Source organism: Gymnodraco acuticeps, unplaced genomic scaffold, assembly GCF_902827175.1.
Source record: "Gymnodraco acuticeps unplaced genomic scaffold, fGymAcu1.1, whole genome shotgun sequence".
In the NCBI taxonomy this organism is placed as follows: Eukaryota; Metazoa; Chordata; class Actinopteri; order Perciformes; family Bathydraconidae; genus Gymnodraco; species Gymnodraco acuticeps.
This window is the reverse complement of record NW_022992265.1, coordinates 2,841,618-2,985,796: the sequence shown is the minus strand read 5'-3', so window position 1 is coordinate 2,985,796 and position 144,179 is coordinate 2,841,618. Positions and strand designations below refer to the sequence as shown.

Here is a 144,179-nt window from a genome sequence, read left to right as displayed (position 1 = left end):
AGGGCAACCCATCTCAATCTTCCCTGGGGGTGGTTATTATTTATATCAGGGAGCAGAGCTACAGGGGGATCCGCTTCTCTCGCACGGCTCGAGACATCAGTCTGCAGGAGAACTCTGCTAAAGGTTTTATATATTACATTTAAATTTCAGATACATTTGAATGCATAGTTGCAATATTAAGTGGAAGTAAAATGTATTAACCAAATGTTTTTCTTTTACCTTGTAGGCACAGTAGTAACACAGACTCAGGCCCAGTACCCCGATGGCTCCCAAACGGGTATCAGCTACAGTATTTTCAGTGGAAACAGACTGCAGTCTTTTGGAATAAACGCTATAACTGGTAAGTGCAGAGAAGATCATCCACTGTACAATGTGTATTTTTTCCAAATCTATAGGGTGACTCATTGTTATTTTTGTGAATTAGGTGAGATATGGGTGCAGAGATCTGACCAACTAGACTTTGAGGAGACCCCAAAACTCCGCCTTGTGGTGAAAGCCGAGACGGCATCCTCCAGCTCCTACATGGCTGTCAACCTCATCCTGCAGGACGTCAATGACAACTTGCCCCGCTTCCAACTCCAGAACTATGTAGCCTACATTAGAGAGGCGCAGGGCTACGATTTCCCCATTATTCAGGTGCAGTAGCCTGAATAGTTGACTTCCAAATCCAATATTGCTCACTAGATCATGTTAAACTGAAACAGAAATATAGCTATATTTTAATTTCTAAAATGTGGCGGTTGTTTCCTCAGGTTGCTGCAGATGACCGGGACCAGGGTCAAAACGGTCAGGTGACATACTCTATCAGGTCATCCTCCATGAGCGGATTGTTTAAGATAGACCCACTGACCGGCAGCGTCACCACCGCAGCCATAATGGACCGAGAGATCTGGACACAAACTAAGTGAGTTTTGCTCTCCTATTTTTGTGTATCTGTTCCATCACATGCCCTGTCTCTGCCCTTGACACATCAACGTTTAATATTTGTTACTGTGATTATGTCCATTCCCTCTCAAATATTGTTTTTACTGATGGTCTGTTAAGGGCTACTGATGAAATTATTTGAGTTAAAGTTTGGTAGGTAAGTTTCAGAAACCGGCTCCGGATACACTTTTTGTTATATTCCATGGAATGCTCTTAACATCCCGATAGCAATGAATATCTTAAGTGCTTTGACAAAAAATCCATAAAAAAAATGGAATCTGTGGAACCGTAATACTGTAAAAAGTACATACAGTAACTTTGCCACCCTGTCTGTCAGCCTTCCATCTCGTGCACGCACAAATGTATCTCGTGCCCTCATTGGGCGTGCATTGTGTGTGTGTGTTGGAGGAGGTGCTCTGTAAGAAAGTCTGAAGGAAGGGGCGGATTCTTTTCGGCTGTGTACTTTCACATTTTAGTGCACTCGAGCCGGTTTCTGAAACGTACCTACCCCACCTTTAAAGAAAGAGATGAGAAAAATTGGGATACAATGCAAATGAGCTGACAGTCATGCATCAGAGCCTATTGAAGTCTTGCCCTGCAGATTGTAGTTTAAAATCTGATTTTGAACATACTTTGTTTTTCAATATTTTTTTTGTATTGGAAAAAAAGGATGATGAATTTCAGATTTGTTAGGTCTAAAAAACACCAACAAGTGAGCTTTATGCTCATTCTGAAAAAAAAGATTCTGATCTTGGTGGGGAGTGAAACATTATACAACCACATTCATAAAAGTTAAAAGTTCAGACACTGACATTCATTATGTGGCACCAGACTTGTTGTTACGGCAACAGACCGGGGAACCCCGCGGCTGGCTGGCTCTGCCACCCTCACTGTGATCATCATCGACCTCAACGACAACAGCCCCATGATTCCTCTGCATCGGGAGATCCGGGTGCCTGAGGGTAAGTCAGCTTCACAGTGGAAACTAGTCCAGTGATCTTATCATAAAGCCTCACTTCACACTCCCCGGAATCACACTCAGTGGGAAACAGTGAGAAAAGTCTGACCCTGTTACTAAAAAACTATTGCCAAGTTCCTCTGTTCATTTCCTGTCTATTTGATCATGGCTTTTCCAGAGCAGGATATTTCTTAACAAAGAAACATTTTGTTTTTTAATTACATGCTACATTTCTTCTGCTCCTGCCTCCCCACCTTATTATCATACAGATGCGATGATTGGCTCAGTTATCACCCAAGTAACAGGGAATGACGTGGACTCAGGGCCAGCCCTCTCCTACACACTACACCTGGACACAAACAGCCAAGGCCTGTTTGGGATTCATCGTTTTGGAGGAGCAGTGTCTCTGACTGGCCTTCTGGATTATGAGGAAAGGACGTGGTACACATTAACGGTCCGCTCATCTGACTCTAAACATCAAAGCGAGGCCAACATCACTGTGCTGGTGGATGATGTGAACGATAATACCCCCACCTTTACTCAAGACTTGTATCAGGTACAGCCATCCTCACACACATCTTTACACCTGCACCAACTTATATTGACTGTTAGAATGTTTTTTTAATTGTTTCTTAATAGCATCTGTAATGGTAATTTCTACATTGTGTTTCTCATTAGGTGACTGTATCAGAGCACCTCCCAGCAGGCAGTGCAGTCATCACAGTAACAGCCACAGATCGTGACTCCGGGGAGAACGGGAAAATTACTTACAGAGTAATGTCATCAACTAGGGGCGTCTTCTACATCGACCCAAGCAACGGTAAGGTTACTGTGTGCACCATTATGATTGCTTATACGTGTTTTCTAACTAGACCTGCCCTGAAACACATTTTTTCAAATGTTATCCCCTAAGGCTCTTCTCGGATACAAATGTGGGGTTTGGAAATATTTCCAATAGGCATTGTAAAATATTTAATATTTTTGTTCATATAAGGTAATTGAAGGTTACATCTTATTTGCTTCAAATGTTTTGTTTAATATAGCATCAAAAATAAATGGTCTATAAAAGAGGATTTCAATCTTTTCTGTCTTCTATTCTCAGATTGATTACCCGCAAATTATGTTCCAGTCAAAAGCATTTGCCCACATTTTTTTACTTATTTGTATGACGAATATATTTTTCTGTAATAGCAAATCATTATGTGTAATGAACAATTTTGTATTAGTTAATTGACCAACTCTAGAGGATTAAAATGAAAATGCTCTTTGAATGACCGTGTTTTTTTTTTATCTTGCAGGTACTCTGTTTGTCAACCAAAAAACAGAGTTTGATTTTAAGAATCCCTCCATCTTGGTGGTTATTCAGGTGCGTGATCAGGGCACTCCATCGCTTTCATCCACTGCCACTGTCGAGGTCCAAGTTTCTGATGTCAACGACAACGCCCCCATCTTCCATCAGTCCGAGTACAGAGCCACTGTGAGTGAAGACGGGCTTCCTGGATCAACTGTGCTGACCTTGGAAGCTGTGGACGGAGACCTGTCCCGGGACAACTGTGGTTTTGATTTTGCCATTGCCAGTGGCAACTCGGGTAATACCTTCCAGATTGAGAGCAGCGTGCGTTTCTTGGAGGGACACGGCTTCCAGACAGTGGGCAGCCTGATCCTGGTGGAGGAGCTGGACTTTGAAGCGGTGCCAAGTTATAACCTGACTGTTGTTGTATCAGACCGTGGAGTCCCTCAGCGCAGCTCCAGCGTTCCTATCGTCATCAGTGTGACAGATACCAATGACAACCCTCCAGCTTTCAGCCGAGTGGAGTACAGTGTAGTGCTGAGTGAGGGTGCAGCAGCAGGGACAGAGATCTTGCATCTATCTGCCACAGATCCAGACTCTGCTCCCAATGGAGAGGTGCAATACTCCATAAGCTCAGGGGACGAGACAGACCTTTTCCAGGTGGACCAGTGGACCGGAGCCTTGAGGCTGCAGAGACAGCTGGACAGCGAGAGACAGTGGTCTTATGTGATTGTTGTGCAGGCCAGTGACAGTCAAGGGCACTACGCTTTGGCCCCAGTTAGTATTGAGGTGAAGGACATTAACGATAACCGGCCCTTCTTTCCCCTCAAAACAATTACCGCCAGCATCAGGGAAAACAAACCCCAGAATGCCTTAGTCACCATGCTGCACGCTATCGACCATGACAGGGGGGGTTTTGGACAGTTGAGGTACTACATGCTCGATAACTCAAAAGAGGGAAAAGAGGCCTTCCTCATGAACCAAACATCGGGAGAAGTACGGACTCGCTCTACTTTTGACTTTGAGAAGGTAAACTCCTTCCATTTTGTGGCTGTTGCCATGGATGCTGGCAACTATTCTGCTACTGTAACAGTGCAGGTTTATGTTACAGGGGAGGATGAATATGATCCTGTTTTCACCTCCTCAGAGTTCTCATTTGAAGTGCCTGAGGGAGCCAAGAAAGGTCAAATCATTGGCAAAGTGCAAGCCAGAGATGAGGACGGAGGCATAGATGGCATTGTTCTTTACTCATTGGAAGACAGTTCGCCTTTTTTTGAAGTCAATAAATCCACAGGAGCAGTTTCCCTAAAGATGGACAGCTACAGTACACATAGGAGTCGCTCCAAAAGAGAGGTGCGTCTAGTGACACTGGATGTGATGGCTCACAGCCCTCTGGAGTCATCCCGCGTAGCAGTGGCCAAAGTTACTGTAGATGTGACCCATACATCATTCGGCCTCACCACTGACATGAATATGCTGCTTATCAGCGTCATTGCAGTTTCACTTGGGACCATAGTCATACTAATAATAATTGCTGTGGTGCTCTTTTTTGTTAAATTGCGACGTAAGAAGAAGGATCAAAAAGCGCATGAAAGACCTGCACCGGGAACCATGATGCACAAGTTTGAGGAAACAAAGATAGCAGCAAATGAAATGATTTACCATCAGACCCTTCCTGCATACACACCGGATCAGAGTGGCAGCAGTGGGGGTCCGTACACTCGTGGAGGATCACTGGATCCCTCTCACTCCAGTGGGCGTGGCTCTGCAGAGGCAGCTGAGGATGATGAGATCCGAATGATAAATGAATACCCTCGAGTGTCAAGTATATCATCCTCCATGCAGGAACGCATCTCTGCCCGGGGTCCCGACTCTGGAATCCAACAGGATGCAGACCAGCTGTCAGACGTGTCGTGTGAGCCGTCCATAGATTGGTTCAAGGGGAAGAAACTAGGCAGTCTGAATGGCACTCTGTTAGCTGGCCAAGTGCCAGTCTACAGGGATGAGGGGGGTGGGTATGTAGGTGTGGGAAGGGGACTCAACATCTCCCATCCTAAAGATTACACTTTCCCAGAGGATGGGAAGCCTCCTGTGGACGGCTCGCTGACCGCCATCGTGGCCAGCGACGAGGAGCTGAGGGGGAGCTATAACTGGGACTACCTGCTGAACTGGTGCCCCCAGTTCCAACCTTTAGCGAACGTTTTTACTGAGATAGCACGGTTAAAAGATGAGTCGGCTCCTCCAAATCCTCGCAGGTCATTTCACCACAAAGCAAAACCAGAGTCAAGAATTGACCCCCCGCCTCTCATAACCTCTGTGGCCCACCCCGGGGCCAAAACTGTACCCCCCAAACCTGTTGTAGGGAGGACGTTTCCCAACTTGGCTTCTTTCCGAAGATCTCCCCTCAGCGCAGAGGGGTCCATCTCCTCAGTCGCCATGTCTCCAAGTTTCTCCCCCTCTCTGTCCCCGCTGGCAGCCCGCTCCCCTGCAATCACACCCTTCAATGTCTCACAGGGCCCCTCCGCATCAATGATCAGCACAACGGAACACCATTTAGAGCATATCGAGGAGGCAGAGCTGAGGATTTAAAATGAAAAGACAATTCAGGGTGAATGAAATGTCATTGCTGTCCCAGACTGTCCTTATGTTTGACCACAGGGGCTGCTAACCTGAACCATGTTAATGCTATTCTCAAGAGTACACAAGGTCACACTAAGACATCCAAATGAAGTTGTGGTGCTTACTGAAAAAAAAACTGAACTACATGATTACAGGCCAAAATGGACTATGCCTTTTTGTGTGGTTGTGTGAACGAAACTCCTCATTCTTCTGTTGATCAGTCTTAATTTGCACATTCTAATGGAGATTCATACATGATGTCAATATTTTGTACAAAAGCATTGTCTATATTTTTATATTTACATTTTGTTCTGACAAGGAATGGCATTAAACTGTCAAGGTTGCTAAAACCTCAGAATATATTTCTATATTTGTATATTTGTAGTTTGTACTGTATACTTGTTTGTACTGTAAGTTGGTTTTATCTCTTGACGTTCTTATCCTTGTGGTTTTAAATGAAGCTCTTCATCGATGCTTTATGAATTGGGATTTGTGTAACAGATGTAAATATTTATGGAGGAAGAGACATCATTGCTTGAACAAATGAAACATCAGTCAGAATAGACTATTGTGTGTTCAGATTTTCCGCGAATCCAGTGTTTGATGTCACATCAAAAGGTAATCATGAATGTGAAATGCTTAAAAAAAGGTGTCTTAGTTCTCGATGCACGTTCCTTCATTTCCTGCAATGGAAAATTAAACTTGACATCCAATGATCACATCCTTCAGATTCCATTGCTTTAATTTCTCACAGTGAGCTTTACTGCCTTAATTTTGCATTGTAGATAAACCATGTGTGGGAGATCATTGAGCAGCTATGGGGTAAATGTAAGCAGCCATATCATTACAGAGAATGTAAGCCGGTGTGTCATGTGTCTACTCATCCAATGTCCCTCAGTAAAACATTAAAGAAACAATACTTAAACTGTAAATAAGTATTATCTTTACATTTGTGGCAGGTATTCTTATTTTGGTCCCCTTTTTTTGGACCACATTTGTCCCATCTTTTCAGTAGCGCTTTAAATAAATAATACAATATGGATTGAAAGTCAAACTTAAATATGATGAAAATGAATGAAAAGAACATTTTTGATGAATGTTAAAACCCCACCAGAGAATGTTTCCTAGTTAATGATGAGAAATGTATGTCATGTATATTTTCAGACACTATTTTTCACGCAGATGCCTACGCCATGAATACATTCATGATCATAATTGTGTTTGTTGGCCGCCTTCGTAAAAGAATGTGTAAATTACCCTTAAAACGACATAGTGCCCTCAGTACCCTAAATGTGGATTCCTCCCTACTTATCATTATAACAGCATTTTGTTTGCCTAATCCCCAGTTTAAGACCCTTGCTAACATTATTTTAAGCACCACTAACATTATTCAGTATTTCTTGATTCATTGTATAGGTAGACTGTGATGCTTAGTAAATTATTTACAAGGATGCTGTTTTGACCATGGCCAAATATACATGAACACTACCTAATTGATTGAAAGGTACCTTGTTGTTTGTTTTGTTTTGTATAAAACAGTGTTACCCGACCACTTGTGTTTCATATTTGTCCAAACTGTGCGTATTATGGTGCCAGAGAAGAGAAATTCTTCTAAAAGTGCCTGATTAAAGTACTTATGTCAACTCACCGTCGTCCCTTTCACTGTCTCAGACATGTTCTCATATTTATTTAATTTATGAAAATGAGTCATATAATAATAGTTATTAGGTTCAGTTATTGCATATTATTATATTCAGAGCTCTACAATTTTTCCCAGAAAATCCCAAAGATAACCAATAATTAAACTCAATATGTCCTATAAACATGCATTACAAGTGTTCTACCCTGAGCATTTATAAGAAGTGTTACTCTGATATTTAGTTGATTTAGTCTCAACAGTATTTTCTGGTGTCCTTAACTTAATCTAAATACAGTTAAAGTCACTTTCCCTGTAACCTCCGATAAATGTGGCCCACTCCCAGTACTTTCCTAATATAAGGAAAATGTTTCTCAAATGAATAATAATTCAAATATCCATTAAATAAAACTTATGGGGCAAATATGATGTGACACAATCCCATAACATGTTATTGAAAGTGTTGGCTTTAAAGATGTCATAATTCTTACTGAAAGCAGCCATGAACAAATAAACTCTTCTCTTTTATACCGTTAATACTGTTGTTGAAGCTTTTCCAGCACAGATGAAGTGACAAAGAATAACAACACATTGGAAACTACACTAAAACCTTTACATAAAATGTTCAGCCTTATTCCATTTCTCAAAATAACACCACATTAACATTGTGCCAGACTTATTTCCATCCTGTTCTTGTGTTATTAAGCCTAGTTATCTATTTTTTCAAAAGGTCTCATTTACATAATGATTTGCAGCTCAGTCGTCATTCATCGTGCAATACTGACCACACCAAATACCCAGTTAACTCTCAAACGTTTAGGCGTCTGATGTTCAGACAATAATTCTTAAACTATATCACTATATCAAACTATATAGCATTTATCTTTGTTTTGCTACTTGAGAAATACCAGTGTTGCTGTTTCTACTAACTTCCCTCGATTTCTATTCCCTAGATCAGTGGTTCCCAAACGGTGTGCCGTGAGGCAAGTCCGGGTGTGCCGTGGGATTTTGTGACAACCATACGTTATTATTACAATATACAACTACACAAAAATAATTATTTTTTAATTTACTGTATAAGTACTTTGTAGGTTTATATGTACGTAATCTGCGCGACTTGCGCGTCCACATCTCCACGTGCAGTGCTGCATAAACATGGCTGAGTCAGCGATAACTCTCGAGGGGTGGAGCCGTGGAGGTATGCCCATTATGTTGAGTTCGTCCGAAGAATAGACAGGAATGTGATGGTGAGGTGCAAACTGTGTCCAGGCCAGAAGCTGTTATCCACTGCTGGAAACACCACGTCAAACCTCAACAAGCACCTGCAAAGAACACATGCTAAGGTGAAGCTACCGCACACGCTATTTGTTGTTTGTTTATGTGTGCATCTGGACCGGGTGAAGATTTTACCTATTGACGCAGCAACCACTGTAAGTTATATTCTTGTTTAATTAGACTTCTCTTTTTCATTTATTCTACTCTGTATAATTGTTCTGTAGTTATTGTAGCTAATACGGTGCTTTTGAGAGATTTTAAATCTCAGATCTGCTCAGGCGAAACCTGCTGCACAGGTCTCAGCACTCAAGCCTGCATTACAATAGAGGCAGGGCCAGTCTATTGTCGCCCATCAGCTGTAGATAGTTAACTAATTAGAACTTGGAGTTTCAGGCTCTGCACTTTCCCTCCTCACCTCATATCTGAAAGACCGTACCTACAGGGTGACTTGGAGAGGGTCTGAGTCCCACCCTTGTCAATTAACTACAGGGGTCCCTCAGGGCTCTGTTCTTGGTCCCCTCCTCTTCTCCCTGTACACAAACTCACTCGGATCAGTCATTAGCCCGCATGGTTTTTCATACCACTGCTACGCTGACGACACCCAATTAATTCTGTCCTTTCCCCGCTCAGAGACCCAGGTCGTTGCACGCATCTCTGCTTGTCTAGCTGACATCTCTCAGTGGATGTCTGCTCATCACCTCAAGCTCAACCTTGACAAGACTGAGCTGCTCTTCCTTCCGGGAAAAGATTGTCCCACTCTTGACCTAACAATCAACATCGGCACCTCAGTTGTTTCCCCGACTCAGACTGCAAGGAATCTGGGTGTGACCCTAGATAACAACCTGTCCTTCACTGCAAACATAGCTGCCACAACCCGTTGCTGCAGATACACGCTTTACAACATCAGGAAGATACGTCCCCAGCTGACACAGAAAGCGACTCAGGTTCTGGTCCAGGCTCTCGTCATCTCACGCCTAGACTACTGCAACTCCCTCCTGGCTGGTCTACCTGCATGTGCCATCCGACCTCTGCAGCTCATCCAGAATGCAGCGGCTCGTTTGGTCTTCAACCTTCCTAAATTCTCCCACACCACTCCACTCCTCCGCTCCCTTCACTGGCTTCCGGTAACTGCTAGAATCCACTTCAAGACACTGGTACTTGCTTACCATGCTGCGAATGGATCTGGCCCTTCGTACATCCAGGACATGGTTAAACCGTACACCCCAGCGCGTGCACTACGCTCTGCATCAGCCAAACGACTCGCTGCGCCCTCGCTGCGAGGGGGACCCAAGTTCCCATCGGCAAAAACACGTGGGTTTGCTATCCTGGCTCCAAGATGGTGGAATGAGCTCCCCATTGACATCAGGACAGCAGATAGCTTGCACATCTTCCGGCGCAGACTGAAAACTCATCTCTTTCGACTCCACTTCGAGCGATAGAACTATTAACAAAGCACTTATATACTAATAAAGGACTGGCTTATCTAAAGCCAGTTGAGTAGCACTTGAAATGTTTTGGCTCTATGAAACCTGATGTACTTATATGATTCTGTTTTCTTCAAGGTTGTGTCTTCCTGGTCGAATGTACTTATTGTAAGTCGCTTTGGATAAAAGCGTCAGCTAAATGCAATGTAATGTAATGTCTGTTCTTCTTCTCTGTCTTCCGGTTGTTGCCTGTTTTGAATGACAAATACACACTACCGCCGCCTGCTGGTAAGGAACGTTATTGCCACTCACGCATGCGCAGTTCGTACGTGCTCGGCGAGTAAAGTAACGAGTTACTTTATGTAGATAGTAACAAAGTAGTGTAATATATTACTTTTTTTTAGTAATGACCCCATCTCTGGAGTTGGCGTTCTCTACTATGATTTACATGAAGAACAACAGGAGGTCACGGCTCTCTGTTGAACAGGACTTGCGAGTGGCCCTCTCCTCAGTGCCACCAAGGATTACAAAATTCTGCGCGCCCCGACAGGCACATGTATCTCACTAATTTGTAAGTCGGCAAACATATTTACAATAGCACATGTTTCAATGCTGATTGCTGAAATGTTACATTTATAATTTGTAGTTCAGAACCATGGAAAATGCAGCTTCCTTGCATTGACAGTTCTCTGTGAGGAATTTCTGCTGAGTTTCCTTTGCCTCATTTTTTATTTTGTGACCTGTCTGGTTTAAATGAGTGTGTTGCTGCTTTGATGAAGCCTAATTTGATAAAGTTTCAAATTAATTTTTGAAATATTTCGTTAATAAATATTTCATGAGTAATATAGTTGTCTTTGTCACATTTTATTTGGCATTAGTAAATAATTATGCACATTTACAGATAGTTTACATGATATGAGTGATAACACGTGTTATAAGGGCTATTTTGCACAATAGGTGTGCCTTGAGATTTTGACTTGTCCTTTGGTGTGCCTTGGGCACAAAAAGTTTGGGAACCACTGCCCTAGATAATCCTTAACACATAACAACAATTTGACTCACTGCAAAGTGGTGAAAGCTCTACAGTTAGAGATTAATATTATTCTAATGTTTTCATTTTGTACGCGAAACATTACTGGCTCTTATAACATACAGTGATGTAACCAAGACACCATAAATCACTTGTTTTACCCCAATTCACTTTTCATCAAACAGCCAAACGTTCAAAGTGTGCAATAATCTCAACTGGAAATGCATTTGTCAGGACTCTTTGAACTTTTCCACATATTAGAATTAATGCACATCAACAATATTACCAAATAGTGTTATTTTTAAGTACGCAACCCCACCTGTCATGGGAACTCATTGCATCACTCTGATACTGCCTGAGGCAGGACAATAATCTGTCCGCCTGATGAAACTGTGCTGAAACTGGACCAGCGCTTTGCCTGACTCCAACTGGTTATGGAGCTGAAACCTAAACACTGTGGTATTCTGAGCAATTACACACACACACGCACTGAGGTGAATTCATGTGTGTAGTTTTTTTTGCCCCTGCACTGGAAACATGGGCGGAGCTGGCTGAATGGGACAGCCGGTTGATGATACACTCAGTTTAGCAGACTATGAGATGAATTCTACAATGATCCAAGCTGAGAACCTTGGATCAGAGGCCAGTGTATACACAACAGAACTCAGATGATATGAGTAAGAGGGCAAAAGCCAAGTCATTACTCAAAGCTCAAATTAAAGGCTCTGAATAACCCATCTGAAATCTATAATTTACCCGTCAACACAAAGTGGATACTCAGTCTGCTCTGTTAACAGTCAATCTTCAGCGCCAAGATGCCCTTTCCCTTTACTGACACACGTTCTCAACCTGTGTGTCTGGTGTAGAGTTGTCAATGCTGCCATGCTTATATGATAGCAACTGAAAACCCTTGATCTTGCAGCTCTTTCAGCAATCTAACTTGATATATACTTTGATTACTTAATACTTAAATATATAAATTTGTTAACCTGGAAATTGTTCATATATTTTGTTCCATTATGACTAAAGGTCACGATGTCATTGTACTCGTGATGTCTTATCACTAAGTGAGCTAAACGACACGACTGGATCCTCTTTATTAAATATCAATAAAAACCAAATGAAAATGTTGAAACTAGCAAACCATTTCTTGTATTTGCTAAAACGTCTGTAGCATGCAAACAAGTTTTGTTTCTTTTTATACAATTACCATTATTCTCTTATTATTATTATTATTATTATTATTATCTTATTATTCACTTTGGTTTAAATCTTTTCTCAAGTTTTCTCAGTATATGTCAATAACATCCCAGGCTGACAAAAATAAATAATAACAACAAACATAATTTCCCTTTAAATCTCTGAAAGTTCACTGAGTTGTATTATTTTGCAGTGTGGTCATTAGGCTACCTGTGTTCATGCTGTCCATGCTTAAAGATGCTTTTTCAGAGGAAGAATAAAGCCTTTGAAAGTTGGTTTTCAGATTAATCAGTTCAACACTTTCATCAATGAAAATGTTGTACAACTAATTTCATGCATTTTAAAAGGGTTTTCCAATGTAAGCGGTGTATTGCCCTGCTGATTAAAATGTTGTGTGAGTGAGTTATCCGGTAGCATCGTGCTCTCTACTGACAACCATACCTGTGAAGTATTTTTTTCTTGCCTTGAGAATCAGTTGTTACTTATTTCAGTTAAATTATGCAAGGAAAAAGCTGTATAAATTGCATGAATACAAACATTCCTCTATAATTCTTACCACATTGATAAGAATCTGATAGTTTAATTGTTTTGTTTCCTCAAGCTAGTTTTAAAGATGTGTGTATAAAACAAAAGGAATGAATCTCTGAGAGAATATGTAATGATTTTACAAGATATTGGCCAAAACAGTTATAAGTTAACAAAAGCGCAACACGTCAGAGCTTTATATTACCCTAAAAGATGGCAATCATTGAGGCAACATTATGTAGAATAAAGGTTGTCTCTTTTCAGAAATTGCTTGTCATAGAAAGATTGCCGTCTTGGTTTAGGAAAATAATTGGAAGACATTTAAAGTTTGTAAATTGATGTTTGAAAGTTTAGATGCTAAGCAAAGTGTCTTTGATTTAAAGGGGACCTATCATGCAAAATACACTTTTGTACGTCTTTTATACATGAATATGTGTCAGAAAACACAACCCTCTCTCTTTTCCTCCATACCCAAATCTCTAAAAACGGGGCTGCAACGGATCTGATACAGACTGATACAGATTTTAAATAATTCTGAAGTCAGAAACGAGGAGCTCCGCCTATATGGGCAACTCTCCATCTATCCGGAGGAGACAGCCACGGCCATTGCCGTTCGAAAGCGCTGGAGACGCTGTAGTACATATACCAGGCCTGTAGGTGGCGCTGTAGTCTGCCACAAAAGCAGCGAAGAAGAATTCTCCCAGATTCAGCCCTTGCAAAAACAGGGCTAAAAAAGAGCAAATAGAGCGAAATGAGGTATGGCTAAAATGCATGATCTGTTTGGTATTTTCAAAAAAAAACTTCGCAGACATGTTTTATATATGGCCCTACAATATATTATTCAAATATAGCATGATAGGTCCACTTTAATAAACCTACCACCATACTGCTAATAAAGGCATCACAATGATTTCGTCCTTTCAGTGATTGAAAATTCCCCTATTTGTGTTTGAAGTGTTAGCCATACTGAAGGTCATACCATTAGCATAATTACTGAATTTTAGTTGTCTGACTGACATCATGTACAATAGTGAACTCATACTTAAACCTACATGTTTAGAGTGTTGAGACAAATCCTAAAGAAATGGAGCTGCTCATTTAAAACTGCACTGGGGCATGATGTGGACCCCAGTGTCACATGTCGTCAGAGAGGCGGGGAGTTTCATGTAGCTTGCCCACCTGACAATAAAAGTGGCCAAAAGATTAACCCTTACTCAGATGTTCCAGAGAACTCTCATGCTCTTTAGTAGAGGAGGGCTTATACAGCCCTGAAGGCCTGATGGAATATAACGACTGGAGGATAATGGTTTTAACATGGCTTCTGCAGAAGAGCTTGTGCCATGGGTCCTTCTCACTGTCTTATGTTCAAAAGCACTTTCTATAATGATGCTACCAAAAACGGCAGACTTTCAAAGGTAGTTGACCATTGCAATATACTGTCTCCTTTTCTTAATCCAGGCAATGATCTCATCTTAATGACATATATGACAGATAGAAAGATGAATACCAGCTGCAGGGATCAGTTGATTGTGAAGTGGATCACAGGGTAGGACTTGGGCTCATGGGGAATGGGAATCTTAGCATTGGGTCGTGAGCTGCTTTGTCTGCAGGCCCTTTGGTAAGGATCAGACTCTGCCCAGGCTACCGTCCAGTTAAAATGAGGCCAGACCAGAGAGAGGGATCTCTGCTCATTCTTGGATTACCCATAAACCCCTCATACCTGCAGCTTGCACGGAAGTCTCCGCTCCTTGTTCCCTCAACAGAGGGCCAGGCTCCAGGGATGCTCCAACCTCAGCTTACCACAATCCTTTCTCCAAACACTCCAGAGGGACTTTTTTCCCCCCACCGATTCCTCTTGTCTCTTACGAGTTCTGTTTTTCCCCTGCTCTCTCTTCAAGGGCTTGCCAGGCTACTTGCGTGACTAGAGGGAGTGGAAAAAAAAGGTTTCAAAACCCATTGGCACGCGAACCCCAAATCTATTTTTGGAGAGCGTTCTTTTTTTCTTTGAAAGCAAAAAAGCCACAGGGAGAAATAGGCAATACTGGGGTGAAGGGGGTCTGTTTCTCATTTGGCCAGGCCTGCCTCCTGTCCTGCCCCGCCAGCGTCAGAACCACAGCACTATGGGGAAAGAGGGTGGCTCAGACTAGGGAGGAGAAGTGTTTTTCCTGCAAAACCGCGTCCAAAACTGTGGACCCTCATCTTAGTCTTCGTCACTAAGCAACCGGCTTAACCTGCTTCCCATTACAGGCCATCTGCTTGTGTTTCAGGCTTTACTTTGTTTTGATTTGTTTCGCCCCTTTGTAAAGTTTGTCTTTAAATTCGCCATGATTAAATTACTCTATTTAAATGTGTTCTCCTTTGTTAATTCATTTTCATCAGGCATTGTTTGGTAGGCCTGCTGCAGAAGCATACTGCAACGCATCCCATGGCTTATTTCCACTCTGCCTCTGTGATTTGTTGCAGCTATTGTGTACAGCGGGGTGTGGAGGGGACAGGCCATGAGATAGGAAGTCAATACATTGTGTATTAGGCGTTTATTGTTTGACAAATGGGAAAACAATAATCTTCACTTTTTAAGGAGCTTTATATTTACGATTTAGGACTACAGAAAACAAGCATTGTGTGGATTTAACTGGACTCGGTGCTTTGATGTTTGATGTAACCATAAAGACAAATTTCCTTGGACCAATTGTTGTGCAGAATAATGATGTTGAATAGCAACACAATTATCAACCGCATGATGATTGCCCTGTAATGTAATGTAATGTAATTTATTTGACAGCAACACAATTAACATAATAGCATAGTTTTACAATGTGCATCTGGTATCCTCTTGAATTGTTGTTCATGTGAAGTTCATTTTTCCTTTATTTTGTTAAGAGGAGGCACAATATGACAATGGTACTAAATTAAATAATGATGATGATGTAACTGTTTAATACTTTTGTGTAGGGCCATTTAGGCTGACAACTAATTGAAGTTTATAATGACAACACTTGTAATTACTCCAATTTGGGCAAAAGATGCAACAGTTTGTCAGGCTGACGGGCCAAAACATTATGGCATGAATGAAAATGGAGAGCTTTGTGGTTTTTACAGTAATGACTCACAGCAGTGCTGCCGCGCCGATGACGAAGTGTTTCCCATCCCTGACTGTGTTGGGAAATGTGTTGTAGAAACTAAAGAAACCCACTGTGCCCTCTACTGATTCTGTCACAACCTCTTTTCCTATTTTCATATACTGTACAGCAACACTGTAAAAGTCTTAATAACTTTAAAAACGGAATCTCTTTGACTATCCAAGCATAGGACCATTAATCATTGTTACTTGAAAGGTCTCCAAATTGTGATTGCAACTAATTGAAATCTTAACATTCCAGACTTTGTCTTCTGACCCATAACTTGTTGTAATGTATGAGCGTGCTCAGAACAAGAAGGAAAACATAATTGATGTAAGTATTGATTTAAGTGACATTTTCTCTGGCTCCATGTTGAGGCCAAACAGGTCTGCCTCTATGGATTGCTTTCCTGAATATCAGTAAATAAGCTACTCCTTTATCACATTGCTGCAACATTGTTTGTCTTGACATCGTTTAAGTTGTTTGTATCACAACAACACGGCCGTAGTACTTGAGTCTAATCTCTATAACTCAACCGAGGAGAGCAGAGGATTAACATTAGAAAGACACTATTAGCTATAGTGTCAGATTGATTGACTGAATTCAAACACATTGTCTTGCACAGGACTTAATTTGCCCTGGACTAACTCTTTACTTTGCATGCCTTTGGTTTAAAGACTTGACTTGGACACAACAAAAGCTGTGGGGGCTTTTTCCAAGAAAATAAACAATAGGTTTGTTATTGGATAGAGCTAAACGCTTAATGTCAAAAATAATGTATCTTCTCTTCGCTTCTCTTTTCCTTTCTATTATTTCTTTCTTAAGGACAAAACCAGCTTTCAAAAAAGGGTTGGGAAGATATTAAGCAGCAGTGTCATTGCTTGAGTTATTATGATCTATCTAAGCCAAAGCAAAAACAATTCAGACCTAATAAAAAAAACGTATTTTTCATAAAATCTTTTACCCCACATTTCTAGAACAAATTGATTAATTGTCCCATTTTTAGCTTGAGAACATACCATGTTGATCTAACCTTATTAGTGACAGATGGGATTATTTTCTTTAGTTCATTATCTCTATGGGAATCTGGCTTTGTTTTGGGCAAAGCCATTTGAGTCAGATTGATTGACTGAATTCAAACACATTTCAGCTCTCTTGCTTTTAATGCATCATAGAAACATGGAGAGAAACACATGTTGGTACATTTCTGTAATAAAATAGCCCCAGGCAGTTTCAGAGAAAAACATTAAGTGTATTGAAACTCAAATATTGTCCTATTTAATTATCCACCAACTTATTCTCCTGAAGAGTACACAGGTGCTGAGGAAGCAAGATTAGAAAGCATCCAGGGGGAAAGTCGCCTCACGGAGGCACTTAAACATACTTCGTTGACATATTTGGTCTGATAAAACAACACTAAAGTCCAACTGATGTAACTGAGGAACGCTGCACTCATCACCTGCTTTAACAGACATCTTTACCTTCCAGAACTATCCATCTAAGAGACATAAATCTGGGACTATGATAACATGCGATGACAGGCATAAGTAAGAAGAGCAGAAGAAGGCATGAGCCATTTTCCTCTCTCTTCTTACTAAACTACCATAAATTACTCTGCACATGTTTTATTTTGGAAGGTATGAATGTATTCAACTTTATGTAGTATTATCAACAATAACAAATCAAATTGTGTAAAGTGGGTTCTAACAAGATGATGCTTAAAATCCTCACAACCTTTAAATTGTGTGTTTTATTTAACAACAGACATCTTCAATTTACGGTTGTAAACAAGCCTGCTGCCACTAGACTCCCATTGTTATCCAGCTAAAACCTTTTCCTGTTCAAATGTGCCTGGTTTCCAGTTATCAGAAATGTTTGATATGATACATGACTATTACAAAAACCAGCACAAATATTCCACAATAACAATTATAGTCAGCTTTTATTCTGTTGTTGTGTTGTGTGTTGTTGTCTTAACGAGTGAAGCATTTTTGGCTTATAACTTTTTAAACAGACTGGAAGTTATAGATAATAGAAACAAATATATGGACTGGTGCTAGTAAAAAGGCTTAGGCATTTTCATTAGTTCCCATGCCCAGTTCCTCTAACAAACAAGGCTGAACATTTTCCACGCCACCTAATTAAGAACACAAAGAAATATCTAATCCCTGGTGCTAATTAACCTCCTGACATGCAAATACACCAACGCCTGAAAGTGACTTCCAGGCAATTTGGATTCAAACTCCACAAGCAGACTGATTAACAGATTTCTGGAACTTTAGAATAATTGTGTTCTTGCTTTGTGTTGATGGCATGGAGCACAGTAAAGCATGCAGTGTTTGTGTTTTCTTTGAGCCGGAGGGATTCCAGCACAGTCGGACCAGACATGACTATAGCAGCCAGCCTTGAGGTTTTAACATTAGACTGACATACTAAACCTGATCAGTCAATGCGTCCTTTCTATTTGCATATAATACTTGGTTGTAGGAAAAAGATGGGGTACAATAATAAAGTTGCATCCAAATGGGCAACAATAATTTATGATGATCCCTGATGATGTTTATATCAAATACACACTCTCTCTCTAGCGCTTTGAGGATTTATTATGGCTCACACGGTGAATCGAGAACATATGGCAATGCTTAGCTGCCAAGTGAAACAGACACTTTTTTAAAGCAGTTGTTTCTTTATCCTCCAAGTCTACAAGAGCTTTGTTGGTTTTCATTTTAATCAAGAACTGAGCTGCTGGGATGCCAGGTGAATGCATGTGCTGCAATTAACAGGCATACACCCTAAGGGCAGGCCCTGAAAATGAGAGTTATCAATGTAACCACATTACTATGAATTCTGCATGATGATAATTTAGAATGAAACAAGAACCACTGCTCTATGAGCTCAGTCATCCAACTTTATCCAATATAAGCCTTCATGTTTACACAATACAAATGAAGCTTCTAATGTAAGCAGGTAGCCTGCTATCATTGTTACTGAACGGTCAACCTCACAATGATATTGCTCTTTTGGAATCCCTTCTGTATCTACAAAGTACATATGTATTTGAACCATGTCATAACAGCTTTGAGTGTTTTTTTTAAATAGTTTTATTTCACTTTGCATTTTATTTTACTTGCAACTGCCAACATGTGTCAAATGATTCAATAGGCGCTTTCACACCAGAGTACTTTCCCCGTACTTTTTCCGTTTAGTTCCGATAGTTCCTGGGATTTTGCGTTCACACCAAAAAGAGAACTAGTTCAGGAGAAGTGTTACCCCCTTTTTAGTGCCTGCTAGAGAGGTGGTACTTTCATGGGAGAAAAAAGTTCCAATTTCTGATTGGCTGGGCGAATTGCAAACCACGCCCCGTAAAACTCAGAAAAGTTTTTTGAAGCCGCCATTGTATTTGCTGGCATTAGCATTATTAGCATTAGCCCCGGCTGCGCACCAACGGAGAGAGTAACTTATGGCAACACAAAAAAAAACATTGGAGCGGTGGAGTGATGAGGAGGTGTCGGCGTTCTGGCGATTTACTCGGAAGGCTTCTACTGAAGCCAGTCCCCAACTCCGGGGACTTCGGGTGGCAGTATACGCCGTGAAGTTGTTTGCGGCCTGCCAGTAAACCCAAAGCAGAAGAAGTGACTCAGTGGGTCCTTCTCACTTCGGTTAAATGGATTCCTTGCGTCCCTCACTTGCGTCGTTTCCCTGTGACTAGTCCCTCCTACCAGGGAAGCTTGGAGAGAAGCAAGGAAACCACGAGAAGCAGGGAAATTAGTTTTAAGAGCAATGGGACGTCCTTTCCTCCGGGGCGTCACGTGAAGCGACGTCAGCGGGGAGTTGCCAGTGTCACTACCCGGGCTGCTTCTCAGGTCGACTATTTTCATTTCCTCGCTCCTCGGTCCTCGGTCTCACCGGAAGTTGATTTGCCTGCGCCATCTTGAGTACCGTCCCATGGCTCTTATTTCTGCCGGAGGACCGAGGATGGAGGAGCGATAATGGAGGAGCGATAATCGAGGAACCACCAGACCATCATCCGATGAAATCCTCAGATACTCGCCCCGCCCCCTTACTGTGTATCGCTCACTGATTGGACGATGCAGTGCATGCACTGATCTCATGCTTCTTGACATGAGAGCCGTTTCCCAGCGGAGTGAAGAAAATACATGAACCTCACGGGAGTCACTCCTCAGTTTATACCGTGTTTTGTTTCAATTCCTGTTTCATTTAGTTACACATATGTGATATATCTGAACAACAAAGTGGTCAAAAATCATTTTATTCATTTGTTGGAAACATTTTCATGATCGCTTTTTTCGTTTTACATTTTCATTTATTGTCATTTCCATTCAGTCAGTCATTAAGTGCTATTACAATGTTAATGTGCTACATATCCAAACAAACAAACAAACAAATAAACAAACAAAGTGTGCAATCCAATGAATGTTAATCTAACTGGGTTTTGATAGATAACATATCTCTTTTTCTTCTCTCAATTATTTTATTTCTTTTGTGCACTCTAATCAATATTAATCAAACTATTGTTCGTTTATACATTTTAAGAATGGCGTTTATCTTTTTTGAGAATGAGTTCTTATTTTATTTTATTTATTGGGATCTACAACAGATGATACAAATGTTTGTGTCAGTAAATGTGTAAATACAGAGGCGGGGGTGTGTGTGGAAATAACGGGGACAGAGCTGGCTGCTGTCAGACGATCAGCCGTGCAGCGTCATCACAAACGGACGTCGCTTCACGTGACGCTCCGGAGGAAAGGACGTCCCATTGCTCTTAAAACTCATTTCCCTGCTTCTCGTGGTTTCCTTGCGTCCCTCCATGCTTCCCTGGTGGGAGGGACTAAACGCAGGGACACGACGCAAGTGAGGGAAGCAAGGATTTCATTTAATCGACCTGAGAAGCAGCCCCGATCTGCAGTGGGCATGTGAGAGATGGTCCGCCATATTGGACAACTCCGGACGGCAACCCAAGTAGGACAACATTGACACAGTGGCTTTTGGCAAAGCTCAAAATGAAAACTCGAGAGAGATGAGTTATTGTTATTACAACGTGACTTCACTATTATTTAACAACTCTTTTTATTGGGTTCTTTTATTTGGGGTTAAGTACATTGTCAGAATAAGTGAGAAATTGATTTAACTTCTGTTAGACAGCTATATGCCATACATTTTTGCACACATTCACAGTAAATATGTATTCAGTATGATAGCTGTCTAACAGAAGTTTATATATATCATGACTGTGACAGCCAGCGTTGCTCACCGGTGGCCATCTTGCCACAGTCAACAACTACTGCTACAGCTGTTGTAAGGTGAGTGATCTGCACAAAAATACTCTTAACTCGCTGAAATCTTGACTGATTTACAAACGGTTTGGTTTATTATAAACGTTATTAGCATGGTTATGATACAGGAGACAACAAGACATATTGACAAAAAAGTTCATGATTATAATTATAAGTAGGCTATGCAGTATTATTAGCGTATTCGTTATTCTCGCGTCCAGGAGAGAAGCTTTAAAAGTAAGAGACAATGGAGTCTCCGAGAAAGGTTCAAATGGATACTTTAATTAAATGGTGCGGTAATTTAACAAGCAGGAGATGTGAGGAGAGAAAAGCTGTAACTTCCTCTCGCAGCGGCGGCCGTGGAAAAGGGGACACTAAGGTGACCACATTTTGAGTTTTGCGGTCAATATATCATTAACATATCCAATTTTCTTCACTGTTAAAGAAAAAAGTGGGAGAATTCTGGTTCAATGTAATTCAAACATTTGAACTGTTGGATACAAACAGAAGGACGATAGCTCATATATGAGACTTCAGGTCTTTTATTTTGAAACTGCATCAGATTGTCCAGATTCTCTCTGAGTGATTAGATGGGGTGTCCTGCTATCACCCTGAAGTGAAATAAGTATTTGATTGACTTCGAGTGACTCTTTGATTATGGACGGTTTCCATTAAATAATAATAAAAATATAGATGAACAATAGATCTAATTTGAGATTTTAAACAGCATACATTTAAAATGGTGCTTCAGAAAGTACTGTTATTTTAGGAGTGTTGTGAGATGGTGTCAACATCAATTGAAATTAGTCACCCAGTGGAAATGTCAGATATGTCTTCATAACTGTATAACTGTTTTTAACATTATTCAGACTCAGCTCTCTGAATTAAAGCTTCTTTTAAATATTCTCCCATTTTTCCCTTTAAACTGTGGGTTTTCTTCGGAAGTTTTTCCTTGTACGATGTGAGGGTCTAAGGACAGAGGGTGTCGTATTGTCATACTGATATTCTGTACAAACTGTGAAGTCCACTGATACAAATGTAACATTTGTGATATTGGGCTATATAAATAAACATTGATTGATTGATTGAACTTGAAGTTGTTGCCTGTTACAAATACCTTGGTATCTAGCTTGATGATTGTCTCACTTTTAAACTTCATGTCAATAACCTGCTTAAAAAGCTGAGGGTTAGGCTAGGTTTCTTTTACAGAAATAAGTCCTGTTTCCAGGCCAGGAAAAGGCTAGTCACTGTGACCTTTTTACCTGTGCTGGACTATGGTGATTTGATTTATATGAATGCACCTGCCAATTGCCTGGTCAAGTTAGATGCTGCGTATCACAGCGCGCTAAGATTTGTGACAAACTATAAAGCATTAACGCATCACTGTACCCTGTATGCAAGGGCTGGTTTGCTTTCACTAACTGTACGGAGGCTCAGTCACTGGTACATTTTTATTTACAAAGCCATGTTAGGGAAACTTCCATCCTATATCTGCTCCCTGATCTCACGGCGAATTGTAAGTGGCTACTGCCTGAGATCGCATGCTGTAGTTTTATTAAATGTGCCAACTGCTAGGACTGTTTTAGGGAAGACAGCTTTTAGATGTGCAGCGCCTCTGTCTTGGAATAGTCTGCAACTGAAATGGAAACTGAGCAATCTGGTGCCACTAAATGTTTTTAAAGCTCGGTTGGATGCTACTCAATCGGAAGCTGTTGGTACCTGTACATGTGGATAGTTATGTAAATTGTAATCCCTGTGATGATGATGTAAGATGTCCTTTTGTTGTTCTGTTAATGTTTTTATGTTTCATGTGGAACCTACTTGAGCAGGTCTCCCTTGTAAAAGAGTTCAATGATCTCAATGGGATTTATCTGGATAAATAAAGGTTTGAAAAATAGGCCTACTTACATTTTACATTCACTCAGTTATAATGTGGTAGTTATACGTAGTTTGTTTTACATTATTATTGATCACACTATATAGTACATATTTCTTAATTTAAGCTCCAGTATTATGAATATGTTTGGTGTGTTTTTTAGGTATATTTGTTATTGACTGAGTAAACGCTTTTATTTTGAAGGCAGTTTTTACAGGCCTCTACCGTAATGCATAGGATATTCGCGCACCGCAATTCAACGTGCGGGCTGGCTTGACTGTGTTTTCCGAAGTGGGGGCTGGCTTGACCGTAGTCTGTTTACCCAGTGTTTCCTGACATTAAACGTTTTATTTCACCTTGCTATGTGTTTTTAACGTATATTTAAAAAACGGGGACATTTCCGAGGACAGTTTCAACCGGGGACAGGCCAATACAAACGGGGACTGTCCCCGGAAAACGGGGACGTCTGGTCACCCTACCTCGCACACGACATTCGTCCTTCCCGCTTGCATCCCCCTTCGCTCCTCCTCTCTGGGGGCTGTGACGTAATCTTCCACCCTCCTTTCACCAATGTCCGATATTGCACATCAGAGGATGTAGACGTTTGTATATTCATTATAGCTTCACACGCCTTTTCTCCTCATACTCTCTTTCATGACTTTTTATTTAATACCTTTTAACGGCTGTAATCGTGTTTTCCGTAAAACCTGAAGTCAAGCTTACTGTTGGTATTTCGGAGATCTCTTCCGGAATAGCTTTTCAAAATAAACTTTAACCACAGGCGAAAGCTAACCGGGAGTATTTTCACAATTAAACAGTTATAAAATTACTGTATGTTTAATCTATTTTATATCATTAAATATTGATTTTAATTTCTAACAATATCATAACTACATCGTACATTTATAACAAACCAAACCGTTTAAAAATTGGTTGAAAATTTAGCAAGCTACGGTTATTTCAATAGTGCACCATAGACAGTGTTGGGACTAACGCGTTACAAGTAACGCCGTTATTTTTGGCAGTAACTAGTACTCTAACGCATTACTTTTTAAATTCAGTAACTCAGTTACCGTTACTACATGGTGCGTTACTCCGTTAGTTTTTTTATATAGTCAACAGCCAGTCGAACAGAGATGAGAACTGTACTTAAGTACAGTACTTGAGTAAATGTACTTAGATACTTCCTGTGTCACATGCGGAGACGGGCTGTGGGCGTGTTTGTGTTGTTTACTAACAAGACTATCATGGCGGCGGCGGAGCTCAAGTCTAGTTTCTCCACCTGGAGATATTCTCACTATTTCACTTTTGTCGAGCACAAAGAAAAGAACGTTTTAGTTAAATGTAAGTTGTGTTTTGGCGGGTCAAATATCCTATCTACTGCCCAAACCAGTAATTCAAATCTCTTAAAACATCTGCAGAAACAACATGCTGGGACGAAGCTAGTAGCTAAGACCACAGAGACTCAGCCGACGCCACTCCACCTCCACCTAAGCAACAGCGGCTGGACTTTAACCAAGGGACTGCTGGCCAGGGAAAAGTCGATAAAGCCATTGCACGGTATGTTGTAGAACACATGCAGGCTATTGCTACAGTGGAGTCACCCGCTTTCAGGGAGCTAGTTAGCATGATAGCATGTCCGGGCGGCACACGGCATATGGGACGGAAAACTTTTTCCAACTACCTGGAGAAAGAATATACAAAAATGGAAAGCCAGCTAATATCGATGCAATCCAGATTGCATATAAGGCATGTCAAGTTGATCAACAGATTGTATTATTCTCCAATGCAATAACAGTACTGAAATGAAGGCTATAAGGGCATTAATGGGAGCCCTTTTGTCAAGTAAGTAAAACCTTACTTTTCACAGTAACGCGTTACTTTTGGGTGTAAGTAACTAGTAAAGTAACTGAGTTACTTTTGGCATGAAGTAACTAGTAATGGTAACTAGTTACTGGTTTTCAGTAACTAGCACAACACTGACCATAGACATAATGTTATGAATCATGTTATGAATGAGCGAGCTGCCTGTGGCAAGATGGCCGCCATGTGGCAACGTCGGTCTCCATTGGCCACTGGCCAGCAGCGCGGGTGAGTCATCTAGTGTTTATATATATATCTATGGTACTTTGTGCTGGGAAATAAGTACGGCAAAGTAGGCTACTTGGTGTGAAAGCGGCTATTGGGTTTTACATTTGGGTCCTTTTTGGCTGCATGTTTTCCATTGATTTTCTTGTTTCTGTCATGATTAACAAATCTTAATAGACCTTTAAAAGTGGAAATGTTGGCATGTCAAAGAAGAAAGGCACAGGTGTAATTAATAACATAAAATAAGACTGCAATCCATTTAGGTGAGCTAATTCCAGGGTCAGGGTATTGTGCAAGTCTGAATTAAATGACATGAAGCTCTAGCAGAATATAAATAAAGCTATAAAACAACATAACCAAAACTGAACGAATATTGCTTTTATCGTCCACATTATCTTTCATTTCATGCTAGAAACATGTTTGTACTTCCGTTTGCACAGTCAGTCTGGCAAAATAAAAAATGATGGATGTTCAGAATCTTAACTTAAAACAAAGTTATTATTTCCTTAAAATCTGAATTTGAAAGTCTTCTGCTTGTTAAGTGCTTTTCTTTCCTTTTCGTATACGTGTACATCATGGCAACTTGAAAACCCCAAAATAACACTATTGTGTCTGGATTCTTAGGTGCCATTCTAAATCCCTGCTCTGGGTTCGTCCAGTCCAGTAAGAGGACTTCTGTTGTAAATCAGTGCTCTACACAACGACAGTGTGGTGAGAGCCAAGTAGTTTGAACTTCACTTCTCTAGCCGGGCGTCTGGACTGAGCCCAGCTACTGAGAGAACTCTGAAAGGAGCGGTCTACTTCAAGTGGAAAGTATTTTAGCCTACAGCCCCATCTGCTTTCACTTTGATTCCCCATCTAAACAGATAGTCACTACAGCGTGTGGATGATTATGTTTTTTGCACTGCAATTCACTTAAAAAATATTGCTGTTATGGAGTTTTTCTCTCGTCATCATACTCACTACTCAGGGTCAGCATTAATCTTGGGGTGACACACTCCGCATCAAATACAAGTTATGGCTCATCATTGCAAAGTTTTTTTATTGCTTATAAGAAGATATTACGTTTGAAACTTTTATCTCAGACAAGAATGTCATTGATATCCTCAGAAAATGCCTGCTTGGTCTTTGTGTCCCCTAAATCAACTTTATAGAAATACAGTTGCCAGAATAATAAAAAATAATTGAAGTTTAATATCACCCATATTGCCTATACACATGAAGTTAAACATTTTCCGTTATTCCAAATGTGTGTCTATTATGTTGTTGTCAGGATTCGGGAAAAGGTAGGACCCAAATGCAGAATAAAAAAGATAAAAAGGTCAAGGAACAAAAGGCGAACTTTATTTTATGAAGCTGATGACTGAAAAAACATGACATAAAATAAACAGGTAGCATCAAAACAAAAACCGACCGTGACCAACATGGAGGGAGACAGGAAAGACAATGAACCGACATGGAGCACAGGTGAAGACAAGACTAAATACACAGAAGGGTAATCACAGGACAAGACACAGCTGGGCAGGGGAGGCAGAAACACAAGGGCAACAGGTGAACACAATCAGACAATCAGACACAGGAGGGAAAACACAGGAAGGAAGACAACACAGGGAGAACAGAATTGCAAAAATAAAACCCATGACAAGATAGACAAAACTAAAATCGTGACATGAAACTAAGATCGTGACAGGTGTGCTATTTGCAGCTTGTTTCATTAGCTCAGAGCATCCATATCTTAAACAGATAATGTGCATTAAACAGTGTTTGCTTTTATAGTGTCCACAGTGCAAGCCACCTAACGTTCTGCTTTCTTATTAATACTTGTTAAAATAAAAATAAATGGAACCCTAACCCTCTGCAGCAAGAAGTTACAAATTACAAAAAAGAACCAGGTCTAGTGATAATAGGTGGACCTTGTTGGTCGGCTTTAATAATAATAATAATAATAATAATGCATTTTATTTATATAGCGCTTGTCATTTCCTGTTTTATTTTGTACTTACCTCTTGTCTTTCATTTCAGGCCCTGTTTCTTCCTCCCCTTGTGTGTTTTTCCCACAATCATCAGTGTCTGCCCCGCCCCTGATTGTTTCCACCTGTTCCCACTCACCTCATGTTTAAATAGTCCTGTCTCTCCCCTGTCTTGTGTCAGTTTGTCTTGTTTGTTTCCCCGGATGGTCGTGCCAAGCCTCGACTAAGAGAGGATCGCTTTTACTCATGTCAGGTTTTGTTGTTTTGTTTATTTTGTAGGCTTGAGTTTCTTTCTTAAGTTCTCTTTTGTTATGCATAGTTTTTTCCTCCTTGTGAGCTCTTTTTGTTAATTCAAGTACCTACTCTGGTAAAAGGAATGTCCTGATCTTTGAAATAAAAGATACATTGTTGAACTTGTTACATTCAAGACTTTGACTTTATCTCTGGGTCGTGCATTTGGGTCCATCAGTTTGTGTCGAGGTCCTGACATAAGGAAATATTTCCAAAAACTGCTGTGTACTTTAGTGAAAAGTGGAATGTCTCTCGGGTCGGCTCCTTAACCCTTAGAAATCAATGGGTTCAAAAGCTCACACATTTTTCACCCCTAAAATACATTTTCAAACTGCCAACAGTCAACTCAGTTTTCCAATTGCCTGTAGGATTTCATGTTGTAGACTACGTGTGGGATGGCTGCTACCTACATATTTAAAGGCTAGGTCAGGTTTGATTACCATGATGTCTATTTGGCAAGTATATAAAGGAGTCTAGTGTATTGGTACTGTTCCGCCCAAGTCCCACATGCTGCAAGATACAGATGAAAGGCATATGTAGGCTCGTAATGTCATGAAACCATACATAATGTAATGAAATGTCTTCTTAATTAAAACAGGAATTACGATTTGATGGTGGTAGACTTTAATATCCACATCCCATATCTTTGCTGAGCTGCTAATTACTGAACAGGATGTCAGTGTGAAGGGTCTGACTAAACTTTGACCATGCAAAATACTGCAGTACGCATAGTCAGCTTTTTCTGGCCATCATGAGATTAATATTGAGATTTATCATTATTCTGTAGGTTTCAATAGAAGAATGTTCAGAAGAAAATCCAATTCATTCATTTTCTCTATATGCTGGTGTGTTATTTTTCAAAATAATTTGAAAAACAAGCTTTCCTTCTCAGTTGGTTTAGGAGTGCAATGGCCTCATGAATACCTGCACCACCCAACCAACACCATTTTAAAGGACCCTGCAATGCAGGGTACACTCATTTCTGCCTCTGCTTCTATACTTTGTACTCTATGTAACTTTTTGTTAAACTCTTGATCAGTCCATTAATGTTTAGTGTGCAGGACGATCAATTAAACATATATTTCTTAGGACTTGAATATGTTTCCTGTTACTTTCAAAGTAGTCCTGGATTCATAAACAATACAATGTGAAAAGGTAAATCAATCATTGCAACATTAATGAAGTATAAACTACACTGATAAGGGATTTGGGCTGTGCAGAGTTAGAGTTGTACTTAGTTGTTAAGGGCCTCAGTGTTTCTCTCTTGATTGCATTGATGAGAAAGTGGTGCTCGATTTGCAAGTCTGGTTTAACACTTCAAAGAGTATCCTTTAGTGTCCACAGAGTGAAGGGAATCATGATTCTTCCCTTAAAGCCTGTGAAAAAAAAATCTAATACTCTTCCTTTGCCAAGGATTTGACTGTTTCCACAGAATAGCAACCTCTTTTTGACACCAATTCCATCATGACCTTGTCAAAAACTTTTAATCGAAACTGAACAAACCACAAGGATCCTAATGTTTCTAAATTGGTAAGTTGCATTAAACAGTTCTTTGGAAAACACTCTTTCATAAATGTAGACTTATACTGTGGTACATCACTTGACGATACCACAAGAAGAGATATGCTGACCGTGTTATTTCTTTCCAAGACTAACTCATTACATTTTCTTTAAGAGTCACAACTCATCAGTTTTAAATGCTAATATTTTTAATATATTACAACAGAACATGAACCCAATGCCTCTTCAGCCATACCAAAGGACACACCAGGTGCTAGCTTGGTCAGCAAGATCAATTTGGTTATAAAGTTCATTGCTCAAGGATGTACAGAGCACCCACAGATCAAATTATAATTACAAAGACAGGAGGGTGTTGGAAGCCAGAAACAAAAAAAGAAAAGTATATCAATTGTTTCATTTGTGACATGATTTTTGTCCTTGCCAAAAGTGCTGTGCTGGTAGAATCAAGAAAAAAACAATCAAACTTGCTTATTCAACTGTCTATCCTGCACACGGGCAGTTCAGAATGTAGAGTACAAAGCAGAGCTGCAAGGAAGTTTCACATATTTGTTTTGCTAGTCATGCTGATGCTTTCAGGAAACATGAGTACAAAAAGGGTGGAGACCATAATCAACACAAAGTACTTTTTTTATCAATTATATGACTAAATAAACAACATTGTTAGGTTACTAAACACAATATTCAATATAACAGCTTTATTGACCCATTGTGTATTTTGAAATGTACATTCTTTCCAAATCAGGCTTCATATTCCTAACTTTAAACATATTTACATATCACTTTGAACACTGCAAGACACCAGTCAGTATGTACTGTACCAAAGTGCAGAAGCACGGCAAAAGTAAGACTTTAGCTGTTTATGCTTTGCAGATAGAGGTCTGTAGTTTAGCATTTAACTGAAACAGGCACATCTGTGAAGCAGCTTGTACATAAATGAGTGACAGAGTTAGTATGCGGTGTGTATTGGTACCAGGTTAAATGGACTCAGGGGTCTAGGCTGATGGTGACAGAGGGTGAAAACAGTTTTTAATCAACACACATTGCTCAGCTCCACATCTGCTTTATCGCATCCTGCCTGTTGCTGTGATTTAGAGTACCACATGCCTGCAGGTGCTGTTCCACTTACTGCATGCCAGAGGAATCATGTCCTTTGGGATTAAGAATAGAAAAGAATAACAGAGGTCAGAAATACTACTGTGCAGAACAGTGTTCTTTATGTGATACTTTCAGTATTTATTTTTAAATATATGCAATAAAAGTTTAGTTGATGGTTTGGTTTTAAACTCAGTCTGCAAAAACATATTGCAAGTCTAGAGCATGGCAATCAGTCATGGAAGACAAAGATACCTTAAACATATTCAACCTTTTGACCTTCAATAAGCTTAAACATATCATAAACATTTGTTATAGTCTTTACATTTTGTTTAGTGTCTATTTAAACAACAGTGGTAAATACATTTAAACGCCAATAAAGTACATGGGCTAATCATATTTTGAGAGATAATATAACGGGCTTATTCTTATCCTCTGAAATCACTTGCAATAGGCATGCCATGCATTCTGCTCTTTAAGTGGAGCAGACGTATTCAGGAGGTTCTGAACACATCTCCCTGGCAGATATCCCGAATGTAGTTTAAAGCCCCATAGATGAGAGCTGACCTGATATGCTAATGCTCCAGATATTGTTTGATGTTGAAAAACTCTTGTCAGTGTGACACAGCTTAAAAAAAATACATGAATATGCAAACATGAATAGGGTTGCCCATATTTAGAATAAAAACAGATAGATGTTTTTCAAAGCTTTTACCAGGAGTCACAACTTCCTCGAAAAGCCTCTGGTGAGGTGCTGGAAGTGAGACTCTAGCCAAAAGTCAAACTTATTTAACCCTTGTGTTGTGTTCAAAAGCTGTTACCGTTCATGGTGTTCGCGGGTCAATTTTGACCCATGATTTATCTCAGTCCTAAACACTCAAAAATAGTGACTATCATCCAATATTGTTTTAACTACTATGCATTCATTGTCTGGTAGTAGCTCAGTCGGTAGGGGCTTGGTCTGTGAGCCGTAGGGTCGCCGGTTCAAGTCCCCAACATCAGTTTCGGTGGCAGTTCTTCCAGTTTGTCCAAAGGTCTTCTAATCAGGGCTCTATAAATAAAGAACTACGGCAGATGTAATATTTAATGCAGCCGAACCGTGTATTACAATGCCGTTATGTGATGACTTTCAAAGAAAAAAGCAAGCACACTCAGAATAAAGTATTATTTTCTTTTTCTTTTTAAATGTTTTCGGATTTCACATCGCATAAACACCATATCCCGACCAACCTGCATTGCGGCTAAAACATCCAATCACCGAGCTTCAACGATAGCTGAGGAATATGGGTAGTTCGATGTTTTAGCCTATCAAAATCTCTGAAAAAAGAAATGTGTCTCTCAGAATCAAAAGGGAAAAATCTATGGGAAAAACACAAAAGCAGTGTACACAATTTAAATAAATGAATGTAGTGTAATTAACAAGGATAAACTGATGTGTTTTAGTGGATGAGTACGGCGGATATCACTGTGAAATCATTTGACAGTGAGGGGAATACAGTTTTATTATGAAAACTTCGAGACCGGAAATACTGTTTTCACCCCGTGAGGGTTGACGCTAACTTTACATAGGGGGAAGACATACACGTTCTCCTGGCGAGACCTCAAATAATCTTAATCTATCAAACTATAGATCCTACACATCCACTGGACGTGGATTCTAAAAGTACAATATACACTTCTCGCTAGAAATCAAATCAAAAAGCATTTTAATGGCTCAACTATTCTACAATTTAGGATTTTCCAGAGAGGGTTATTTGTGAATATACAACCCTCAATTGCCGCAAATTGTTGTTTCTTACACGACCACTTGAGGTGCTAAACTTTAAAACGTGACTACTGTATAGGTCGTAATAAGCTGCTGAACAATCGACCTATTTGGTCGTATGAGTTGGAGGACTTGTTGTTTCAATCATACTCTCTCACACACATAACTATTCTTATGCACACACCCTATCATTCTGTGTTATACACATACCTATATAGTCACATTTTGTAGTATTTTGCCATTACCATCGTACTAAAATGCTGGAAATAAAATCTCCAAAAATAAAAAGTTCTTCCAACAACCATTTAGTCAGTAAAACATGTGGTCCACAAATAGCCCTACTTTGTACTGATTTGCAACCATTTATCTTTCCTCTTTTACACAGTAGTTGAATTACTTTGAGACACCCACATTTCATTGCATTTCCATAGAGTTTTTCCACACTTGAAGACGCTGCATGATGACTTAGTGAACAAGAGCACAAAGCAGCAGCCTGACATATGAATTTAAGAGGAAGAGTGTGGTTAACCAGCAGTCTTCTGGTTCATCAGCTGTTATGTTACAATACAAGTTTTAAATGTTTGCTCTATCTTTAGGAACCAGCACAGATAATATGTTTGACAGAGAAATAATTAAAGAACTCTATTTGTCATACAAAGTTTTTTTTTTTAGTAACCATACTTTGTCTTTAATTAGTTGGCCATTTGCAGTTGAAATAATTGACAGTTTGCCGAGGGAACTTCTGTAAAAAGATGCTTCATAGCTCAGAATCCTACCCTATCCTAATGTATCAATATTATATCTGGTCATCTTTATAATATGTATTTAAAAGGAATTGTTTTTGAGTGAGTTGCATTTATATTGTATAAGTATATACAGTTATATTTCAGATGGAATTCTTATCTCTTCACATGGCAGTCCTTATTCGAGGTTTGAGAAAATGCCTGCTACTAAAATGAATGAGACTGCTAAATTGGAGACCTGCATCACAGAAAATTGCATGACAAAGTAAAGTGAGTAAACAGTATAAAGAAACTAAACAACTGCCCTTTCATGCGTATCCTGACCGCAGCCTCTGTGTGCCAACCAAAGGTAGCGTTCACGGAAACCCAATTAACAGCTTTAACACTTCAGTGAAAATGCCAACAAGCGCTTGTGGGATTTACGATTCTTAAATTGGCCCCTCATTTTATTTGCGGCCTCTGACTGGTTGTCCCTCTGATTATGCAGGTGACTTTAAGTGGAAACATCAGGACAATAGAATAGCATGTATTATCTGGGGGCATGGCTCTCACGCCATATAACCAAAGGTCGTTGTTCTCACCACCAACAAGGTGGTTTGTATCAAAGAGAAATCTGCCTTGAAAATAAATTCAAAAGAACGTGTTATTGCATTATCTCACGAACAAAATAATAGTCTTTGTTTTCTGAATTTATTTTCAATTGATATCATGTTACTTTTCTCTATTTGTTTGCGATGCGATATAATCTTGACAGCTTTGTGTTTATACCTAATTGAAACCTCAAAAACGTAGAAGATAGCAGAGAAGAAAAATGGAACAAAGAGTCCGTCAAACAAAATGTATCTTTTCATTAGAAATGTGATCTACCATCTCAACCATGCATTATTTCCCACAGAAAAATATCTGTACTGTTATTAGTTATTGAATAAAGGGAAAGCCTATAAATATGTATTGTTGTTCTCAAAGATGTGTTGTCTTCTCAGAGATTCTATGATTGATATTCACAGCATCCAAGGATCTCTGAAGATGAATGGCTGTTTCTCTGAGAGCATTGATTGAATTACTAACTGGGAAAAAGTTTGACAGACTTTTTGAAAAGCATTAAAGACACTATAAAAAAAGTACTTCCATATGCCTTGTTATGTGAAACTTGAGCGCTGTTTGTAATTCCCATGGAGTAAAGATGCAGGCAGCACTGTTTAGCCCTGTTTTTCTGGATTCCTCTGTCTCACTCGGTACTCCTTGTTGCTGCTGCAGAGCACAGGGAACTGTGTGGAGAATATCTGACCTCCCAACATCTGGAAGATAGCTTAATGATCATTAAAAACAAGATATCGTAAATGACAGGGGGCAGGGTACACTGAGGTTTAGGTCTCCATCTATTTACATGCACTGGATTTGTGACATGCAAAGCAGATACATAGAAGAGAACCCGCCTGAGACCTTTAACATTTAATTTGGTCTTGTTCTAAATGTATAGGCAAAACACAACTGACATTCTCCTGTGAGGGTCTGGTGTCTTAACATTTATATTCAAAGTTAAAAGTAGAGAGAGCTTAAGAACAAGTACTAACCAACACAGCTGCACCTTAAAACATAAATCTGTTGACTACCATGAAGCTAAATTGATGTGATGTTTATCACATCAACATTCTGAAACATGAGAGAATTTGTGATTAAAGCCTTCTTTAATAAGCCTAAAATACCTAATTGCAGCTTGCAATCTCGTGCAATGCTGGTAATTAACCACAGCACATAGTTTCCCTCACTTACACTCCAAAAGACAAAAACAACTGGTTTTAAAATGCTACTAACAGCAACAGCAGGCTGTTTGTGGTCCATGAATAATGTGCAGGTCAAAGGTACCGGAGCTAAAGGATATTGAGTTAGTCATTCTCTTCAAATGGTAAGTCAAAACAGATACAATTATTCACTGACCAAAATTTCACTAAAGTAGCAACGGCAACAGCCTCATTACCTTTACAATTTCTGTGACCTCAGTTCCTGTCCTCGATAAATGAAGGCATTGATTGACACAACTTGTATATTATGCCCAAAGCACATTACTGTCTTGGGTTTGAATGTTGATAGGAACAACTTAAGCCTTTCTTTCTAAGTTGTCAGCAAATATTGTGCACTGTTTGCCATTATAAAAAACACGATTCTAAACTTTAAGATCTCCATATTGTGTTTATTGGATGATTGCCAATGAATGTCCTTGTTCAGCATAGTATTCTATGCATTTTAAAAAGAGGAACAAAAGCAGAACACATATCGTGCCTGTCAAATAATCTTTGACATGTTGATTACGGGCAAACACATGACCTAAAATCACCCCTTGCTGTCATTGTTTTTGAACTTGTTGATGCAATAATCAAATTGAGTCATATGCGGATGATCACAAATCCTGACAAAGGAAGAAGACAGGGATGATTATGAAAAAGCAAGCAAGGGAAAATGTTTTCTCCAAATGACATGTTTGGAAAATATGTCACTTGCAGGAAATCATCAGGGGCCATTTACTGTAATTAATGTGGGTGAGGGGCTGGTTCCCTGTTCAAACCTGGAGTAATCACAAAAACACTTCTACATTCGGAGACCATGTGCATTTCCCTTGCATCCCTGATTTAAACAAATGAGGCAAATAATTGAAAGTGTGGTCAGTTTACTATGGTGAGGTCTATCTCCAGGCCTTTCACATCTCACAACAGACGACTGTATTTATACAATTCGATTTCGAGAGATATTGCAATCACAATCAATAACAGGCAGGACGAAACAACCTGCCTTATAATGACTAACAATCACAACATTAAAGGGGCCAACGCCTGGAGTTACTAATGCAGAGCTCAGTGTATGTTTGACATGTCAGGTTTTCTTTTCACTAGTCAGTTAGCTGTTAGTGACATCTTCCGGAGCAGCATAACACTGCAGTTCAGGGATAAAGCTACGTCAGCACCGCGCTACGTGGAAGATGGAGCGGGGGAGGAAGCTTGACGGTGATGCTACATTCAAGGTATTACCCTTCAAAATAATAGCATCCATTCACATTATACGCTTCCAGCCTCTCATGTATTTAATAAAACGAACTCAAGAGTGAAGATCCTATGTTTTACTTGAAGTGCATTGATTTTAAACTCCTGCCATCTGACTTGCAATAGAATAAAAATCACACAGTATTTTATTTCGAAGTGCTACTAAAGCTGTTAGCTGGATGGATGCAGGGATTTTCTGGCTGAATTACATGAAAGCAGGCAGATAACGTAAACGTTGCAGGAAAAACAATGGATAACAATGGATGGATTTAGCATTGCATTATAGCTAATACAACAACGGTGCTTTCCCGTTGAACATTTTGCTTTTCAAGTTTGCTTTAAGTGTGAATAACGGCTTTTTTCTCCTCGGAAGGCTGGACTTCAGGTTTTCGACTGGTGAGGAAGCTAGCTGTCAACTACTATAGCCACTTCAGCGCCGCCACATTATCATCAATGTAAGCAAGAACAAGAAGATACTTTATGTCAATGTGGACTTGAACGCTGCAGACAGTAGGCATGTTGTAAAACTGCAAACATAATATTATCTTTAAGTGTTACTGTGTGCTGTCTTGCAGAGATTAAAATATGGCAGACAGTATCATGAGCAAGGCTGCAACCATGGAGATCCCCATTAACAGCAATGGAGACACAGGAACTCTGCCAGAGGATGACAGCCTCGAGCAGGTCAGTCACATTTTCTCTCAAATAGCTGACAGTGGTTTTTAAATAAATCTGTTTTTTTGTGTTTTTTGCTCAGATTGTTTGTTTCTCGGACCCTTTTCACGCGATACACATGACTACTGCTGTTTAGGCCAGCTGTTACACATCAACCAGGCCTGCAGATGTTTACAGGATCTGTAATGTTATACCACTGTCCCCATCAATACCTACATATGAGAAATATGGGTTTAGAGCATGGATAGTGAGCACAAGGATGACTTTTATTTATGAGCTTCAGCTTGCATGAAAAGCAATTCACAACTGTAATGTCACATTCTTGTACAGGGATGAGAAAGCTGCAGTATCAGTTGTCCTATGAATAATATGTCAGTGTGAGGACAGTAGGGTCACCATACTGAATAATCAAAAGAGCATATAAGCTATTTCTGCGTGGTGACTGTGCAGGTTGACTCACTGTCAGTTGACAAAGTATGACTAATTCATTGATTTAATCGACAGATACATAACACTGATTTTCTCCTTAAAGAAACTTGCAAAAGTAAAGCTTTAAACCGTGTGTTATCTGGATGTGTTTATAATTGTTTGTTAATGAGTCATTTAGCATGAAAAGTTTTAAAACTAAAGAAAATAGATCTCAGTGGACAAAGGCCAGAACATACAGTTAGTCCACTAAGAGTGGGGTAGCCTTGGGCAAATAGCTTTTTTTTTCATTTGCACACAAATTCCTAGTTTGCACTATTCTTTTTTCATAGTATTATTATTCTTTATTTGGAATATATCATTATCAGAATCAGAAAACCTTTATTTGTCCCGCAATGGGGACATTTACATTATTACAACAGCAGACAAAAGTGCTAAGTATGAACACATTATTAATAACACAATAAGTAACAAACAAAATGTTGGTATTGAGGTTGTATTGCACTTGCATGTATATTGTTAGTGCAATATAACCTCCTGCAATGTCACGTTATAGTAACGTATAGTGCATAGTACTGTATTGTACAACTACTTTACAACTAGTTTTTCATGATACATTATTTTTAAGTTGATAATGTCCAAAGATATAGTCACAGTTTCTAAACCATTACATTTGATAATATGTATTGCATTCTTAATCATATTAATTAACAATATTTTGTGGTGACCGCATCAGGACTTGCAGCAGGTGATGGTGTCTGGACCCAACCTGAATGAAACCAGCATTGTCTCAGGAGGTTATGGAGGACCTGCAGGGGGCATCATCCCTACCAGCAGCATCAAAGGTACTGTTCGGAAAAAAACTGCCATCCTTTACAGGTTTCACTTTGTTGTTGCATATTCTTACGAACATGGTTTGCTCTCCAAAGATATCATTGATTTATCCACATCTACAGACTGCCATGCGCTGAGCAGGAGATTGTCAAAGCTGCAAACCTTAAGTCTCCTAAAGTGGTCGATACCTGACCCCCCTTTTCTCTCTTGTATTTTGATGTTTCACAAGAGTCTGACCTCTAGGCTCCAGGTTCACATTATAAACATCCATATCCCATAGGGCCAGCAGTACGCTTCAACCCTGAGTATGTGGACAGAAGAAGAGCCCCTGCACCGGGACCAGGTGGCTGTGTATTCTGACAACCCTTTTTTGTTTTCTAAATTAACCTATATATGTTGATCGGTTTGGCTCTGTATAAGAGGTTTTGATATTGCTTGACTGAGGATGTTATATGAAACCTTGCTTGTACCTCTTCAACTCACAGCTTCAGAAACAGAAAGTGTTTTGGCAGCTTCCAGGATTATGGGTGCACTAACCTGATACAGGGCTGTCACTTCAAATGCTGCATTGTTGTCTAATACGACTGTCCTCTTTTTCCTGTAAAATGCACTTTGGATGACAGTTGTTCATTTTCATTGTTACTTCTCATCCCATGAAGTCCATTTTCATCTGTGAATAAACCCTTTCCTTCAGCATGAGAGACCGGCATGGTAGATTATTTCGAAATCCCTTTAACTCCAATGTATTATGTATCCTCCATCACAGAGCTTTACATTTTCTTTCAGTCTGCAAACTCTGCTGTTCAGCCGCATATCTTAATGCCAAACCTCTTTTTACACATATTTCACTTCATGCCATCATTTCATTCTCACTCTTTATCATCCCCATGCTCATTACAGACATTCGCATGAAATCCAGGGTTGTTGGCTTGCCAAACAGCCAATCTGCAGCAAGTCGACTTTCCCAACACACAGACCAGCATCCAGGTATCACCAGGCTCATCACCATGTCCACACTGTTCTCACTCATTGTCATAGTTCATGCTTTTCATCTACCCCCCCGCCTTTTAAACTTTGATGACATGCATTAGAGTCTTCATAGATTTGTGTTGTGTCTGTTAGGGTCGTCGAACAATAATACTGGTAATTCAACCGAAGAACTTTCTCGTGGTGTGGCAGTGGAGAAATTGGACAGTGTGAAGAAATGGGGCATAAATACATACAAGGTATTGTGTACTGTGTGTAGATTATTTTCTTTAAAAAGTTTCCACAAGCTCAAAAAGATATGCTTGCACTATTTATCATTCTTTGCAGAACCAACATACATTTGAGAATATAAGCATGTAAGAGAGGTTTAAAATACATTATGTGAAAATTGTAGGTATCCTTTGGTCCCAAGCTTAACCGTGTTGTTAATATATCATTTTTATTATGCAATAATAAATACTAAATTCTTTGATAATGGATTGACCTAATCCATTCTCAAAGTATTTAGTGCTTTGGATTTACAAAACAAGACATTTCAATCACCTTGGATTTTGAGAACCTGGATTAAACATTGTTCACTATTTTCTGAGTTTAGGATTAATCGTTGAATCTATAAATGATCAAGATTAATCTATATTTAAAAATAATTGTAAGTTGCAGCACTAGACCACCTTTTGTGTTTTTCAGTCATAATGACTTTGTACTACCTTAAAGGTAGGGTAGGTAGGAATGGAGAAACCAGCTCGAGTGCGCTAGAATTTGAAAGTACGCAGCCGAAAAAAATCTGCCCCTTCCTTCAGACTTCCTTACAGAGCCCCTCCTCCAACACACACAAACACACACATGACCAATGAGGGCACGAGATAAGTTTGTGCACGAGATGGAAGGCTGACAGGCAGGTAGGCCATCCAGTTATTTTAGCCGGGCCGGCTAAAATAATTGGTTGTGCTTTTTACAGCGCCACGGCTTCCACAGATGAAATGTTTTCATGTATTTATTGTTAAAGCATTTAATGTATTCATTGCTATCGGAGCTAAGAGCATTCCATGGAATATAACAAAAAGTGTTTCTGAAGTGAATTACCTATCCTACCTTTTAATTGAATCTGCTTTTCTTTATGCATTTCCTCTTTGTAGTGTACAAAGCAGATGTTCTCAGAGAGGTTTGGCAGAGGTTCAAGAACAGTAGACCTGGAACTGGAAGCTCAGATTGACGTGTTGAGAGACACCAAGAGCAAGTATGAAACCATCCTAAAACTGACCACTGCACTCACCACTCATTTCCAAAGCATGGTGGAGACACAACAGGCGCTGGGAGACACCTTCGCCGACCTCAGCCAGAAGTCCCCAGAGTTGCAGGTACTTTTCAGTATTGCAAAAGCTCCCAGTGTGATGTGAGAGGGAACTGAAGTTGACAGGTCAAATTGTGTTTCTCTGCAGGACGAGTTTGGCTATAATGCAGAAACACAGAAACTGCTGTGCAGAAATGGCGAGTCTCTCCTCAGTGCCATCAGCTTTTTTGTGTCCAGTATCGACACACTGGTCAACAAAACAATGGAGGATACTCTGCTGACCATTAAACTGTATGAGAATGCAAGGTAACAAAACCTGATAGGTGAAGAATATGATCTGAATACCTTTGTGGTTATCACCTGGAGAATGAGAGCCTGACAGCCTGAACTGGTTTTTTTCCGTGCAGACTTGAGTTTGATGCCTATCGTTCTGATATGGAGGAGCTGAGTTTGGGCCCCAGGGATGCAGCTGCCATGGTCCGCATAGAGATGGCTCAGCATGATTACCAGATCCACAGAGACAAATATGAAAGGCTGCGTAGTGATGTCACCATCAAGCTCAAATTCCTGGACGAAAACAAGGTTTGTGGTTTAAAGTCATTTCAAATGTCTGCCTACTAAAAGAGTAGCTTAATACCTCCGGAAATCTGTTATTGTTATATCTGATCTCCACTGGATTAACGTCTCAAATGTCTGCAGTGATGTGTAGGTAAAGTATTCAGGACCCTATGACATCACTGTTGGGAGTGTCTGCAACATTTATGACTCGCACCCAACCCCAACCACCAGTGATGCTGGGTGTGGTAAGAGCTGAAACAGGCTTAAAACTGTCAACCAGTGAAACTCCTCTCTTCAGTCCGGTGTTAGGTTACCTTTTTAAAAAGACTCACAATTACCTGTCATTCTGAATGTAGAATAAAATCAGTAGTTTGGTTAATCAAAACTATTATGCACTACAGCAGTGGTTTGAGGTTGAGTTTCCCCACTCAATCTCTGCCCATATGCATCTATTGACGCAGAACTGATCAACCAGAGGAAGCAGGCAGGCTTCTTCGTGCACAGACATGAGCATAATTATGCTGTTGATAATTACAATAAAAAGCAAATGTCTCAGTTTTGTCAAAATTGAAACTGAGACATTGTTTAAAATCAAACACTAATGTCTGATAGTTTTCATCAACTAAGTGAGAAAGAATTTGTTTGTATTTGAAGCTTGGGAATAAATAGAGGAATAATATGTGCAAGTTGCTTTCTGGTTGATTCCCTAGAATCTAAATAAACTGCTTGTAAATGTTATCTTAACAGATGTCCATGGGATGTACTCTTCCTCTAGAATTTAGAAACTGTGTTAGTAATGGCAACATTTACCTCTTCTTTTTTCTTTAGGTTAAGGTTATGCACAAGCAGCTGCTTCTCTTCCACAATGCTATCTCAGCCTACTTTGCTGGCAACCAGGAGCAATTGGAACAAACTCTAATACAGTTCAATGTAAAGTTAAAGCCCCCGGGAACAGACAAGCCATCCTGGCTGGAGGAGCAGTAGACTGGGTTGGTTGAGGTGTACAGTGACAGCTGGCGGCTGGTCAGGGAGGATCTTGACATTGGGGTCAGATGGGCAAGAATGAAATGCATAAATGAGTATGTTATAGGATCATTTGTGTTCAGTGATACAGCAAATGTAAGATTTTCTTTTTTAATGTTTTTAAGTATCACATATTACATAGACAGTACAACTATTTTAGTTGTACTTTGATTTTTTTGTTGAGTCACAAATTACTTTCTTATCCTTTAGGTAGCACAATCATTTATCACTTTTTTATGTATGTACAGTATAGTCTACTATTGTGGAAATACTCCTTGGCAGTTTTGCACATGCATTATGTTTTGTTTTTGTATTATGTCAAAAGCGTTATCTTATATATATAATATATATATATATATATTCAGAGTATATCACATTGGAGGAACTCCACAAATCAGATAAGCTGGTGGGATGATATAAAATTATGAAATATTCTATGCATGACTGAACCCTATTTTTTCAAATTTAGTTTCACAAATTTAAATCAGAGCCACCAGGATAATGCATAATTTTCAAAGTTATCCCACCACGCTTCTAATATCACCTTGTGGTTTACCTCCCTGAATGGTCAGTTTGCATAGAATGGAACATATAAATACACAGAGTGATTAAAGTGATTTTCTTTAACCTAATATATAATCCATAGCTATTTTGATATCCTACATTTTGGGTAAGAGATGTGAATTCAGCACAGTATCTGTCATGTTTACTCCAATGTGTATATGGAAACAAGCCTCAATAGATGTTACACTAAGTAACTGCATGAATCCATACATTAGATGCTTCAATCAATACAACTTCTGAACAATCAATGCCCTTGCAATCCAAGGTGCAATTTAAAAAGAAAAATGATCCTTCAACACTCATTCTTGAAGTCTCAAATCCTAAAATTCATTTCAGTGTCTCTTAAAGGACCGAATGTATACGTACATTTCTTATTCTGTGTTATTTATTTACCAATTGTTTTGTGACACAACATTGTATGGTACGTGCATTTATTTTCAATTCTAGTCAGATGATTGTCTTTGTCTTGTTCTGCATTTCCAATAAAATCTGCTGGATGTTTTGTTTCGCTTAACTGTGCCGTCGACACAGATCCTTCAATGTTATGTGGGAAGCTCTTAAAGATGATGTACAGAAAGCTCACAATATGTTATTGTATGGCAACATTAATGATGTACTCACTTATACAACCTGATATATCTTTAACATGCTTTTCATAATTTATTAATACATTTAAAAACTTCAGTTTCTAAACCATAATGATACCCATCAGATCCCTTGTATGCATTTACTGTATTCGACTGCTGTCCCAGCTAGCAGGGAACGTTCTCACAACTTTGGCTAACGTTACCTACAGGTTATAATAATGTTTTAAAGAAAACGTTTTAATCTGATGTTCAAAGAACCTTTTGAGGATGTTTGTAATTTTAAAATAATGTTCATTTAAGGTTAACTAAGACATAACGTTTTAACTGCAACATTCAGAGGATGTTTTGAGGATGTTATGAGGCCTGAGATGACAAAGTGTTTTATAAAATGTTCCTTTAATGTGATATTTTAACAAAGGTGGAACGCATGCCTGCAACATTCTGAGGATGTTTTTTTGTTTGGCCTGAGATGACAGAACGTTTTTTTATAGGTTTTGAGAAGGTTATTCTTTTTTTATAAAACGTTCCTGTGATGCGAAATATTAACACGGTCATCGACAACGTCAGATTTATTTGTAGAGCGCTTATAAAAAATAAACCAGGTTTGTGCCAAAGCGCTTTACAACAAACAGAATTGAGCAGGAGTTGTCATAAAACACAAGTTGTTGCATTTGTTTGAAAAGGATGTTTTGAAAATCTGATGTCACCACATTTTACTTTTGAAAAAAACAGACAAGCACGTAATTCATGATAAGCTGTAAGCAGATATTGTATGTTTGCGGTGGCATGTGTGAGTTCCCAGCTAGACATTTTTGGTTCTAAAAACATTCTTAGAATGTTACCATTCATTGTTCAGGAATGTTTTCAGCAGGAAGTTTTATTTTGGTTCCCAGAATGTTCTTCTCAAAGGTAGGATAACGTTCTCGAAAAACATTCTTAAAATGTTTGGTGATGACCTTAAGATGTTTTTGATAACATTGTTAGAACATTATGCCCTACTATTCTTAAAGTGTTTTTGTTGTTTATGCACATGTCTCCATTGTCATATTGATAGAATAACACTTAGAAAACCAAATAGGTTTATTTTTATCATGACAAAAGCCACTTTAAGTCACCAGGAGTATCGCCGATTAACGTTGGTACTCTCCTCCGGCAGCCAAGTTGGTGCATTTGCATAATGGCTGTATGAGCGTATTGAGATGTATAAAAAGGAATTTGCATGCCAATATTCACTCACATGCACTTATAATCACACTAAGCCTTGGTATAAGCCCACAGTATTCATATGTGTAAAATATCATAAAAGAATCACAGTTTTTTTCTGACTATAAAGGTTGTGTCTCTTATGTAGGTTCTAACTGTTAGATAAGCTATCTGGCTGTGTGAGGGCTGCGTATAAACAGTGTCCGCTGTTTATGCATAGTGGATGGAAATCGTAATTGCACCCTTTAGATTTGAAACCGATAGACATACAAGAACGATAGTTAGTACCGGAGTACCGCCAGAGGTGATGCTTTAAGCACTGGATATGTCCATCGCGCGCAAGCGTAGGTCGAGTACCAATACCAACAAAGTCACCTGTGACCCCACGTGACACCGAGCTATATCTGCCGGTGTCGTCAGAGGATCTGTTCCCAGAATCTTTTTGTGAGAACACAAGGATTGACAGGATACTCTGGCGGTCATCTTGGATTCATAGAACCGTAGTTAGTCGTAACTATCGTTCTATTTCATCCCTGACCACCAGAGGCGGTGTTTTAAGCACTGGATGAGTTATACCAACAATGTCATGAAGAATCCAAGCACTTACTAACTGGAAGCAGCGGAGCTCGGCCATAGGACCACGCCCCAAAGGATGGGGAGTGGCAACATTAATCCGATAAAACCTGGAGAATCTGCCAGACGACGCCGTGGCGCAGATTGTCTCCAGGGGCACGGTCACCCCTCTCAGGGCAGCCCAAGATGTTGAGATGCACCTTGTAGAGTGGCATCTCACCCCTGATGGCAGGGGGCGGCCACTGGCCCCATAGGCATGTGAGATGGTATCGACAACCCAGTGGGACAGCTGCTGTTTAGAGAGAGCACAACCTTTTTTAGTGCCGCCATGGCAAACGAAGAGCTGCTCCGACTGCCGTATACAGGCAGTAGCATCAATATACGCCGTTAGGGGACGCACAGGGCACAGCAACTCAGACGTGCCGCTCTACTGTAAAATGTCAAAGCGTGCCAGCTGGATAGGCTGATTGAAGTGGGTTTGTGGAAGCACCTTGGGCAGGAACGCCACATTTGGCCAGAGGGCAACACCTGATCGGAGTTCCACCTCAGGCATGTATCGCTCACAGAGAGGGCATGTAACTACCCAACTCGCTTCCCTGAGGTTATGGCAAGCAGAAATGCTGCCTTCATGGACAGCCACTTAAGCCCCACCTGGGCCAGGGGCTCGAAGGGAGGAGATGATAGGGCATCCAGCACAAGGGGCAGGTCCCAAGCTGGAGCCCTCGGGGTGCTAGGGGGACGCTGCCATAAAGCCCCTCACAGGAAGAGGGACACCAACCTGTGGCACCCCACCATGGCGCCGTCGACTCCAACATGTCGGGCAGAAATAGCAGCCACATAAACCCTCAAAGTGGAGTGAGAATGTCTACTATCTAGAAGGGACTGCAGAAACTCCAAAATGGTGGCCACAGAGCAATACCCCGAATTCTCGGCCTTACCTACACACCAGTGGGAGAACAGCTTCCATTTGCACTCGTACTGCGCTCGAGTGGATGGTGCTCTGGCATTCAGGATAGTTTCCCTGACAGATGACGTAAAATCACTCAACAGTGGGTTGGGCCCCGCAGAGGCCAAACCCAGAGCTGAAGACGATGAGGGTCGGGATGCCAGACCTAACCCCTGAGCTGTGACAGAAGGTCCTTCCTGTCGGGGAGACGCCATGGTGGGCTGCAGCAGAGGCTGTGCAGCAGTGGGAACCAAACCCTCCCCGGCCAGAGGGGGGCAACCAGAAGGAGCCTGTGCCCCTGTGTAAGGACCCTCTGAAGCGTCTGCAAAATCAGAGGCAGCGGCAGGAAGGCATATAGGAGACTGTCTGGCCAATCGTGCGCCAGAGCGTCCTGCCCCATCGGGCTCGCCTGCAGGGGTGCGAGAGCTGCTGCCACGACCCTGGTGAACACCCTTGGAGAGAGGGAGAGACCAAAGGGAAGCACCCGGAGCTGAAAGTGTCGGCCCTGAAAGGCAAACCTCAGGAACTTCTGGTGGTGAGCGGGGCCTCGTCCTCCGCCTCGTCATTGAAGAGGTTAGCTGAAGCCGCTAGCGACATGGCATCCTCAAGCAGAGGTGCGGCAACTGAAGGAGTTGCTAGTAGCCCCCACACCGGCCCCTGGCTGAAGGAGCAAGAGGAGCGACTTCATCTGCTCCATGTCGGCAGTTTGCCGATCCACCTTAGAAGACAGCTTGTTTCTAGCCCTCTTATTGGGGGGTGCACCCATAGCCATCGCTCCATCAAGCCACTGGGAACAGCCAGACTGAGCTGGAGGAAGTTGTGACAAGGAGAGGTGTCCGTTGGCTGCTACCAGACGCTCCACCTCTGCGACTCTAGCCACTCTAGCGCCCGAGGCATGGAGCTACAGTTCATGCGGGCGCTTTGTGTGAGACCCCCCCTTAAATGCTCGAGGCCAAGGCAAGAGGTGCAGCGGTCATGGCTGTCCTCGGGCTCAAGAGAAGCCATACAGGCACTACATGAATGGGCCATTCTGTAGGTAGCCAGATGTAACGTAACCCGGGAGCGGCAGCGTGAGCACAGCGTTCACCAGTTACCTGCTGAACGGAAAGAGTAGCCTGAAGCACTGCTACTAATCACAGAACACAAAGAGGGAGGCAAATATAAATGTCCTACACCCACGTTACCAGTAGTGGGAGCGGGAGCGAGAGCACTGCCTTCCCCAGCTGAGTTAAATAATGAAGTTCAACAGAACATGCAAGATGTTAACCAAGCGGCTGCTGCTAACAATCAAGGCAATACGTTACCGGGTGCGGGCGCGAGCGAGCTGCCTTCACCGGCAAGTCCAAGTCAAATAACACAAATGCTAAGACCAGATAATTGGCTTCTAAAGAAAAAAACAGCACGGATAAAATCCCAGTGCTTATCCCAAGTGTCAGCCAAAGCGGCTGCACACTAGCACGACATAGTTAGGCTGAGCCAAGCTACTGCTAACTAAATTGAACGACAAAACGCAGCTAAAGCTGGAAACTCAAAATGCTAATGATAGCTCGGCAATCAGATGCAAAAAAGTACAAAAGAGCACAATAAGGGCAACTTATGGGAGCGGGAACATTGCCATCACCATAAAGTCTAAGCCAAATAATAAACAAGACAGCAATCAGGACAACTTATGCTGGGAGCGGGTGCGGGAACACTGCCATCACCAACAAAGTTGAATCCCTTAGTTCAAGCCAAACGATGTAGGCTACAACATGTAGCCACGGTACTCGCGCAGCGAGAAGATGAAAGGAACAGATCCTCTGACGACACCGACAGATATAGCCCGGTGTCACGTGGGGTCACAGGTGACTTTGTTGGTATTGGTACTCAACCTACACATGCGCGCAATGGACATATCCAGTGCTTAAAGCACCGCCTCTGGCGGTCAGTAGGGATGAAATAGAATGGACCGACTGTCACTGCCCGTCCCTGAAACCCCTGTTAGTGTTTGTATGTGTTTGTTTCTACTGTCTGCCTGCTGGTCTGCTCTACACGGCTGGGAGCCATCAACCACACCTGCAACCTGCTCATCAGCCCCACTATTAAAGCCTCTAGCCTGCACTCATTCCCTGCCGGATTGTTGCCGTGAACGGTTTGTTGCCATGAACGGTTTGTTGCGTGCCGCTCTAGCTTTTTGCCAGCAGATTTTTTGACAACTTTTCCTGCTTTTGCCTCACACTCATTTTTGTGTCTCTCCCAGGAGGAATCCAAAGCCTGCCACACTACCAAGACCAGCCATGTCTCTCCACCCTGGAACAACTGTTTCTCACTGCCGCCATAACCAACCTCCACTCTTAGCTCCCCTTTTCTAATAAACAAATGTTACGCTCACCAGCTGATTATGGGTCCCCCCCAGTACATATGACACCGACAGTGACTTGTACTAGCTGCTGGTCGCAGCTTTAAAACTAAAAAGGACTTCTGATCAATCAGAATGATAAAGCACGTTATCCTGGCAACATAAAATCTAACTTGCAGCTGAAAACGTTTTAAGAATAGTAGGGCATAATGTTCTAACAATATTATAAAAACATTTAAAAAAGGTTGTTACCAAGCATTTTAAGAATGTTTTTGGAGAACGTTATCCTAGCTTTCAGAAGAACATTCTGGGAACCAAAATAAAACTTCCGGCTGAAAACGCTTTAAGAATAGTAGGGCATAATGTTTGAACAATGTTATCAAAAACATTTGAAGAAGGTCATCACCAAACATTTTAAGAATGTTTTTAGAGAACGTTACCCTACCTTTCAGAAGAACATTCTGGGAATCAAACTAAAACTTCCCGCTGAAAACATTCCTAGAACAATGAATGGTAACATTCTCAGAATGTTTTTAGAACCAAAAATGTCTAGCCGGGGTGTGTCTTCAGCATCATTTTCAGTCGTTGTATTCTCTCAATTATCATGCGTGGTTCCATTAATTTCATAGATGACATTACCACAAATGGGAATTCTGAAAATGTCTGAAACCACATATGTTCTAGGCTGGGTATACACGTTTCAGTATCTCTCGGAGTACTGAACAATAAGTATTTTAGTCAGATTTAGTGTTATGCTGTACAGTAGATGCACAGTAGCCAACGTTGACTTGAGGGGTGTTGATTAAGACTTGTGTTGACTCATGCCTTTTATAACAACAGTAGCTTAATCAAGCAGCTGTGTTCATTGTCTAGGTGTGTGCAATTGATATACATTTCCACGTGGCATTACAAACAAGTTATTATGATCATTTCATTTTCCAGCTTCTCCCAATGAACATGTATAACACAGGAAAGCCCTATATAACGCAAACCAAAGTTAGCCATTGTTGAGAGCTTCATAGTATGTTGAATACTTAAAACGAAAGTTAGTTATAATCAAATATAATCAATTATATTCTTGTATAACCCACAATGAAAATGCTTCAGATTTTAGGTTTTTCTATAGTTACAGTATAAACAAAACCAAGTGGTTTGTTAAGTTGAGTGTAAGACCTATAATGATTTATGGGTGTCGGTGATAAGAGAGTAGGCAGTTTCTTCCCTCTCCTCTCACAGCAGTACACAGGGAGGGGGGCTCCTGACTTAAGGAGAAACACATTGAGGCCTCAAAAAGTTGGTTATGTCATAGCCATAGAATATGTCTGGTCATGTCCTTTTTTTACACAAACATGGGAAGGTGTGTCTTATGCCATAGCCAATAGAATATGTCCAGTCCTGTACATCAGTGGCCATGCCCAGTTTGTTTCATTGGTTGGGTATAGAGGAGGTGTTTTTGGGGGGTGTCTATCCTGTTTTTTGAGCATAAAGAGACTGTTTTTTTTGGGAGGGAGCGAAAGAGAGGGGGGTCCCCCTGGTATACTCTCTCCCGGTAGGCTCTGGCCCTCAGAGCTGGGTAAATAGCTCTCGGTAAGGTTCTCTCTGCCTGGAAGACGTTATTAAACGTAACAGGATCTTAGAGTTAGTGATTTTAGTTAGCTCTGCCTGGAAGACATTATTAAATGTATCAGGATTTTAGATCTAATTAGAAAACCTACGCCATCACGAGGACATTCCTTTTGAATTTCGTCGGAAGACTTTAATGGGAGAAATATGAATTAAGGTTTTAGATAAAAATATAACCCCAGCATGATATGTTTCGTATGATTATAATGTGTTAAAGAGAGAAGGTATAAGTACCTGTATTAGTTTGGAAATAAACTGATCCCACCTTTTTGGACTGGGACAACTTAAAAGACATCTGTGCTCTCCTCTCCTGCTTCAAAGGTAAGAGTGCACCCTGCCACACTCATGTTTAGGTAGGACCACACCTCATTCACTGATACCAAAATCCTTCGGGATTCCTTAAACAGATTTAAAAGAGTTGTCTGAATAGAAACAGCAGTTAATTGAACCTGGTTCTTCGGGGAGTTAATAGAGGTGAGATATTGCTGACCTTGGTGGATCTGAGCCAAGCGATAAACTTACATAGACTCAATAACTTCGGTCAGGTCAATTAGTAGGTCAGAATAATTTACCGGAATAAATTATCAGGACCTCACCAACTCTAACACCATGGAGTGCCACAGGGCTCAGTACTCGGACCTATTTTGTTCACATTATATATGCTTCCGTTAGGCAATATTATAAGGAATCATTCTGTACATTTTCATTGTTATGCGGATGATACTCAACTATATTTATCAATCAAGCCTGATTAAATTAATCATCTAAATAAAATTCAAGACTGCCTCAAGGACTTAAAAACGTGGATGACCTTCAACTTTTTGATGTTAAGTTATTGTACTTGGCCCGAAGAATCTACGAAACAAATTATCTAAAGATATACTAACTATGGATTGCATTAATTTGGCCTCCAGTGAGACTGTAAGGAATCTTGGTGTTATATTTGATCAGGATTTATCCTTTAACGTCCACATAAAATCAATTTCAAGGACCGCCTACTTCCATCTACTTCCATTGCAAAAATCAGGCATATCTTGCCTCAAAACGATGCAGAGAAACTAGTCCATGCATTTGTTACTTCAAGGCTGGATTATTGTAACTCCTTATTATCAGGGTGTACCAAGAAGTCAGTCAAATCGCTTCAGCTGATTTAGGAAAAGGGACCATATTACTCCTGTTCTGGCTGCCTTACACTGGCTCCCTATACAGGATAGAATTTAAAATTCTTCTTCTCACCTACAAAGCCCTTAATGGGCAGGCGCCATCTTACCTTAAAGAACTCATTATACCCTACTGTCCTACTAGGGCATTGCGTTCCAAGAATGCAGGGTTGTTGGTTGTTCCTAGAGTCTCTAAAAGTACAATGCGAGCCAGAGCCTTTTCTTATCAAGCTCCACATTTGTGGAATCAGCTTCCAGTTTGTGTTCGGGCGGCAGACACCCTATCCGTTTTTAAGAGTGCGCTTAAGACCTTCCTTTTTGATAAAGCTTATAGTTAGGGCTGATTAGATTCAGCCCCTAGTTTTGCTGATATAGGCTTAGTTTTCTCGGGGGACATCTTACTTCTTCCTTCTCTCTGTCTATACCTGTGTACTCTCATGTTCCGATTAACCCAGCTTCCCCAAATTTCTTTCTTTTTGGTGTCTATATACGCTGGGATCCGGAGTCATGGATGATCCTGTTGCTGCGGTCCTGTGTCCTGCATCGCGAGCCTTGGATCTTGAGTCGTGGCTGTGGTCCTGGATCATAGGTCCTGGATGGATATATTCGTGGATTCATCTTCCTATTATACACACATGCATTTCCAAACATTTGGATTACCTATGTTGCAAATGTATTATCTTTTCAATTTACACACGGCATCTATTGCACGTCTGTCCGTCCTGGGAGAGGGATCCCTCCTCTGTTGCTCTCCCTGAGGTTTCTCCCATTTTTCCCTTTAAACTGTGGGTTTTCTCCGGAGGTTTTTCCTTGTACGATGTGAGGGTCTAAGGACAGAGGGTGTCGTATTGTCATACTGATATTCTGTACAAACTGTGAAGTCCACTGAGACAAATGTAACATTTGTGATATTGGGCTATATAAATAAACATTGATTGATTGATATAACTGGTTATGATGTACCGTCTATAAGTGTCTATAAGCAGGGGTGCACATAACTTTTTTGCCCTGGTTCTCAAAGGACCACCTGGAGATGTTGCTTGGTGCTCATCCTTAAAATGAAATAAACCGTAACTTTTGAGGGGGTCTTGACTTTATTTGCCAGACACACGGCACTGAACACACATGCAGAGGTGAACACAGAACACACATGCAGAGGTGAACACAAGACAACATTAGCACGACCAGTAATCCTACAAGCTGTCATCACTACCCTCCTGACTGTTCTCCTCACTGTCTTCCTCTCTGTCAGACATGGTAGCTGATGATGTAGGCCTACTTCTTTCTCTCTGGTTGAGTCTGCGATTAGATGCTTGCATCCACAAGTCAACTCTGGGTTTGGGTCGAAAGTCTCTGTTGTCATCTTAGACAAGTGGATGTAATCAAATAAGTATGTGAACATAACCAATAACCTACCATAGCCAATAACAAATGGATGTAACTTATTTTATTTGTGTTGTTCATTCATATCTTATTTTACCTTTAAAAAAAATTGTTTTATCTCTCCAGTTTTAAAGGATATTTTTGGTTACTGTCCTATAGTATACATTGGAATGATTTCAAACCTGTTTATCCCAATAATTATAAAGGAGTGCCTTGGAAATATGTGTTTACATACATTGTGACCAAATCGTTTGAACTTAGACTAAAGTTAACTATCTAAACACTCAAGATTACTTTACCTCACTGAGCTGTATTATCAGCCTCTCAGTCTGACTGGAGAGGACTCTCTCTCCACATTATTCTAGAAACATCTTCTTCTTATATCCGTAAAAGCAGCTAGCACCAGATTCTAATAACAGCGCCGGTACCGGTGCACCCTCCCTCTCTCCCTCACTCACTCGCATTTTGGCTGTGAACTGCGGTTGCCAGATAAGCCAACATCCCCCATTTTCATCACTTACAGCGCCCATTGTACAGGGCAAATGAAACGTGTAACCGGGGTGAAAAGGGTGTACATTTACTTAATTGCGAATATCGTTACATCAAGGCCGAAAATTAGGATGAGCCCCAACGGTCAAACAAATGTTTTTCCCACCCAAAACTGCCAGCGCAGCGCCTCCACAGATCTGGCGCCCTAGGCGAACATCTATTACGCCAGCGCTACGGGCCGGCCCTGAGTTCATATGCAACTCGCAAATATCTTTCTCTCTTCTCTCTCCTCTCTTCTCTCCTCTCTTCTCTCTTCTCTCTCCTCTCTTCTCTCACCTCTCTCTCTCCCTCTTCTCCCTTCTCTCTCTCCCTCTTCTCCCTCTCCCTCTCTGTCTCAATGTTGGTGCGCAAATGCGCCTTTTTTCAATTGACCCGGTGCTCTTTTTTTGGCGGAGGTGCGCATGCGCACCTGCGCACCAGTTATGTGCAGCCCTGTCTATAAGGCCATTTCCACTGATCATAATTCCATTGTTGAGGTCTACTAGAATAGATGTATACTGTGCAATTTTCCAAACTCACATTGGTTTCGCATACAGCATCTCTGTAAAGTATGTGTATTCAGCAGTATTCACCCTCTCCACTAAACGGCTCGTTGCAGCTCTTGCCCCCCCCTCCCTGTGTGAGCCCAGTGTGCTCCGATTGGTCGGGACCAGTCGGGACGTTGTGAATCGCGCTGAGCTCCGTGGAGGTGTGATTTCCTTGTTTAGCGATACACAGCGAAACACAGCCAAACTCATCCTGATCACACACAAAGTCACAGCCGAAGTAAAAACAATAAGTGTGGCTTGATATTGAGTAAGAAAAAGGTTGATAAACGCTGTGAGAATGGGTCTGCAGAGAGAATTTCGCCGCGATCCCAACTGTCTGTTATCAGCCTGCAGCCAGGGAGGAGAAATCAGCAGAGCTGCCTGCACTGAGTGTGTGAGGAAGTCCGTGGATTGGTCAATTTGGACCAATCAGCGGGGGCTTAACGTAACGGCTCCGCGGACGTAACGTCCCGGCTCCACGGATTGGTCCATTTCGTTCCGGGGACCACATGACATCATGATGTACCCGGAAGAATCAAATGGACAACGTTAGCACGTATAATGCAAATGAGAAGCCTCCATGAACACAGCAGGTGGAAAAACACGTTGATCAGTCAAACGCAACAACGCCTGAGAATCAGGATATGTCAGCAGCCATTTAATACACATTCACACAGTTCTTTATCATCAAATGCCAGTTTTTGAACCATCGTAGGAGATGGCTGCCGGACTTTAAAACCCTCATTTGTTGAAAAATTAGGTCTAAGCCGAACCGGAGAATCAGATCTCTGCCCAGTAAATTTATTAGGCAGACGGAGGATAAAATAAACTGTTTTTTTACTGATGTGGGAAATGGATTGACGATCATCACCGTTATCTCCACTCTGAAGTGATACAAAAACTTCTCCTTTACAGTCACCCCAGCCGCTCCTATTGAGTGCATAAATCTACCACTAAATTTGCAATCAGGCAAATCTGCCCTTTTTACTATAGAATGTGTAGCCCCAGAATCAACCAAAAAAATATAACATCAACACCCATGACAGCCAAAGTCAGTGTGGGACATTTCTCAAATGCTGTTTCACTGTCATATTTCAAATATGTACCCTCTTTACCTATAGACATGTCTTCTACATTTTTCCAATTACTCACTAGCATGATGTGTGTGTGTGTGTGTGTGTGTGTGTGTGTGTGTGTGTCACTTCCCTGGTTAGATGCTGCTGGCAGTGGTTCTCTCTCTCCCGACCGAATTTCCTTCCTTTCCCCACTCCCTCCTTCGACTACTGTCAGTTTGAAGTATTGTCTTTGTTACAGTCCGATTTATCCGATTTTTCTTCTCGTGTGGGCATTCAGCGAACCAATGACCATCTCTCCGCAGTTAAAACATCTGCTATTGCGGTCTCTATTGCGGTCTCTTCCTCCTCTTCGGTTCCCTCTGCCCTGGCCATCACCTTGAGCCCAGGTGGTTGTAACAACCTGGACCATGGTCAGCTGGGCCCTTTCTTTGCGAGCGCGGCGTCTCTTTTCCTCACTGGCTTTTCCTTCTGAGAGGCGTTTCTCAGCCTGCACGGCATGTCGGCGAATTTCTTCCAGCCGGGCAATTGGCCAATCCCTGTCTCCTCCTTCACTGACAACATGTCGTCACTTCAGCAGCTAGCTACACCAGTTGAGAAGGCTCGGTGGAAGGCTGTTGGGGCTGTTTTTGACACATGGGTTGGATAATGTGTCAAAAGGGGGGATGTTAGAGGCTATAAATCAAAAGTAATTTGCTAAATTTATTTGAGCACCTAATGCTGGATTTCATTGAGTTTAGCCCATCAGAGAACATCTTAAATTAGAACAACGGTTCACATTTTGCTAAAGAGGGAACGGCACAATCAAAAACAAACTAGCAAAATGCTGTGCAGACACAGGTCTGTCATGGACACAAGCTCTGTCCATTGTGCTGATGTACATGCGGATGTGGGAACGAACACGGAGCCAACTCAGCCATTTGAAATCCTTTTTGGGGCTCCTCCACAGATTGGACTCAAGGCTCCAGGATGTCCTCTTCCCTCCACAACTTTGTGTGAGGATGCTATGTTGCTATGTTGTATGTTAACCTGTCATCCACTTTAGCGACTGCCACTGGTCCACTTAACCATCTCCAACCCGGCGACTTCGTGCTGGTCAAGGATTTCCGGAGAAAGAGCTGGAAATCCAATCGTTGGCCCCTACCTGCTTCTGGTCAACCAGACAGCGGTCAAGGTCGCCGAGAGAGAGCTACGTGGGTCCACGCCAGCCACTGCAAGGTCGTAGTCACAGGAAAGGAGAAACAGAAGTAGATGACAACAAGTGACGTGTCCTAGTCACCAACAGAAGTAGATGACAACAAGTGACGTGTCCTAGTCACCAACAGAAGTAGATGACAACAAGTGACGTGTCCTAGTCACCAACAGAAGTAGATGACAACAAGTGATGTGTCCTAATCACCAACTTGCACCACACTTGCACTACATACACTAAAACACACTACACACAAGGTGTCACGAGCGAGTGCCAGCTGAGCGGTTCCATATGCTCTCTGGTTCCTCGTTTGTGTTACTGGTGTGCGGAATCTGACTGTCCGTGTCACAAAATCAACCGAGGGAATACACACACACCCCATGGAGCATTCCCACCTCGTGATGACGGCTCGCCTGGAAAACGACAACGCAACCGTGAGCAATACTACCGGAGAGCCTGGACAATCATAAAATGGTTCCTCTGCATACATGCCATGATAATTGTGTTAGGACTAGTCCTATATTTTATGTATCCATGGTCAGCACACAGCATGTCAGCCAAAATCGAGATATCTAAGAGGTACATGGGGAGAGCAGGGCGAACCACATGGGCAGAGGGGCTGGTCAAGACAGGGATTGGTAACATTACTCTAAGGGATGGGGAAGATAGCACAGTGCAGTTACGGTGTTTACAATATCTCGTATTGCATATTCAGTGTCCCTGGAAGAATCCTTTCTAACGTAGTATTCCCTGATGTTAACCATATTTCCCTCCAACTGGCCTGGCCCAGTGATGTGGGGTTTAGCTCGCCACAAGATTACGGTTGGTTGTGCGGCGACAAGCTCTATCAAGTTCTGGCTCCCCTCTGGATAGGTACATGCACTCTAGTGGATTTGAATCCAGCAGTCACTGTCCTCATGTCCTTAATGTACACGACACATCATTACCCAGAGTTCCAACACCACGAACACCACAAGGTAAAAAGCCCATAACATAGATACCTTACACGTTCGGCTAGAGAACCTCACTTACGAGATGACGCAAGGCTTCCAGGTCATGCCCCATTCATAATAGCCTCTAGGAACATGCTCATGCAGCACCAATTTGCTCTTGACCTGTGTCATATTATATGTCTGTTTGATTATCCCAATACTGAAGAAGTGCGTTTCCAGCATGGTATCCTCAGCTTTCGTTCAGTATACTGCTATTCCATTACATGACAATCCTTTGCGCCACAGATCCCAAGGCGCTCCCAGGCCAGCGAAGATATATAATCCCTCCACCTGGTCCTAGGTCTACCCCTTGGTCTCTTCCCAGCTGGCCGTGCCTGGAACACCTCCCTAGGGAGGCGCCCAGGTGGCATCCTAACTAGGTGCCCGAACCACCTCAACTGGCTCCTTTCGACGCGAAGGAGGAGCGGCTCAACTCCGAGTCCCTCCCTGATGACCGAACTTCTCACCTTATCCCTAAGGGAGACACCAGCCACCCTGCGGAGAAAACCCATCTCGGCCGCTTGTATCCGCGATCTCGTTCTTTCGGTCATGACCCATCCTTCATGACCATAGGTGAGGGTAGGAACGAAAATGGCCCGGAAGACAGAGAGCTTTGCCTTCTGGCTCAGCTCCCTTTTCGTCACAACGGTGCGGTAAAGCGACTGCAGTACCGCTCCCGCTGCTCCGATTCTCCGGCCCATCTCACGCTCCATTGTTCCCTCACTCGAGAACAAGACCCCGAGATACTTGAACTCCTTCACTTGGGGTAAGGACTCATTCCCTACTTGGAGTGGACAGTCCATCGGTTTCCTGCTGAGAACCATGGCCTCAGATTTGGAGGTGCTGATCCTCATCCCAGCCGCTTCACACTCGGTTGCGAACCGATCCAGTGAGTGCTGAAGGTCGCAGACCGATGAAGCCATTAGAACCACATCATCTGCAAAAAGCAGTGGTGCAATCCTTAGTCCACCGAACTGCAGACCCCCTCCCCCATGACTACGCCTCGAAATCCGATCCATGTATATTACAAACAGGATTGGTGACAAAGCGCAGCCCTGGCGGAGGCCAACCCTCACCGGAAATGGGTCCAACTTACTGCCGAGGACCCGGACACAGCTCTCGCTTTGGGAGTACAGAGATTGGATGGCCCTGAGTAGAGACCCCCTCACCCCATACTCCCGCAGCACCTCCCACAGTAACTCCCTGGGAACTCGGTCATACGCCTACTCCAAGTCTACAAAACACATGTAGACCGGATAAGCGTACTCCCAGGCCCCCCTCCAGCTGATCCGTCGTTCCACGACCAGGACGGAATCCGCATTGTTCCTCCTCAATCTGAGGTTCGACAATCTGCCTGACCCTCCTTTCGAGTACCTTAGAGTAAACTTTCCCGGGGAGGCTGAGTAGTGTGATGCCTCTGTAATTGGCACACACCCTCTGATCCCCCTTTTTAAAAAGGGGAACCACCACCCCGGTCTGCCACTCCTTCGGGGCCAGACTAAGATTGGTTCAAAAGACCTCATGAAAGACGACACAAGAAGTGAGGATACCCGGCCCGGAGGAAGCCCGGGGTCCCCTTCTGGAGCCAGGCCCAGAAGGAGGACTCGTCGGCGAGCGTCTGGTGGCCGGGCTTGCCACGGATCCCGGCCGGGCCCAGCCCGAAAAGGCAACGTGGGCAACACCTCCGCTTCTCCGTCCCGCGGGCCCACCACCTACGGGAAACATCGATGGGGTCGGGTGCGCTGCCAGAAGGGTGGCAGTGAAAGCGGAGGGTCTCGACGGACCAGACCCGGGCGACAGAAACTGGCAACGTGGAACGTCACCTCTCTGGGGGGGAAGGAGCCGGAGCTTGTGCGGGAGGTGGAGCGTTACCAGTTGGATCTGGCTGGGCTCACCTCTACGCACAGCGTCGGCTCTGGAACCTTACTTCTGGATAGGGGTTGGACTCTATTCTTCTCCGGAGTTGCTCAAGGTGTGAGGCGCCGGGCGGGTGTGGGGATACTCACAAGTCCCCGGTTAGGTGCTTCGTTGTTGGAGTTTACCCCAGTGGACGAGAGGGTCGCCTCCCTACGCCTGCGGGTTATGGGGGGGAAAACTCTGACTGTTGTGTGTGCTTATGCACCCAACAGCAGTTCAGAGTATACGGCCTTCTTGGAGACCCTGGAAAGAGTCCTGTATGGGGCTCCTGAAGGGGACTCTTTAATCTTGCTGGGAGACTTCAACGCACATGTGGGCAATGATGGAGACACTTGGAGGGGCGTGATTGGGAGGAACGGCCCCCCTGATCTGAACCGGAGTGGTGGTTTGTTACTGGACTTCTGTGCTAGTCATGGATTGGCCATAACAAACACCATGTTCGAACATAAGGATGCTCATAAGTGTACGTGGTACCAGAGCACCCTAGGCAGAAGGTCCATGATGGATTTCGTTATCGTATCATCGGACCTGAGGCCCTATGTTTTGGACACTCGGGTAAAGAGTGTAAGAGTACAAAGTTGACTAAATCATCCAAAATTCAATGAAAGTGGTGATCAGCTATTTTATATGTTCAAATGTCTATCGTGAAGGATATCATAAAGCCTTAATGCAATCAAATATAAAACAAAAAAGTTATGATTGATGAAAGTAGTAAATCGGTCAGATTTGCCCCAAACACAACAGGAGGGTTAAACAAACGTTTTGAACCTGCCTGCATTTCATCCAGACCATTATTTGAACATAAAAGTAACATGACAACACTCATTAAAAGTCACTTTTTAGAATGTCTACAATTGGATACAAAATCCATTCCTTTCCTTTTGGTGTGCCTATTTCAGATGAGGAATCCAGTTGAAACAGTGTATTGAGTTTCTCTCAGACAGCTGAGAACCACCTCATTAGGACACAAATGCATCTGGGTATTACAGCTATCATTCTAAGGGCTAATCATTTCTGGGACAGAGTTAAAGTGCTCATAGCTATTTGACTATACTAAAGGCCAGCCTGATCACAACCCCACATTCCATCACTAAAGCTTAATGTTTAACCAAAGTATGTTGTTTGGGTCATTTCTTATTGAATATTCATTCACTTCAATAAGGAATTACACCATGGCTCTAAAACAGAGTGATTGTGTGTTCTTAGCATTACAAAAAAAAGTCTTACTGCTACATGAATAAGCCTGGTTGGTCTTCTACAAACACCCTGATTAAATCAATATTCCGTCTCAATCAATGAGGACGTTGATCACTGTGGAAGAGTCTTTTAGGCAGACTGCTCACATGAGTTCCTGACAGCTAGACACAAAACAGAGTTGCCTCAAACTCCAGCCAACAAGCCAAATTACCTTCAGTGTAATTCCCAGAGTTCCTCCTACGGGAAGGTGCGGGCTGCCATGGACACAGTGAGTTACCTGGGCGTGTCGAGTGCACGCAGACTGGAGTTTCGACACTTCTCTCGCGCTGGCCAGGTTGTTGTCACTCTACTTTTGATGGTGAAGTTTTAACAAGAACACGGAGGACTAACTCAAAGAAAGCGATACAAATGAGGATAATGGGGCAGCAGCTGATCCAAGAGCAAACGTAAGTTGCCATTTTACTTCCTGATTATGTTAGTAGCCTATTATTAAAAAATATTGTAATGGATTTTTTGGATAGATAATGTTAGCTGCACTCAGAAAAAACACCAGGCCTTTTTTTTATTTAGGATAAGGTATGGCTTTGTTCCCATGCCAATTAAACATCTAAAGTTCAGCCAACTGGACTGAATTTAACATACAATTAACAATAGTTGTTTATTTACCTCCTAAAGTGTTACTAATAACTCCACACAAATGTGACTATTGTGATAGATTTGGAGTAACAGCTGCAATATAATTTCAAAGTATACAGTAATGCTTTTCATATGTGACAACCAAGCACAATGGTCATTTAGTTGATATACTTTGGAGAAGAAAATGCTTTATCCCTGGCATATTTCTGTTGTTTACAGCCATAGTGACTGCATGTGAGACTTCTAGTTAATCTGTCCCTATCCTATTATGTTTCTTTCACTGTAAATGCATCATCATAATTGACAACAATTTTGACTAGTCCCTGCAGCACATAGGCTGCAGAATAATTTCTATAGAGAATAATAACAGTAATTAATTTGTCCCTGTACATTTGTTATAGGCTCTAATCTCGCCTATATGTGTGACTCAGATCATGACTGCACCGCAAACCGACTGAGAGATCCTTGACCAAAGATGCAACCAGGAGGTCCACCCGCTCCACCGCCACCACCACCACCGCCACCACCGCCACCACCGCCACCACCGCCTCCACCGCCTCCACCACCTCCAGCCTTTGGCCTCCCCCCATCACTACATGGCTTTGGCCTTAATGCCAAGGGAGCACACCGGCGCTCCAGGATGCGCAATTTTAACTGGGAAACCCTCCCCAAACACAGTGTGGAAGGAAAACACAATATCTGGACAGCAGATACGACTGATGGGGAATATGAGCTGGACACTGAACACATGGAGGAGCTGTTCAGCCGCAAGCAGGACCAGCAACAAGTCAATGCCCTGAACCGCCAGAGCCTGAGGGGCCTGCCAAATTCTGCCTCAGGAGGGGTAATGGTGAGTTCTCCAAACATAGAAAACAGGGGGGTACATTTGGATGAATCAGTTGCCCCTCAAGCTATAGATTGAAATGTTTGCTATTTTTTGCTCAGTGTAATTCTGAGATATGGAGACAACTTGATTGACCGGGATTTATTTTCTGTTTTCTTTGCATGCAGTTTAGAGCTAAAACATAAAACCAGTACAGCTGCACACTCTCCATTTTATGTTGATGTCCTCTGCTAAGCTTCTTCTCCATGCGACAGGAGTTGGAACATAGTGACATTTTTGACACTTCACTTTTTAAAATCTTCTCCTTTTAAGAGTCCAAAAACAAAGTATTTATAGATTGAATTGCAAAAGAGTATTAAGTAATATAATGTGTTGTGTGTTTTGATGTGGAATCACTCAATACAAGGGTGGAGTCTCACCATTCTTCATATCTGTTTGCTAAAGGAAGGTATAAATGTGTCATCCAACAGCTCTATTCTGTTTAGTAACCTCGTGCTCTGTGTTTGAGCTTCTGGAAATAATATGTATTGCCATTCAGTTAAAGTCTTAAACCAAAACATATCTATTTATAATCTCTATTTATGTTTTAGAACAAACATGGCTGTTTGTCTGACAAAGTAGATTAAAATATGTTACTAAACCTTAACTTTGACCTATGTCCCATTATCCAAGAGAGACACTGAGAATATCTATCACTGATGCACAATTGTATATTTGCTCTGATTGTTCAATACAATCAACTCAAAGAATCCTTAACCTTTGGAATCAACTATCTGTTTAGAAAACTAAGGGTATCTGTGATAAAAAAAAGACTCTGCTCAAGCCAATAGTGAAATATCTTAGCGACTGACAAGCTGATTTATCCACGTTTGTGTCTGTATCCATTCCCAGGTTTCCATCCTCTGCTCCAAGAGAAGCATGAACATTGGAATTTTCCTGAAGCAATTCAAGCGGTGAGTCAGTGTTACTACTCATAAGGTGTGATGGGTTTTTGCACAATACACTTTTCATGTCCCAATGTTCAACAACACAGGATGAGGCATAGAGAGTCTGCAACATACTCACAACCCTTATACATTCTGACATGTCCTGACAGGCCTGATCTAGACTGTTCTACAGCTCCAACAGGTTACCTCCCGGGTAATCCACAGATCAATTACTAGGAGGTATTATGAATGTATTGCCTAAGGTTATTTGGCATACGCAACAAATCCAGCAGGAAGTGGAAACAATACCATAACACTTTTAATGATGCACTCAAACCTTTGTCAGCCAATGCAACATCAAGTCATCTAACTTTAGTACTACTGTCTACTAATATTGCGCCAAACATTTCCATATGCTTTTTATTTTTCTCTGTTACAAATATGTTTCTTGTAAAAGCATATTCCATCATTCCTATGTCCTATGCAGCACATGTTTTTTGAGGATTGACATCATGAGGTTTGCTATTCAGCAAAGCTATTTGAGCATGTAGGGGCTTGTTGACGTCAGCTGCAAAACAGCAGCAAAGTGTGGTATAAACTTAGACACATGCACTTCTCATAATAAGTCCTAACCATAAACAAACAATCATAATTTCTGAGTCTGAACCTTATGTGTCTTTCCATCTTACTCCACAGGACTATAAAAGACATGATTGAAGAAATTAAATCAGGAAGTAGTCTCACTTTTGGCCCTGGAAAACTGAAGGAGCTCTGCAAGCTGCTGCCAGATGAAGGGGAGGTACTTGTGACAGCTGCTTTTACTTTTGTCATGTTTGTAATGCGTTTTGTTGATTTAACAACTTTGTAGCTGTTAGAAAACAAGCTGGTTTTAAGTTTTGTGCTTGCCTTGTTTTTGCAGAAGAAGCAGCTGGTCGGTTTTAAAGGTGACCCCTCTGCTCTCCCTGACGCAGATCTGCTAATGCTAATGCTAGTCAAGATTCCTAGGTGAGCTACCTGCATGTCATCCCATGTATTGCGTGTTAAATTTCTAAAGTACTTCACTTATGATGGAAACCTTGTGTCTGTAGCTATGAAGAGCGTCTCAGCAGCTTGGTGCTCAAAGAGGAACTTTTCCCCCTCATGGATGAAATGAAAAACTTCATCAGCACTTTGACAGCAGCTGGAAATGGTATCATTGTCTTCCTGGATCTTTTATAAATAAGGCTGATATCAGATTTTAGACAGAAAGAGTTGTAATCCCATTTAGACATCACAATGTGTGTCTTCTTTTAGAGCTCTTGGAGTCGGAACACCTCCATTCCGTCATTCGCCTGGTGCTGAAGACTGGAAATTACATGAATGCTGTGAGTGTATAATAAGGTGCAGTCTTTAATGTCTTTTGTTTGTGTTTGTGCATCTATAATTGATTTGTTTATTCACAGGGTGGCTATGCAGGCAGTGCCATTGGGTTCCGAATGGCCTCTTTGTTGAAGTTAGCAGACACTAAAGCAAACAAACCAGGAATGAATCTTATGCATTATGTAGTGATAGTAAGTACCAAAGTACTTTAATTTGTTGGCAATGTAGAGTCAGTTTTACTAATCTGGTGATATTTTTGTTAAATTTGAATTCGATCCATGTTTGATCCATGTTTTTATATTAAACACAGCAAGCCCAGAAGTCAGACGGGGACCTGCTTAATTTTGCAGACCAACTCACACACATTGAAGCTGCATCAAGGTAAACAATCTTACTAACAGACGTTCAGCATTTTCAACCCTTTTTTTAAATGTGCTGTATCATCAGAGTGTATATATATATTTTGTATCTTAGACTGAATAAAGGTGAAATAGAAGCAGAGTATGAAAAACAGGTAAAAAGAGTGCAAGATACCAAAACGGACACCCTGAAGCAAGAAGACCTAAAAGCTCAGATGGATGATTTTCTAAAGGTGAGGAAGCCTTGTTGAGGAATGTGGCCAGGTTTGTCGAAGTTCAGTGGTGATAGCATGTTCTAATGTTTTTATATTTATCATTTAGGGAGCTGAGGTCTGCTTAGCTGAAATGGAGACCGACCTTCAGGAACTACAGTCAGTGAGTGACTCTGTGGCGGACTACTTCTGTGAAAACCCAGAGAAGTTCAAACTGGAGGAGTGTTGCTCCATTTTCCACTCCTTTTGTGAGAAATTCATGCGGGCCATGCAGGTAAGCCTGTGTATTGGCATGTTTTCTTTAGCTGAATTATAAAAAAAAATCTGCTTGATTATTAACTTTGTAATTATCTGCAGGAAAATAAGGCTCGAGAGGGGGCAGAGGTGAAGCGGCGACATAGAGAAAGACTGCAGAATGCTGTCAAACGAAGGTCAACAGCTACCTGCTCCACTAGAGATAAAGAAATGGAAGGAATTCAATTGCAATCTGTCCTACAAAACTTTCTCACCAGTCGTGTCTCTCGGAGGAGACTTGGGAGACCCTCATCTGCTTATGGAAGCCCGACGAGCAGCAGTCCTAACGATGGGAGTCTATCTGAAATTAACCCTCAGGCAAACCTCCCCACTGGAATTCAAAAAGGAATAGGCTCTGTTAAAGCTACGGACATGGGCAGAAAAGAGTGGAGTTCAGCAGTTGAACTCTCAGAGAACCCTCCACAAAAGAAAACTCTAACCAATAGCGAGGACAACAAGGCAAAAGGCGACATTTCTAATGAACAAGAGGTGAACACTTTGAGTAAAGAGGACTCCAGAGGTCTCACACAGCCAGCCAGCAGGACCACCAGCGTTTCCTCCTCAGGCAGACTTTTCTCCACCACCACTGATGACAGTGAGGAAGACCTGCACGATAATAACGAAGAGGAGGCCCAAAGATTGCGGGACGCATCTAAAAAGGTTTTGCGCTTTCAGAAAAGCCGTAGCAGTGTCTCATCCGATTCTTTTGAAAATCTGAAATCTCCTGGTCCAAAATGCACATTGACTCGTCAACGCACCTTTGATGAGGACACAGAGAGGTACCCTGGAGACTCCACCAATGAGGATTTAGTTCGACTTTTGCTAAATCCTCAGTCTTTCACAAAATGTGACCTTGGCCGACGCCATACTCTACCTTCTAAAGTTCCTAAAACTGAGGAAGAGGAAGATAAACTGTGTCCCAAGCCTCCAGTAAGATCTCCTTCTGCTGCAAGAGAAAAAGGGACACTGCCAGCAGAAGGGTCTGAACAAAATCCTTCAAATCAAGTGTTTGACTTTCCCAACTTATCTCAGAGCTTTAAGAACTCTGGTTCTAAAGACCAGCATTCTCCGTCAGCAGAAAAGAAAAGCAAACTAAATGTTTCTGTAACCCATGTTCCAGATGCTGGACATGAAGAGCAAATCAAAGTGGACAAATCAATGGAGCCGTCAGGGAACCCCATGCAGAGAAATAGTGAAACCCCCACTAACAGTGCATGGACAAAGACTGAAAACTCTGGACTATTTTTTAGCTTTTTAAAACGCCTTGGAGATATGAGCAAACTGCAGACTAGCAAGGAAACTGTCCATAAGGGCAATGATTCTAGTGTATAGGCATTGAGATGTATCAAACGTAAGGTCAGGAAAACACAAGTAACTTTAATTACCTCATCATGGTGATTGTGTTATATTTAATGTTAATGTTGTGAATCGATAATGAGGTTTTTAAAGAGACAGAGAGATGTTTTTATGAAAGTGGTTGGATAAGTGGGAGTAGAGGATATTTTTGTTGAGGAAAGGCAATTGGCATGTTGTACCACTAGATGGCAGAAAGTGACAGTAACATGGGACATTGTTGCTAAGGAAATAAGGGTGTTGTTGATTTCCAGGCAATCTGTACATTGTAACAAAATAATGATTGCCACACTGTAAACCATTTCCCTATTTTGTATCAATAATATGAACATTAGATTGACAGTAAGGTGTTGTCCTTATCAGTTGGATAAATGGGAGAATATTTAAAGTGTGTGTGTGTGTGTGTGTCCTTTGTCTGGATTACAATGTAAAACCTTGCAGTATGTATTGAGAAAGTTCGTGGACGTTTCGTGAGGGAGCATAAAGAAATGTGACTGTTTGTACAATCTTGGCTTGATTCTTATTTTTGATATTTTGATACATTACTTCTTGTACTGCATGCTTGAATTCAATAGTGTTTTTCAGTTTTGCAATCATTCAATTATTTTCTTTTTGCCTTTTTGTTTTCCTTCTCTGTTGCTGTCACATAATCACATACAAAATGCAGTTGAGGATGCTTTCAGGGTCATACACAATTTAAGCATTGTTTTGAGCTTAAATGGGTCAGTGTTACATAGGCAACCTGTATGTATGCAGAGCTGTACCATGGACTGTCAGTGGCAAAGTGAAGGGTGCTGATCTCAAATTAACTTGAGAACAGATTACTGTGGTTGAAGGGCCAACATCCGGTTGCTTATTATGAAGGAAGGGAATCAGCCTTGCTTCATTTACCGCTGTGCACTGCTTGTGACAAAGCTAGGCTATGACCCCAATATCTGGAGCAGATACAGAGGGGTCGGTGAGGCCACAGCCTGGGCCAATACATCTAGGATTACAAAATGTAAGTTCAACTGTGTCCAGCTGTCTGACTGAAGTGTACCAATGAGGTAATTACATATCTTTGAACGTTTTTGTTATAATCTAAACAGCAACTGGAGTGATCTGAATGTGTTCTGTATTTATTTGCAATTTAATATATTGTATTTGACTGATATGGATGGCCATCAAGATTTCCGAGAATCATTGGTGTTGTCACTGAATCGTGACTTGTTACAGTGTTGTTTTGTAATTGTATCTCTAATCATTAAGAGTGTCAAATAAATATGTATGAATACCTGTTTTAGTGTATAAGAGAATCACTCAATTGTAAAGCAATATACTTCCCACACATTTCACATTTATAGTCACAGCTCTACAATATCTTTGATATGTGAATTGATAAGTCTGACAAGTTAATGGGCAGCCACTTTAGGCTCATCTTATGTCTTTCCATTACAACCTCATATGATGGGCTGGATTTGTGTACTCAGTACAAGAATATAAAGCATTTTCCCACTCAACAATTAATTAGCCATGTAACACCTTGCCGTGTAGGGCCTGATCAAATATGGAGCAACTATTACTTTATTTATTTTTTGATTATTTGTGTTCTTACATAATTGTTTTGATCCACCCACTGACATGCTGTCTATGATTTGATTGTATTATATAATCTATTTATCTGGTTAGTGAAGGAACTGGCAGTTATACATATTTCCAGTCAGCCATAAAGATTTTATTTTTTAAAAGGAGAGTCTATTGAATAAAAACAATAACAATGTATTATATAATAATATTCTAATTATTTATCTTATTATAAACAGATGTGTGAATAACATTAAATGTTGCCGTCTTCAGTATGTTACAAACCATGCTATTAGTTATTTTGACGGTATGAGTGTTGACAGTGAGTTTTCTACGGTGTGGTTTGTGTGACCTGCTCACTGCTGCTGCTGCCAGACTGCAACAGCCATCTTGACTACATGGAAGCAGTTTCCATGGCAACTCCACATTGCAGAATAAAACCCAGAGATGACTGTGTTTGCCTCTCACACCAAGCCCCACCCCCAACAAACTCCCCACCGCCTGCACCACAACAGCAGTCTCACACAGTGCACCCACATTACAACACATTGCCATATTTTTTCAATTATCCACTTCTCTCTATAGTCCTTCTCATTAATTTTCACTTAGAGCATATTGACCCCTCCCCCACTGCCCTACAAATAAACCTTTAGAGTGAAACATCCATTGCGTTGTTCTCTAAAAAACACTTTAGGTTAAAATCTCAATTTCTCCTGAGTACACCCAGTCCATATTATCACATGTGTCTATGGACTCATCAGGGGCCCTGATCCCCCCCACCACCACCACCTCCTGATACCACCAGAATAACTGTCATCCACAGCAGAACAAACAGGACTCCCACTGCCTTGATTTTAGCAATTGACCTATTATGGGTAAAACAATACAATAAACTAGGGCCTCCTAAGGCAAGATCCTAGAAATTATAAGATAAATACTGTAAAACTGTTAATGACCAAAAGCCAGTTTCAGGATTGTTGCCTGATTATTTAATTGAACATTATATTCCTTGTGTCTTTGTACTCTAACACCTCTTTGCACCCTATGAATTTATAGCTTAAAGGAAATAAACCGCATCCTTTGTCCTTTTATGGGAACTGGGCGGTACCTAAAGAGGCCACACCCCTTTGCACCAGACAGACTGAATCCCTCAGTCAGTTCCCGAGATTTCATATTCTTTTTGCATATTCCCTACCCCCTCCGTATGCTATTGGGTTCTTGGACTCCTCCCATCAGCCATCCGACCAATGCTGCATGTCAGCCCCTCCCCTGATCTCCTCCTTTCCCTTATCATCTTCCTTACTGTCCCCTTCTTCTCCCAGACAGACCCTGCCCTTTCCTTTCTGTCGCCCGGTCTGTGGATTTTGTTGTAGGTTCTGGGACTGCTGACAATGGGAAGCCTTCTCCACGGCCTGCAATGCTGACACCCCTCTCCCTCCTGCTGCGTATCATTGTGAGTACAATCTAGCTTATTTTTATCATGTCGCATTTATGCTTTCTCATCTTGTTTGTGCCGTGAGTCCTAAATAATACAAAGACTGGGATGAGATCAGATAAATAATTGATTACTGCATCTCATCCTGCTTCACATATTAAATGTTGTGATAGGATATTTGCTACACCCATCTGTCATCCAAAAGGAAAATCATTGTGTTTCAGCCTCGTTTTGAGCAACTGTTGCACTAAAACACTGCTGTGATTCTTTATGCTTCCTCCACCAGCCCACACACACTTCTCCATTTTAGCTCCCAGGCAGCCCGGCTAGGAGCAGGTGGGCATCTGTGCTGCAGTCTGGGCTGGGCTCTCACACATACATGCTCTTTTGTTTGGAGGATTAGTGAGCTGTGGTTGGTTTTCTGATCTGAATATATATATATATATATATATATATATGGTCTGTGTCGCTTGGGCAGCTAATGTGAGCCACATGTGTCAGCAGCGTATTGTTTGCTCATGTCATTCTGTGAGTCCTTGTACTGCAGCAACAGCCGATGCATCATTTTCACACCTCTGGCCAGGACTGATCAGATGCTCCAGTGGTTTCTTATCGATTGGTCTTTTGTTCTGGGATATCTTTGTTTGTAAATCGATCTCCAAAAGTCGCATGCCAGATGAATGCCGCTGCTGAATGTTGGTTTCCTGCACTGGGTCACAGGGAGGCTGCACACGGCCTTTGATGCTGTGCCTCATGGAAGATGCTTAGCAGGGTTACTTCAGGGTTTCACACAGTTTGTATAAATAGGCTTGGAGTCTTGGAGATTATGTACAGATTTGTTTAGGTAAACAGTCTTGCAGCATGTGTTACACACAAAGGTACTATGTTGAACGCAGCAGAATACTTTGAATTGTTTCATGACATCTTCCTACAACACTATTGTGCCATTGTAGGTGGCAAGGAAGATAGTTTAAATCTTGGCTAAGATGGAACTATATGCAGCTTTGTACATAGGCATGTGGTTGTAATGAAGATGTTGCTGATCCCTACTTGTTGTCAACAAACGTTTGGAGTGCACCCAGGCAAAAGAGAAGGCAGCTTGATAAAGTAAATCTCCAGTTAAATAAATGTATTGCCTGAACTGTTTTCTAATTTTTTTAAATGTACACCTATTTATTTTTTTAATTACTTCCTGGCCCATTTTCAGACTAGGAACTACATATTTATATTGACTTCAACCGATTGTATTCTGCTCATTATACTGTATGTAGTGTAGGTCTCACTAAATATTGATCAAAGCCAATTGTTAGACTGTAACTGTTCACTTTTAAAATGGATTTTCCAGAACCACATTTTTAGACTTGGCTATTTCACAAGTCAGCACTTTGACTGGTTGGGGGCATATTTTTAAGGTGTGTAATATATATATATAGCACAAGTATAACATAACCTCATAAAAAACGTTATCGCATCAAAGATGATCTGACATGCATAATGAGTATTAGATGGGAGTACATTTACAGTCCAAGCCATCCATCAGTCGATTTTAGGATTAAAGCTTCACCATCATTGCACAAGGATGTACAGGGTTGATACTTACCATCCTTATTTTTGAATGAACAATGTAGACAAAACATCTTAAAACCCACACGATGCAGTGCTTCCGGCCAAGACAAAATAACACATTTTCTTTTAAAGGTGTAACCTGTCAAACGTGACTGACAACCCTTTATTAATTATAGCTTGACTACTGAGTTATAAAAGACATTTGTGTCGCTCAACCAGTTCATCTTTCATAATGAACATCCATTTGTCATTGGCAATTATTTTTAGAACACAATGACTTCTGGGAATCAAATCATAGAGCAAACCAATGGCAGTGTATTCAGACAGGATAACATGTTAAATACTGTACATCCTGTCTCTACCTCGCTAGTCCTTACTGCAGGTGGATAAGGGGCTTGTGCACTGATGGACCTTTTTATAAACACCTGCAGTGCAAGTTGTGCCTACAGACTCCCTGCCTGCATGCTGCAATGCCTTCTGCAACTCTTTGTAAAAGTGGGAGGGACACAAATGTCTCCTGACTCCCTTTTGTGTCACTGTTGATTAAAAGCGCTGCTAAATAATGTGCTTGACATGATGTGGTCACTTTCTCTCATTAGGTGTCAGATCACATCAATCTAATTTCTGCAGACAAAGGTATATAATAGACCTCTTCAATGCTAGTCTTTTGAAGTAAATTAACCAATTGCGCAATTGGCATAGTTTCGTTATTATTTACTTGTTGTAATGCACGGACTTAGTCAGCAATGTTTGGCCAGACATTTTTCATATTTTAAGATGTATCCCATTTTTAAATACAAACACTGGGCCCAGTTGTGGATTAGATGAGCTCCATCAATAGAAAATGAACATGAAACAGCAGTTGCCCAAGTAGTTGTGTCTTATACATTAAGTCCACAGATATTTCCTTTCATCATGTGATCCCAACATCCACTCTGACAGAGGCTGATGCATTGAGACAGATGGAGTGTAAGGGGGGCTTGTTTTTTGTGTAGAATAATGATTGATGAGTCAAGCCAGGGGAGGCGTGTGGTGCAGTGGGTTGTGAGTTGGTATTCGGATCAGGAGGTCACAGGTTCAAACCCCACTGCAGTCAGCATGTCGTTGTGTCCCTGGGCAAGACACTTCACCCCAAATTGCTCCTGTGGGGATTGCCCACAGTATTGAGTATGTAAGTCGCTTTGGATAAAAAGCGTCTAACAAGTGACATGTAATGTAATGTAATGTAATCATAGAGCCAGGCACCTTCACTGGCCCCCAAAACAGCCACTTAACACCCAAAACACAGAAAGGTAATTTCAGAAATGGTATTCTACAGAGATTTTGTTCTCAGGTGTGTCTCTGCCTTGTTGCTCTAAAAGGCAAAAGGGTTATTTGGATACAAATGGGAAAATGAGTCACGCTTGACTGAATTAGATTTGATCATGATTCATTTTCATCTGTTTATTACTTTGCTACCTATGGGAAACATAAAAAGAAGCCACATTTGTAATGCTTTTTAGAGATGCAGTTAATGAATAGTAAATATTTCCCTCTTCTTCTCTCAGTGAAAACTATTTATTCGTTAGTATCTACATAGTTTAAAAAAATGTCACCAAATCAATTCTAATCGGGAGTTTATTCAAAATGAGATCTCTGCTCTTTCTGCTCATGCCGTGTATAGGCAGGAACAATTACTGCATGATGACACATGCGCAGCGACACAACAGATGTGGATGGAAACATAAACTTAAGTCTATATTTAAACCAAATCTTGACAGCACATCGTCCAGGGCCAACACTTCCTACTTCAGGTCACTAGACTTTAGCCCCTGTTTACCGGGACAGCACACAGCTGACTGCTGAAAGAAATGGTTGGAAAAGTCTTTAGTCGGAAGCTCTCTCTGCTGTGACACATAGCACATATCACAGCATTACTAAAACGATTTCCAAACAATGGTGCAGATAATCTAACACTGGTTCATACAAAATTGTAAACTGAAACATGAACTTAAACACCGAATGCTGTCTGAAGAAAAGGTGCTCACGTCTTACTCAAACATGGGAAAAGGAAGGGAAGGGGAAACCACTTTGTATAGCACTTGAAGTGCAAACATCCTGAGTAGTCACAGTTTCGTTCCTCAGGTTTCAGTGGGAGCCTATCACAATGATATGACTGTAGTAGACATGCAATGGACAGGGTATATATTTTCTACAGATTCTTATATAATAGGTCTCATAAATAATTAAAAGAAAAAACTATTGGTGAAGGAATTATTACATCATTGACTATTTGGGTTGAGTCTGGTTAGGAATTACTCATTCCGTCCAATGGTCACAAGACAAAAACATTTCTCTTTATTTTAATTTGAATAATTAGCAGAGAAATTGGCATCTCTAAGTTCAATACACGCAACTACAAAGTTAAGCAGCATTTTATGGGATAGATAAAGAGTATGGCAACCTTCCCTCAAGCTGACGATGCTAAGATAAATGTTTTCTCTGATTGTAAGCTCATGCCGCCCGAAATTCAATTAAACCGTTCATACTAGATGTGCCTGCCTTCAGGTGAAAGCCGTTTAGCACTTCTTATAGTCTCGTCTATAGACACACATTGCCAGTCCCTGCTTCACTGATGGTATAACAGCAGTGGGTAGTGTATTAGTTTGTGTAAGGTGTTTGCTTAAAGCCTTCAGATTTTAATGAACTTGCCCCGAGTCTGTGAGACACAGTAATCCAGATGGCAGACGGGACCTGACCCTACAGGAGGACATTAAGCCAATTACCTGTAATGCAGGGTGAGAGTGGCAAGCTTTGCAGTCAAACAGCTGATTGTAAGAACAACATTGATATTTGGTGGATGTTTTCACAGGCGTCATGTTCCAGTGTGACGGATACAGTACAGAGGAAAAACACAGTTGGAAGACTGACCTCATCTGTAGGAAGTGCTGATCATGCAGTTCCTGTGACAGAGCTTTGAAGAGGATGCAGTCACATGATTGCTTCAAACATGCCAGTACACTGCAGACGTAGGTCTCTGGTCTACTGGCAGTGTTACTGTATGTCTTATCAGAGCTATTATTAATCTAGCTGTCTACTGCCGTTTTATATTTAACAGTTTAAGGAAGATTTGACTGTACTATACATAACTATGATATGCTAGGCTACACTATTTTATAGAACATATGTATGACATGTGTTAAGTTCTATATCCAAACAATCTGCAATCAGAAATGATTTGAAGTATGTTCTTTTGTCTTTTTCTGTTTATAATTCAATACATTTTTGCTCCTATGATCCAGCTCTCCTTTAAGCACAAGCTAGACCCTGAGCTACTGTAAGGGAGAGACTGTTTTAAAGAAAGGTCCTTTTTCAGCCAAGAGGGGCTGCTGGAAGGCAGGGAGGAAGCGAGAGGGAGGGCGGGGGGCTGTTGCAATGCTAAAGGCTAAAGGCTAGCCAGCCGAAAAGGGAGGAGCCTGAGGGCTTTGGTTCCTCAAACTTCCTCCTGATGTCACCGTTCAGCTGCTGCAATTCAGAGTCCATGTGAAGGAAAGGCAGTGCAGGGAGGGGAGGGCTCTTAAAGGGGAGACAGAGCGCGTCGGGGATGGGCTGGCTGTTTGGACACTGAAAGGGCTCGACGGAGCTCCTTAGTCTATAGGCCATGTCGTCACTTGGCAAGAGCAACAATGCCTTAAACAATCCCCAGCTGCAAGACGTCTGTGGCTGAAATCTGGCCCTCTGATGCTATGAGTGCATCTATGTGGTTCGGAGAGAAGAGAAAAAGAGAGGACAATAGAGAGAGGGAACATAGATGAAGGGAGGGGAAGAGGGGTGAGCTGTGAGCAGATCTGGAATGCCATTGTTAGAGCCCACCGCTCTGAGTTGCAGCGAGGGAACAGCTGCCTCTGAGGCTCGCTCATGTGAGGCAGGCAGCCCAGTTCACTGTGGATTTTAGGCCCTTCTCCGACAGGTGGGGCCTGAACCTAGCGAGGTAAGAGTCAAGGGAAGGAACTAGTAGGAATTTGGGGAGTGGCGTTTCAAAGCTTCCTCTTCTTACTCTCAAAGAAAAGGGCCCTAGCTATTTTTGTTAGGGGTGTCAAAAGGCAGAGTGGGAAGCTTTAGCTAGCTGATGTGCAGGCCTGACAGTTAGCCTGATCCCAGGTCAGATTTAGAGAGAAGCTACTGTCTGTAGATAAAACCTAAAAGAGAAATTACAAACCCTGGAAAAATGAAAGGTGAGGTTTTACAGTACATGGAGCTGGTTAATGAGTTTATATTGCCTTCTAAGAAAAGGTTTGGGTGTCATAACTTATGGATCATGGCTACTAACTGGGATATTCACGACCAATCAATAGTGAGTCTTTCTCAGCGGAGTGGATATGTTTTTATCATGCATCTTTTAGATGTTTGGTGTCCTTTTGGTGTTTTGGATGGCATTACATAGGGTGTCCTTATTCTTGTGAACACATGTTTGTTTGATTGAATCCTTTATCAGATACATAAAACAAACAAACAAAATAAATAACCTATATAATTAATAAAGATAATATAGCTCAAGTTGTGGATTGGATTCCTGTTTTGCTGACATTGATTATTTATTATTGATTAGTGCTACAAAGTCATGCATAATCTATTTGTGGTCAATAGTAAGCTTTCTGAATGTTAACCCCATTCCCTTTTTAAATACCTCCTATTTGTTTAGATTATTTGTTTATAAAGTAGTGTATTAAAGATTTTCCTTTCGAAATAAGTCTGATTGACACAGAGGATATCTTACAGCAGCATTTTTGCTTTTGGTTTCAAAACAATGACTTGCTTTTGCCTCAGTTGTTACAGTAATTTAGCATAGCAGAGCTCCTCATCTCACAGATGATGCACAGACTTCCTTACATTTGTATTTAGGTGCCCCTCTTTTAAAACCCATCCATTTGTAATTTAATCTAGTAGTAGAAGTAGATCGCCTCTGATTGCACTCTCAAGGTTGTTGGAGGATGTTGCATGGCAGACATGACGACAAGAGCGGCATCCGAAAGTAAGTGAAATTGACAAAGGGCGAGTGGATACTGATACGCTCTCTCTACAATGTTGTGTCTCAGTTTCCTGTTAAAAATATGTCGTAGAAGACACAAGATCTCTGAGGGGAAAACATTGTAACAGCGAGCTTAATATATACCAATTTTGTAAAGAGAAATTGATCAAAAGTATTTGTACTGTTACAATAACCACAATTTAAAATCTTTACCAGACCAATGCATGACATATTATGGATTACATTAGATGAATACAGGATGATGCTATTTTGTAAAGAAGACGTATCAATCACATGACTGTTTTTGATGTTAATGTAATCCTTTATGTGTTTATGTACAATATGACAGATGTACAACATGTCATTGGCACACTGAGATAATCTGAGCTTGACCCAGTGATACAATTTCATGTAACAGCAACAACCATCTGAGAGCAACATACACTCATAACCCAGAATTTAACAAATGTTAAAAACAATAAAACAGAAGACACAGCGTATGGTAAAAATATTGGCAGGAATTATACTAGATACATTTCAGCCTTCATCATATTTATAAATACACACATACTACACTTTTAAGACCACTGCAAACGCAGACATGTTGGCTCCTAGACTGCATAGTTGTTCTGCCCCGTGGTGTTACATCACATAAATGTTTTCCTCCACTGCATTAGCTTCTAAGGGTTTGCATTTATAGAGTCAAACAACCTCTGGCTATGCGGGTGTTTGTGAAAAACGAAGCTCATCCTACTGACACAGTTTAATAAGCGAGGGAAAGCATAAAATCCTAGCAGATACAGTGCAGGATTTAGATGAGGTTTTTTATTAACAGCATTATGACTCATCCCTTCCTTTGCTCCCGCTGAGGGTAAGCAAACACGCCTCCTCACCCTGTTTGAGCATTTCCTTAAGGCTTTCTTGACCTTTCTCCTGTTTTTCTCTCCCTGTGTGCGCAGGTTAAGTGGTCCCTGATCACCCTTTGAATGTCTGTAACCATGGCCAAGCGTGAGACCGGCAGCACCAGCCCTGTGGTCCGGCAGATAGACAAGCAGTTCCTGGTCTGCAGCATCTGTTTGGACCATTATCACAACCCAAAGGTCCTGCCCTGCCTGCACACCTTCTGCGAGAAGTAAGCTTTAAACCAGTCAATCAAACTTTATTGGTACAACACATTTCATACAAAACAGCTCAAAGTGCTTTACAGGTGACTGACAAAGTAATACTGTAATATGAATATGACATTAGAAAGATACACAGTAAAACAATTGGTAACTAATAAAAAGCTACATTTAAATTTGAGACAGATTTAAACTTTTTTAGGACAAGATGAACTACGACGGATTTTTCTAATGTGCGAAACTCTGAAAATGATTACATAAAAACGAGTGCATCGTATTATTTTTGGTATTATTTTTGCCTGCAGTAAGTTATACAACGGTAATGCATTAAAAGGAAGATTTAAGACATTGTATGTATAATGGATAACATGGCCCAAAATCACACCACTTTTGCCAGCTTTTCTCTCATCATGGCTTCTGCTTGATGTAAGACACTAACCACTCTGAGCTGGCAGACAGTATTTATGGCAAGAAGCAGTTATTTCCACACATGGGACCGATAGTACAGTTATTAAAATCTTCATCTTCCTCTGCGTAGATGTCTACAGAACTACATCCCTCCCCAGTCTTTGACGCTGTCCTGTCCAGTGTGCAGACAGACCTCTATCTTGCCAGAGAAGGGTGTGGCAGCCCTGCAGAACAACTTCTTCATCACAAACCTAATGGAAGTGTTACAACGAGACCCAGAGTGCAGCCGACCTGAGGCCTGTAATGTCCTTGAGTCGGCCAGTGCAGCTACAGCCTGTCAGCCCCTCTCCTGCCCCAACCACGAGGGCAAGGTAAGCTAAAGCAAAAGGGCCAACAGTATTCAACAATCAGTCAGATCTATTAATATAAAAAATGTCTTCTTATGTAAGCAAATATGTTCATGAAAATATGATGGTTGGTGTTTCATGCTCCACTGCACCATCTGCAGGTGATGGAGTTTTACTGCGAGTCATGTGAAACAGCCATGTGTCTGGAGTGCACAGAAGGGGAACATCGGGAACATGTGACAGTTCCTCTGAGGGATGTGCTGGAACAGCATAAGTCAGCGCTAAAGAATCAGCTGGATGCTGTGCGCAACAGGTACGATTTTCATTCCAATGAATTATGTGATTGCATTTGGTAGATCTCGGTAGTAATGGAAAATGTGAAGCATGCTAATTTGAAATGTTATCTTTTTTCTGGCAGACTACCTCAGCTGACGGCTGCCATTGACCTTGTAAGTGTGATCTCCAAGCAGCTTACTGAGCGGAAAAATGAGGCAGCGACTGAAATCAGTAACACTTTTGACGAGCTGGAGAAGGCCTTACACCAACGCAAGACTGCCCTCATTACAGAGGTGGAAAACATCTGCAGCACCAAGCAGAAGGTCTGCGGTCTTTCTGATGATTCTTTTTTTTTGTAAACATCACATTTTAGTACAATCACAACTGACTATCTCCCTGTGTCTCTTTGGACACTTTCAGGTGCTTCAAGCCCAGCTGACGTCTTTGCTTCAGGGCAAAGAGAACATCCAGAGCAGCTGCAACTTCACAGAGCAGGCCCTGAGCCATGGCAGCGCCACGGAGGTCCTGCTGGTCCAGAAGCAGATGGGTGAGCGGGTCAGTGCCCTGGCAAGACACACCTTTCCTGAGCATCCTCACGAGAATGGACATCTGGAGTGCCAGGTAGAGACGGATGGACTGAAGCGCTCCATTCAGAACCTGGGAGTCCTCATCACCACGGGGACTGTAGGCCACACGAGTGTCGCCACCGGGGAAGGCCTGCGACATGCACTGGTCGGCCAGCACACTTCTGTCACAGTCACCACTAAAGACAAGGATGCAGAACTAGTGAAGACTGGTAATGCCGCTCTGAGGGCGGAGATCATCTCTGCAGATGGAGCGTGCACTGAAGCGGAGGTTACGGACAACAAGAACGGCACCTACGAGGTTGGATACACCATCCGCTCAGAGGGAGAGTTCACCTTCTCTTTGCTGCTGTACGAACAGCCTGTGAGGGGTAGTCCGTACCGCCTGCGTGCCGTCAAGCCGTCCGATGTCCTGCAGTCACCAGACGATGTGAAGAGAAGAGTGAAGTCCCCGAGCGGGGGAGGGGGTCATGTTCGGCAGAAGGCTGTGCGCAGACCCTCCAGCATGTACAGCACCACCAAGAAAAAGGAAAACCCAATAGAGGATGAGCTGATCTACAGAGTGGGTGGGTGATGAAACTGGCTGGATGTTAATTATGGGTACTGTCGACTTAACTGTGGGATGTTTTCCTCTAGAGCACACAGTTATATATCTTGATGATTGATGTACCTGATGATGCAGTATTTAATTTAAGATCTCTTTTGTAGCAACATAATTGTTCCTTTGTCTTTCACACCAAACAAAAACGAAATATTTCTACGAAGTATTGTTAGCAAATTACAGCAGAATTTAAGCCTGGTGTATTTTTGATATGACAGGAACAAGAGGGCGAGATAAAGGAGAATTTACCAACCTACAAGGCATCTCTACCGCCAGCAATGGACGGATTGTGGTGGCAGACAGCAACAACCAGTGTATACAGGTCAGTGTCGAAATAAAAATGGAATTCATCTTTTTTTTTCATATCGTTGCATCGATTAACTTAGTCTTGTGTCTTATCAGTCGGAGAAAAATAATTATTTATTTTATTTTTATTATCATACCTTTTACCTCACTGTCTCTTAAACCTGTTAAAATGTTATATTTTTTTTGCATATACCTGTAAAGTTCTTAACATCTTATCTGAGGGGAATTTCTTGTTCATTTTTAACTTGTGATGTATGCCATTTTGTAAAGCACTTTGAGCGGCATGTGTTGTATGAAAAGTGCTATATAAATAAAGATTTATTATTAAATTGTTCAGGCTTTGGAGTAATAGAAAATTCTCTTTTTCTAGGTATTCTCAAATGATGGCCAGTTCAAGATGAGGTTTGGGGTCAGAGGTCGTTCACCGGGGCAGCTGCAGCGCCCCACAGGGGTCACAGTGGACGTCAACGGTGACATAATTGTGGCTGATTACGACAACAGATGGATTAGCATCTTCTCCTCAGATGGAAAGTTCAAGGTAAATGGTCTCAGCCAAGAAGAACTGCACACACCTCACACACACTTCACAACTGTTTCTCTGGATGACTCAAGTTTCCCTGTGGCTCTCGCAGAGCAAAATCGGGGCTGGGAGATTGATGGGACCGAAGGGCGTGGCTGTGGATAAGAACGGACATATCATCACGGTTGATAATAAGGCCTGCTGTGTCTTCATATTTCAATCAAATGGGAAGCTGGTGACAAAGTTCGGAGCCAGAGGAACATCAGACCGACACTTTGCAGGTACTGTCTAAATGTATTAAAAAATGGTATTATCATTGAATCGATCTTCTTGCAGGAAGAAAATATGTACACCAAATGGGCCAGAATGACAGATTTCCTTCATGCTTTATACTCTAAAGCAGGGGTGTCAAACTCAATTTCATCGCGGGCCACATTAGAATTATGGTTGCACCGAAAGGGCCGGTGGCAACTTTAAGACTATATAAATATACATAGATAAATATACAATAATGTATTATTTTACACTATTGCCTTTTCATTGGATTATAATTTATTATCAGATAGGGTAATAACTTCATAATTAACTACGTCTGAAATCAGAAGTCTAGAGAAAATAATTGCTAGTCTCTTCATTGCGCATGTCACAATATGAGATGCATTGTGGGACATGTAGTTTATGGGCAACGTTCTCCTGTAAAGCGGCACATAACATTATAATAAACTCATATTCTTTGTAAGCTCTTGCAGGGCCACATAAAATGAAGTTGCGGGCCGGATTTGGCCCCCGGGCCTTGAGTTTGACACCCCTGCTCTAAAGGAATGTCGATTTGAAGTATCATTTATTAAGAAGCATGTTTTTTATCCTCCTTTTATTTTTAGACTTAATCTAATGTTGGCATGTATAGCTGCTTGTTTAATTATTTTGTTTAATAATTATAGCCATTGTCCCACAGGTATTGATTCTTTATATTGCATTGATGATCTTATACTGTTAACCTGCACCTGATCATCACGGTACAAGGCAGAGCTGCAAAGAGGCAAAAGTTCATAATGCACACTAATGCATGGAAATAATGTGAAGATTTTCTCCCCGTCTTTTGCTTTTCACTATAATGCTTGGGAGAAAAATCACGTCTTGATAGGATTTGCTTGCATTACTGAAGTCCCTCATTTTTACTGCTTCAGTTGTTGACCGCAGTATTTCAGTTGGAAATCACCCGTTCTTTCAATTTAATTTCTCACTTGGACTTTTTTCTTTCCTTTTAGAAAAAAGTGGTGCAAACATTGCACTGGAACAAAAGCTTAGTAAATCTGGCCCTGTTTTCAGTAAGTAATGAAGTCACTGTGAATGTAAACTATTCTATATTCTTTGTACGTGTTTATGCTCTGTGGTTTCTCACGTGTTGTCCCACGTCATCTGTGTGTCCTGTGTGTCCTGTAGTCCAAAAATAGTGGGGAACATCCTGTTGTATAGCAGTGGATGACTCATCGTTTTTCTCTTTACCTCTCGTTCTTCTCTGCTGCTTTCAGGTCCTCACTTTGTGGCTGTGAATAACAAAAATGAAATTGTGGTAACAGACTTTCACAACCATTCAGTCAAGGTAAGGCTTGTTGCAAGTATGTACGTATATTAAAATGACTATATTTGAATCAAGTTTACCTCCAAAGGAATACAGCAAACCTTTTCCTGAGTTCACATCACTTGTGCTGTGTTGATTTCTATTATTTGTCCCTTTTTCTTTTGTATATATTTGTGATATGTGTCACAGCAGTGTAATCTTTTACACATTCCTTCCTGTGTAATTTCTCCTGCAGGTTTACAATGCAGATGGGGAGTTCCTGTTTAAATTTGGCTCCCATGGGGAGGGGAATGGCCAGTTTAATGCTCCAACGGGCGTGGCTGTGGATGCCAATGGAAATATCATCGTGGCTGATTGGGGCAACAGTCGGATCCAGGTTAGTTTAAGGAAAAACTTTTCTCATTTACGTCAGAGACCGACCTTGTAAGTATATAACTAACCTTTCCTTTGTGCTGTGTAACCAACCAGGTGTTTGACAGCTCAGGGTCCTTCCTGTCCTACATCAACACGACAGCGGACCCTCTTTATGGCCCACAGGGCTTGTCCCTCACCTCTGATGGTCATGTGGCAGTGGCAGACTCTGGGAACCACTGCTTCAAGGTCTACCGCTACCTACAGTAGAAACCTGACACCGCCATCTTCACCACAGCAAGCACTGACAACGACACAACCAATGTATTCCACAGGGTGCAATGACCTTTCCAATGCAGTCTTTTGATGGGCACATCAGCTGTTCTCCTGGATATAATGAAGTGTCTGAGTTTACCCTCCTTTTGATGTGTATTGAAGGTTGTTTTTGAAGTTGGATAATGTAGCATCCTTGGGACAAGTAATGGACACAAAGCTATAAACAGTTTTAGAGAACTTTCAAAAGCTTTTTTTTGTCTTGTACGCTGTTGATGGTATTATTACACAACACTTTATTTGAGACCGGGCAGGGTAGGATATGGAGTGAAGTATTAAATGAGCCATAACTTGTTCAATTGCATGACCTTTTATTTTCGATCTTAATGCCTAGCCAACAACACAGTGTACACATCGGTTGCTTTTCTCATAAACTAGTTAATGCTTACAGTACAATTTTTAAAACAGCGCTACGCTTCTCCAGTAAGGAAATATATAAAATGTTTCATTTACTCACGACTCACATAAAGATATCTCCACCATCCGTGCATTGATTTGCTGTATGTAATGTATATACATAAATGTATATTGTGTATATTAGATCACTCCGTATGTATGTGCTATGATTTTGAAATACACAGCCTTTTGGTTATACAGAGAACAGCAGTCAAGGATTCTAAACGTGTTTATGGCAGCTGTTAAAAAAGTGTGCTTTCTAAACATACCCAGCACATGCTTAAATGAAGTGTCATATTTATTGCTAATGTAAGCAGCACAATATTTGTTTTTGTTAATATCTATTGTTTTAAAAGGGGAAAAAAAACAAAATAGGGGAAAAAAAGGCTATTTATTTTATTTTATACACTAGCTCAGCATTTAAAAATTATTTTTCTATATTGATGTGATTTTTTTTCTTCTTTAGAGCTTCATACTTTCTGTAAAAAAGGACATTTAATCTTAAATCAGGAGTCAGTATCTCCACATATTTGGAACATTTTGATAGTGTTATTGTACACGAGCGTCTCTCTTTTCAAAACTACAAACCCATCTTTGTTTTCGTTTTGTTCAAGGATTTCTAAGTTTCCCCGTCTTAAATATGGGCTAATAGATAGATATTGTTTTGCCTTTATTTATTAAAGTCCTAACGGTTACAAACCAGAAATGAAACACATATCTCAGGAAATCCATCCGAATTAGATTAGCATGCCAATGGAAAAACGTCAATACTACAATTTATTTCTTTATTGTTGATCAGCTTTAAAGAGAGACATTGGCAGCTTTGAGATAAAACTGTTATTCTGTGCACATATACTTTGGATCCAAGACCACAACAATGAATGGGATGGAATATGAACCCCGTTTTACAGTGGGCTTTCACATAGGAACCAGTTACAACTATGAATGATAGTTTATTAGATGGCATTTGCCAGCAAACTCATCCACGCTTTAGAAAACACTCGCCTATTATAATAAAACGCTTTTAGATCTGAGTTTCTGCCTGCACTAGCCATGATTTTCAAGTAGAAACCTGTACCAGTAGAGCTGTTGGTGCTCTTACTCCCCCTAGTGTTCATTCTGTGTAATGTCATGAGAACATCTGGTGCCACAGCAGAATAGAGACCATGGTGCAGGAAAAACGCAACTTCCTGGTCTGAAATAATTACCCACAGCACTGTGCTAAACACTCACACACCAACATTCACAATCCCAAGTGTCGAGACTTTCAGACCTACAGGATGTGACCTGATTTCACCTGTTGAGACAACCAGGAAGCTGCTGTTTCCGTGCACCTGATCTGTTGTTTGACTTGTTGCCAAGCAGAAGCCCAGACATCTTTCAAGAGTCGAAGGCTCCACCTTTTCAGATGTTTCTGAAACATTTTACCCTATGCTGTGTCACACCAATACAAACTGTTGTGTTTTCTTTATGAATATGCACTGGTAATAAAAGCACATGGTTTACTGACTCGTTGTATGACTGATGCTTGACTTGCACGGAGCAAATTTGGATGTTTCTAAATGTGCTTGTAAAACTAAAGTGAACTAGGTTAAGTAAGCACTATTTAAAATGTTTTAAATTCTAAAGATAACATCAATTGCACTTCAAATTGAATGCATTATTCAAGGATGTAGCTAAAAACGAATTTCATCCCCTGCCGCGTAAACTATATAACACAACATTTTATAAACATTCTAAACAATACTGTCTGTTAAGTAGATAGTCACATGATGCAGATGATATTTACAGAACAGTTGCAGTTGTTTGATTAAGTAATAATTGTTGAAAAGGTCATATTGATTATTGCATTTCTGATTGTTCTTTACCTTTTTGCACCATGGAAATAATACAGATCTAGGTACATTATGATATGGTGTGGGATTTCCATGTTGGGGGGTTTAAGGTATAGATATATTTATAGATTTCTATACAGCCTTTTTTTTAAACAATGTTTTAAGAAAATGTTGTATCTATTACAAATAAATGGGATAATTGTTCAAAGAAGCTTCATGCGTTTCATGTGTTTAATCAAAAAACAGAACTTCTTGAAAAATTATTTTATTTGCAGACCATGCTGTGCTTCTGGTCTATGTTACAAATACTTACATCACATACAGTATGCATTTGTGTTAACAGTAACCATTCCCAATACATCCAAATGGTATATTTATAAGTAATACATAAGTATATACATACATGTGCATAAACAAACTCAGGACGCACTCAAAGCATTAGAATGGAATAAAAGAACCGCAGTACATTGATACAGTGTCAAACCTAGATACGTAAGCAAATGTAAAATGTGCACTGAAAATAATCATACTTGGGGTAAACATTTCATGAAGGTATGATTTCACAGGTTGCATAGAATTGTATTCAATTTCAAAATAAAATTGCAAATAAACTTTTTATAGAGTAGTGATTAGAGTCTATCAAAGGATATACAGTAGTATGAGGTAATCAGGTGTTATGGCAATCCTGTGCCTGCATCTGGAAAACTAAAACGTATACATAACCTGTATATGTTTATTGTACATTGAAATCTGAATTACATTACAATTAGAATTTGAGAATAATAGGTTCAAACTAAATCATAAAGGGAGAGGTAAGGATATTATGATTTGTTTCTGCACTAAATGACAAGCACACAAAATAAATATATTTCAAAGTGATTGATAGGGGGGAGGACAGCAGTTCTGAATGTATGATGATGAGTCAAGGTAAAACATTTAATTCCCTTTAAGGATATTGACTAATTGTGTTGTTGTGTAAATGGATTTAAAAAAAAATGTAATAGTTTAGAGTGAAAATGGTTCCTGTTGGAGAAAGTGGATCTGGAACCGCTATTATAGTTATAGTTGCAGACCAGCTGTCTTGAAAGTCAAATCATTACTACAGACTCTAACAGTTTTACTTTTCCTTTTTGATTTAGTGCCTAGTGTCAATTACAAGTTTTAAAGATAATACTAAATATTAGAGGGGAGTTAAAATGTGGCCATTGATAAATACTGTTGTTCAGGGGATACAGTGTAAAAAACACACTAATGGAAATACAGTAGACACATTTGCAACAACTCCATTCAAATCAGCATTTTGACTTATTTTTACGATAAAAAAACAAAAGAAAATGAAATGCATGCTAAATCATGAACACAACAAACACATGTGAAACATTGTTTTTCACTTTGATGTCTTACTGATCATCACACAGGACAAATCATAACGTACAACATAAAACCTCATAATGATGTGATCTCTTAGGCACGCACTGAATCTAAGGACAAATCATTATCTATAAGAACAGACAGGTTCAACCAGTGTAAGCAGACTGTGGACAGTGTCTTGATGCAGAAAATCAAACATACAAAGCCTGCTGTTAACAACTGCATTATTTGTTATATCCACCATCTCTTGACCTGCTCAGTAAAACACCAATTGCCATCCAAGTTAAGAGGCATCTTCTGTAGCACCTTTGGAAACGTAAAAACACCTTTTTGGGATCACGTGGCATAAAAAAGCAAATCAATAAGTGAGTGCTGAAAACTCCATTAGAACCTTAAAACAGCCGCTAACAAAGTCCGTCTCTAAGTGAGTGTCCCAACCATTTCCCAGTTGTGGAAGTGATGCAGTATTTCAAGTAGATTTCTGAATAGAATCAAAGCTCTTGTATGTTGTGTTGCTTCACACACAATCTTCAATCTTTTATCTAAATGTGAGGCACTTGCAAAAGAAAAATATTAACGGTAACTCTCTATCATCAGTCTGTTAGACCTCTGAGCTGTCACTGATGGCTTGTGTCATCATGGGCTCTGCGCTGCTGGACTTCTTCGGTACATCTTTCTTCACTCGCTTGGACCGCACCAGTAGCACCACGACGATAATGATGAGCACCGTGAGGAGCAGCCCCACAAAGACCCCAATGATCAACACTAGTCCGTCATCACTGTTGTCCTTCTGGTTGAGTTCACGTGGGATGATCCCTTTGGTGAAGATCTCTCTCTCTGGGCTCGTCCTCTTCTGGCTGCTGCGATCCAGCGCGATGTGGAGGATGTTGGTGCCGCGGTTGTTACTCTGACCAATGTCTTCTATTACGTCTGGCACATCGTTGGCTGATCTTCTTGCTCGATGTTGACCCTTTGGAAGTAGACTTGTTTGCTGGCTCATTACATGGTACTCAAGGCTTCTCTTACCTATACCACGGTTAGCGTTATTCCGAGAACGGATAGTGTAGATGGTGTGAATGAACCATTCCCTCCCTGCAGACACCTGAAGAGAGTAACAGTTATAGTTAGAAAATATTATATACTTTCGATTTTCAGAAAATCTGCTGTTTTCTTTATCCTTAACTAATACAAGAAAAACACCATGATATACTTTTACCACTGTTAAAAATGCAGCTGCTGTCAGTGATGCTTGTTTGTTGTGGCATTTTTTCCGTACCAGTTTATATCTAGCCAACTTATTATGCCACCTCAAACTCAATGTGTGCCTTGTACAGTTACTGTAGAATAGAGTTGAAGAACAAAACCTTTTCAGCCATTGGAAAAAACTAATCTTTTTAAATAATACCCTTTCCATCATTGTCAAAATATAAGTTAAACACAGCCATAATTAGTGTGCTCAGTATGTGTGTAATGTTTTTATTTGTTTATGTTTGTTTCAATCTCATTTCATCTCATTGTGTTATAAATATCTAAAGCGTCTATAAGCTCTTTAGCGTTACTTAGACAAGTTTAACAAGCTTGTTGTTAACAAGATCTGTGTTTGGTTTTATATTTTTAGTTTCTACTGGATTGCTGAATTGCAATAAGGTTTACACGCAGATTGTCAGGTCATTGACTTTTTCTCTCTCGCCTTGATAAGAAAACAAAGTGAAAAGTCAGAGAAAAACAAACATCTTTTAAGGTTACTTGCTATGACCCTTGAACAGTATACATACTTCTTATATTGCTCTTTTCACTTGCTCTTTACACAGCAGGATGCCAAAAATGTAAATTCCAGCACAAACATAACACAAACTAGGATGCATTAAGGATTTGAGAATAAGGACGCGGGTGTGTGTGCTGAATGTGTTTGTAGTGCTTAACATTCATACTGACCTGGAAGAGAGCTGAGGAATCTATTCTGAAACCATCTGACCCAGGTTGTCTCACTAGAGCTAAAGCGCCGGGGTCATCCACCGCAAGGAAGGTGTTGAAAGCTACATTACCAAATGAGCGGGCCTGGGTCTCTGGCTGGGCCTTGTCCTGGGGTGAAGGATGAAACAGGAGAGAATATTTAGATTAAAATGGACACAAAGCCTGTGTGATAGGGCTGCTCGATTATGGCAAAAATCATAATCTCGATTATTTGGGTCAATAATTGATATCACGATTATTAAAAACGATTACCCATGTACTTTGAAAACATCAATGTATTGAAAAAATTGTTTAACAGTATGTTTTTAACAGTTGATTACCCTGAACTTTAAGTATAATTCAACTGAAAAAAAACAAAAAAAAACGTTTAATTTCGAATATGTTGTTTTCATAATCGTTGCAAGCTAAAATCATAATTGTGATTAAAATACGATTAACCTCTTAAGCCCGAAGGTCCCCCCAGTGGACCCCTCCCACCGTTTTTTTTACGAGACTATGTCTCAGGGCTTCTTAACATTTATGAAACTATTAATGTTTCATACCCTTTTAAAGGTAAGAAACTCCGCTAACTGACAATAAGAACATTTGTCAGCTAAAAAAAACACAAGAGTAATACCAAGCCTTTGAATTAGCATTGAGCGAAAAAATGCTAACTAATGCTAACGCTTTTTTACACAGAACTCACGGTAGAAATGCCCTTATTACTATCTTAACTGCACAAACAAGATATACGATTTAAAGCTGAGACTCCACAGATTCCACACATGTAATGTCATCACTGTCCGACCTCGAATTCCTGGAGCTATCAGCCAGAAAAGAGAAAGTAAACAACATCCGGTTTCAAAAATATTACAATAATTACGTCTTACCTTTTTTGATTTGTAATCAAAAGTTGTGTTCAACGGAATAAAAACGCCGCTCAAGGTTAATCCAATGTCTTTGTGTCACGTATACATTTTTACTGATAATCCATCATCATATTTATGGCAATATACTGGGTATAAAGTTTTGCCGTCCAGGCTTGTACTTTCAGATATGTTTCGTTTGCTTCTCTATTACGTCCGCAATGGTAATGTTTACGTGGATTTGGGAACTGCCCATCGATTCTATTGGATGTAATGGTTAAGAAAAACGTGTAAATCACCCAAATCGACCAATGGGTTCCAGAGATATGGTCCTGCATAAAGTATAAAGAATGCCAGCCAGCTTAAGTACATTACGTAGGAGACTTTACTTATTGTTTACTACGTAAGGAAGCAGGACCCAGAACGCACGGAGCAAGGAGCGGACAGCAGATAACGGAATTGCAGTTGTATTGCTTATAGATTATCAGAACATTTCAAAGGGGACACAGCCACATTGGATATTAACCTATGGATTAACTACATCATCGTTTTTATCGTTTTAATGCCATTGAAGACCAGTTTAGACCAGACAAAGAGGAAGGTAAGCCATGTTAGCCTAACGCATTAGCGCTAGCACCACTTGTTTTGATGTACGTTTTTGTTTATTAACGTCGCGAGTTTGTATCTTTCAGTGTTGAGGTGGGCACCATTAGATTCTGTGTCTTTACGATCATAAACAATGTGTTGGATGTGCAGCTAGGATAAGTAATAAGGGAGCTAGGAGTGATTTTCGGTGCAGTAATAGGTTAGCATGTTTCGCTCGGGGCTAATTCAGAGGCTCAGAGGATAACAGAGTAGGCCTATGTTTTTTGTTTTTTTTCACAACAGTTGTATTTGGATGGAATGAATACCTATAGTGATAATTCAAAGTAATACAATTATTTTTACAGTGAAAAAGTTCAAATGGAACTGATGGTTCCCAAATTACCCAGAGGTGAGTCCGCTTGGACTTTATTTTTCTAAACCTCTCTAAAAAGGTCAAATGTCACTTGTTTTGCATCAATCTTGATACAGGGTACTTATTATATGTTATAGTTTGGATTCCTAAAGCTTTTAGTCTACTAGCCCATCATTCAAGGGTGGTTTTCACTATAAGTAATGTTTTTTTTTTAGGCGGACATTATAATTTACATGTTTTACTGTGTTCCATCTGAATTTACTTTAAAATAAAAACATCTATATTGATTCTGACACTTCTACATCCAACTCACAGATGTAACCTTGCTTTGAGAGAAAATATTATTAATTTACCCCTTTTAGAAGTGAAGATATAGTCTTTGTTGTGTTAGTGGCATTTTCGAGCCTGAAACCTGAAAAACAGGCTCAGGGCTTAAGAGGTTAATTGAACTGCCCTACTGTGTGAAATGAATATGATGATATAATGTTTATACTTACAATTATCTTGAATCTATAGAGAAGAGAGGGAGCATCCGCCAGACAGCCAAACTCAAAGTTGCCGGGGTTGTATTTAGGGACATATCCATCAGCTCCAGTACACAGGAACACTTTCTCTATGTTACAGATGAAGGAGTCGCCCAAGTTCTGCACTGGATCCACCATTACTCGGCCGTAAATTGTATCACCTAAAGGAAAGATAAATACAAAATGTTATCACTGCAAAAAGCCTGTATATTAAAAGTTGTACTGGAGCAAGTTCTCTGGAATGATTTTACTTTGAGAATAACATTCAAACGCCAGCAAAAATGACTCTCTCATTCTTGGCAAGAGGAGCTTTCCACACTAACTTGGAAAGCAGCTTGATGTTGTTGGACAAATTTAAATCCAGCTCATTAGCTTGTTTGTAGAAAATACATGAAAGTGGTCAAAAGGACACTTCACGGATGACTCATTTTCCTTCAAATGTATGCTGTTTGGTCAGATAGGGAACATTTTTGCTAAATCAACAGAAATATTCATCACACAGGGATTCTAGTTTGATCTGTAGAATGATCTACACGTCCAAGGAGCAGTGTAATGCATTTTCAGTCGTTTTTACTACTTTTTGTTTATGTGTTTTATAATCCACAAGCTATCAAAAGTATGTTATGACTACATGTTATGCCTTACCCTGGGAGAAGGCAGTATCACTCTCCTGTCCAAAGCCCATGGAGCCGTCGGAAAGCCAGAGCGTCCGCTTTGAGAGTAAGATCATCTGTGTGTTCAGACTGAACTCAGCAGCCACCGGGTCGCTAACCTAGAAGCACAAACACACACACAAGCCATGTTAGAGACAAAGCCAAGCAACGCTTCTTTCTTCCATCATTGTCAGTGGGATACTTTTGTTTTTGTTTCATTTTACATTTTTTGGTAAGACAGTAAAATATATTTTAAGACTTTGGTCTTTGATAAACTTTGACGCCAATTTGTTAGTATATCTGGGCTGAGAGCATTAATTATTTGTTTGGGTGGTTAGATTTTGGCATCATAATGTGTAGCTGGACACATGGCTCTCCATGTGCCTCTGAATATATTAAAAATAACGATGTTGATTATGTATGCGTAACGGAGAAGAGTTGCAGTTTTACGAGCACTTAATTTAATTTAATTTGTATTTGTCCCGCTCATGGTACGCAAAACCAAATGTACAATAATTGCCACAAAACATGACTCTACCATTGAGCGAAAAGGAGCAGGGAGAAGAATACAATCTTATGTGACCTGCCCTTTTCTAAAAAAAACAAATAAATACAAATAGATGGTCTGCCCTTCATAATAATTATAATTTATTTATTTTTTTTTCACAGCCAAACATAACAGTATCTTAGGATACTAAGAGAAACATACACAAAATAATACTTATTTCCCACTTGACGGTTAACGGAAAGAAACAAAACAACACCAAAACATCACATGTATAAGGAAAAGAAAAGAAAAGTGCAACACCCTCATCTGAGTCCTACTGTAGAAGAAGGTGGAAAGCGACGCATGATGATAATAATAACAATAACAACAATAACAATGGCAATGGGACCCGCAAATACAGAGGAGACATCACATCAAAGACATCAAAAACATGAAGGACCAGAGTACATCGATTTATTCACATCCTGCTTCATATAGTCCCATCTTTCTTAATTTATACAACTTCTTTAACTGAAAAATACATATACAATTCTTTAGATCCTTGTGTTGAGAATTCCACAATTGTACACCAACCACCGAAATACACATTTGTTTAAGAGTAGTCCTTGCATATGGATGCTTAAAATTAAATTTCCTTCTGTGGTCTTCCTTGTCTGATCCAAAAACAAACAACTGTTGTAAACATGCTGGTAACATTCTGCTTGTTGCATTACTGATAATGTCTGCAGCTCTATGTCTTTGAGTTTCAAGAGTCCTGATTTAAAAAACAGTCTGTTGGTGTGTTCCCTTGAGTCAGCTTCATGAATTATTCGTACTGCCCTTTTCTGTAATATTGACAATGGCTTTATGTTGCTCATATATGTGTTGCCCCACACTTCTATACAATAAATGAAAAATGGCAAAATGAGTGAACAGTACAACATCCTCAATGCCTTGTAATCTAGCAAATACTTTGCCTTGTTTAGAACAGAAATATTCCTAGACACTTTGGTTTTAACATGTGCTATGTGTGATTTCCATGTCAGGTTTTCATCCAGCGTCACACCTAAGAATTGAAATTCAGAAACCCTTTCAATAAAAACTCCATCAATGGACAGTGAAATGTTTTCATCTTTTTTTCTATTAGCAAAAACCATAAACTTCGTTTTATTCAAATTTAGGGTTAACTTATTTTCATCAAACCATCTTTTAAGTTTGACCATTTCATGTCCAATACACTTTGCTAAAATGTTTAAATCATCTCCTGAACAAAATAAATTTGTGTCGTCTGCAAACAACACAAATTACAATAATGTTGACGTTTCACATATGTCATTGATGTACAAAATAAAAAGTTTAGGCCCTAAAACCGAGCCCTGCGGGACACCACATTATATGTTCATACACTCCGATGTACTACCAGCAAATTCTACATATTGTTGTCTGTTATCTAAATAACTTTTTAACCAATCTAGAACTACTCCTCTCACTATCTATGTAATTTCGAAATTAATAGGTAATGGTCTATGGTGTCAAATGCCTTTTTTAAGTCAATAAATACACCTATTGTGTATTTCTTTCTTTTTATAGCTGTTGTATATTTCTTCTGTTATTTTCATTAAAGCTAAAGCTGTAGATCAATTTTTCCTAAATCCATACTGACTCTCACTCAATAACTCATTTTTTTCAATACAATTATCAAATTTTTGGACAAACAATTTCTCAAGGACCTTTGAAAATTGTGAAAGCAAGGACACTGGTCTGTAGTTGACCAGTGTCAAGTGTGTCAGGAAAGTGTGTCAGGAAAACAGATAAAAATGGCTTAATAGGAGTCTAGAGATGTGGTTTACAGGAAGCAATGAATATTGGAGTATGCATAAATTGATAAATTCAATCATGATGTCAGGTCTTTTTGTTATTAACCAATTCTCCTTATTTCATTTATTCCTGTCAGCCAACCCTCTAAGTTTCATAGGAAGGCCTTTAAATGCTCAGTATTTGAAGTAGTTTAGATTCCACTGCACCTAATAAAAACATGTTTTTATTTTGTGTAGCTGAAACAATATATGTTTAGACTGAGATATATACATGTTATATGAATCAAGGTCACTCTTGCTTTGAAGGATTTGTCTATATAGACCACATTGGTCAGGTGATCTGTTTCTCCAGAATCACAGGTGTAGGGGGCGTGGCCTGGGGAGCAAAGGGAAGATAATTGTTTGGGGTGGTAAGGAAGGAAATGTGTTTTTGTGGAGTGTAGGACTACAAGAATAAAGTTGAGCAACATTTAGTTTGGAGGGGTAAAAACAGCTCATAGCTAATTTCAATGGCTGTGCCTCAATCATCCAAATTCAACAGGAAATCAGTGTGATTTGAGAAGCAGAGCTATGGGGCAAAGGACTGGAAATCAAGCCAAGGCCGGATTTACTGATTCCCAACACTTTGGCTGGTAAGTTAAATACCTTTGGGTTATTTTTGGAATCCATTGCTTTACTTGATTTGTGTTTTATCACTTTGAAGAAAGACATTTTGTATTTTGGGCATTTTGTTTAGAGTAATGGAGTTGGAAACATCTTGTGTAACTTTAAGTAAACACGACTGCTATGTTATTCTGAAGTTAATAGGTCGGGGGGTGGGTGGTTAAAACATACATCTCAGGGGTTTTAAAAGGCAATTTCCTTTTTTAACAAGGTATTGGTATCTCAGTAGCTCTCAAATTGTAATTTCCCCTCACACGATTCAATAAATAAATCCAGTTTTTTCCTATCTAATTTTAGACGAGGAGGAGTCACCTGCTGGAAGCGGATGTCCATGTCGAAGGTAAGGGGCTCTCTGGGGTTGCATACAGGGGGGATGTTATACTCCAGGTTCGGGGGAGATGTGCAGGGGATGAGCTTCAACGTGTACGTGCCAGAGTAGTCGCGCACCTGAGAAGGACAATTTTGTTTAGTAAGAATCAGGTGTAAAAATATTCAAACTGATAAAAAAAAATGTCTACTTACAGCAAAATCAGAAACAAATGTCCACTGCTGGATGGGCTGATTGTAGGTCGGCTCATTCCTCACAAGACTGAGGTTATAGGTTATACCAGGGTGGTCCGGACACATGACCATAGAGGTTAGAGGTGAAGCTGATAGAGAAATACATCCGTTAAAGCATATGTGGCATGCTCCGTTGCAAGGTAAATTACTGCACCATCAGGAACTAATGATGAATGTGACAAAAAATGCATTCTATCTTGAAATGAATGGTCACAGGTGAAGCATGAATATAGAAGCTGAGTAAACCCTCCCTTACACTCAAAATATTCTACACCAAGAAACCTGTTGCCTTTTCACTTTTTGAAAATGAATATGACATGCTATAAAGCACAATCTAATTAATACTTTATACACTGCAGTTAACCCCCTTTTTAAATGACATACTCTACCTGGATGTGCAAAAACAAACAGGCCTCTGAATCGAGCCTCAGTGCGGAAGTTGACTACTAGTCGTCCCTGTCCATTTATACGCATACTGGTTGGGTACAGGGCACCTGCAAAGACAATCACAGACAGATTTAAATCGGCAACTTAACTAATTTAAAAGTGAACATGACATATTTTTTTAATATTTCCTAATTTAAAATTGCAAACTACTTGTACCTTGTAGTTCAGCTTCTGGTGGGCTACCGATACCATCCCTCCATAAGATGGCAGTGTCGTACACAAACGTGAGCTTCATCTCTGACTGCAAGTCAAAGTGCTGCCATCCTCCTGCTCCAACAGGGGAGTGGAAGACATAGGAGACGTAGAGCGGGACTCGTAGAGTCACATAGGACTGGACCAAATTCAACACCTGTAGGGACAACCAATATGTTGTGTGAGAGCAAAGCCTTAAAATCATACTTCACAGATTAATTGAGCCTTTTCTTAGGGGTAATGGGAGTTAAACATCCCTGAATAAAGTACATATACAATCCCTCTGAAGATAACAAACAATATATTCTACCCTTATGGCTGATTTAAGAAAGTGTTGTTGTTCAAACTTGACAACACATGTGATGGGAAACTTTCCTGGGATATCATTCCTATAATGGTAACATCAGGCATTAGTCAATTCAGCTGTTCTAAAATGTGTAAGATTGAATGTAATCTCTAAGTGGTAATTGACTTAATCCATTACAAATTAAGTACTGACATGTTTATCTTTTAGCTTTCTTTTCATGTCAAAACATATTGTTCAGCAGTTATCTACTAACATTGTAAAATACAATAACAATACAATAACATTTGTTTGGGATTTTACATTACTTTGAACTTTCCTTTTTTCAAAGAGCTGTCTTAAAACGGTCAAAGGATTTCAATTGGTGAGAGTCCTGTTCTCCTGTATCTGCACTTTCCTCTGACCTGTGAGCAGTACCTGCCTGCACTGGCTCTGTGTTCATGTGGAGACGTGCCTATGCCTCTGGGCGCTGAGGGCTCAGGCAAATGATTTGGCCTCCTGACACATCCTGCTGGGCCTTAATAGATTCCGTTGGTCCTGTTAAGCTGGGCACTAAGCCCTACACTGTGACATGACACTGGCCCCCGGCCCTCACAGACAGCCTGCCCACTTAGAGGAGCACTCGGGTCACAGGAGCACCCACAAACAAAGGCACCCTGTTTTCCCCAAAGATCCTGCCTCCCATATCCTGAAAGTGAACCTGTGATGCCCCTGTGTATGCATCTATACACAGTCTTTTGCTCTGTTCAGTAACCATAGCAACAATACACTCCCATAAAGAGATGTATACAGTAAGACAATGGGGACAGACTTTTTTTTTTTTCCTGGGTTGTTTGTTCTTCAGGATTGCAAAACTACTCCTCATTTGCAAAACCGGCTTTTCTTTTATATGTTATTCGATTATCTCTGATTAATTTGGCCACTAATCAATAAAGACCTGGGTGCTGTGCTTACCATTTAATGCAAACTTTCTGCATTACGTTTTTAACCTCAGGGTACATGTTATTAAACTGGCAACTGTCTGCTTACTTGTCAAGACACGTTTATTACTGTCTCATTTACATCACGTGGCTATAGGCTACACATTTCCACTTGTTGGGAATGTCTGTTATCACCTGGGTGATGCCTTTTGTTATTACATTTACCTTAAGCCATGTTAAATGACAAACTGGCAGTTATTATTAAAAACTGTATACAATCTTATATACAGTAACTTGAGAGCCAAAACCTATTTGCCATTGCTGTAGGGCTTTAATTAATAATCCTCAGAAGGGAGTGTACTGGAGGTTTTCACCATGACAGTCTCCATGCACTCTTACTGCCCTTCTTTATCAACACCCTCCCTTAATTAACAGCAAGTCAACTAACGGTGGGTTTCCAGGGTGAATGCAAATATTGAAGGCCGAAGAACAGAGGGCTTGAAGATGTCCTCTTTCCAGCACTGCATTTTACTGATGCTACAAAAAAAACACATTGTACACATAGCGAAACCGAGGAATACAGATTTGTATGAGGCTGCTGGTTATTGACTTGCCACTTTAAGAAGACAAATAAGTAGAAGCTGGGTGGAGCAGACTGTCAGGTTAGTCATTACTACAGAGGTTAACACAGGTCCCTGGACACTAATGGATGACTTCTCTACAGGCTTGTATTTACTTTAGGATCACTTAAGGAAAACCAAGTGGGCAAGGAGGGTTTTAATAAGCCTGTAAATGATTAATTAGCACTGAAAATCTGGGAGGATTTTGAAATGAAAATTGGCTAGAATGGACCAGTAACTGTTTACATTGCTATCCTCAAGGTGGTCTGAAGCTTTATTGAACTGCCTCCTTGCTCCTCATGTCTTGAGATGACAAAAAAGGGTTAGAGGTGAGCTAAAGCTCAAAGGTAGGGCTGCTTACCTGTCCATCAGTCCCAATGGTGCCTCCACAGTCGCTGAGCAGCTCAGACATGTCGTAGTAGCTGGTGAACTCCCACAGACAAGCCTCCAGGTTGAGGTTTCTGTAGAATCGTAGTGTACTGGATCCCCTGAGGGAAGGGCTGAATTGGTAGGAGGACGTCTCGCCGATCACTTCTGGATTTTTAGTGGCTTCACTAAGGAAGCCGTAGCGAGTCTTGACCTCAGTGTAGTCCAACAAATTGGAGCAGCGATGGTTTCCAACGCGGGTACCGTCGGGGCTCAGTGTCAGCTCAAAGTTAGACAGGGCTCGGGTGGAAACTACAGGCAACATACCTGAAGCAGGACACACATGAAGAAGTCAGGAAGTGGAAGCATTGGAATGTAAGATTTACAACTTAGGGAAAGTAACAGTAAAATATTGATTGATGAGTGACAAATAGAGCCTCCCAGCTCAAGAGTGATTTCAAACCAACAACCTGTCTTTTTATAATTTCACTGATGAAAATGATTTGATCTGCTGTGCTTACCATCAATGTGGGGCATGGTGACAGTCAGTTTAATGAGATTTGGGTGATCTGTTTCTTCCATTCCAGTGTATCGCAGCTTGGCCGAGAAGGGCTCGGCCCCCACTGTGCCGGCAACACGCGGCTGGCACATTCCTGCAACCACGGCATACACAAACCAACATCAAACGTTTTGTTTCCCTAACACTTCTACGAAGTACTGCTGTGGGAGGGAAAACGCAGCCAACAACTGCCATATCCATTGACTACACATTTCAAGCTAGAAAATAAGTTGCACTCACCATCATCCATGCTGATGGACACTATGGGGCTACTGAGCTCTAGACCTTCATCCCCGTTAGAGTTCACGCCCCTGGCAGCGCACTGCACCCTGGAACCAGCCTGAAAATAGACTGAATCCAGAGTGATAAGCTTGGACGAGGTGAAGAAGGTATCGAAGTCAACTTCCCTCATAGAGCTGGTTACGCCATCTGACCCGGTGGGGGCGCTGACCAGCCAACGATAATGAGTCAGGGTGTTGTTGATGTTCTCGCTTACACAGATGGAGCCTGTTTTGTCATAGTCTGGGAACTTGGGGTTACAGGCCTGGGAAATGGAAAGAATACATTGGGCTTGTGATTAAAAATGCATCCAAAAATCACTGCAGCAGCCAAAGTCATTCTGTATTCTGATGAGCTTTCAAGGTAGCTGATAATTGAGCAACGTCTGCACATCTGCAAATACTACCTCATTAACAGTATTTACTGCCAGCTGGAGTGACATAAAGTCTTGTGAAATAAATAATTTGCAGTTGAAATGACTGAAATGTATGCCCCCAAGTAGTTATTGGGCTATCACTTTGGACGTACAGTCACACAAATGACGGGGTATCCGGCCACAGGTGAAGAGTCCCTACTCCTGTCGATGTCGTCGTAATGCAACAGAGAAACCACTCTGGGCACCGAGGGGAAGGTTACATCCGCCATACTGTTGGTCTCCTCGATATAGATTATGGCTTTGCTCATCTGTTGATTGACAAGCAGGGGCAATCAAGAGGATGTTAATAAAGAAGGTAGTTACACACTTGGCAGTTAAATTATATGTTAATTTGGCTCAATGTTCACCTTTGTCTCTGCTACCATGTTTTCATCAGGCTTCAGGTGCACAGTGAATGCTTCCCTCATTTCTCTGACAATATCATATAAAATCTCCACCTCCACATATTGCTCAGTGATACCCTGTTTGAACACGATTTCTGCAAAAAGAGAAGATAGTTGATCAAATCTTTACTCACAAAGAACATGCTATTACGATTAAAGTGCCTAGCTTTATTATTTACCCTCAGAGATGGGATTGTAGTCCTCCCCAGAGGTGGCAGATCCATCCTTGGTGTGAACTCGGACAACAGACACCTTGGAGTGGTCTCCTACACGCAGCACTGGGATCCTCACCACAGACACTTGGCCACTTTCCTTTGGCTCATTCACACTGAATTTGGTCTCTCCAAACCTAATAATCGCCTCTGAGAAAGCATAGTTTCAAAATGCTAGTAACTCTTACATTTCAGCATACCACATATGAAAGCCCCTGTGTATGTAACTTTCTGAATGTGTTGCCTTAAGATGAATAAAAAGGTACTGTCGTATATCTGGAAAAACACTGACCAAACATTTATTAAAAAACTAAGTATGACATTGGGATAGCTCAAAACTGGGTGGCACATTAAACTCTGGCCCCTTTAGGGTACCAGCGTTTAATGTTATGATCATATAAATATTCTGCACCTGGTGGCATTTAAAAATAACTTTAAGTACAACAAAACCAAGCATCCTTACTGTCTCCATCGTCTTTTATCTTGATGAGCGTTTCATTCTGACTTCCAATAGATGCTCCAAATGGAGATTCACTCTTGGGGCTTCCCAGCACAAGGCGTAGCTCTTCTTCCTCCTCATGTTCTGTATCATCAACTAGCACCAGTACACAAATCTTTTCAATCTCTCCTGATAAAGAAAAAGTGAAAAATATATTGAATGTCTAAATGTGTCTTGTTAAACATACATTATGCAAATATGTGTATTATGTTTGTTCACACCACCTGGTAAAAAGGTGATTATGGAATCATCTGTGTTGGGCCTCTCATTGAAGTCCATCATGACCTGGGCTGTCCCCTGTCTGCTGTAACAGCGCACTGTGGACTTGTAGCTGATGTCTCCACTACGGTATACTGTAGCTGAGATCTGCCCTGAGTTCTCATTGCACACATACACAGCATCACGGAACTGCACCTTTGGCACTATAGAAGAACATATTCAATCCATAAATTACCATCGGAAATGCAGCATTATCGTCTTTAATCACTTACAAACCAACCAAGCTGTTTACTCACAGTCTGAGACTGAGTCATTGATGAGTATGGTAGTCTTGCTTGGCTCCCCGAGGATCCCGTTCATGGGCATTCGGAGTACCAATTCAAACTTCTCGGGCCCCTCCAGCACCGGCTGGCCCAGGTCATCCAGGACGGTCACACGGAACGTCTGCATGGTGACCCCTGGTGCAAAGTCCAGATTCCGGCTGATCCCAACGTAATCCACACCAGCTGCTCCACAACACAAAATAGGTCAGGAATGTTTCCGATAACATAGTGCTTATGGGATATAGTGGATACAACACAAATGGACTCTGCATTTTATCTTATTCTACAGCAGTTCTCATGTTACTCCATAATTCATTTGCAAGTGTCAGGCAGCGAGCAAGATGAAAGGAAATATCCTGCATTCTGACAAAATAACGCCTTCTATCTCGTGGTCAAAAGCCATGAACAGTCGGAATTTGTTCCGTGATTAAAAGAGAGGGTGGATAACTGAAACTGGATATCTCCCTGAGCGCAAACATGTTATTAATTTGCCATTCTTTGAAGAGTCTGAGTATTGAGCGTTCACCCTTTGCCCGCAGGGTTTTTTTATGTACTTATGACCCAGATATGTGTATAACTGTTGTTGGATAGATTGTTGGATATACTTTATTAATCCCCGTGGGGAAATTGTTTCTCTGCATTTGACCCATCCTAGTGTAAGGAGCAGTGGGCTGCCATTTTGAACAGCGCCCGGGGAGCAGTGTAGGGAACGGTGCCTTGCTCAGGGACACCTCGGTAGAACTTGGTCTTGCCGGGACTTGAACTGGTGACCTTCCAGTTGACAAGCCAAGTCCCTATCGACTTCGCCACCACCGCCCCGCCGTTGGCATGCATTTCTACCATGCATTTTATGTTAACAGTTAAGAAGCAGACAAGAGCAGAGATGGTAAGAATATGTTCGCGGGGAAAAGACTGCCTCGGGGCAGAAGATAATGGGGACTGTGGGGAAAGCTCGAGGAGATAGCGATTGGTCTTGGGTCCAAAGCACATACAAGTACGACGGATGCCTAGAAAGTGAGGGCCGAACAGAATAAGCCTTGACTTCATTCCTTCCAATCTAAAACAATGTTTACTTTCCCCAGTTCAACTAACCAACAGCTTTAACATCACTATGAACCCTTGAGCTCAGGAAAACAAAGAGTGACAGGTTGATGATTTAAGTCTATCATTTATCTGTAGTTTACATTTATCTAAGCACTAACTAGCTAAAGCTGTCATAGAAAGGCACCTCGCAGAGACACGTACCCTCAGCAGAGACGGGATCTGTCTTTCTGGAGCGCACTGTCACGGTTCCTCCTTTGGAAAGATCCGTCCCCGTCCTCCATACCTGCACCTCCACGTAGCCGTCACTCTCATCCACGTGGTAGTCTGTGTTGCCAAAGTAGAAGATGGGAGCTGGGGAAACAACAGAGGACGGCATGAAGGCGATGTTTAAAGCACACAGGAGGACCAACTTTATCTGTTTCACAACAGGATATGTGAATGTCTGTTGTAATTGCTGAGTTAAAGCTGTAATAGCTAGCATACTCTGTAGGTTTACCTCTGATTACAGGAGAAATTGAAAGAATGTTTCCATCAAAACACCAGCAGATAGTCAACACTGTAATTAGAACCCTTAAACAACACTTTCTAACTTCCTGAAATTATGTGTTGGGAGGATTTCTACATCAGTATTCATTCATCAAGTCTTACAAGACAAAAAAGCAACCTGAAGGCAGACTTGAATTCGCTGGTTTTGTTGTGGAGGAGCCTGTTGGTGGGGATGACTTTGAAAGTGATGGGTCTGAGAGGCAGACAGGAGGCCTGACAGGAGGTCTGGGGGATGTTGAGCTCCATGTGCCAGCCCAGGCCTGCCTGAGTGCAATTAGTGTTCCTAAGAGCTGAGATTCCACTGCAGCCAAACTCACCCACTATTATTCTATTCAACCCTTTCAGAGGCTGTTTTCCACTATGTCAGGCGGCTGTGAAATGGTTGCTTAAGGACCTGGACCTCTGTTGCATATACAGTATCTGGTTTAGTGAGTGCTGTAAGACCTGCAATCAAATAGACTATTTCTGGATTTGAACAGCAGGGAGTCAGTCATAGTCCATTAGAGAAAAAGCAGCAACAAGCTGAAAGCAATATCAAGAGGATGTTATAACTTACGATATGCATACATTCTCACACTTGAGCAAATACATTATTGCTGTGATTACTAATGGTAACAAGCCACTTTTGAGCAGTATACACCTTGTGCTTTTGAAAGCAACTGTGACCAAATAATGAATAAATTAAGTGCTGATGGCCATGGGCAGAGTTGTGGTTTCCATGACAATTAAACTCTGCATACCTACAAAACAACACGTAGTTGTTTCTCATCTCGTAGTGTAAGGCTAAGTGAAGGGGGAATGATGTAGAACCGAGCAGTGAATGCTTTGAACAAAATACATTTATGCGGACGTAACTGCCGGATGATTATGTTATCTAACAAAATACAAGAGCAGGAAAAAAGTGGTTCACTGTCGACAGTACTGCCAGGGACAATAACTGATACAAAAAAACGTTTATAATTCTGCATGATATCATTATAATCCTAGCCTCAGATGATGTTGCATATTTGTATGCATTCTGCTATGGCATTTACTGCTCTATAATAACAAGATAAGACTTGTTCTAAAAAGGAAATAGTCTTTTTAGACAAAGCCTTGGGATTTGTGGTTCTCAGAGCAGCCATCTCTGAGGTTGAAATAATATTCCCCCTAAGAGCAAGCAAAGGACAGAACACTTTTATGCTTTAATCTGTCCTGAGAGCATAGCCAGAACAATGAGTGCTGCATCAAGAGGCTTGCAGCTGCCAGCATTTCTCCCCACAGCGAAACCAAACAAAGATGGTTTTGGCTGCCTGCACTGGGTCCCCAACAGGAAGAGTAATCAGATCTAGTAGCCTGAGGTTTGCAGCCAGGAACTCAGGCCCTGTTGTACCAGTCAAGTAATCAGATAAGGTTTGTGAAGCAGACAAACTGTGAGCTTCAAAGAGCTACGGCCCATTAACTGAAAGGTAAACCACTGGCTACTGGTCTCCAGCCTTCTACGCCACACAGTATGGAGTTACCTGGATTTAAGTGGACTAATCCAGATTTAGACCTACCTGTTATGTAGATTTATGTAAAGTGTCTTTTTATTTGATGACTTACTGTCTATAATAGCTACTCGGTTTACTTCTCGGAAATTCAAAATACGAAACAATTCACAAATAGGAGCACTTTACGTATTGGCATTATGTTGGTTGATATAATGTGTCATTTACTAGAGTTACAAACAAAGGAAATATGTTCACAGTTGCATATGTGTGAACATATAAATAAAATAAGAGACACAAGGAGCGACACAGGCCTCCCTAAGGGGGCTTTTACACTCCCACTGACTGCTCGATTCAACTTGAACTTTGCATGACATTCCCACAGCGCTAAGTGGCTTCGTTAATGAGATTCAATTGAGCCCAGGCAAATGCTCCTCTGCCCACTGTGTGCTTGACAAAACTGTCTCTCACAGAAAAAGCACATAAAAACTAGGGGCCGATATTCCGCATTTGACCGATTATCGGTATCAGCCTTTTTTTTTATCAAATTGCCGATAAAACTTTGGCTCTGATGCGGCCGTTTCTCTGGCTGCAGTCACCACTCTCTGTACACGAGCAATGTCCCGGCCAGCCAGCCACCAACATTTTCTGATTTTACTGCAAATGTATATTGGTTCCAAATATCGGTTATCGGTCTCCTTGATTACTAATAATCGGTACCGGCCTTGAAAAAGCCATATCGGTCGATCCCTAATAAAAACAGCTCAATTCAGAATAATCTACACCTTTTTTTAAATGGATGAAAAATCTGTATTTCAAAGAAGGCTTTTGATCTAGTGTGTAAAGGCTATTGATTAAAATCAGCCTTATTGTGGTTAAGTACTTTCGACATCTGTTTATATCAGATTGAGTGGAAATCCAGGTGAGACATAATGACAGGGTTTATGGGTTCTCCCTTGATTCATCCCCATTCAGGATATACTGCACACGCACAGGGCCGCCCATCTTTAAAGTGGCTCATAATCATACCTTCAAAACCAGAGAAAAATGTACAGGCAACTGACACAAGACTATAAATACACGAGTGAAGTCCTGCTGAACAAGCTTTCTCATGTCTTACAGCCCCAACCACTAAAGAAATTTCCCGGATGCAGAGACAATATCAAACAGCAATTATCTCTGCAAGAAAAGACAAGTTTCCCCAAACCTATGGTACCCAAAAGTCAGAGTGGAAACTGTAAGGGTGTGAACGTTAATGTGCAGATGGTCTGCCGCTGGGAAAATAGCAGGTATTCTGAGGAAAGCAGCTGTCAGTGCATGCTACTATACCTGGACAACCTGTTAAACTTAACAGTCTTGCATGCCAAAAGCTTTAGTTTTTTTAAACAATAAAATAGAAACATATGTCATGTCCCTGTTGTAAAAAGTAGTTAACTGTTAACATAAGCAAAAAGGAAATATTGAGCAGCAACAACAGTGTTTTGTGTGTATATGTGCATTACTTTATTTGTTTGTATCATTTTGAGAAGACAGAAACGAAAGCATGAAAGGCTATTAGGCTGTACGCTTTGATCACTATTAGCAATAGGAAATAACAATTACCAGTCTCTTTTATGTTTGTTATTGTCCATGGCAGTATTTACCTCCTCTTCGCTGTTTACTTCAAATGTATGTCCTGCTGGCATTTAATATTCTTCTTGCCGGTTCATATGTGGGTTATTTTATTGTATTGGCTTTATTATGCTAATTTCCAGGTTCACATTTGTATTTTGTGCCTCTCCTGTGACATGTCTCCATGCTTTAATGTTCAAAAAGGGCTTTATTTTTCTCATACTGCCTGTGCTGCAGCACCTCTTTTCCCCCTCTGTCTGAAACCAGAGCCCGGCGTTCTCTGATTGTTTAGCTGGTTTGGCTCTGTTGTGATTGGTCAACCACTTAGGCTAAGGAGAGGGACATCTCTATCACTTACAATATGTTGGAGCGCCAGCCAATAGAAGCAAGAGTGTTACATAGTGATGTCATTATGAAATGGAAGTAAACAAAGGAGTCCAATGGAGGGGTTTCAGGCAGGGTGGAGGAGTGTGTATGAGAGAGAAACTCCCTCTGGAGTGAACTTTGGGATTTTAGCCTCTGCCGACCATTTACATGCACAAAAACCTATATAACACACTAAAGGAAAGCACAATAGGTTTAAGAACTTTTCTACATTGGAGTGTCTTCTCTGATCTCAGCTAAATGACCTGTTTGCGACCTTATAAAACACCATTATCATGAAAGTCAATACTTTGGTGTGGTGGTGCATATTTCAAACTCATTTTCAATTAATTAAATAACCCAAAACTAGGTGTTGCATATAGTACCAGATGTTTTCACAGCCCTTCAGGATCTGATACTTTGGCCTTTTGGTAATATTACGGTCTAATAGATAAACAACCCCGACAACCAGCAGAGATAGAAGGTGCAACGAGCAGACAATGATCCCTCATGACCTTCCCACCCAGACTGACAAATGTGTCTGTTGTAGGTCTGCAGGGGCTAAAAGAACAGCTGTTAATAGCTGAACCCGAATGAATCTCTCTCTGACTGCGTGCAAATGGAGTGCTTCAGGGATGACTTGTTTTTGTAGACTAATCCTGAAGTTAGCATAGCACTGGTTCCCTCAAGAAAAAAGCCAAGGGATTAATCTATTGGATTTTGGATCATTGGAGAAAATAACCTCTTTGGCAAACAAAGGTTTATAGTACTAACACATGTTCTGTAAAATGAAGTATAGTTAAGTGTTAAAATAGGGCAAGTATTGTTAAGTGTTAACATAAGGCAAAACATTTTAAAGAATTTCAGTACTTAATTATTGTTTTATACATAAGGTAAATGTAGTAAATGCACAACATGTATCCTACTTAATGTTTTAAATGGATATCCTGAAGACAATATCCTGAAGACAAATGGGAAAAGGCCACCCAGTGGGATTTTCTTGAGTTTTGGTTACCCTTTTTATCTGAGATAATTTGCCAACAAAGTTCCTTTTAAAGGCACACATAACAATTCCTGTGCCATGTTAGAGTCTGGTGGTTTTCATTTCAAACACAGCTGATTTTAATGACTCCCTCTCTGTGTGGGTGAAGGTGTGCTAAGTAGAGACAATGATGTTTTGGTTGGAAAGAAAACGTGCCTTTTATTCCATGGCACAGTTTCTACACAACAGATTACTATTGCAGTACTCTTAAACTCATTTATTTGTAAAGACTACAAATATTCCCAATTTAGATTGTCAGATTGACATCAGACACTTGGCAGACAATACATTGGTTCCCTGTGGCTTTTAATTTCGTCATGTGAGCTACTTTGGTTTGTTGGCTTGGAAAGAAGTTGCTGACATACATTTTCGCTGATAGGAGTACTATATGTTTCTAAGACCTCTTGGCCCACAGCTTGGCTGAGTGGGTAAAACCCCTCCTGGGGAGCCTCAGCATATAGACCTCTCCCTGACAGGGACAGGTGCTCGGCCAGGCACCGAGTCCAATGCACCCACCGGGCAGCTTCTGCAGCAATAGGGCTGACAAAGAAAGATGTGATGCCCCCATTTGCCTCTCTACCATATATAATGCAGTAGAGTTAGGAAACGAACCTGGAGTGTATACTTAAATGTAATACTAAACCAGAAAAGCTACAGTTGGAGTAGGAATAAATCTCCTCCTGCCATTATCCTTTTCCAGACAGGAGATCATTCTTGTTATGCTTGCCTCAGAGCTATTTACTATTTACTTCACCATCAGCACGCAAGCCATTTCATTATCATCTCCTTCAGGGAGATATGAAGGCTTGACACCACCTTATTTCTCCCGCTCTGCACATTCCAATTATTCAGTGGATGCAGGCAGCTAAACATCCCCAGCACCTAATCCAAATTATACTTTGGAGGCGTTGTTGCTCAAACGTTACACAAATTGTGTGTATGTGTCTTTTTCTGTGTGTGTGTTCAGGCAGCATTGTTTGTCTCAACATCATGCTGAACGTCTTGACAACACACACACACACACACATACACACACACACACACACACACACACACACACACACACACACACACACACACACACACACACACACACACACACACACACACACACACACACACACACACACACACACACACACATACACACACACACACACACAGTTTGCACAAAAGGAGGCTGTATGTCCCTTAAAATCATGCTGTATGGGGACCCTTGTGAGTTTGGCACTTTCTGATAACTGATATGCATAAGGAGATGTTGATTGTCACTCAGCCATCCTGTTAAAGCTAAAGGCAAAGAACACATGATTACAGATAAAGCAGGAATACTGAGTGCAGACTGTTTACACCAGTTGTCAGTCTGAGTCGAGTTAATCCTGAGCCTGTTTCTCCTGCTTCTGCGTGATAATACACTGAGGACCTCTAATGTAGGCCCAGGCATGCCAGGAGGTTTCAAATCAGTAGAGCAAGAACATTTCATTGTATATTTAATGATGAATTGGATTTTCAAACCACACAAATTGGATTACTCAGGCAAGTCATTGTTTATATTTGCACACTGACTGACTATGGGCTTAAAATAGGGTATGCCTTCCAACTATGAAAATCAGAAATGCATAACATGAAGATGCTATTTATCAGGAACATTTGACCCACTAGAATAGTAGTTCCCTTAACCATTAAAAATGTGCAATGCGTCCTTCTGAAACCACTTCTGAAGCAAACTTTTAGTTTGCTTATTTAATATTTTTGTAATATATTTGTGCTCTATTTGTCAGCCTCCGTGATTTTCAAACAGCCTTGACCTTAACCCAAACTGTAAATGACAAGGAACCGTGTTTGATGGAGTCAGACAACCATAAAAAGACTCAATAATATCTCCAATCAATGAGCTCTCTGGCAGGTGTTGGACGTGCATTGTTTGCAGTATGTCAGTATCCATAAATACTGTGTTGGCACATTACTTTGTGAAACATGCTGTAAGTACTGACTGTTGTACATCCAATTTAAAAACGTGTGTGTCCCAGCAGCTGTCTTGGAAGTCTTGAGTCGATACCCAAGAGCAGCGGAGGTCGAAAGGACCTGTTCTCACTCTCAGGTTACACCAAGCGCTGCTACAGTTAGGAAACATTCCAAACACGTAACCTCCTCCTTCTTCAAGCAGGTCAAATCCACTTGCAGTGTGTTTGCCTCGAATCCCACAGGAGAGGAAGAGGAGAGTCACTTGTTACACAGTCTAATTTGCAGTAGAACTCCTAAGCACAGGTTGAAACACAGGTTGAAGTACAGACTGAGACCTGGATACATTTCTTGGGAGGGGAATAACATCATAAATATATAATAAAAATGCATGCATTGCTTAAGCACACACTTCTATAAAATGTTCAGTATGAACAGAATATGAAATAGGAGGCTCTCCTTAAGCAGGAAGCCTTCAACTTATAGTAGTTGGAGAAGATTAACATTAATCTCCATAAAGCAAGTTATAAGAATGTAAGAATGCTGAATCGAATAGTGCATCATCACCCAAATGATGGTGATTTAAATGGGTTTTGATTCAAGGGGGAAAAAAGACTGTTCAGCAATTACGCTGGGCTGTTCAGCTCTAGCCAGCGATCACGGAGTCTTGACTTTAGAGCAGTGCTTCTGGAGATCGTCAAAGCGATAGGGAGCTGAGGAATGGCCGTCAGGTGTTGGGGAACAAAGAGGCGTCAGGAAAAAATGCGAGACTATCAGCCCTCCAGTCTGAGCCTGCAGATATGAGATAAAGTCTTTGCCTCCAGGAAGGAGCCTCACACACTCAAACGCTTTCCCTCCCTCCAAAACATTGTCAGACAAGCAGGAACCCATACAGAAAAAACCTTCAAGCACACATTTCACATTTTCTCCCACACTTTTGCTGTCTGTCTGGCCACCTGCCAACTGTTTACATGTCTCTATTTGGATCAATTTAGCAAAACATAAGCTATTGTCAAAGTGCTTAAACATTACACATACAGTAACAGCTTGAACAAATACAAAAACTCCTCAAAATAAATCTGATAATACCGAGGGAAAAACACATTCATGCTGCCTGTTTCTTGAATTGAAAAACCTTTGAAAGTAAAAAAAAAAAAAAAACCTGTATCTGAATGCCACACAAGGGGATTCAATAACCAAAGCCCTTTTTCTTTCTTATGCCCGACCATTTGACACAGTATTTTATTCCTCTTCACACCTTTGAGCATGGAAATGTCATCTTACCGTCTTCCATATCGGGAATGATTGTGATTCTAGCTGCGGGGAACTCTGAGCCCAGACGGCCCCCCATGGGCATGCTGAGGGTGACATTGAAGCTTTCCTCGTCTTCATACAGAGAGTCATCAATGATCACCACCCGGCAGGATTTCTCCACCTCTCCTTTGTCAAAGCGCAGTATGCTGTGATGGTCCTCAGGCCTGGAGATGTAATCAGAGTATGACAGCACGGTGGTGGGCACGGTGCCTGTGGCCGAAACTAAATGGGGAGAAAACAGAATAACAGAAAGCTCAGTTAATGATCCAACCATAATACAGTATGTTTTGTTCACATTTAATCAATAACTTAAAGGGGGCCTATTGTGCAAAATCCACTTTTTCATGTCTTTTATAGATAAACATGTCATCAGGAAAAAAGATTCGCTCACTTTTTATCCTGATCCATTTATATAAAACCTGTCTGAAAAGGAGCTGATCAGATTTTGGCCACTTTATGATTTCATAACGATTTAACGATGGCTTGTGTAACCATTAGCCAATAACCAATCAAGGTAACACCCGCCCACCTTATCACCTGAATCTCTTGCTACCATTGTGTTCTTTTTAACCAAACATTCTTTTTAACCAAATATCTCTCAGAGGGGCGTGTGGAGAGGCTCCGTATTTTTCATCTAAAGTAACACACAGAATCAGCACTTTTGAAACAGGGCTGAAACAGGGGATTATGGGATGCTACAATGATCTGTTTGGTATTTCGAGCAAAACACTTCAGAGACATGTTTTAGAGCAGCATTTCTTTTAAACTCCTACAATCCTCTTTGTCTATAAAATATATATAGTCCTGAAATAGTCTTATTTTACCCCCCACAGTGCTTGTTACCTTGCTGTGTGCAGCAGATGACCATGAGCTCCTGACTGACATCTCCACTCCTGTGCACCGGGATCAGCAGCTCTCCAATGTCCTCCTCTATGTTGTATTCAGCTGAGGGGATGAACACTGTTGACTCTGTAGATGAGAAAATCAATGCACAGCAGAGCATTACGATGACATAGAGGCGTTAATATGTATTATTAGTGTTTTTAAAAACGTTTTGTCACATTGTATTTGACTTTTGGTAGAAATAAATCCCTATCTTATGTCATGTAAACTCAACTGAATGAGAGGAGAAGAAAAAGGAAAAGCTTCAAAACATCTAATCATTTGTGACATGATTTACATGAATCACTTTTAATACACAGGACCAATGACAGCTCTCATTACAGCTCTGCTGATGCTGCCTCCATCATGTTTAATCAAACCCAGCAATCTACTGCTTGTTTATCTTCAGCAACTATTCAAACTAGAGTGCGCTTCAGTCACACACAGAATAACACAGATGCAGATGCAGAAAATGTTATTTGTAGACGTCTGCTGATGAGTTAAAAGAGTAAGGAATCCCTAAGAGAATTAAAAACAATGTGTACAAATATAAGCCTCACACTTTCATTATAAGTTTCCCACATAAACTGGCTAGAATAAAAACGAGTGTAACACTAATTATGTTTGCAAGCAGAGACGTGTTAAACAATTTGGTTGTTTTTCCACAGTTTTCCTGGCAGCCCTCCATTCCTTTGTCTCTTTTCTACCCGAGCTGCATATGAAAGCTAGAAGCTCAGACAGAGTCTCTCTCTCTCTCTCTCTCTCTCTCTCTCTCTCATCTCTCTCTCTCTCTACTCTCTATCTCTCTCTCTCTCTCTCTCTCTCTCTCTCTCTCTCTCTCTCTCTCTCTCTCTCTCTCTCTCTTCTCTCTCTCTCTCTCTCTCTCTCCTCCTCTCTCTCTCTCTCTCTCTCTCTCTCTCTCTCTCTCTCTCTCTCTCTCCTCTCTCTCTCTCTCATGGTCAGCCACATTAAAAGTGTTGGAGAGTCAACAGAGCTTGACCTGTCCTTTCCCATCCTGAATACCATGCATACTTAGAATGATGTGGCAACTCTTCACCTTATTTTGTTTTTACCACTAAGTCTGTCTGGTGTGAAATTATTTATTTATAGTGTCATGGTTGCAGCCTCCGGGGATGTTTGTATTTATCTGCTCGGAGTAAAATAGAAACAAAAATATATTTGTATGAGTTCAGAGTGTATTTGACCTTGACCTTGACCGTGCCAAAACACATAAAAACTTTAGATACCCTAAACGAAAAGGAACAAAAGGAAAGACAATCACAGGAAAAAAGAAGATCACATCGTGCAGAGATATCTGCCAATTGAAAGCCCACCAGAGACCGATGTTCTGTAAAACAATGTTCCAACTAAACATCTTAATTAGCATAAAATGTGGACAGCAACTTCTCCCTTTTCACCAAATGAAGCCTTGTGGGATAAGGGGGAGTATTATCCATATTTAAAATATGCAGTTCTCTCTCAGCTCTATCACAGTCAAGCTGTTCTCAGACACACTGTTCACCTGCTCTTGTAGAGCTCATTTCAGATGCAGGGAGGTTGTGTGCTCTCCAGATATCATTTTGACCTTGTATCTACACTTTGAAATAAAATCCAGCCCCTTACTGTGTTTAACTATTTCCATAATCAAGTTGAGTCCAGGATGTGGTTAGTTTCTTTAAGCATTCAGTTGTTATGTTAATTGATTTAGCACCCCTTATTAAATTAGGACATCGTTGTCCATGATTTCTTTCTGCATGATAGATGAACAGCTGTGAAACACAATGTTAATGGTTTGGAACATGTAAAAACGTAACAATACAACGTAAACTAAAACTGTATATAACTGGAAAATGTTCTGCTGTCAAACTCCAGCATCCATTTAAGACCTTGTTAAACAACAAAACCAAGAAAAGCATCACCAATAATTTTTTTGGGCATACGTTTTTAGGAAGAAACTTATTTAATTTTAAATATAGCGCTATCCCTATTTTAAGCAATACAATGAAATATAAACATTTATCTTTACTGACCATCATCGGGGTCCAGGATCTCCACAGTAGCAAACAGCGGGAATTCAATGGCTGCCATCACCGGCTCAGACAGAACGATCTGGAAGCTCTCAGACACTTCATGCTCGCTATCTGACAGGATCCGCACCTTCCAGGTGGCTGTGGTCTGGCCCGGGTTAAACTGCACCTGTTTCTGAGATTTCCCTCGGAAGTCTTTATCCTTCTCTGCGGTGCCATCCTTTGTGCCAATACCTTAGGAAGGACATGGAAGAAATGGGTTATTATCATAATCGTGCATATCAAAGAACGTTTCACCTTGCTTGGTATTTTTGATACCAGCGACCGTCAATGCATATTTTTCATTATTTACATACATACATTTCTTAAAGGGATTAACAATCTGTGAATCCTGATGTATTTATGTACTGTAGCAGTGAATGTTCAAAGTTTTGAGATATTGTAGAATATAATAATAGAAAATATACATCTAAACTACAAATCTTTGCCCCATTTAAAACAAGGAAAATGTCATGTCCCAGTTCGTCTAACCAGACAATAGCTGCCCATCTTCTGGTTGCAGTTTGTCATTAATAATGATTTGAATATCTATAGTGGGAATACAGCCAATTACCCCTCATGTCAGCCTGCTCTCAGCCGCTGTTGGAGGCTGACTTGCGTTGTCTGACCTTCAGCATGCGAGCTGTTTGATGGTGGCTACGGACACTATAGCTGAGAAACTGTCATGGTCTCTGTTGAGCGGGAGCACTGAGGCTGGTGAAATGTCACACAGCCTCTCCATTGTCATTGCTAACTGGGCACACAACAATCAGCAGGGATCTGGCAGTAAAAGGAAAGAAAATGCCTACACACACCAAGGCAATCCTGAAGGCTTCATTCATGTGGCAAACAATACATTATTAGATAAATGAAACACAAGGATTGCATGAAATAAGAAAAGACACAATTAGAAAAGTTGCTGTTTGGTAACAACGGAGGAAGGAAGAAAGAGAAGAGAAAAATGCAAATGGCGCATCAGGACTACAAACAAGCTCTTCAAAAGACCACAGATTGAGTAATGCATGAGTTTGGGCTTTTAAGAGAATTACCATTCTGTTCTTTGATGAAAATAAAAAAGTGGGCTTTGATATGCAAGTACAGAGAGAAGGAAAGGCCACTGCACATACGTGGTAAGATAAAATGGTCAAGCTCAATTGAGCTTGAAAAATCAGCAGTCTTCAAAGAGTAGGAGAGGCAAGAGTATGATTTGCTCTTAACTCTATCTCTCGCACAATGCCTGGATTGGACGGCCCTGATCACAGCAGTCATTCTGACGCTTCGCAGCAGGTGGGCTCGCTGTAGACTCCAAACTGGTGACACCTGAACTGTGCACATTGACCAGTGAAGCGGTAGTATGCTCCTCTGATCATTGTTCACTCAGGCTGGGTTGGGCAAGAATAGATACCTCCAGGATTCACGAGTTGGTCCTGGCTTGGGATCAGTCATTATCTCATCGCAACACAGAGACAGATGGGCGGCTTAAATTGTCTGGTTTTTTGGTGGCCTGCAAAAATGGTCTGCTCCTTTTGCTTTATATCTTCAATGCAGCTGAAGAAGAGATGCACTACCAATGATTATTTTGAGAAAGTAATGAGTGCTCTCCTTTGGTTCTTTTACCTGACTGAGACAGCGTAGTGTTAGTTGTTTATCTGCATGCAGAATGCAGCAGAGATGTTTTTGAAGCATGTACTGTATGATAGAATACTCTCCCCAAAATCATATTTCTCTGGTTTCTCATTAAAACCAAAGTTAATTATTCAAGCGTGTGCCACTTTCTGACAATGTAAATATACGCAAGTTACATCCCAAACCAAAAGCTATCTCAGAAATGTTTTTCCTGGCTAGAAATGGAGAAAAACATTTTAAAATCTATTCAATAAGACTGACAGAAAAGGAACAGGGTGATCGGTGATGAAAGAATCGATGCCTGAAGATGAAAACATGTACTCAATTAACTGTAATAAGAAATGGACAACATGAAAGCTTTCATAACCTATGCATTTAGAAAGATAACCTTTATTGCTTTCTGTGTTTTGAGGGAGCTGTAAAACACAATGGTTTGGACTTAATATCTTTCTAAATCGCAGCCTCTTTTGTGTGCTTATTCTCCCCAGCATGTAGCGGTGGACCATCCACCCTCAATGATTATCATTCCCCTTGATGCTACCTCAATCATAAGAAAACTGCACTGTGAAAAGCTATGGTTTGGACTTGAAAGCTCACAAAAGACATAAAAAGAAATGCAAGGCATGTTCGTATTGGGGACTGAAAACAGAGTGCATCCAAAGTCCAAAATAGCGCTTCTTTCATTTATAATGCAATCATTAATAAAACATTAGCGGTGCTCGAGAAAATCAAAACAAAGGACAGTCATGTGATTATTTGCCCAAGTTCCTGATTCAAAATATGCTATTTTGCTGTTAAATGTTAATTTGCTAAGAGATAACCGTGGGGTCATCACACAGAGGATACAGTTGAATTTTTGCAGTTTCTTTTGTTCTTGTAACTAAACTTGTAAACTGTGTTCTTGTTATGGCATTAATTTACTTCTTACAGTGATTTATATTCAACTATACGGTATATGCCTGTATATCTGTTGAGTACAATGATCTGTATTTTTTTACTACAATGAGTGGCAGAGATAGCGATGATAATATAATGAGCAGTGTGAGGCACTATAAAGGTCAGCACAATTTGCATATCATCGAAGAGATTTTTCATTAGTCTGTCGCCCCGGGGCATACACAAATCCTGAAGACAGTAGAGGAAATTATCCTTAGGGATTTTGACCTTTAACATCCTTACATTTTAATCATACCTTGTTTTTATGGACAGAATAAATATAGAACGTAAAAAAGGCCAATAGTGCCAGTAGTAAGAATTCCTGCCACTCATAAACGCTTTCAGCAGCTTGTTATTTTAAACAGTGTTAACAGTTATTGTCTGTTAGTTCCTGCCAGTAAATCTTCTTTACTAATATTTGGAACAGCACCTCTCTAAAGCCGCCAGGCTTTGGGTGACCTTTGTTATGTGCACATGCAGTTCCTGAGGGGTAGTGCTGTGCTTTTGTGTGCTTGGAGCATAAATACTGGCTGGAGGGGACAGGTGAAAGGTCATGTGTGACTTTAGGGTCACCTGTGTGACCCTAAAGGTGTCTAGGACAGCCTTAGAGTGGTCTTAATATGTATACAAGTGTGTGTGACCTCTGGCACCCTGCTTTAGTGAAGGGACAAGGAGTGTAGGTTTCTCATTTTAGTTTTTTTTCTCTTAAGGATACCTGCAGACATTTTCTGATTGGTTAGTTCTTTGGCAAAGCAACACCAGTGTAGTTTTTGGTGTGGATCCAGGACTATTTCCAGGATGTATGTCACTAAAGCACAAACATATGTACATATTTACGTGTGATTTGTGCACTTATGGAAAAAGTCTTATAGACTACATTTTTCTCACTTCTCCCTTTTTTACTGCAGTACCTATTTTTAATGTATGTCATAGATATTGTAGTTAATATATTGGGTGTTTTACTTATTTATTAGTTTTATTCATAATTGCTGGTGCATAACCGGATTGAGATCAAGATAGAGAACAACATTATTTTTTAAATAATCTTCGATTGCTTTATAGTGGCATTTAGAAATGACTATGGAGAATCTATTAGTATAAGTGTCATCAGAAGAATCAGTGTCTACTTACTAACGAAGGAAGTCTCCCCGAGGTAGCCCCGACGTTTCAGCACCACCTCCAGAAACTTGACCTCTTCATCCACCACATAGTGCTCCTTCTCCAGAGAGATCCAAGCCCAGTTCAGACGGTACTGCTGGTTCTTCAGTTTGTTGCCTCCTGCAATCAAATAGTTAATCGTGTTAAAGAAACTTAGAAATGGATCCATAGAAATAAACACAGGCATGGGAAAACACAAGGGATGACTAATAGTCTCACTAGCACTTAATAATCCCAAAAATGATTTGAAAATAAACATTGCTATTTCTTATAGGGGGTTGCACAAACATTTCCAACAGCCGTAAATAGAATGTTTTCTTGGGGAGACTCAAAGGTATTAGTCAGGGAGAGTGGTGCACAGCCCCAATGCCAAAGGAAGTTGTCTAATTGCTTCTTTTTTAAGTACGATAAAAAGTGTTGTTTTTTGTCTGAACGGAGGTATTTCATCCTTGCTTTTTGAAGTTGGATTCAAAGGGCGAGGCTACAGTCCTTGAGGGCATCGCTGCTACTATTTCACCATAAAGACTCAAAGCAGAGCCACACACACAGACAACAAAAAGACTCACAGGTACAGAAATACAGAGAAAAATAGTGCACACACTGACCCAAAAGGAAACCGCCACACACTTGAATCGAATTTGAATTGCACTCACTTGCCTCTAAGTAATTATACACATATTCTTAAGACTTGGCACGCATCCACCAGACTGCACAGTAAGTGCTGCTGCTTTACTAGATCAGGATGGTGAGATACAAATGACTGATCCACCAAGGATCTGGCACTTCTGAAAGTGCTGGAATAATAGTTAAACTGACAGAAGGGTGCAGGGTCATTTCTCACAGTGTTGCTGTTGTTTGTTGGGCACAACTGAGAGTTTCTAACCCACCCCACCCTTGTCGTTAGGGTCAGTAAATCTGTTACATCCAGCTGACCGCTCCACTGTGTCCATTTCCTCCCTCGATAGTCCTGCTGAGACCTTTACACATTCACCCTGGATGTTTTATTATGTGTGAGGGCACGCACTCACCAGTTAATGTGTTTAAATGCTCTCTGCAACAGCTTTTTCCTACAGTATAGAGCATTTATTCAAAACTGAGTCTGAATGCCTGATGCTTTTTGACCACATTGTGCTCAAACCTTTTGTGTCACTGTGACCTGAGAGAAAAGGTGGGCTCTTTTTATGCCTTCTTATCCAAACCCAGCAAATCATTGAGTTGAGCAAACTTCATTAATCCATAATGAATACATGGAGGTACTTTCTACCCGATAGAACACTTCAAGAGAGTTGTGAAGAATAAGATAGTAGGGAGATTCTAAAAAACAGACTCTTTATCCCAGCATTTCTAGTTACTTTTGGGCTTTATCAAAAATGCTAGAAAGAAGAAGAATAGAGAGATACTGATGTCCTTTGAACTTGTGTGTGTGTGTGTCAGTTAGACTTGGTGGTTGCAATTGCTGTCATTGGAATGAAAAATTGCAGACACTGTAAAGATTGAGCGGGAATGAAAGGAGCTGCTATATTTCTCTTTTATGCAAAATTAACTAAATGTTGCATTAAATCATGACATTTTTATAAACATTTTTTTCTATTCCTCTAAAAAATAGCATTTTTCTTTGCTCCAGTGGCACCACTATGAAGATGTTACCAAGGTCCTGATTAATTACTCAAACCATAATTAGATTGATGAGAGGTCCAACTAAAATAAACGTTTCTATAGTTGATGTTGTTTAGTTGGCCTGCTTTCCACTCAAGTCACTGTTCATGTGCACAACCCGTACATCTGGTAATCCTAAAAAAGTTATAATTTAATTTAAAAAACAATATAATTTGCATCACAAACAGCATGGGAAGGAACATCATAAAGGACAAGCACTAATTAAACGACTAAGCTCAGCAGAGAAAGTTGTTTGGTAAGTCATTACATGTGGCATTACATCATATAATATGCCTTATATTATAAAGTCAAACAAGCTTGATCCATATTACGGCAAGCAAGCGATAAGAAAAACTATTCAATGTGAAACTAAAAATGGTGTTTGCCAAGAAAACACATGTTTTAGGGTAAACACCGGCTGAACACTGTGTGATGAAAGAAACACATAGGAAAAAGGGTGATTTGCTATTGTATAATATCAACTGGTTATAGAGAAATATGTTTTTTTAATAAAATGTCTCAAGTGATACATTTTCCAACTCATACATTCTTGAGGTTTACCACAGCGTAGTATTTTAGCTTCCTGTGTGTTCCGCATAATTCTTGTGGAGACAGGTGACCTGTGTATGACAGGACCTCCCTGCTCCATTTGGATTAAAGCCAGCCGCATGCCACCGGTAAACATTGCATGTGTGATCTCTGAGTTGTGGAGGAGACAATCCTCCACTGAGGTAATGGAAACTGAGAAGGTCTTGTCTATTTGTCTAGATTTATATGGTTGGCAGAGACTTTGTAACAGCTATAACACAGGGACATTTAAGAATCGTATATCGCCAGATTTATCCAAAGGACCCTGTCATTTCAGTAAAAGCATGAAATGGTTTTGCATAGTTATTTACACGACACAGCCTACAAATCATGCTAAGCCTCAAAGGAGCAGATTTCCCTTTCAATATGAATCACATTAAACACCTGTTAGCCTTCCACATTACTAACAAACATACTGTAAAGAGGATCTATTCATTATAAATGTTTCATATCTAGCAAAATCCGAGGAAGATACCTCCAGCAGCGCTTTCTAATCTCAGGAAGAAAAACCTTTGTGTTCACAGTTTATACTACAATCACACCATGTCAAGAGCAAATATTGAGTTGAGGAAGCATTAAAGTCCAGGCAAAGCCGCAGTGTGGCCTTCAGGGAGCAGGGGAGTGGAGGTGCTCGTTTTCAGAAGACCGCTTCACTCCTACAGATTTCTTTTTAATTAAGATAAGCAGGGGTTAGAGTAAGTCCACTTCAAAGAGGCCCCAAGGATAACACCAGAGCTAATCTTTAACCAACGTCTGCAGCAGTGAGACAGAATGTATTGAACAATATTGGTATCTCCTATGCTCCGGTCTTGCCACTGCTTTGCAGTATAGTGCAGAAACACACATCATATGCAGTGATAGCATCATGTAGTGTACATGAACTTTATGTTAAATTGTGTTTCTTCTACAGTGTATACATATTCTCATTAAAAGCAAAGAACATTATGGTAATAGGAGGATTCCTACACATTCCAGTGACTAGTCAGCTTAAGTTTAGTTTAGTTTATTTATTTTTTTCGAGCGTGTAAAACCAAAGAAAATACAAATGAAACAAAAGATGATGCAGACATGATACAGTACTATACAAATGAATGCAATAACAAAACGAAATATTTAATTAATAATTGAATAATCTGTAGTATCATTGTCTGATATCAATAAACAACAAAGCTTTAGCTAATTACACGTCCGAAAAAAAATCATTCACTGAATTAATTGATTGACTTTTAAGCAGTGGTAGTGTAAGTGAAAGTCTCAACAAAGTATCCTCCTCTATTATTAGAACCACTTTACGATGACCAGCCTTGTACATGACTTGTTTTCACAAACAACTCTGTACAGTTCATGGGTCAGCCCTTTCTGTTCCGTCCAATCACATACTAGATGTGTGATGAGGGACGGCAACCTTTTGAGAGAGTCCAAAGAATGTGAGAGACTGGACTGTGCCAACTTAGTGCCCCTGTCTCCTCCTAGCATACATGTTGCAGACAGACCTTATTTGGTCACCGTGAAGCATTGTGGGTCCACGATACCCCATGGACCCTCGCCTGTTCATTGAACCAGACACACAGGCAGGCCTTTGCCCACAGAGCCAGCCCCACACTGATTAGGCAGGATAAAATGGGACAAGACTGTGAATCCCTTTCAATAGGCACAATGCATCTAAAGTTACCATATGATCATCATATACCTTAAACGGACTGTGCGCTAACAGTTTCTAAAATCCACAATAGCTGAATTCTACTGTAGCATTAAAGCCAAGTACACTTTAGAGACGGATGAACAATCAGGAAAGTGCTTAAAGGCCAGAGATTTAAGTTTTAAGCATGTGATTTACAAGATATCCTTTCAATGCTTTTGAAACAAACCACCAGGGACACAAAGCCATAGGAACTTCTTATAATACCATGTATTATTTTCATAATAAAGGCATGAAGTCTCAATACTGCTGAAGTATAACCATATTCTATTGCTGACACAACTCGTAAAGCATGTAGCTAAAGGAGACTGGAAGCCTTTAGTTATAGTAGCCATAATGTATTTTACATTTATGCTAAAGAAAGTCGTAATACAAATAGTAGATTCATTTGTTTACATGTTTTACTTTCATACAAAATGTAATAATGTGCATAAGAAAATGCATGATGACGTGTTCTTACCTGTACTGGAAGCTACAAATTCGTATGAGGAAGATTTAAGCATATTGTTTAATTAAGTCATAATTACTCAATTTATCCCAGGCCCTGAATCTTGATCAGACAGGTTTTTGTGAACAGCGGAAAGTTATTTAAATAAAAAGATAAAAGGATTCATCGAATTTCCTGTTGACGAAGCTTCGTCGCAATTGCAATCAGCTGATCACCTGCCTAGACTGACTGTTTTTGTTTGAAAACGAAATAAAATAAAGTACCTGGTCCGAAAGCGAGGTGAGCATATGAATTGTAAAGCAGATCTTTTACCTATTTGTCTGATTATCTAACATTTTGATTATGACCAGGCAACCCAGTCTCACGTCATTAAGTGTTATAGTCACGACATTTAATCTATTGCTTCGTGTTCACCAACACGATTTCCCCCTTTTTTTCGTGTCACACAGAACGATTTTAAAAGCAATGTATTTCTATTGGTAGTATGTTTCGTGCCTGCCGCACGTCTTTTTGTCCGGTCGGGTCTTGGAAGACCGGAAGCTGTGTGGTTCATAAAAATGTTTCTTACTCAATATCAAGCCACGATTATTGTTTTTATTTTAAATCGTATAATGTCTGACTTTTCTTGCCGTCCTTGAGGAAAAGAAATGGGGCGCAGAGCCTCAGGATACTGAAATACATGTATGTATTTTTAAAATCTTTTTTTCCTTCTAATTTGTTATTCTTTTCTAAATAACACACTGTTATTTACTCAACAATAACACACAATTATCCTTGTTTTTATTTATTTGTTTAATTCTATAATATCGGGCTTTTTTGCCGTCTGTCAGGAACTGAATTTCAAAATAAAGTTAAAGTGAAAAAATTGAACTCTCGCGTTTGACGCTTCAATCGCCTCAATCGCGTGATTCGCGCCGCGTCCACCGCTTCATGCGCGCCGTCGGAGCGAATTTGCGTCTGATCGGGTCTCTGCATTGACTTTACATGTAATCGCGCCGCCCCAAACATCGCATCGCGTCCGGTGTGAACGCAGCATTACAGGACAATAAAAAAAGACAAAATGGTCAGCTGCATGAAATTACATTTAAGTTAGAAAAAATAGCCTAGGTTCTGAACAAGCTTTATATAATCAGTAGTTATCTTAACTCTAAAAAATTAGTTGCTGCAGGGTTCCATTAAGTACCAGACACCAGCATACTTTTTACCTCTCTAATAAGGGAAACTGGGATATGACAATCTTGTTGAAAGAAGGGAAGCACATGGCAGAAGATAGAGAGCCAGATAGCAGGGAGACGGAGAGAGAGCGATATGGTCTAATCACCCTAAGCCTTGTATCAGCAGTAATGAGTTGGCCATGGCTTGAAAGGTTTGGAACGGCTATGATTTCACAAGCCCTAAACCCATTTCTACAAGCACAGCCTTTCAGGGCACTGGTGTGCCATAAATGTGGCCGCTCCACAGGGTCCATTCTGGCTGCTGTCGCCTCTGTGTCCGCTCTGGTCACTCTGAGGCGACATTTGAGGGGCCTCAAAGGAAGGCCAGAGGCACTTATGAACAAATGTGCTGGGTCTGAGAGCCAAGCAAGGCTTTGCTCTCAGCAGGGAAAGTTCTTAGAGATTAACATATGAACCACAGCTCCAGAGGTTATTTAACTCTCTGTGCACTTAAAAAATGACTAATGCTAAAGATGTTTAGAAATGCAATAAACAAGAGGTGCTGACAAATATAAATGCCTGTTCAGTTCCTTGGGAAGATGGTTTCTTGTTATGTCAGCTGTTGGGAAATTATAATACAATTTTGGAGTTATTTTAGATTATATGTTACACCACTTATGGGTATGTAAGGTTAAGGTTAGTTTATTTGTACAGTATAGCACATTTTGAGACACAGAGGCAATGCAAAGTGCTTCACATAGACATTTAACACATAATAATTAAAAACAGAACAAAAACACAAAAAAAAGATTTAAAAAAGCGATAAAATAATGGTTGCAGCTAAAAGTGCAATGATAAGGCACAGTTAAAGGATCTCAGGATAGGCTGCATTAAAGGACGGTTTTTAACCTTGATTTAAAAGAACCCAGGGTTGGGGCAGAATCAGAATCAGAATTTCCGGCAGTTTGTTCCAGGTTTGTGGTGCATAAAAGCTAAAAGCAAATAAATGGTATAAATCATTATATTCTCTCCCTTGTTTGGCATTATGCAGGCAAAACCTGACAGTAAGATTGACAAACTAAATAGCTCATGAGAGCAAGAGCATATTTTTAAGTTGCGGCACAATCAACCAACATTCACAGAAAGTCATTCAAGGTAAAGTACTTAACGTTCTAGTTTCTGATTAAATGTGCCTTCCGTGATTTAAAAAAGGAGCTTTATTGTTATTATACATTTTATTCCCCACAGTACAGTTGACAGTAAAATACCCTTTAAAGTAAAGCAACAACTTCCAATCCCTTCCCACACTTTCCCTTTTGATTCCAAATTGCAGAATAACGTTGTTGTGGTAACTGCTGTTGAAAAGCAGTAAAGGATTCAAATGAAACTTGTTTGCATGGAGCTCCTTTATGTGTGGCCCAGGAGAGAATTGTGTCAGAAGAAATACCGTACACTGTCCATGCAGTGAAAGGTCACTCCTGTCCTGGGAGTCTGCTTCCTTGTGTCCTCGCACACTGCCACAAATTACACCATTTATCATCCTCTACAGAAAACACTTACACTTAGTTACACAGAACTCACACATTGGCTTTAGAGATGCATTGTTTGAAAGTTATTGAGAGAAACTCTAAATTAATTTGTTGAGAAATATGAATCAATGCTGTATATTTTGAAAAAAACAGTAGACAGAAAAACAACTCGATACATGCCCTCTGGATATTTGCTAAGGTCCTTATTTCTCTGTGTCTACAAATTACTGCCATGAAATACAGGCAAACATCCTTGGTTTTTAAGTATAATCCTATTGGCCTCGCCTGAAAATGTTAGTTGAAACAAAATCTTTCCAAACACCTTATGGATTAGCAAGCTGCCAACTTTTGATGCACAACTCAAAAGACGTGTTTTGTCGTGGGTTGCTGATTTCCAACAGGGGGCACAGGGTGGCCTGCCTAGTAACCATGGGGTCAGGATCTATCCCTTATCATGGCCACATCATTAGGGTGGAAAAACAGACTATTCACACTTGGGTGGTCATAAGTTATTCTAACGTATTTCAATATTCACACGTTTGGTTAAGCTTCAAACATTGACAAGATTGTGATTAATATTTACTCCTTTGGAATTTATAACAAATCCTCATCCCTCCAAAACTTTTATAATATAATTAAACATTAACATTCAGAAAATGCCATGTGTTGTCTGGCCTTGCTTAGCAAAATGATGATTGGAGCCCCTGAAAAGATTAAAAGTCTAATTCTCCGGTATATTTCTACGGGCAAGTTCATAAATCAATAAACTGACCTTAAGTTTAGTAATCGATCCAAAAGATGTATAAAAGTTGTTTTTCAGGACTTTGCTTGTTTCGATTGTGAAGGTGAGGTCAGACAGTGTATCCCTTGGTTGCCCTTGAATGGCATTCCTGTCTGTCAAAGGGAATGCTGCTTTGGGTGTCTTAATTAACAATCAGCGACATGGTTTAGAGAGCAAAAGCCTGAACTCTCAATAGCAGGGGTAACAACAACAACAGGCTGAATTAGCAGCTGCAGGACTTTCTTACACATTCACTTGTGAAGGCCATTGTGTATCTAAAAGCAAGTTTCTCGCTCATTACCAATCAGCTGAATTTATATCTTATTAGTATATACATTTATATCAAAGATGGAATTCTTATCTCTTCACATGGCAGTCATAATTCGAGGTTTGAGAAAATGCCTGCTACTAAAATGAATGAGATTGCTAAATTGGAGACTTTTTGTACAGTATGAACGTCCAGTAGCTTTGGCAAAACTGTGACCCACCTGCTTTTGGGCTATTCTTGGAAAACAATAAAACACTTCCTGACTGAAGAGGTGAGCTTATGGAGACAAAAATATACTGTATCTACATCCCAGGAACTGAAAAACTTCCATTGTTACAAGTGCATGTGTTAAATATATATCAACGCTCCATATTGCTGGTGTCAGAAAAAGGAAAATAGATGTACATGGGTAGTGAAATAAAAAAAGGGCATGCAAGGGGAAGTGTGAAAATGTGAGAGAAAACAAAGCAACATAAGGATGCAGGATGAATGGACTTGACAGAGAGAGGGGGACGTGCTTTTTCCTTGACCCTTGAATGCACAGTGTGTGCTCTCTTGTCAGATCGAATAATGGTGGACTGTTTGCTGAAAGCAGCAGTGTAAGGCCATAGAATATAAAACCCTATCCCAGTGCCACAGACTCATGAGCCCCATACTAATAGAGCATGTTTGTCGAGACTGTTCTCAGGGCCTCCATTGGTTTCATTATAACAACATGTTCCGGCTGCATTACACAGTTTTTTCTTGCAAATCCTCACATGTAGAAAGGCTTTTGCCTGAGAGGAAAATGCTCCCTGAAAAGCTTGAATGGTAATTCCTAAGAAGTGTTAAATGACTCTCGGTTCTTTGTTTATGACTGGTAAAAAAAAAGGAGCCTTCAAGTAGATCTGAGCATACTGTGTGTTAAAGATAAGCATGCTAGCCTGATTTAATGTTGTTATGTTTTATTTTCTCCTTTTCGTAATATTGAACTGAAAATTAGACTGTGCAGCAAAAAAAGAAAAACAGGGCTCAAAATTTTAGAAAAATATTCAGCGATGTAGACTATGTTCAAAACTGCAAGTGCCATGCCCTTTATTTCAATTTGGATATCTTTGTTCAACCATATTAAATGAACACTGGAAAATTGATGGAACACTGGTAGCTGGGTGGATTCTTTAACATTGTATGATATTGTAGTGATCATGCGTAATATTTAAAACGTTATTTGTTTGCAGCAATTGAATTTCAAGTGTCACTCTTATATCATTTACATGTAGTACATTTAGTTTATTTTTCAATATTTAAGTGCAATCTAATGCAGTAAAGCATATTGCTAGTTAAGCACTTAATTTTGCAAGGCAAACAGCATTATCATTTGAAAAAAAACAATGCCATTAAGTTATGATTTTCAATATTATCTACTCTAGTGCATTTAACTTTGAGAGCCTGCACTGAATGCTAATTTGAAGCCACATAACTGGACATCTTTCAATGTTTACAGTCATTATCTTGATTTGGAGTGGGAGATTTGGTTTGCAGCCAGGTAACTGAAGCGGTCACAAACAATCATTAAAAAACAATAATTTAAAAACCTTCAGTTAAAACAGCAACTGTAGCAATAGAAATCAGCCTGTAATATCGACCCTTACGGCCCCTACACACGGCGGCGTGCGTTGCCGCTTCAACGCTTCTGCCCATTCACTTTGAATGGGGTGACGTCACGATTCGCCGAACTGCATTGTGGGAGCAAAGCGTAGCTTCTCTCGCGGTGCTCGCTGCAAAAGTAGAGCAATGTTCTACTTTTGCCGCCTCGACGGAGGCGTCAGCCAATCAAATCCCGCGTATGCAAATCTGACAGTACAAGCGCTAGCCAATCAAACCGCGTGTATGTTGGGAGAGCCAGACTGCAGTTCGTTTCCCATATGTCAAAAAATGGAGGAGAAAATTATCGTGGCGGTAGGGAATCACCCGGTACTATATGACCAGTCCCTCTTTACATACAGGGATACAAACCGGAGGAGCCAGGCATGGAGGGAGGTGGCAGAGACAGTGGGTGAAACTGGTAGGTTTTCGCCTGTTTGGGGAGTTTATATCCAGTGTACTTCGTTTGAATGGACAGCTAGCAAGCATAGACAGTATATTTAGCCAGCTTGGATGTAGCATGAGCTTTGCTTTGTATGTCCGGGGCGGGACATTCATGTGATTGGTTGTTGGTCGCGTTGCTCGCGTTGACTCCCCAAGCTCAAGACACGGCAAGCGGCAACGCACGCCGCCGTGTGTAGGGGCCGTTAACCTACTTGAGCGTACTAAAATAGCCGCAGTTCCTTTAATCGGTGCACCATAGTCCCTGCAAGTCTATGTAAGCAGACAGTGTTACATCTAATGCTTTATTGATCCCATAGACTGCAGATGAAAATTAGCTCATTAGCTAACTTTGGCATATTTACACCGAGATGGAAACCAAATTGTTGATTAATGAGCACTGTCCCTGATACAACTTAACAAATGGCATTACGGCCCGTCCACACAGCAGCTTTAAACAAATCTTCCAACGCTTCCAACGCTTCTCTGTCCATTGACTTTGAATGGGGATGACGTCACTTTGCCTCGCTTTTTGCCGAACTGCATTGTGGGGGAGCGAAGCGAAGATTTCCAGGATTTTCAGGATTCAAAAGTTGAGCAATGTTCTACTTTTGAAGCTGAGCTAGAAGCGTCAGCCAATCAAATCCCGTTTATGCAAATCTGACAGTAGAAGCGCTAGCCAATCAAATTGCGTGTAAGCAGGGAGAACCAGACCGCAGTTCATTTCCTCATATTCCAAACGAGAAATTACGGTAGCAAATCACCCGGTTCTTTACGACCAGAACTATTAACGGGATACAAACCGGAGGAACCAGGCATGGAGGGAGGTGGCAGAGACAGTGGGTGAAACTGGTAGGTTTTCGCCTGTTTGGGGAGTTTATATATATATATATATAAAAAAAAAAACCCGGGGTTTTTTGATTTGTATGTCGGGGGCGGGAGATTCATGTGATTGGTTGTTGGTCGCGTTGCTCGCAAAAAATCCCCAAGCTTTCAGACACGCCCAGCTCCAAGATTTTCAAGATTTTTGTAAAGCTGCTGTGTGGACGTACGGTTACTTTACGTACAGGCTTTTAAATCATCAGATGGCTATTTCTTGGCAGTTGGAATAAGCAACTATCAGCAGTCATTATTAAAAAATACAAAGGCAGCAACAAATGTTATCTAAAGAAGCCCGACAACACATTTATAATATTTCCTGCTGGGCAAAATAAAGTGTTATTGCTTTTTATAAAACGGACAAGTCAAATCAAGCAATCTGATTGGTTCTTAGCCGTGATATAATGAGCGTATATCATGGGTATAATTGTAGTTACTTTTCACAAGTTATGTATCCCTCCGCGTCTGAGAAAAGCTACAACTGTTACATTCCGTTACGAAACTAACTAACTAACAAAGCTTAAAATGGAAACATTTAAAGGGATAGTGGAAATGGAACCTCAAATAGTTTCGTTTTAACTTATATACAAGCATAATTACGTACCAAAACAATCACACCTGATTAAAAAAATATAATAATTGCCATACGCATGTTAGAAGCACTTTATTGCAGCTTCCCCGAAGTTTTTTAGAAACGAAATGTTCGACTCAGCCAAACCGGAAGTGACGAAAACTTAGGAAGACGATACGATAACAAACCATGGCGTCTATGCAGAATGAACGTGGAAGGGCAAATATACCAGACAAAGAAGAAGGATTGTACGAGGTATCCAGTGATGATAGCGAGTCAGAAACATCCTCTCGGCTTTCCTACGAAAATGTCGTTTTAGGAACTGAATCTGAATCCGGTTCAGTAAGCGACGATGGTGACAATATTGAGCCAGACGATGGACCATTACGTCCTTATTTGCCCGAGCCCGAGGTGATGGTTCACGGCATGGGCAATGGCGAGGATGACCAGGACCAGGCGCCAGATGATGCACCCCTACGCACAAATAATCTTGACTGGTAGGTCCCTAAGCATAGCTCACGCATCTTAAGATCACCTGTAGCCTTTACAAATATTAATCATTGTTAACCAGTTAAGCCCGAAGGTCCCCCCAGTGGACCCCTCCCACAGTTTTTTCTCTCACATGTCTCAGGGCTTCTTAACATTTATGAAACTATTAATGTTTCATACCCTTTTAAAGGTAAGAAACTCCGCTAACTGACAATAAGAACAATTGTTAGCTAGAAAAAACACAAGAGTAATACCAAGCCTTTGAATTAGCATAGAGCGAAACAATGCTAACTAATGCTAACGCTTTTTTACACACAACACACGGTAGAAATGCCCTTATTACTATCTTAACTGCACAAACAAGATATACGATTTAAAGCTGAGACTCCACAGATTCCACACATGTAATGTCATCACTGTAAGACCTCGAATTCCTGGAGCTATCAGCCAGAAAAGAGAAAGTAAACAACATCCGGTTCCAAAAATATTATCCTCAATAATTATGTCTTACCTTTTTTGATTTGTGATCAAAAGTTGTGTTCAACGGAATAAAAACGCATCTCAAGGTTAATCCAATGTCGTTGTGTCACGTAGAATGTTTTACTGATAATCAATCATCATATTTATGGCAATATACTCGGTATAAAGTATTGACACATCTATTCACCATAATAAAGGTCGGCTATTCACATGCAAATGCTATTGAATGTCCGCCATTGTTTGTGCCCGTCTTCCTATGCTCTCGTCATCACCCGAAGATTCCCGACGATTCCCGAAGTATTTCGTTTCATTGAGAGGGCGCAGTAAAATTGAAAATAAAATGAAACTAGGCGCATGAAATTAAAAAAAATTGTTTATTATGCTTATTTTTTATAAAAATACATAAGTTAAACCCAAAATTCGCGGATTTCCACTATCCCTTTAAGGTTAACTTTCGACCTCCGGGGTGGCCTTACTATGGAGGAGTGGATTGAGCAGTGCCTATCTCCAGAGAAAAAAGCACCTAAACGACGACATGCAGAGCTACGTGAAGAGCAGGTAGACCAACTGGAAAAGTACCACCATTCAAAAGCTTTCTGATGCGGGTCTTGAAACAAAGCAGAGAAATTATAACCGTTAGTGGCCACAGGTGCGAAAGCTCTCTCCAGAGCTACTGGAAGCCGAATCTCGCGGACCGGAGAAAGTGGAGCAATATTCTCGCAACGCCAAGCAACAGCCTAGTCAACCTCAACAAGTAACCACGTAAGCCATTCTACTGATGCTGGACAGTTTTTCAGTGGTTGCACAATAAACGGCAACATACAAATGTATGTAAATAAATAGCCAAATAATCGATCAAGGCTCTCTAATATGTTCGCTAGCTGTTAGTGTTGTTGCATAGCAACCACCTCGCACTATGTTTTGTGCAGAATTTTGAACATCATTATTTACTAATAAAAACTATTTAAATTAGAGTGTATTTTTTTTCATATTGCCACACTTGGTAACCATTTTATAAAAGCAATAGCTCACTTCAGGCCTGTCGTGAGCTATTGCTTAAATATAGAATGTCAGTTAAGTAAGCAGATCTATTTTATATGGAACCGGTAACTATGATCGTTTAAAAACAAACCGAACACTTTATAAAATGTCCACAGAACTGTACCAAATGTGTCTCAACTCTCAACAATAAAACGCTACAAGAAGCTGCTCTCTATGTTGGGCTGCCATTCAGAGACAATGGTGTTCACAGATGCAGGACCTGGTGTAAGGAGCACAACACCCAGACGCTGGAGGAATGCTAAAGTAATATGGTTTGATGATTCTATTTCAAAGACACAGACAACTACATCTGAAGGACAAAAGCTTAATGTCAAATAGAAATAATAAAAAGGAGAGGCGTGCAGCAGTTACATTGAGGCCTACAGCTATATTTGGGACTTTTTAACACACTGAATGCCCTTTAAAAGTGATCAACCCTCTTCAGAAGTTAAATTAACTGTGAATTAAAGCTTAAGCTGCTATCCCAAGGGTTTCACAAAGGCCTCAATAGCATTAAGTGTTCCCTCCCTGTAATGAAACACAAAGAGCTTGGAGAGAAAAAAGGTTTACATATGACTTATTGACCAGTGATAACCTTTAAAGTATTACAGTACACATTTGGGGAAAGTGTAATAGCTTCTGCCAATTACTTAGGGATTAAAGGAGCTAAATGTGACGGCCGTATCAGAAAACCCAGCGGTCTAGACCTGCACCCTGTGGCCTATCTTTGTTTCCCTATTCCCATTTACTTGCTAATATGTAACTCTTCAATCAAGCCCGTGTCCTGGAAAACCAAGATAAGCCCAGGCATGGTCTAGTTAATTTCAGGCCGCAAGACATTCCTCACTATTCTACATGGGGGAAGGGTTTATCTGAGCTCTGGACATTTGCCTGGTTGTTTCAGACATGTTTTGAAGTTGTTATTTATGTCTGTTTAAGCAGTCAAAATCCATCAAAATATGTTTACTCTATATTTACCATAGAGTACTCAAGTCTGTGTGAAATATCTAAATAATATCCATCTCAGTCTCTATTGGCCTCCCCTTTTTCCAGAAAGTGGACGTGACAACATTTAGATGAGAGTGCACACCCACAGGGCTCACCAAATAAATTAGAGCCATCACAACTTGTCAACACAGGCGGTGTTTAGAGAGTGAACTGCACATCAGCACATTCATGCCTTTGCTACAGGCGACAGGAAGCCGCTTGAAGCCTAGCCCCCACCATTACTGGGACCAACAGAGCTCTTCTATCTTTCATCTCTTCTGACTGCGCTCCCCTCCCACTTCTCAACGAGATGACTTCTCATATCCTGCCTATCAGTCTCCACTTATGGAGGATAGCAGCAGCAGCAGGTGGTGGTGGTGAGTGTGAGCTTGATCCACACACAGAATCCCCAAAGGATTTCATCAGCACCTTTTATGAGATGAGAGCCTTGTTACTCTCAAGACACACTCCAACCATGTCCACAGGGATCATTTAAAATGTGAACCTTCTCAAGAGAGGTTCCTTCAAACTGTGTAACATTTTCAATTCCCCTCTACTGTATATATTTTCTTGGCATACTGAAATGATTGTATCAAAATGATAGAAGCTGTTTTTCCCCCCTGGCCTACATCATAGCAGTTTAATCAAGAAAGACAACAGCTTGAAATCAAAGACAAAGTAGTTATCAATTAAACTGTAGCTGATGCCAAGCATCTTGATGCAACATTTGAGCGGTGCTAGCTTCATCTCTGATTATGGGATCAGGCAGCTGGTCCCGAGATAGATAAATGGGGGCTGATTTGTGTAGGCAATGGTGTGCGTGTGTAGGAATGCGTGTGCATAAAAAGTGCCTACAAAGGAGATCTACAGTACCCCTCATTTGGGCTCCAGTGAAACCCAGGCTAAGACAGAGAGTGCTGTGACACTACAGCCTCAGCCCAGCTGCCAGAGACTTATGGTGCCGCAGGGCCTTGAGGAAGATCTCAGGCCCACTGCTGGGATTCAGGGGCCAAAAACACATTTTCCAGAGTGATTTTGTGAAATTGAACAGAAACTCTGTTACTGGGGGAAAAAAGATGTCACAGCAGTGATTATGGCTTGATAGACTCTCTGAGTTCCTGCTGTTTTCTGGCAATATCAGTTTTGTGAAAACCACAGTCTAATTAAATTGCTCGACATGTGACAGTCACAATTAAATGCAATACAAATGGACTGCTCACACAGAGACAGGGATTTTATATTTGCTTTCATTGAAGATTTGAAGAGATATGAAAATAGTTTTTTTTCTTCTCCTGTTGGCAGTGTTAGAAAGCTCTTTGTATTTTGCATATGTCTTCATGGGTTTCCTGAAGTAGATAAGACTCCTGAGTGTCAAATCACAAACCCGACAAGGCGACAACAAACTTCAGCCTACAAGCTTTTTCCACAAAATAGGTATTTTCTATACACTCATTGCTTGAACAACCGCTTTCCTGCTAGACTAATATCCTGAGGCAGGTATGACGACACATGTCATCATCCAGGGAACATGCCTGGGCCGGGTTTCTAAACTTTTGGGAATTTGCCTTTTTCTTTGTTAACCTTGGCTCCACACACTGCATTTAGCAGCAAATTATCACAGAGAAAGGGGCTAATGTAGCAGGGCTTCCCTTTCCCAGAGAGAAGACAAGGCACATCATGTCAAAGGGTCTAAAACAACTATAGCCATGTATCACCCACTTCCTATATACAATCCCTTAAAAACACAAGAGGTTGTTGCTCCACTAAATCAGTATGTATCATTATTACATTAAGGGTTCTCTCTTATTCTGTTCTGGCTAATCCCAAAAAGTAAAATGTGTCTTCCTGACTATTAAGCAGTAAACAGCACTCTTGACCCAGGGAAGAGACAGAAAACCCTTCCATTGGCTAATGTATTGCATACTTAATAATAAAAAGAGAAAACCTCACTAATGACTGAGGTAATTCACTTATTTGATGCAGCACTATGCAGATATGCTTTTACTTCTTCAAACACATCAAACATGTGCAACTCTTTGGGTTGTGTTGAAAAGAAAGACTGGAGCTGGGTAATAAACATTTCACATTTAACTCAAATATACACTGGACATAAAAAACTCAAGCAAGATAGCGACTGAGGACATGAGGGCATGCAAATGACTCTTCACTGAAAACAATTCACCTAAATACTCAATGTAAAGCAGCTATTTCCGAGAAATTGTTCCTTTAATAAACTTCCAGGATTTTTATCACAAACTATTTTTCCGTAACAATAAAATGACTACCTAACATTTTATGAGTTGCAGCGCAGATGGACTGTGAGAGAAAACGCCCCAAAAATCCTTTAAAAACGAAACAACTCGTCCAACTATGTAATTTGTTGAATCTTACGCACCTTTTTACCAAGGCTTTCGCCACTGTATAGTTAGTTTAATAGGTTTATTTTTCCGCTACTTCCCCCCCCACCCCCTTAACCTGTCTGCCTTTTTTCCCCTACTCCCCCCCCCCCCTACCCGACTTGTAAAGCGACCTTGGGTTTCCTGAAAGGCGCTATAAAAATATTATATATTATTTATTATTATTATTACGCATATAATTCACACACTATAGGTTCCAAGGACAGCAAAAAGTTATAACCCCCAAGAAAAGTGTAGGGGAGACATTTCCATTAATAACAGGATAGAAACACAGAGATAAACTGCAGTGTCATCACATGCACTGTGGTGCGGATATTATAGCATACACAAAGTCTATATTACCCTCACAACTGCATGTGAGTTCATGTTCCCCCTTACTTTTGTTTTGCTAGCACGCTATGGGGAGGAAGATAATCCTGCCTAACCTGGGATTACACAGGAGGAGAGTCAAGGGAGATGGATTCAAGTATGCACTCACTGTCACAAGCGATTATACACCGATAACATGGAAGACGTATAAGATCAACTTGGCAGATGTTACTGCAGGCTGTAACGGTTCAGAGGATTTATTAGGTTGAGGTACTCACGAGGCAGAAATAACAAACAAAACAGGCATGTTTAGGAGGGCGCTGCAAACTTGCAGGGGCTGCCATGTGAGCAAAACATTGCAAGGCAATTTACCGATCTATCTTTAAATCGTATTTATTTGAGAAACACAAGGAAACTTTGAACATAGCTGGGGAGTTTGACCTTCATAAGTAGCACATTAATGGACTGAACAATCAATGTTCTTTTGCTGCCTCTTTGTAGCTCAGTAGAAGAAAAAAACGAGACGGTAGTGAGTGCCTGGAATGAAAAACAAAGGCCACAGCAGTGTGTCTGTCAGTAGGAACATCCCTGATGCTGACTGACTGGTGGGAGGTAGACAGGGCTTCTGCTTCACAAACAATTGACTGGGAATGCCGGGGCTTGTGTGTGCTCAGGTAAGCTCACCTGAATGCACCCAAATGCTTAGGACACGAGACGAGGGCTCAAGGCCCACGAAATACAGCAAATAAGTGACTTATTTGCCAAGGCAAGTTAATAAAGTGAAACAGCAACTTTTACTCTTGATTTCAAAACATAATTTATATCACTCAACAAGACATGTAAGTAGAGTTTATCATCCTTTTTAGTCAATTCTATTTTATCATAAATCACAAATATTTAAAGTGAAAAGTGTTTTGTTGTGCGATGTTTGCATCGAATATTTACTATGCCAAAAGTGAAGAGGAGTTTGGCTAGTCCAACGTACAGTAGATTATCATTTTGGCTCTGAACACTCCAAGTTTAAATGACACATCAAGCAGCAGATACATCGCTGCCAAAAGGAACTCAATTTAAGAGAGCCCAGAATCCATCTATCACAGAAGCTATGATCTCAGCTCCAACAGCTAAAGCAGCCACTGGTATAATATTTCAATTGAGCCTGATGAATGGCTTGGCACTATTCATTAGTAAATTAGTGTCCTACCCTGTAACGGGAGCCAGTTGCACTTTATTTGGGGAAGAGGTGAGGATAAACTGAAAATGATTGTGCTTAGTAGGACATTTTCCAGCTACTTAAGTTACGCTGTTTATAAACAGAATAATCACTAGTTACAACCCTATGTTCAATCCTTTCTATTGGGGTTGTATAAATGTACTTTTTACACAATGACTACCACCATAAAACTACATACATTGGCTGGAACTTTGATTTACAAATATTAATAAGCAGTCCTTTATATACTGAGAACCGTGCGCACATTCATGGTTCATCACAGCTGTTAGTCAAAGCTTCTGGATTCCCACTGAGCAGCTGCGAAATGAAAAGTAACTTTTCACACCAAACATGTTTGCAAAGTGCAGTTTCAATTTCCCAATGAACTTGATGTGAGGAGGGGAATGTTTTCCCCTGCTGAACATGACATACTGCAGCTGTGTGCCGGTGTACACCGTTCAGCTCCTCTCCTACACGACTGTTCAAAGAGCTGGAGGCTCTGTCTGAGGATTTAGGGCAGCCACCAGCACAGCTTAAATCTTATTATTAAAAAAAATGTCACTGACTGCCTCACGAGCTGCAGTGCAGTATGTGTCGAATCCCTTATGGAAGGTCTTCCAACATAACTCTTTATCAATTTGTCAAGCCATTTAGATGCCACTGTAAAGCACAACACCCATGCCACAGAATAACATTTTAAAGATATGTGATGTGTCCGACCATTGCAATTTCATGTTTTGTTTCAGGACATGACCAAGAACAAAAAAAGACATATCTTTTTTTTAATTAAACTGCCATTTCCCAGAACTCAATCTTATACATTACCTTTTAATTGCCAGGTTTGAAAGATAAACTACCAGTATGGGATGCAAGTATGTCATCAAGCATAGAGAAAGCTAGAAAGAGAAAGAATGTGACAGAGGGAGGGAAGTCCGGAGAGATCCATGACAAATACCCCGATTGAGACAATAATAAAGGGACCAACTGAACCTCGCACAACAACAAAAGAGCTCTGCTTGGCTTTTGCCAGCAGCTCAGGTGAAGCACTTCCATTCAGTATCACCTCCTGATAAGGAGTTGTCCTCTGCATTTTAGTCATCACTCATTAGCATGCCATCTACCTGTTGGCATTGATGTTAACCTGTCTATTATTCAACTGAAGCTACAGATTAGTCCCGACTGGAGAGATGAGAAAATGTGAACGGAGGCCCACTGAGGTGCTTGTGGGAAAAGAGGGCCCCTATTAGAGAGGTGCTTTGTGCTCACTCATCACAGCTGAAGGGTAGCAGAAAGGACACACTGTCAGGCACACTGCTTCTAATCGGCAACACCGGCATGATTGCCTCAAACCATTCACTGATTACATATCTACAGTGGAAGGAAGGTCTTTGTTAATTGTTTTACTAATTATTGACTTGATAAATCATTCATTAATTTCCAAAAGAGGAGGTCCTTGCATGGAAATCATGGGTGATCATGGGTAAAGTGGTATAAAACTGAGCTACCTAAAGATACTGCAGTCATACTAACGTTCGGATTAAAAGTAAACAAGCATGGAAGCTCTGGCATTCAGATTTGTTTGGCCAAGTCATTAGATGAATGGAAATCATCAAAGCTTGACATACACAAAGTTATATATAAATATTACATTTTGCTTTCATCATTTTAGGGCACTGTGAAATTGTTGTTCGGCGATTTCTACCTACTGTGCACACATATTTTGCTTAGTCATTTTGCATACTCTAGCCTTTATCTGTATCTTTCCCTTTGATATTATATTTCCCTTATAACATTTGTTTTCTTAAAGTTAAACATGAGACAGTGAATACAAAAATCTATATTACAGCCTCAAAAGTCAGCATCTCAATGTGAGCTTTTCAGAATATAATTTCAAGAGGGCATGTTTGGGATATGTAACTTACCGCTGTCTTCGATGGAGAAATAGAAGATGTCATTTGTAGCATTGTCACCATCTCTCAGAACATAGCATATGTTCATGTCGTTAATTTCAGCTGAAAAAGAGAAACATTTGCATAAATATCCATGCTTCTGCTGAAGAAGGTTCACATTAGTTAATTGGCTGAAATGGCAAGTGGGAAAATATGTCCAATATGTTCCTGACAGACTATTTGCCAATTAATACTTGTGATCCCTGCTATAAGCAGGCTGAGGCTATATGAAGAAATGTGCCCACTGCATAGTGTCGGGATGGAGAAACTGCTTGGTAACACAGGCTTTATATCTATGACACAGAACATAACATGTAGTTTGATTGTTGGAGAGAAGTCACAGCAGTCAGTTTGCCATCGTTGTGATAGACATGGTTCTTTTTTGCTCTGGATCTGGAAGATTGTGAAGTTAACACGATGTCTTTAATATTTGATATCAAAATATTTCCCCCTAAAAGGACCGATGCATTAAAATGCATAGCCAGGATTTCAAAATGCCCAATAGAGAGTGCCTTTTATTTACCGTCTGTTTATTCTAGTGAGAACTCTTGAGATATTGAACAGGCCTCGTGGGGAAAGCATCTCACAGTGACTTGGTAAATTGAAGCAGGGATTACATGGATATTGAACTAAACACTGATGCTGTTTCCCTGATATTTAGCATACCAAGCTTTACAAAACCCTCTGGTTTATTTAACTGTTGTAGTCATGTTTGCAAAACCAGTGGTCGGCTTTGAGCCAGGCTACCACCTGCCTTCTATGTTAGAATATATAACTCTGGTAGTGTACAAATCACCATCAATTCTATCCCAAAGTGAAACACATTAAGCAGTGTTTGAAAAATGCACTCTTTTAGTGAGATCTGTTCAGCCTTAGGCACACGCATATTTCATCTCTGTAAATAGGCAGTCTCTTGAGTGAAAACAAAAACCTTATGTTTGAACTCAGCATTTTTCAGGCTTCACAGGGGAGTACATTTGAGTTTTAAAATGGGCTCTAGTGAATTAAAAATGTGAATTAATTCAGTATGTTACAAAACTAACAGATTGTCACAAGATTTCAAAACAGTTTTGAAATGCATCTCTCTTACCTTGCGAGAAGATGGAGATAGTGGCATTTCCCTTGCCAAGGTTGATCAGGTAGCCGTGTTCTGGGGCGATAGTAATCCTAAAGGTCACAGATTTTTGGATGCTGCCTCTGTCCTCTGCTCTAAGGGTCTTACTGGTGATCACAAACCCCAGGTGACCAGTCTCCAGAACCCGCAATGTTGGGGCACCCTTGTTCACCACAATCTGCGGTACTCCATTATCCACGGGGAGGACTGTTATCTTCATCATTTGGGGCTTTCGAGTCTCAAAAACTGTGTCGGGGAAGATGAAGAAGTCTGTATGGGTGCCATCAGTTACAGTAAAGGAGAAACTATCCTCTGCACTCTCTGTGCCATCATGCTTGTAGCTGATCCTGTTCTCATTCAGGTCCTGCTTTGTGAAAGAGGTGACAGGCCGGGTGTTGTTAAAGAGCAGGCGACCATGAACTGGGATTTGAGTGACTGTGAACTTCAACAAGTGGTCAAAGGTGTCTCTGTCCTCCACTGTAAGCTCAAAAGGCGTGATAAGTTTGTTCTCCCCCTCAGTTACCACCAGGCCGTGTATTGTCACCACAGGCTTTTTGTTGTCCACATCAGTGATGGAGATGCGAAAAGTGCGGAACACAGGGTTATAGCCATCAGTCACTTCAAATTCAAAGCTATCCATCTTCACTTCATCGTCAGAGGTATGGATGTAGTAGACTTTGTTGCCAGCCAGCTGGAGCTGTGTAAAGGATGAGATGGGCATCCCAGGTGTGTCTGTGCACTCAAGGTGTCCTCTCATGGGAGCTCGGGTGATTGTAAAAACCAAGTGTTCATCTGGGCTGTTGAGGTCACTGGTACTAAGCAGGTCTGTTGTCAGAGAAACCCTCCCACCCTCTTTAAGGGATACACCTTTACTGATAACATCTGGGAAAACCATGTCAATGCCACCCACTGTGACATAAAAGTATCTGTCAATCAAAGGGTTGATGCCATCCGTCACATCAAATTTGATGAGGTCTCGAATCCCCTCTTGCCCATTATGGATGTATACAATTAAACCCTGATCAATTTCATTCTGTGTAAAGTTCATTCCAACTGTGATATTTTGCAATGTGCCAAAAGGTGTTGCCATCTGTAAATATCCCTGGCCAGGCCCATAGCGAATAATATAAGTTAGCATGTCATCCTCTGAGTCCAGATCGGTAGCTTTTAAAACATTGCTGTTTATGACTCTCACATCCCCTATCTCAATTTCAAGGCCATCATTTATTGCCATCCTCGGGGTCTCGTCGTCCACAGGGATAATCATAACTATTATAGTTTTCTCTACACTGAACTTTCCGTCTGTGAGCACAATATCAAAGCTGTCCTCTGTGCTCTCTGAGTCATCGTGCTCATACACAATGCTAGAGGCCTCCCTGATCTGATCCAAGGTGAAGTTAGAGACAGGGATGGTTCCAGTAGTGAGCTGATTGAGGATAAATCCGTGCTTGGGGGTTTTGGTAATGATGAATGTTAACTGATCCAAAGGAAGATCTGCATCAGCACCATTCAGAATGGGAGTGTCAATGACTATGTTCATGCCCTCCATAACTACAAACTCTCTCATGTAAATCTCGGGCTTTTCATCATTAGAGGGGATTATTGAGATGGGGAAAAAGTGCCTTTCAGAGAAATTGATGCCATCAGAGCATCTGAACGTAAACCTGTCCTCCACTGGCTCAACTCCTTTGTGAATGCTTTGAACATAGTAAATGTGATTCTGTCTGATGTCCTTGATGGTGAAAGCACTGATTGCAGTCCCAGACCTGGATTTCTCTGAACCTGGGGAAGGGGAGATATTTTCCACATATCCTGAAGTCGTCTGTACAATGATTGTACAAAGGAGGTCATCGTTGGAGGTGTCTGCATCATCAGCACTTATATGAACAACTTGAATTACATTCTTCTCTCCCTCAACAACAGTGAAAATTGGCCCCACAAAGACCTCTGGAGCTTGGCTGTCCAGGGGAAGAATAGTTACATGCACTCTGACACCGGTGATCTTATTTCCTCCTACAGTCCACTCATCAGACATGTCTGTCAAAGTGAGATTAAAAATGTCCTCCCTTGTGGTCAAGCCTATCTCCCCACTGGTATGAGCATAGACCACAAAGCCGTTAATAATATCAGATTGGGTGAATGTGCTAGAGGGTACACCTTTCACCAGAATTTCACCTAATGATGGTGGGTCTTCCACAATGAAGGTCAAGCGGAGGTCATCCGTGTCCTCATCTCTTCCCTGAATTACATTACTTGTGATTTCCGTTGCTCCATTTTCCAGTACATCTATGTAAGAACCAAGTGTGCCAGCTGGGAGATTGATAGTTGGAGTTTCATCATCAATCGGCTTCACAATAATCCTTATAGTAATTGGGACAATGTGGACACCATCACTGACATCTATTTGTATTGAATCAACTGTTGATTCATCTCCATTATGGATGTATGAAATCCTGTCATTTCCAATATCCTCTATGCTGAAAGTGTCCCCTTTTGTCATGTCAGTGAATGTGAACTGAATCTGGCCATGCAATGGAGGCTGAGTAATAGTGAAAGATATCTGTTTGCTGTCTGTGTCTGTGTCTGAGGTGTCCAGCTCAGCACTAGTAATGATATGTGTGCCGCGTTCAAGCACAGTAAATCCAGAGTTGGTTATTTGAGGGGGATTGTTGTCTACAGGCTTTAAAAATATAGTGAAAACGTCTTCTACAACATTTCCAGAAACATCCTCCACAGTATACTGAAACTGCAAAACATGACTGGTGATTCCAAGCTCTAAATCAGGCGGTTTGTAAGCTATTTATGGTGGTTAATTTGTGCCTGAGTGAAAATTGTGACTACAGTGTTCGGATTTTCCGTTAATACCAAAGTTCCCAATACAACAGGACTATTCTCATCAGTATCCGTCGGTGGCTGGATGACTGTGTATCTGAGATCCCGATCCTCTGAGTCCAGGTCAGTGTAACGGAGGAATTTCTTTCTTAAGTAAGTAAGCTGATACTCGTGCACAGTCATTTGCAGAGTTGTGCCGGGGTACAGTTCAGGTGCGACGTCGTCAACGGGGAGAATTTTGATAATAAATGAGCTGTCTCCAGATTGGTTTGGTGGGTCATTGTCATCTTGAACTCTAAACACAAACTGATCCATAACTGTGCTAGCACTGTGAGGCCCAATGTGCTTGTAAAACAGTTTTCCATCGGTAATATCCTGCTGCAGCCATTCACTTATTACTTTCTCATACAATTCATCCTCTGTATTAAACTTCCAGTCTGATGGGTCCTCTGGGGCCTCAGACTGACGCAGCATCACCTGTCCAATTGTGGAAAAGGGAGGCTCTATTGTGAATTTTATTGAAGAATCTTCTGAGTCAATGTCTGCTGCACTGAGCATGAGTGAGGAGATTGGCATCATTTGGTTTTTAAATAAAACCAACCCAGTGTTGGCATTGATTATGGGAGGCTCGTCATCAGTTGGCACGACAGTGATGGGAAACAGAAACTCAACCTCATTTTTGCCATCTGTCATTCTGAAAATTATATTATCACTGTATGTGTCACTGCCATCATGTTGATAAATGACCAATCCAGCATCGAGGTCAGCCGGGGTGAAGAATTTCCTCCTCAAGCCAAGAACACTCAATTCTCCATGCCTCAGCCCATCAATAACAGTGATTTTGACTTTGTCCAAACCGTCCTCATCACTGATTTGTAGACTCTGTGAACTGGACAGAGGCCTGGATTGACCCTCATACAGTAACTGGCCAGTATTCCTAGTCACCACAGGGGCCAACGTGTTCATAGGCTTAACAACAATCATGAAAGCAAAAGGGTCTGACACAGCCCCCTCTGTGTCCACAACCTCAAACTCAATCTGGAAAATCCGCTCAGTGTCTGAATCCACAGCAGGGGGTTTATAGGCAATTTTCAAGTCTTTGAGGTCTCCTTGGTAAAATGAGGTTATTGGTAAATTCCTATCATCAGTGCTCACTATGTAGCCTTCCTCAAAGGACAGGGTGGAAGTGATGTTAAAAATTAATTCATCAGAATTAGACTCTACATCCTCTGCAGCCAGCATATCCATAGTTATTGCTGTCATTACAAATTGGTCTACTTCCATCATCATCATTGCAACAAAGCTGGGTTTAGGAGCACTGTTATCCTCTCCCTCTTTAATCCTTACCAAAATTTGGAACAATTCCTGCTTTAGCAAATTGCCTTCCTTATCATGTAACTCCACAAGCATTGGAATGTAATCTCTGTTTGGTGACTTCAAAGCAAAAGTATGCTGATAACGGATGTTCATTTGAATAAATTCATCACAGTCCAACATTGTTCCAAGGCTGTCCTCATCCACAAGTTTCCCGTACCTGGGGAGCACGCTGCCACTGAAGAGAGAGCCTATTTTGCATTGTGCTGTACTTTTATCATAGGTGAATTCTAAAATTCTTCTATCGATGGGGTTACTCGTGCCAAGCAGTTTCTCGACAGTAAGTGGCATGTTTTTGGTAAGCACTTCCAGCTGTGTGAAAATGACTTCCACCTCCATCATAAAAGGTATTATAATCGTATCCGTTTGGGTGTCATACCTGAGTTGTAATCTCACTCTATCCCCCGGAGGACTCCTGGAGCCAAAGTGAGAATACTTCACGTCGTTGGGGCCAAATTCACACGGAAACTTTTTCGGAGACAGGTGTCCAGGCCTTTGAGACAAGGGATCATTGTCCAGAACCGTTATGCTGCATCTATCGCCTGGCTGAACTTGTATAACCAAATCGTTGATGGGATCAATGAAAACTGATCTCCCGAAAGGCACGCGGATCCCATTATTGGCAACCAATATCGTGTCCTCTGACAGCTCAGACCTCAAGGCGTATGATAATCCATAGCTGTCAAAAACCTGCGAAACTGCATCACCTGTCAGAATCACCGCAAGCAGAACAAAAGCAGCGCCAGTCCCGTGCAGATGCGGGAAAATAATCCAAGCCATTTGTATTGTGGAACCGCAAAGGAGACACGTTGAACTTTGTGCATACACCCTCGTAAACTAAGTAGCGTTAAAGTTGCAAGAATATAAAACCAGAGTCGGATAATATCACGCACCTACGGACACTAAGGTGCACCATTCTCTCACACAGCAGCTGTACACTGATAACATAAACTTCATACTCCTGCTTTGCTGGAGTAAGGAGAGTTACGCCCTCCCCTCAGCCGATTGGTTAATATCTCTGGGAATGCATTTGCCAGGTTTTAAATGGACGTGGTTTGTGTCATTCTAGAAAGACAAAACGATGCCGCGTGGGCTGGACCTCGTCAGGTTGGATATGGTTAGAACAATAAATCAAATAGGCGATCTTTGAGCATAATGCAAGATTGATATGTATGACCAGTAGTTATATTATGATCAAAGTACTTCATTTTACACGCATTGTCTTTGAAATATATTGTAGTCTATTGAATCAGAGCTATTCAATCACTTCAGACTATTCCTAACAATGAGGGAATATAAGAAGTAGCCCACAGCTGTATAAAAGTCTTCACTGACAATCTGGAGAAAAGCTTTGTCTCCCTCTCGTGGTTGCCACTGCTGAGGAGGGAGGATCCTTCACACACCCTTCATTAGCAGCATAAATCACATACCTCCCTCGATTCTATGCAAATTCCCTACCTTCTTGTCACTGATAAACACCGATTGCATGACATTGCATGCTCAGTGCTCCTGCAGTATATTGCTGTATGTTAAGTAACATCCCATGAAGCAGATTGTGAAGGTGTGATGGGTGACATGGTATGTAGCCTACATAGTCATCACAACAGAGTTGAGTGAAGGCACTACACACTGTTGACTATCATTGTCATGCAATTGCAGCCAATATAGCCACAATAGAGCTACTCCTCTTGACAGCTTTCACCCTGTAAAGTAACCCACAATGCACTCTTAAAGCATGAGTCAAGAATCTATGTATTTGAGTCATGCAGTTGAATTGTCCTATTTCCTGCTAAGCTGCCTCCTCATCACCCAGGTCCTCCAGGTGTGAGCCGCTTCCCCCAGCAGAACATTCTCCTCTGACTTCTGACAAGCCCAGTCATGATCCAGTCATGATCTCTCCGCGCTGCTCATGTGGATAACTGGTGTTTATTAACAGGACACACACACACAGACATTGTGCAGCACAGCATGGGAGGTTAAAAAGTTTGTTTATCTTTGCCATGTAAAGTTAGATAAAATTGGTTATAATGGGTCTCTGAAAATGTTGACCATGTAAAGTAATAGTCTTAGCAGGCTTCACTATGGTGTTTGTAATGTTTTCCCATTAACATTAAACTCAACAGTGGTATGCCTTGTGCATAGCTACAGACACAGCTGTTATGCATGTTTGATTTACCCTACAGCCTTATATTAGATGTACAAACATAGCAATGCTCCTATGTCAATGTGAAGCAACCCCAAGGCCCTGTTGCCTGGAAAAAACTGACTTCAACTGTGCTCAGTCCCCTCTGATCACTGTGAGATGCTTTTCATTCCATCCACAAATAAATGGTGACTCCATTGTGTCTGCACCTACCTATTGTTGCACATTAATGACATATAAACCGCCTCACAGCCGGTATGTGTTGAAATGGGTACACATAGCTGCCAAAACAAACTGTGCAGTTGAGTTGCACTGGACACTGTTGACAGGGTCCAATTATAAATACAGCCAAGCAAACTGTAAGGCAAAGCCCCCAGGCCTTGACAGCTCCTAGTTACAAGAGAAAATGAAAAAGAAGATGAATAGAATTTTTTGACAGCAGCCATGGCAGAGAGGGAATTGAATCATACCCAAACCTTCAGGCTTATTTTTGAGGTGAAGGGAAGTTTGATGATATTCCGTCAAATCACATCTATATCAAATGTATTGTAAGTGACCAATCCTTCTTAGAAGCTAGAACTGTTGGTCTATAAAGGAAGTGAGGATGCCAATTCTACTCCTGATGTGCCAATTGTTTTAATCGGGTGCAAAGATACATGTTGTGGGTTAGAGGTTTAGGCTGAAAATATTGCAGCTCAGCTCTTTTATTAATTTTTATCAGAACAACAATACATGTATGCTTTCAGGATGCTCATCCATTTCAATGTGTACTCACTCCCAAGCACAACATATTCAGGGCTGTTTGTTCAGAAGCTCATCGGTTTTTGCTTTCTTTGTGTCTGTTACGAATAGAAGCCATCTGTGTTCTGCTTTGTAATAACTCTAATGACAGTTTAAGAATGGAAGACAATAACATATATTATTTACATTACATGAATCCATAATCTCAGAATATCCAGATTTCTCTGTTATTAACAGGAAGGCTAACTTTCTATTCCTCCCTGCTTAATGCCGTCTCTTCTCAAACACACTGACAGGCCAAACACTGAAAGGC

General features: G+C 40.8%; 5 protein-coding genes across 12 annotated transcripts in view; 4 read left to right on the top strand and 1 right to left on the bottom strand.

The window, feature by feature from the left end:
- LOC117540445 (protocadherin-16-like) overlaps positions 1–7,440 on the top strand; it is a 79,066-nt gene extending 71,626 nt beyond the window's left edge. For both annotated transcript variants that reach the window (XM_034207116.1, XM_034207117.1), the window contains 8 exons: positions 1–123; positions 227–340; positions 425–636; positions 753–904; positions 1,756–1,886; positions 2,152–2,438; positions 2,561–2,702; positions 3,181–7,440. The exon at positions 1–123 is cut by the window's left edge and continues 744 nt beyond it. In XM_034207116.1, the coding sequence (XP_034063007.1) occupies positions 1–123; positions 227–340; positions 425–636; positions 753–904; positions 1,756–1,886; positions 2,152–2,438; positions 2,561–2,702; positions 3,181–5,762 (3,743 nt within the window). In that variant the 3' untranslated portion in view covers positions 5,763–7,440. The remainder of the gene's footprint in view (positions 124–226; positions 341–424; positions 637–752; positions 905–1,755; positions 1,887–2,151; positions 2,439–2,560; positions 2,703–3,180) is intronic.
- Positions 7,441–34,875: 27,435 nt separating this feature from the next.
- LOC117540463 (arfaptin-2-like) lies at positions 34,876–42,548 on the top strand. Of its 4 annotated transcripts, none has more exons than XM_034207165.1 (11): positions 34,876–35,657; positions 36,050–36,131; positions 36,252–36,360; positions 37,514–37,622; positions 37,892–37,954; positions 38,512–38,598; positions 38,734–38,837; positions 39,735–39,956; positions 40,038–40,195; positions 40,297–40,471; positions 41,276–42,548. In XM_034207165.1, exons 3-11 carry the CDS (start codon positions 36,262–36,264, stop codon positions 41,429–41,431), a joined length of 1,173 nt encoding a protein of 390 aa, XP_034063056.1. In that variant the 5' UTR covers positions 34,876–35,657; positions 36,050–36,131; positions 36,252–36,261; the 3' UTR covers positions 41,432–42,548. The 4 variants fall into 4 exon arrangements, with proteins under 4 accessions (XP_034063056.1, XP_034063057.1, XP_034063058.1 ...); XM_034207164.1 differs by lacking the exon at positions 34,876–35,657 and adding an exon at positions 35,732–35,904; XM_034207166.1 differs by lacking the exons at positions 34,876–35,657; positions 37,892–37,954 and having other exon boundaries at positions 35,726–36,131.
- Positions 42,549–59,392: 16,844 nt separating this feature from the next.
- Positions 59,393–66,556, top strand: fhdc4 (FH2 domain containing 4). Of its 2 annotated transcripts, none has more exons than XM_034207152.1 (12): positions 59,393–59,740; positions 60,362–60,780; positions 61,666–61,727; positions 62,397–62,499; positions 62,620–62,705; positions 62,789–62,889; positions 62,994–63,064; positions 63,143–63,250; positions 63,370–63,440; positions 63,534–63,651; positions 63,740–63,904; positions 63,988–66,556. In XM_034207152.1, the coding sequence occupies exons 2-12, from the start codon at positions 60,406–60,408 to the stop codon at positions 65,254–65,256; spliced, it is 2,529 nt and encodes an 842-aa protein (XP_034063043.1). In that variant the 5' UTR covers positions 59,393–59,740; positions 60,362–60,405; the 3' UTR covers positions 65,257–66,556. The 2 variants fall into 2 exon arrangements, with proteins under 2 accessions (XP_034063043.1, XP_034063042.1); XM_034207151.1 differs by having other exon boundaries at positions 60,332–60,780.
- Positions 66,557–68,138: 1,582 nt separating this feature from the next.
- Positions 68,139–83,183, top strand: LOC117540456 (tripartite motif-containing protein 3-like). 3 transcript variants are annotated; one of them, XM_034207153.1, is made up of 13 exons: positions 68,139–68,293; positions 75,809–75,981; positions 76,509–76,749; positions 76,887–77,038; positions 77,144–77,324; positions 77,422–78,151; positions 78,405–78,508; positions 78,863–79,030; positions 79,125–79,293; positions 80,281–80,340; positions 80,545–80,615; positions 80,830–80,970; positions 81,063–83,183. In XM_034207153.1, the coding sequence occupies exons 2-13, from the start codon at positions 75,836–75,838 to the stop codon at positions 81,213–81,215; spliced, it is 2,316 nt and encodes a 771-aa protein (XP_034063044.1). In that variant the 5' UTR covers positions 68,139–68,293; positions 75,809–75,835; the 3' UTR covers positions 81,216–83,183. The 3 variants fall into 3 exon arrangements, with proteins under 3 accessions (XP_034063044.1, XP_034063046.1, XP_034063045.1); XM_034207155.1 differs by lacking the exon at positions 68,139–68,293 and adding an exon at positions 73,447–73,811; XM_034207154.1 differs by lacking the exon at positions 68,139–68,293 and adding an exon at positions 74,834–74,852.
- A 575-nt stretch (positions 83,184–83,758) lies between these two features.
- Positions 83,759–141,762, bottom strand: frem2b (FRAS1 related extracellular matrix 2b). Its single transcript, XM_034207118.1, is given in 25 exon segments — positions 83,759–85,982; positions 86,816–86,962; positions 89,155–89,342; positions 89,827–89,953; positions 93,114–93,248; positions 93,324–93,451; positions 93,752–93,856; positions 93,966–94,158; positions 96,207–96,538; positions 96,733–96,864; positions 97,011–97,314; positions 97,578–97,733; positions 97,833–97,963; positions 98,048–98,230; positions 98,544–98,708; positions 98,804–99,001; positions 99,095–99,304; positions 100,367–100,516; positions 108,443–108,694; positions 109,316–109,441; positions 111,385–111,615; positions 115,114–115,260; positions 135,636–135,725; positions 136,753–139,575; positions 139,578–141,762. Coding segments are annotated over 25 exon segments (9,339 nt in total). The 3' UTR covers positions 83,759–85,481.
- Between the last annotated feature and the right edge of the window lie 2,417 nt (positions 141,763–144,179).

Excerpts from the sequence above, each read along its gene's own strand:
- LOC117540463 (XM_034207165.1), top strand. The coding sequence starts at position 36,262 with ATGGCAGACAGTATCATGAGCAAGGCTGCAACCATGGAGATCCCCATT. Across the intron at positions 37,623-37,891 it reads CCCTACCAGCAGCATCAAAG|GGCCAGCAGTACGCTTCAAC; the intron begins GTACTGTTCGGA and ends CATATCCCATAG. Across the intron at positions 40,472-41,275 it reads AATTCCTGGACGAAAACAAG|GTTAAGGTTATGCACAAGCA; the intron begins GTTTGTGGTTTA and ends TTTTTTCTTTAG.
- fhdc4 (XM_034207152.1), top strand. The coding sequence starts at position 60,406 with ATGCAACCAGGAGGTCCACCCGCTCCACCGCCACCACCACCACCGCCA. Across the intron at positions 62,500-62,619 it reads TGCTGCCAGATGAAGGGGAG|AAGAAGCAGCTGGTCGGTTT; the intron begins GTACTTGTGACA and ends TTGTTTTTGCAG. Across the intron at positions 63,441-63,533 it reads CACATTGAAGCTGCATCAAG|ACTGAATAAAGGTGAAATAG; the intron begins GTAAACAATCTT and ends TTTGTATCTTAG.
- LOC117540456 (XM_034207153.1), top strand. The coding sequence starts at position 75,836 with ATGTCTGTAACCATGGCCAAGCGTGAGACCGGCAGCACCAGCCCTGTG. Across the intron at positions 76,750-76,886 it reads GCCCCAACCACGAGGGCAAG|GTGATGGAGTTTTACTGCGA; the intron begins GTAAGCTAAAGC and ends CACCATCTGCAG. Across the intron at positions 80,616-80,829 it reads TTCACAACCATTCAGTCAAG|GTTTACAATGCAGATGGGGA; the intron begins GTAAGGCTTGTT and ends TTTCTCCTGCAG.